The sequence below is a fragment of the Gopherus evgoodei genome, chromosome 20 (assembly GCF_007399415.2).
Source record: "Gopherus evgoodei ecotype Sinaloan lineage chromosome 20, rGopEvg1_v1.p, whole genome shotgun sequence".
Classification (NCBI taxonomy): Eukaryota; Metazoa; Chordata; order Testudines; family Testudinidae; genus Gopherus; species Gopherus evgoodei.
In genome coordinates, this window is record NC_044341.1 from 15,205,742 (window position 1) to 15,313,087 (window position 107,346).

General features: G+C 48.5%; 3 protein-coding genes across 5 annotated transcripts; 1 reads left to right on the plus strand and 2 right to left on the minus strand.

Moving 5' to 3' along the window:
* Positions 1-16,783: 16,783 nt before the first annotated feature.
* SNRNP40 (small nuclear ribonucleoprotein U5 subunit 40) lies at positions 16,784-34,024 on the minus strand. Of its 2 annotated transcripts, XM_030538671.1 has the most exons (10): positions 33,793-34,018; positions 32,920-33,049; positions 30,587-30,680; positions 29,522-29,687; positions 28,207-28,329; positions 26,923-27,043; positions 25,092-25,174; positions 24,593-24,654; positions 20,527-20,630; positions 16,784-17,378 (listed from the first exon to the last, which is right to left on the minus strand). In XM_030538671.1, exons 1-10 carry the CDS (start codon positions 33,928-33,930, stop codon positions 17,329-17,331), a joined length of 1,071 nt encoding a protein of 356 aa, XP_030394531.1. In that variant the 5' UTR covers positions 33,931-34,018; the 3' UTR covers positions 16,784-17,328. The 2 variants fall into 2 exon arrangements, with proteins under 2 accessions (XP_030394531.1, XP_030394533.1); XM_030538673.1 differs by lacking the exons at positions 16,784-17,378; positions 20,527-20,630 and adding an exon at positions 24,023-24,334 and having other exon boundaries at positions 33,793-34,024.
* A 167-nt stretch (positions 34,025-34,191) lies between these two features.
* ZCCHC17 (zinc finger CCHC-type containing 17) lies at positions 34,192-57,586 on the plus strand. 2 transcript variants are annotated; one of them, XM_030538674.1, is made up of 8 exons: positions 34,192-34,284; positions 35,602-35,776; positions 37,700-37,757; positions 40,542-40,642; positions 44,014-44,105; positions 44,920-45,020; positions 49,044-49,180; positions 56,181-57,586. In XM_030538674.1, exons 2-8 carry the CDS (start codon positions 35,711-35,713, stop codon positions 56,361-56,363), a joined length of 738 nt encoding a protein of 245 aa, XP_030394534.1. In that variant the 5' UTR covers positions 34,192-34,284; positions 35,602-35,710; the 3' UTR covers positions 56,364-57,586. The 2 variants fall into 2 exon arrangements, with proteins under 2 accessions (XP_030394534.1, XP_030394535.1); XM_030538675.1 differs by lacking the exon at positions 34,192-34,284 and adding an exon at positions 34,530-34,792.
* A 2,036-nt stretch (positions 57,587-59,622) lies between these two features.
* On the minus strand, positions 59,623-87,809 carry FABP3 (fatty acid binding protein 3). Its single transcript, XM_030538676.1, has 4 exons — positions 87,542-87,809; positions 80,844-81,016; positions 60,485-60,586; positions 59,623-59,893 (listed from the first exon to the last, which is right to left on the minus strand). Exons 1-4 carry the CDS (start codon positions 87,612-87,614, stop codon positions 59,840-59,842), a joined length of 402 nt encoding a protein of 133 aa, XP_030394536.1. The 5' UTR covers positions 87,615-87,809; the 3' UTR covers positions 59,623-59,839.
* Positions 87,810-107,346: the final 19,537 nt, after the last annotated feature.

Below are 107,346 nucleotides of genomic sequence, written 5' to 3' on the forward strand. Positions count from 1 at the left end.
GAGAGAGCAAACCGGGCTTGATTACCAGAGGCTTCCTCCTTCCACGGAGGTCAAGAAAAGCGCTGGTAAGTGTCTACATTGGATTACCAGCGCTGGTGATCCAGCGCTGGATCCTCTACACCCGAGACAAAACGGGAGTACGGCCAGCGCTGCAAACAGGGAGTTGCAGCGCTGGTGGTGCCCTGCAGATGTGTACACCTTCAAAGTTGCAGCGCTGTAACTCCCTCACCAGCGCTGCAACTTTCTGATGTAGACAAGCCCTTAGGCTTTTGACACAGTCCTGCAGGACATCCTCACAAGCGAACGAGGGAAATGCGGTCTAGAGGCAATCAGTGTAATGTGGGTGCAGAGCTGGTTGAAAGCCCAGACTCCAAGAGCCCTTCTCCGTGTTTGGCTGTCCAGCGGAGAGGGTGTATCTAGTTGGTCCGGCAGGGATCAGTCCGAGGTCCGGTACTATTCAATATTTTCATTAATGATTTGGAAAATGGAGTGGAGAGCATGCTTCTAAAATTTGCAAATGACACCAAGCACTTTGGAGCACAGGATTGGAATTCAAGACGCTCTTAGCAAATTGGAGAATTGTTCTTCTTGAGCCAAACTCCATGGCTGGGCCCCTCTCTATAGACTGGGCTGAAGTGAAACCCCAGAGCCAAACACTCCTCCTGGGCAGTGCACTCCAACCTTGAATGCTCAGATGCTGCTTAGCACTGTCAGAGCAGCTCTTGCTGGGAGATTCTCCCAGCACTTTCCAATAGCGGGAAAGTATTAAATCCCTATTTGACTGCTGGGGACAGAGCCCGAGAGGCGGGAGCAACTTGCCCAAAGTCCCCAGGAAAAGGAAAACAACCAGCAGTGGAACCAATAGGAAACCCAGCAATGGAACTCGGGAGTCCTGACTCCCAATCCCCTGGTCCGGTCACTCCAGCAGAGCACACTCCCTCTCAAAGGCAGGGGGAGCGGCCATGAGGGCCTGCTTGTAACTGCCAGCTGTGGGAGGGAGTGTGCAGCAGTGGTTAGCGAAGGGGCCTGGAAAGAAGGACTGCTGGGTCCCATCCATACTTCTGACCTTCCTGACCTGCTGCTCACAAACAGGGAAGAATTAGAAGGGGAAGCAAAAGTGGATGGGAACCTGGGAGGCGGTGACCATGAGCTGGTCGAGTTCAAGATCCTGACACAAGGAAGAAAGGAGAGCAGCAGAATACGGACCCTGGACTTCAGAAAAGCAGACACTGACTCCCTCAGGGAACTGATGGGCAGGATCCCCTGGGAGAATAACATGAGGGGGAAAGGAGTTCAGGAGAGCTGGCTGTATTTTAAAGAATCCTTAGTGAGGTTGCAGGAACAAACCATCCCAATGTGTAGAAAGAATAGTAAATATGGCAGGCGACCAGCTTGGATTAACAGTGAAATCCTTGCTGATTTTAAACACAAAAAAAGAAGCTTAAAAGAAGTGGAAACTTGGACAAATGACCAGGGAGGAATATAAAAATATTGCTCAGACATGCAGGAGTGAAATCAGGAAGGCCAAATCACACTTGGAGTTGCAGCTAGCAAGAGATGTTAAGAGTAACAAGAAGGGTTTCTACAGGTATGTTAGCAACAAGAAGAATGTCAAAGAAAGTGTGGGCCCCTTACTGAATGGGAGAGGCAACCTAGTGACAGAGGATGTGGAGAAAGCTAATGTACTCAATGCTTTTTTTGCCTCTGTCTTCACGAACAAGGTCAGCTCCCAGACTGCTGTACTGGGCAGCACAGTATGGGGCGGAGGTGACCAGCCATCTGTGGAGAAAGAAGTGGTTCAGGACTATTTAGAAAAACTAGACGAGCACAAGTCCATGGAGCCGGATGCCCTGCATCCGAGGGTGCTAACGGAGTTGGCGGATGTGATTGCAGAGCTACTGGCCATTATCTTTGAAAACTCATGGCGATCGGGGGAGGTCCTGGATGACTGGAAAAAGGCTAATGTAGTGCCCATCTTTAAAAAAGGGAAGGAGGAGGATCTGGGGAACTACAGGCCAGTCAGCCTCACCTCAGTCCCTGGAAAAATCATGGAGCAGGTCCTCAAGCAATCAATTCTGAAGCACTTAGAGGAGAGGAAAGTGATCAGGAACAGTCAGCATGGATTCACCAAGGGCAAGTCATGCCTGACTAACCTAATTGCCTTTTATGAGGAGATAACTGGCTCTGTGGATGAGGGGAAAGCTGTGGATGTGTTATTCCTTGACTTTAGCACAGCTTTTGATGCGGTATCCCACAGTACTGTTGCCCGCAAGTTAAAGAGGCATGGCTGGATGAATGGACTATAAGGTGGATAGAAAGCTGGCTAGATCGTTGGGCTCAACGGGTGGTGATCAATGGCTCCATGTCTAGTTGGCAGCCAGTATCAAGTGGAGTGCCCCAAGGGTCAGTCCTGGAGCCGGTTGTGTTCAATATCTTCATTAATGATCTGGAGGATGGCGTGGACTGCACTCTCAGCAAGTTTGCAGATGACACTAACCTGGGAGGAGTGGTAGATACGCTGGAGGGTAGGGATAGGATACAGAGAGACCTAGACAAATTAGAGGATTGGGCCAAAAGAAACCTGATGAGGTTCAACAAGGACAAGTGCAGACTCCTGCACTTAGGAGAGAAGAATTCCATTCACTGTTACAGACTAGGGACCGAATGGCTAGGCAGCAGTTCTGCAGAAAAGGACCTCGAGGTTACAGTGGACGAGAAGCTGGATATGAGTCAAGAGTGTGCCCTTGTTGCCAAGAAGACTAACGGCATTTTGGGCTGTATGAGTAGGAGCATTGCCAGCAGATCGAGGGATATGATCATTCCCCTCTATTCGACATTGGTGAGGCCTCATCTGGAGTACTGTGTCCAATTTTAGCCCCACACTACAAGAAGGATGTGGAAAAATTGGAAAGAGTCCAGCGGAGGGCAACAAAAATGGTTAGGGAGCTGGAGCACATGACTTATGAGGAGAAACTGAGGGAACTGGGACTGTTTAGTCTGCAGAAGAGAAGAATGAGGTGGGATTTGATAGCTGCTTTCAACTACCTGAAAGGGGGTTCCAAAGAGGATGGATCTAGACTGTTCTCAGTGGTAGCAGATGACAGAACAAGGAGCAATGGTCTCAAGTTGCAGTGGGGGAGGTTTAGGTTGGATATTAGGAAACACTATTTCACTGGGAGGGTGGTGAAGCCAGGTGTAGTGAATAGGGGAAGCGATCACAAAAAAAGGCGCCAACCACTGTGGCACTTTTACTAACGGGGCGGCGCTCCGGGTCTTCGGCAGCATTTCAGCGGCAGCTCCTATGGTGCTGCCAAACACACCCAGAGCCAGTGAAGGACCTGCCGCCAAAGACCTGGAGCGCCGCCCCATCAGTAAAAGCACCGCCGGATGAGTAAAAATTAAAAAGGCACCAAGAAATTGAAAAGGCGCCGCTTGTGCTTGGCAAGAGAGTGGCCACTGCCCCGTTCCCACCCTAGCTACATTACTGTGGACTAGGTGACCTCCTGAGGTCCCTTCCAACCCTGAGATTCTATGATTGGCTGCTGTTCCTGGCCAATGGGAGCTGTGGAGCTGGCGCTTGGGGTGGAGCACCACATGGGAGCCCCTGGTCGTGCCTCCGCCTAGGAGGGAGGGGCATGTCTCTGTTTCCAGGAGCTGCGCAGAGTCCGGGCAGGCACAGAGCCTGCCTTATTCCCACCACGCCGTCAGCTGGAATTTTAACGGCCTAGTCAGTGGTGCTGACTGTACCCACTAGGGTCCCTTTTCTACCGGGTGTTCCCTAGCCCGTCACCCTAGCAGGAATCCCTGTGGCTCTGGTGTGAGGCACATTGGCAGGGCAGGGGGAGCCCGCATGGACACAGCGTGTGCTGTACCTGCTTCGTGCGCCCTCAGGGCCGTCGATCTGGCACCTTTCGCCAGCACTGAATTCACTCAAATGAAAAACCAGCCCAGAGGTGCAGCCCCCAGGTCCCCAGAAAAGCAGCTTGGCCCAGGACAAGGTCTCACACACCAGGAGCTCCGGTGTCCACGGAGCTGTGTCTGCTCCACTGGGAGCCCCTCTGGCTCATGACTTGTTGCGAATGCTGCTTTCAGCTGGGCAACGTCGGGCTGGCCCTGCCTCTGCGAGCTCCGTTCCAGCGCTCCTCTGCCCGCCAGCCTTTCAGAGACGAGCACAGGGCTCCTGCAGCTGAGCCACCGCTGCCACTGGGCAGCGCATGACGCTGCAGTCCCCGGCTGTGTGATTTCACGAGGAAGAGGCGCATTGTTCATGTTTACTGGGGAGCTGCTGTGGGTTTACAGTGGTAATTATTGCAGTGGTGGCTGGCTCGCCAGGGCACCCAGGCAAATGAAGGGTTCAGCCTCAAGGGCTTCTCCTTGTTCCCAGGCTAATAAAACTCCATGGTGCTGCAACCTGCCCTTAGATTTCACCAGGATTAAATTCCCATCCAGGAGTGTGTAAAGGGGGGGCGCAGCATGATCATTCCTAAGGATCCATTTGCTCTAGAAAATGGCCTTTCTCCCTCCCCCCTCCCACCCCAATGATCACAGAGCAACTCTAGAAACAAACCCTGCCCTGAGAGCAGCATAGGGCTGAGCCTGGGCTAGCGCGGGGGTGGGGAGCGCCCTGAGAGCAGCATAGGGCTGAGCCTGGGCTAGCGTGGGGGTGGGGAGCACCTGTGCAGTCCCTCTGTGTACCAGCCGCCCTATGGCGATAATACAGCTGCCTTTGGCTGGCTTGGCCGGCCAGACTTTAAACTCTTGGGGGCAGGGACTGTCTCAGTGTCTGTACAGCACCTAGCACAGTGCTCCCGTAATGACCAACACATCGGTCATTAGCACAGGGGCCTGTCTCCTCCCCCACAGGTTACTTGTGCCCTGCAAGGCACAGAATAAGGAGGCTTGAGATGGATGGTAGCTACAACTTGTGTCCATCATTCACAAGTGGGGGCTTGGCTCTATCCACTCATGAATGATTCACTGGTGCAGGAAACCACTGCTAGCCTGTGGATGGTGGGGAGCTGACTGTGCACTCACAGTTTGGAGGCAGGCACCTGACTGCTTGGGGCTGGCATGAGACTCGCCACCTCTGCCAGTGACAGACCAGGACAGGGTTTGAACCTGGATCCTTGAGGTGGAAGCCCCCGTTTGCCCTGTTGCAGTTCTCAAGGGGGCAAGGGCAGTGAGAACAGCACAGCAACTCGTGCAGCTGGGTGCCCCTGTCACCCCAATTCCCTCCCCGTGGCACCGCTTGCTCCCCCAGCAGAGATGCAGCATTTGAACACATCTAGCAGGGGCCGTCGCTTCTGCTAAACTTCTCCCTGCATTCCTCTCTCGCAGCAGGGCTCGCGGTTCCCTCTGACACCCAGCTGGGGTGCGGCAGATGTCTGCAGCTTAGGTACTGCTCCCATCAACCAGGACAGATCCACCCTAGACATGGCCAGTGAATCCCTCCCACCCCCGCCCTCCCTCCGCGTGCAATACTTTCCCTAGTTTTAAAAGCCCAGAATTGAGGGAAGGACCAGAGGCTATAGAATTATTACAAATACACAGTCCTACCCAACAAGGAGCTCTTAGCATATAGCAAACATCCATGAAATTGCTCAAGGAAAGATTATTAGTTTCCCCACCTTACAAAAGGAGAAACTGAGGCAAGGAGACTTTAATTCCCCTGGCAGAGCGGGGAACAAGAGACGAGTGTGCCAGCTCCTACCCCTAGACACCACTACCTATGCAGACAGATGTGATAGCAGCAAACCCATATTCAATCCGAGGCGGGCGCACGCTGACGGGGAATTCATTGCCAGGATAATAGAATGCGACTGCAGTGGAGGGGCTCTGCAACTGCAAGGGAGGCACATGTCTCCCCTCGCCTCTGGCTCCCGGTGGCCCAGCCTCCTCTATGGGGTTTATTCTGCACTCATACATCCTGCTGAAGCATCCACGGTGGGTGGAGAAGAATAACTGCCCCTGAGCACGCCTGCTCTCTGCTCCCCCAGCACCTGCCCTCCGATCTGCAGCCTGGTTCACTGCAGCTACAGGCTCTATCTTCTGCTCCTTAGCCCCAGCCCTTGCTTGGGAGCAGAGCCCCTGCGAGCTGACAGTCACCTCTCCCAGAGCCGCAGACATGGGGAGCGGCAGGATTGCAGGGCGGGCTGAGCTCCAAGCTGGACCAGCAATGCACAGGGGAGCGAGAAGATGAATTCAAACTGGAACAGGTACAAAGAAGGGCTAGTAGGATGAGCCAAGGAATGGAAAACCTGTCTTATGAAAGAAGACTCAAAGAGCTTGGCTTGTTTAGCCTAACCAAAAGAAGGCTGAGGGGAGATATGCTTGCTCTTTATAAATATATCAGAGGTATTAATATTAGGGAGGGAGAGGAATTATTTAAGCTTAGTACCAATGTAGACACAAGAACAAATGGGTATAAACTGGACACTAGGAAGTTTAGACTTGAAATTAGACAAAGGTTTCTAACCATTAGAGGAGTGAAGTTCTGGAACAGCCTTCCAAGGGGAGTAGTGGGGACAAAAGACATATCTGGCTTTAAGACTAAGCTTGATAAGTTTATGGAAGGGATGGTATGATGGGATAGCTTAATTTTGGCAACTGATCTTTGATTATCAGCAGGTAAGTATGCCCAGTGGTCTGTGATGGGATGTTAGATGGGGTGGGATCTGAGTTACTACAGAGAATTCTTTCCTGGGTGCTGGCTGGTGAGTCTTGCCCACATGCTCAGGGTTTAGCTGATCACCATATTTGGGGTCGGGAAGGAATTTTCCTCCGGGGCAGATTGGCAGAGGCCCTGGAGGTTTTTCGCCTTCCTCTGCAGCGTGGGGCATGGGTCACTTGCTGGTGGATTCTCTGCAGCTTGAGGTCTTCAAACCACAATTTGAAGACTTCAATAACTTGGACATAGGTTAGGGGTTTGTTATAGAAGTGGATGGGCAGGGTTCTGTGGCCTGCTTTGGGCAGGAGGTCAGACTAGATGATCATATTGGTCCCTTCTGACCCTAAAGTCTATGAGACTCCTGTTTTGGAGACAGGCCTGATCATGAGGAACCTGGGGGCCTCAGTCCCTGCAGGGACTGTAATAGGCTCTGCCGCAGTCAGATTAGGCAGAGGTGGACTCTGTTCTAGGCAAGGAGCTTTTGCATAGAGCCTCAGAGGTAGTTAGGTGCCTAAGTCCCATTTAAACCAATAGGAGTTAGGTGCCTAAATACCTTGGAGGATGGGGCCTACGTGCCCTGCAGAGGAGAGCAGAGGCAGAGGTGGCAGGGGCCTGGTTTAATGGAAGGGGGCTGCTCTCAGCAGTGGCTCCTTGCCTCTGGAAGTTCCTGGACCTGGCTCCCAGGCTCCATGGGTTTGTTGCCCTTGTGACCTATAGATTCTCACAGCCCTGTGGGGTGCCCAAGGAACCCAGCACACAAGGCAAGGGCCAGATCCCGGAGCCTCCCTCCAAGGGGACCGGACCCCAGCAGAGCTGCCCAGGCGCAGGACTTGGGGAGCAGTTGCTGGCCCACACTCCTGAGACTGCCAGGAGACATCCTAGCTGCTGGCCCAATGTGGGGTGTGCATCAGGTGCCCCCACAAGCCCTCCACTTCACTCTGCTTGTGTAAGCGAGGGGATGGTCCCACTATTGTGGGGAACTTTCCTGGCTTCTGCATGACCCCAGTGAAGTGGGCTAGCGAAAGGATCTGAGTCCTTGCTCCCACTTCCTTTATCCAGAGGCCTCCCTGCTCTTGAGGACTCCCCTTCCACTCTCCTGTCCGGCAGAGTACTCATAACCCTGACAAGGCTGGGCCCAGGATTCCTGGGGGGCTCGACCCCAACCCTGCTGTGGTCACTCAGGACAAGGTCTATGATATAATTTAAAGCAAATACAAGTTGTTTAATTTACAATTAATTTAAAAAAAAAGAATAAGGAAAGATGGGAAAGGTTAAAGAAAAACACATCACCCTGCTCTGGGGGCAGGGAACATCACAAACAGTGTCTCTGGACATCAGGGCACTTCACAGTCTGTTTCTTGTAGGTCCCAGGCCCCTGCTCAGGCCCTGGCTGTGCTGCAGGGATGCTGGGGTTGGACACTTTCTCTGGCGGTTCCCACACACTTTCGGGTTCTGGGTGGCAGGACCCTTATTCCCAGCGTCACCCCCACCCCGTCGGGGTTACAATCCCCCCCAAGTCTGGCCTGCAGAACCTCTTGGCTGAGACATCTCCCTGCACTGGGCCCCCTGCCCAGGGTCCCCCTTGTCGCTCTCCCCAGCTGCTTACCACACCCAGCTCCGAACAGCTCCAGCTCCACACTGCCTCAGCACCGCTGCTGCTGCTGCTCTGCCTTTAGCTCCCTGGGCTACTTCTCCAGCCCCTCTGGCTCTGGTTGCTACCGCTCTGCTCCCAGGGCAGGGCTGCTCTCCCAGGGCAGGTCTGCTCTCCCTGGGCTGTGCTCTGGCTTTTTGGGCTGCAGCTCTGCTCCCAGCAGCTCAGCTCAGGCCCCTGCTCTCTCCCTGATTAGCCTGCCCGCCCTGTCAATCAGGCTGACCTGGAGCATTGCCCGCTCCCCCCATTGTTCCTGGGGACTGTCAGTCTCAGGCTCCTGATTTCCCATCGACCCCTCCCCTTTTAGTGCTGGGAGCTAGCAACCAAAACACCCCCACTGAATGTTAGTAAAGGGGCAACAGTCCCCTTGCACTTGGGGAAGATGGGACTGTGAGCAGAGCCGGCTTTAGGTTTTTGCCACCCCAAGCAAAAAATTTGTGGCTGCCCCCTACCCCAGCCCTGGGCTCCTGCTGCCCCGCACTCCCCTGCTGCCCCAGCGCTGGGCTCCCCCCACACCCACATCCCTGCCACCCCAGCGCTGATCTGCCTCCTTTCCCCCCAACTAGTGCCCTCCCCACTCCTGCACTCCCTTGCCGCCCCAGATCTGGGCTCTCCCCCGCAACTTGAACCCTTCTGCTGTCCCAGCGCTGGGTCACTGGTAATTCGCTCCCAGGGTGGGTCATTCAGCAGGAATTTTGGATGTGCACAGAACACAGACAGGATTGGTTCCCATATGGCTACAGAGCTGCAGTAAAGTGGAACAATTTTCAGCTTGTGTGATTGGAGGATATCTGGATGCATATTATAAGACTGTCCTCCATAAATGAGGAAAAGTTGAGGAGCCTTTATTATTCTTTTGTTCCACTCTTTCTTTCTATGGGGAATTTGACAATGCAATATCACTGTCTTCCTCTTAAATAATTTTTTTTTAAAAGGGGGCAATAGCTGTTGAAAATAGCAATTCCAGTCCTAAAAACCGCTGGGAAGCATTTCTTGCTTCTTCATTTCTTATCCTACTCTTTCTACAGCAAGTTACAGAAGATCAGTATATTTGACTTGGGAGAAATGAAGTACCAGCTGCCCAAACTGAGCTTGAGCACTCTTGAATTTTGAGGTGTTCAAATCTGGAAGGCAGGTGCTAGATTCCCTTTCTGAATATTAGCTACATCTGGAAAGGAAAAGTCAATTTCTGCTTCCATGTCTCAGAAGTGGAAATCTTCCTACATGCCTGGTACTGTATCTAAAGTTGCCAAAGTCCCCTAACAGAGCCTCCCCCCCTTACTTTTCATTTTAAATTCTAGTGGGATCCACGTACCTCCCTTGCTAGGCTTCAGATAGAGAGGGGCACTGTCCCCCCAATTCCTTCTTTGGGGGCAGCAAGGTGAGGTCACATCAGTATCCCTAATGCAGTCTGAGGATGTCTTCTGAAGGGGATATCTGGGGCAAAGCCTCCTACTCCTTGGGCACACTTGTTCCCCATTAACAGTGCCACCCCTTTCGACTCACAGCATAGCTCAGCTACCTTACTCCCCACTCCTTCCTTTCCTGTTGATAGCTGCCAAGGGATTGCTGGGAAATGTAGTTCTTTCCCTGCTCCAGGGCTGGCTCTATAGGCAGGGAGCTAGGGAAGGAACTACAGCTCCCAGGATCCCTTGGGATCTCAGCTTCCATGCTGGATCCCCAACTGCTCCATGGCTCCGCTTCTGCAGGGTTGTGATCGGGGAGGAAGTGAGTTACCAAAAAAAAAAAAAAAAAAAGGATGGCCAAAATGCTGCCCCCTGGAAATGTGCTGCCCCAAGCACCTGCTTGTTTTGCTGGTGCCTAGAGCCAGCCCTGGTAGTGGGACACAGTGGGGATGGGCATGTAGTGGAGACTGAGTTATTTGAGCTGTATACTGCAATTGGGCTTTTAAATAACATCCTGCCACCAAGGGCTTCAGCCAGGGAGCATTGGTCCATTTCAATAGGATAGCAGCTCTCCTAGCTTCTACCACCTATCCCTGGGAGCCCGCCTGCCAAACAGCACCCCCATTTCCCATCAGGATTCCTAGCCACTGGGGGTTCTCGCATTGGATCCCCTGAGCATCTTCCCATTCCAGTGAAGCAACTGGTAAGACCCAAGATGCCACCCACCAGCTTCACTAACTTGCAGTTTTATCCCAAGTCTCACAATAGTGTGTGTTGTTCTTAAAGCCTGAGCTTCTGGAGTCAGGGGATTATCAGAACTGTTCAGCTTCCATTATCCATGTGAGGGGAAGTTTCTAGCCCAACTAACTGGGGAGAAAAGCTAGGCTCCAAACCCAGAAGGCTAATAAAAAGAACCCCAACCTTTGGCTTACAAATAATGGGATCTTTAAAAACATCAATCTCATATTTTGGGGGCTTAGGCTCTCACACTTGACGTTAGCAATTCTGCAAATGGCAGAAGCTCATAAAGACCTCTCCATCCGCAAGGAGATGTTCCCGGACAAGATGTCTCAGAAAATTGAAGGGTTAACACTGCTAAGCAGAGATAGCACCATACACTGAAGGTGGAGTTTACAGCCAGTGGGACCAGTTTACACAGGGTGCGGGGATGCATGCACAGTTACCAGACCAGAGGCTGCTACAGGGAAGGCCGAATCCGGCAGCTCAGTGGACCTGATCCTTTCACAATGGTGTAACTCAGGAGAAAATCCAGTGCAGTTAATGCAGTTAATGGAGTGCCACCATAGCAGAACTGGCAGGGGCAACAGGCAGATCAAGCCCAGTGGATTTGAACTAAGGGGAAATGTTTTCAGACAGGGAAGCCAGGAGCGTGGAGCAGAGCAACCGGCAAAGCAGGGCCCAGCTTCCTCCAGCCTCAGCCACTTGCCCAAGATCATGCAGGAAAGGCCCTGACAGACCCAGGAATCCTGACTCCCCGTTTGGTGTTGATGTGCACAGATGGAGTAGGTGAAGAGAGAGGGGACACCCTACTCAGTATCAGATCACAACCTAACCCAGGATAAAATCTCATGCTTGCTGTGATGGAAAGGCTACTGGGCCAGCTTTTTCTGACCCAAGAGAGAGGTATTTTGCTTCTCCTTAATGGCTCCACTGGGAAAAAATCTAGCTCAACAACAAAATTTCTCCAAGCCAGAGCAGCAGGGAGAGAACCCTCTGTCTCCCAGCTTACCAGCTCAACTCCTGTTTGTTCAGCTCCATGCTGCAGGCTCTGCAGCTGCCTGCACTGGCGTTCTTGAAAAAGCTTTTTTTAAACAAAGATAATTCAGAAACCCGCAGGATCATCATATCATCGCTACTAAATAAGCCTGAGAAAGCAGCAGCTCTCAACTGAGATTCCCTCTTCCCTCTGACACTTGGGTGTATATATATATATATATAAACAATAATCCCAGGAATTTTATAATAGGGTTATTAAAAGCTAAAAAGATCAGGTGATCGCATCCTTCTTCTTGTTCAGCAATGATACTAACAAGGAAGAGACGCCAGCAATGTGCATCGCCGAAGGAATAGAATCATAGAATCATGGAGTATCAGGGTTGGAAGGGACCTCAGAAGGTCATCTAGTCCAACCCCCTGCTCAGAGCAGGACCAACTCCAACTAAATCTTCCCAGCCAGGGCTTTGTCATGCCGGGCCTTAAAAACCTCTAAGGATGGAGATTCCAACACCTCCCTAGGGAATCCATTCCAGTGCTTCACCGCCCTTCTAGTGAAATAGTGTTTCCCAATATCCAACCTAAACCTCCCCCACTGCAACTTGAGACCATTACTCCTTGTTCTGTCATCTGCCACCACTGAGAACAGCCGAGCTCCATCCTCTTTGAAACCCCCCTTCAGGTAGTTGAACGCTGCTATCAAATCCTCACTCTTCTCTTCTGCAGACTAAATAACCCCAGTTCCCTCAGCCCCTCCTCATAAGTCATGTGCTCCAGCCTCCCTAATCATTTTTGTTGCCCTCTGCTAGACTCTCTCCAATTTGTCCACATCCTTTCTGTAGTGGGAGGCCCAAAACTGGACTCAATACTCCAGATATGGCCTCACCAGTGCTGAATAGAGGGGAATAATCACTTCCCTCGATCTGTTGTCAATGTTCCTGCTAATGCAGCCCAAAATGCCATTAGCCTTCTTGGCAACAAGGGCACACTGCTGATTCATATCCAGCTTCTCGTTCACTGTAATCCCCAGGTCCTTTTCTGCAGAACTGCTGCTTAGCCCACTGGTCTCCAGCCTGTAGCAGTGCATAGGATTCTTCATTCCTAAGTGCAGGACTCTGCACTTGTCCTTGTTGAACCTCATTAGATTTCTTTTGTCTCAGCCTGCCAATTTGTCTAGGTCACTCTGGACCCTATCCCTACTCTCCAGCATGTCTACTTCTCCCCCCAGCTTAGTGTCATCCGTGAACTTGCGGAGGGTGCAATCCATCCCATCATCCAGATCATTAATGAAGATATTGAACAAAGCCAGCCCCAGGACCGACCCCTGGGGCAGTTCGCTTGATACCAGCTACTAACTAGACACTGAGCTGTTGATCACTATCCATTGAGCCCGACGATCTAGCCAGCTTTCTATCCACCTTATAGTCCATTCATCCAATCCATACTTTTTTAACTTGCTAGCAAGTACACTGTATCAAAAGCTTTGCTAAAGTCAAGATATATCACACCCACCGCTTCCCCTGTATCCACAGAGCCAGTTATCTCATTATAGAAGGCAAGCAGGTTGGTCAGGCATGACTTGCCCTTGGGGAATCCATGTTAACTGTTCCTGATCAGTGGTTACAGAGCAGCGAAAAAAATGAGGAGTACTTGTGGGCACCTTAGAGACTAACAAATAAATCCTGAGTGGGGTTCCAGCTCCACACTGCACCCATGATGGCTGGATTCATAACCCTAATTTACGTATATTTCAGGCCATGCTATTTAATACGACGCAGAGTTCAAAATAAATCTCTCCCGTCTACCCTCTCCCTTCCTGCTTCTGTGTCTGACTGGTCAGTAGTTTACATTTCGGTAGAGCCTTTCATCCCAAGAGATCCAGGAGTTGGGTTCTCCTCTCACTCACCCCACGGGTAACTCCACTGATTTAAGCCCAAAGTACAATGGGGTGAGAGAGCAGAGCTGGGGCCCAGGGACATACAACAGCACTGGAGTGCAGCCACCGCTGAGCTGGGGGACAGCAGCCAGGTTCCCAGCATGGTGCGCAGTAGGAAAGTTTTGATCTCACGCCACGGCAAATACCTGTTGTTAGGGAACGTGCTCTCGGATCTCTACTTTCCACCCAGGGCAGACAGGACTTAGTTTTTTAAGATCTTGTCTAAGAGAGCCCAGCTGCACTCTCACTTCCTCTAACACTCCTCTGAGCAGCACTTCCTCCTGCTCCCCCAGTCAACGGATTTACACCAGTCTGAAGTTAGTGTGAGATCAGAAGCCAACCTAATTCCTTACCCCAGCATGATAACTGGCAAAACTGAGCCTCCTGGGCTTGGAACCTGGGGTTCTAGAGAATCTAGTTCTTTCAAAGCTGATGCTTAACATGTTAAGCCATCCCCTCCAGCTGTCTACACTAAAGTGTTCAATGGAAGATGCACGTACAGGCTGACAACTTTCACAGTGTTGTTAAGCACACACAATCCATTCTGTGCTGATTTCCCCACAACTTGATGTGAATGTAATAACCACGGATTATCAAACCAGACCCTCGGCTTCTAATTCCACTGGCTTCAGGAGAATTAACCCAGGGATCAATTGGACCGATTGAATTTTTCAAGAGATTCAGGGCGGATTTCTGACACTGTTTCATTAAAATCTGGGACCACATCTAAGAACACGGGGCTGTAACGCAAGCTGTTTCTGTGAACTGGGGTAAGCAGACTGGAAGTAGGGGTAAGGGATAGGATGCTGCAGATCCTCCAAACCTGTGCAATGGGGAAGTTGGTCAGAGGTGCTTGATAAGCCTGGAAAACAGGTCACCTTTCTGGTGAGGAACAAGCCTCATTCTTGGCAACTTGATCCCTGCAATTTCCCCCTCACGGTTAATGTTTATGGCCGTTTTATTGTGCATAATGCAGCACTCACTTTAAGGCAGTTTGCTCTCACATTACTCCACCAGGTACCAATTGCTCACTATCCAACAGTGCCTCCTCCTGGTGGCTCTGGGGATTAGCTCTGCCAGGCCAAGGCCCTTTCCTGTAGCTGCACTCTGCCACTCTTCACACTCAGCTCTCTGGCCAGGTCGCTCAGCAGTTTCCCCTGCCGGGGTGGCCAGTCAGTTTCTCTCCACAAGCAGCATCACTCCCAGTGACTCTGGCAGGCTTTGTATTCACTGCCCTTAGTAACACCACTCTGCAGAGGTTGGCGGGGAACCCAGGCCCACCCTCTACTCTGGGGGCCAGTCCAGGGCCCTGCATTGAACAGTTAAGATTTGCATCTACCCCAACCTTACTGCTCTTACCCTGGACTCCTCCCTACCATGCTGCTTCGCCCCTACCTCAGGCAGAGGGACTGCAGGCTTCCTCCCCGCTGAGCCCCACACTGTTGCCAGCCTCCTGGCTTTATAGAAGCCACTCTGGTCCCCTCACAGGTGAGCTTCCTTCTAGTTTGCTCCCTCCACACAGCCTAAAGTTCCCTCTGTGGCAGCTCACTTGGCTGATTGGACCCACTTGGCCTGATTCAGCGCTTGCAGAGCTGGTGTGGGGAGTACACCCCATCACAGGGCCCCACACGCTCAGCAAAAGCAGACGCTGCAGTACGCAGCACTCGAGGGGGGGGGGGTTGGCTTTTCCTCCCTTTGCTTCCCAAAGCACAAGCTGCACTAACAACGGCATCCCATGGCTGAGGATGTGGTGGATTCTCCATCATGATCAGCCACCTCTCTCTCAAAGAGTCACTGTAGCTCAACCAGAGATTCGGGGCTGGATGCAGTAGTCACTGGGTGTATTCTCTAGCCTGGTTATGCAGGTCAGACTAGATCATTCTCTTGGTCCCTGCCGACCTTAAAGTCTAGGAGTACATGGTGAAAGAGAACAGCAAATTGCTGGGGCGTCGACTACCAGGATGCAGTGCAGAAGAGTGAGCTACCCAGGGCCACGCACGCTCTCAGAGCTCACTTCCATTCAGTTGTGCTGTCTAGACCCCTTCTAACCTTTACAGCCCCAAGCTGGCCCACTTTCCAGCAGCTTCTTTACGCAGTAATGGCAGAGGCTCCCCTCCATAAAACCCACCCACACCAGCAGAGGATGAGTAAGCATACACTCCAGCTCTGGCTGCTTCTGAAACAGCAACACAGGGCAGGCTGCAGGCCCTCTGTCAGTACAGCTTCAGGGGAGGGGTGTGCTATAGAAGGGCACCCAAAGGTCCTTGTGTGTGGGGACCCTGCCTGGAAGAGACTAGGGATCACTGCACGAGATCATGTGGGGGGCACAGATCTGTACGTGTTGGGTCCTGTAAGCTTTGGCAGCATGCATATCCAGCTGGGGGCATTATGAACACAACTGTAGGTCGGATGTTTGGCCCTGCTCAGAACAGAGCACAGAGACCACACAGTGAATTTACTCTGTGCAGTCAGGGAACTTTTGATTTACGGACTTGAAAAACTTGCCACAAGGATAAAACCAATCCTGCACCTACTTGTCCGACCCCCAGCAGGCAGCCCCGGAGCGTGGGCAGGTAGAATGAGCACAGCTGAGTAAGCCAGCAGCTTGGTGAAAAGCTGATGAAGGCACTTTTGGAAAGGATGAGTTTAGATCAAAGGCTGTTGGCCAAAACCAGTATCTCTGAGCAGCCTGAGCCACTCGGGTCACAGGTGCTCAGTAAAGACACTTCCATTCACTTGAGAGAGGAACCTGTGGTAAGAGGGAACCACGCTCATCTGAACACCCATGTTTGGGCATCGGATCCCACTGCACCCTTGTTGAGAGGCAACTCCACCGCCATGCTAGGGGACTTCCATGGGTTCATGTATGCTGTCCCACCCCATTTACTCTAATTAGGGGACTGATATTTGACAACTACTTTAAACCATAAAGGAGGGTTATGGACAAAGCCTGAACTCTCCATCCAGAATGATCTCTGGGCAAAGCAATTCTATTTCTGCCCTTTGGCAGTGGACTGGCCTAGATGCAGACTCCCCAGGGAGGGGATGTAGTCAGTTGGGAAGGATTTCTGAATTTCTGGAATATCAAGGCCAGGCTGAGAGAGACTAGCTAACCTGCCAGAAACCCTGCTACTAGCCCCTTGCATTCTGCTCCAGAGCCCCAAGAATGCTCCCTGCAGAAACTGTGGCTATGGGGAATGGGGAGAGTGACCGGACTGGTTCCTTTGGCCGCTGAGTACTAAATACTCTGACTTTGTCCCTTTAAAATGTACTTCCAGCATTTGGCTGGTTTTTACTCAAAACAAGAAAATAGGATTCAGTGGCCGCCAGATAATTATTTCCAGCGTGGTCATTTTTATTGCTCTGAATAAAAAATAACGCAGCTCCTCTGAAGATTAAGTGGATTCTTTCCCTGGATTCCATTAAAGAGAAATTCCCCATTTAATATTGCACAATAGAAGAATAAAACAGAGCAATAAATTCCAATCACAATTCCTATAAAAACTTGTCTATTTAGTTTTTCTGTATAAAAACAACCAAGAGAAACTGGACAGGAAATATACAAATCACTTCCTGCCTTTTAACACATTTGACAATACATTGTAAGTTATTCTGGTATTTGCCAATAACCTTTTCAGCAGCTGGAAGTGGGAACACATGAAGCATCTTAAAAATTACAACTATTTTAGACTCTAATGCATTTCCTACCAAACATTCCCCCCTTCTTCTCTTCGTGGGAGGAGCATTCAGACAAAGCTTCTCTGAAGCCTTGTTGGTTAAGACATAAATATTGCTCTGCAAATGAAGCTCACATGACATTTTCCATTTCCATTACCACATGTGTCTGAAGGGGCTGGCATTGGTTAGAAGCAATTCAATTCTTCTTCTGTAAACCAAAGGTGTAAAAGTCAAATATTAAGCAGTCTTCTCATCTTCACTGGATCTCTCCCATATACAGTCTCTTGTCACTAGATGCAGAGAGTACTGTCAGGAGAGAAGGGGAGAGACCAAATCAAAACGTTAAGAGCCATTGGAGAGTTTAGCTACAGACGAGTTAACACCCAGTTGGATTTAAGTACCCATTTCACTTGCTCTCAATCTTGTGCCTATAAAGTAACTTTTGAACTAAAATGGTTTTCTCCCCAACCTGCTTTTCAGAATTATTAGTTTACTGATAGCTAATCAAATTTTGCATGTTCCTGACACCGACTGACATTTGTCTATCCCAAGTTACAATTGCAGGTATACCTCATATTAAGTTAGACACGATGTTTACACTGTTATTATTGTTCTCCTTAAAAAAAGATACCAATCAAATGTCAAAGATGTTATTTTCTTTGCAAAAAAATGTTCAGATCTCAGAAATTTAAGTACTCTAGTTCTGGTCGCTAGCCACTAGAGGGAGTAATCTCTTTATCAAAAGTCTCTGTGGGCCATTATTCTTGTTTACCACAATAGTTATGAAACAAAAGATTCAGCTGTCATCCCAACATAATAAAGCACTGAATCATCTTTAATTCAGACATAGTTGTTCAGTGGCTTCACGACAGATCTCAAATGCAGTGACAGTCTCTCTAGACCTGCTGTACCCAGAGCAGGCTCCCATGCAAGACAATTGGAGATTTTCTTGTCTAAGGATCACTGGTTCAGGCCCATAATCTCAGCACTCTTAGGAAGTCTGTGTGCCTCTGCATACAGATGTGGGGGGGTCTTGAAGGGAATGGTTTACAAGATTAACTTTCTTTGATATTAACAGAAGTCACTCTCATAAACCCTTGGCCACGGAGGGGACAGATCACTTGTTTATTTTTCCAGCTGAACGATTGATTCACAAAGCAGTACTTAGCTGTATGCAATTGCAAACAACAAACCACCTTTGTGGAGAGAAAGATTGCTCTGCGCTTTCAGCACCTTCTCTGACCTGGGGAAGGAACAATGAATAACCAAGCAACAAACCCATAATTCATGACACTGAATTCCCACACCCAACCTTCCATGGAGATTTTCATTCCCGGGAAAAATACATTTACAGGGGTGACAAGTGTTGATTTCCTGGGCAACGCAATGGGCGACCCAGCCCACGATAACTATGAATCTTTGTTTCCATGGAAACAGTGTAACCCTGAGGACCTGTCTGTACTACAAAGATGACTGTACTAAGAAACAGGTGTTAAGAATGGTGACGTTGCAGTCTATATGATTTTATAAAAATTTTATAATGAGTGAATACAATGTAAGTGGAATATGCTTCATGCAAAAGGTCTCTTGTAAGGTATCGTTACAAAGCTTATAATCTACTGAGTGTGGTCATCCTATTTGTATAAATGTACCACTCTTGTATCCGAAACTAGAAATATGAAATATAACTCTGAGGGCCTATTGTAATTGTGCAAAGTGTGGGCCATTAATGATGGTTTGGAATCTTGATGACTCCCATTAACCAGAACAACTGTCTGCAGATGGGTGTTTTACTTGAGTCTTCCTGTATAGGTGTGTGCTGGCAAGTAGGCAATGAAGTCTTGCAGTGACATGTGATCATGTCACCTGAACTAGAATCCATCTTTCACCTGGTGTCTTTCCATTGAGAAGGAGAGGGTGGGAACCCAGAGAGGGACACAGCATTCCCGCCTTATGCGAAACATAGATAAAGGGGTGGAACAGAACAAAGGGATGGTAGAAGCCATCATGAAGAATCCCCTAGCTACCACCTGAGCTGGAACAAGATCTGTCCCAGGGGAAAGAATTGTGCCAGGCCTGGAAGGTGTCCAGTCTGAGGAAAAGACTTACTGAAGCATCTCTAAGGGTGAGAATATCTGTATTCAATTTGATTAGACATAGATTTGTGCATTTTATTTTAGTTTGCTTGGTGACTTACTTTGTTTTGTGTTACTACTTGGAACCTCTTAAATCCTATTTTCTGTGTTTAATAAAATCACTTTTTACTTAACTCAGAGTATGTATTAATACCTAGGGGAGCAAACAGCTGTGCATCTCTATCAGTGTTATAGAGGGCAAACAATTTGAGTTTACCCTGCATAAGCTTTATATAGGGTAAAACGGATTTATTTGGGTTTAGATCCCATTGGGAATTGGGCATCTGAGGCTAGGTCTACACTGGAGGGGAGTCGACCTAAGATACGCAACTTCAGCCATGCGAATAGCGTAGCTGAAGTCGGCGTATCTTAGGTCAATTTACCTGGCCATGAGAATGGCGGTGAGTCACGTCTACACTAGACACGATAAATTGATCCCCAATGGATCGATCACTACCCACCAATCCAGCAGGTAATGTAGACATACCCTGAGTGTTAAAGACAGGAACACTTCTGTGAGCTGCTTTCAGGTAAACCTGCAGCTTTGGGGCAAGTAATTCAGACCCTGGGTCTGTGTTGGAGCAGACAGGAGTGTCTGGCTCAGCAAGACAGGGTGCTGGACTCCTGAGCCAGCAGGGAAAACAGGAGCAGAGGCAGTCTTGGCACATCCTCTGGCAGCTCCCAGGAGGGTTTCTGTGATCCAACCCGTCACAGTGGCAATGGTTTCAGCTAATGCAGTGCTGGCACGAGCACAGAGAGGGCGTAGTGTGATTATGACGGTTTTCAAAACCATCTAGCAGATTGAGTTTAGATTCACAGATTATTATTAGGGTTGGAAGGGACCTCAGGAGATCATCTAGTCCAACCTCCTGCTCAAAGCAGGACCAGTCCCTAAATGGCCCCCTCAAGGATTGAACTCACAACCCTGGGTTTAGCAGGCCAATGCTCAAACCACTGAGCTAGCCCTCCACCCCACTGAATCTGGGTGCCAGGGAGTCTGTCAGTACTTCCTGGAACAGGTAAAGGTCACCTCACATGCACTTGAATTTGCATGTGTGTTAATTTCCAGAGTTTCCCCTTTATGTCTGAGAATGCTGTGAGGGGAGCTCAGCTCAGGTGAGATGAAGAAACGTACAGGTGGTTTTATTATGCTGTTTGCTGGTGACAGCACTGCTGCTTGCAGAAACCCTATAGCAGTGCCCCTCTCTCGGGCTCTGAGGGAGTCCTACACTGAGCATAAAGGCTTAGAAATACTTCAGCAGCACTCGGTCTCATTGCCCCAGAAGACCAGAGCTTCGTGACAAGTCAACAAGACTTACTAATTGGTTCCTCTGGATGGAAAGCCACCTCGTTTACTGAGCCGGCATGGCCTGGCAGCTTGTAGAGAATTCTCCTGGAGGTTGTATCCCACACATAAACAAACCTGCAAGACACAGTCGTTATGAGGGCGAAAGCATCCTTATGACCGGATTTCAAAAAGGAAAGAAACTTCCAGCCCCCAATTTGTCTAGGTTTCCCGGTAACTTACATTTCCCCAGCTACACTTTAATAGTTACAATTGTCTTCCAACTTTAACATGTCAAGAGACTACTTCAGAGATGAAAATCTGTCATTACCAGGCACAGACAAAAGAAAGGGTTAGACAGCGAGCGGCAGCCTATACAGCCAGCAAGTGTCTCGGCCTATACCTGCAAAGGGATGAGAGCCCTACTAGGGTGTTTCAGACAGGAGGCAGATGGCTGGACTTACATGCCACAGAGCCCCTCTGAACCCATCCATAATAATGTCGGATGAAGTGGCATATGGGATGGGAGGGGCGTCAGTGCGGATTTTAGCTGAGTGCCAATGCCCCAGCATGCTAGTACAGGGCACCGACAGCCTGACATGCAGGCTCTGGATGAGACCAGGTTGGCGGTTACGTAACTCTTTGGAAGAGCAGAAATGCTCACCCCCGTGTCCTGGGGAAGTCCCTGGTTACCATTCCGCCTGCCTACAAATTCATCCTGAAATTTCAGCTGGATCTCAGCATTCTCTGCTGTTTGGGACAAAGTATTGTGTAGCACAGCTGTTTGCTGCTAGACAGCGCCCGGACCAGCAGTTGCTCTCAGCAAGCAGGTCAGTGCACTTTGAGATGAGTGCTGCTATAGAAAGGCAGGTTGTTCCACCAAGAAATGGCTCATTATTTCCTATTAAACCAACTCTTGATACAGTTTAATTCCTCACAGCTAATAACGTTTAGAGACAGATTTTCATCGCCTAACCAGTTACAAAGTCAGGATTCACTTCCCAGTGACAGTTTACGAGGGGGCTGATCAGATTTTGTAAGGCCCTTTTGTTAATCTCTTCCTAGTCTCCATCCCCTAGCCCTGTTTGCACCATTTCTGGGTCCTGTCCAGTTGTGCCACCTTTGCTGAAGGATACTGTGAAGGAGACACTAGAACAGGGGTCAGCAACCTTTCAGCAGTGCGGTGCTGAGTCTTCATTTATTCACTCTAATTTAAGGTTTCACGTGCCAGTAATACATTTGAACGTTTTTAGAAGGTCTCTTTCTAAAAGTCTATAATATATAACTAAACTATTGTTGTATGTAAAGTAAATAAGGTTTTTAAAATGTTTAAGAAGCTTCATTTAAAATTAAATTAAAATGCAGAGCCCCCCAGACCAGTGGCCAAGCCCCGGCAGTGTGAGTGCCACTGAAAATCTGCTTGCGTGCCGCCTTCGGCACGCGTGCCATAAGTTGCCTACTCCTGCACTAGAATATTTCCATGTGATGGGTCAGAAATTAACTGCTGGCAGTATGAGTAGTTCAGCAGATTATGTTTACAAAGAGAATTTCTTTTGAGGAAAAAAAGCCCACTGCAAATCATGCTACAGCCAAGAACGCAAACTGACCAATGTCTGAAATGTATTATTGTAAATATGGTTATTTATGTGTCATTTGCTGCTAGTCTGGCTAAGGGAGTAGCTGTTCAGCTAATGCCCAAGTTTCTCTGGAAGACTTGACTCTAGCTAGAGTAAGATTTTTAGGGGTTATTGTCAATCAGAATGAGAGAGAGCTCTAAGCAAAGTATCATAAACCAGGCAAAACCCCAATGTGTCCCACCTGAGTAACTTCCTTTCAAAGACACCAGAACTGCTTTATCATCATGTGAACCCTGTAATGAGTGGCCTTTCACATCTTAGAGAATTCACTGAAATGGGCTCAGGAAAGCTGCCAGTTATGGACTAAATTTAGACTGCTCTCTCTCCTGCTTTGGCACGGAAATGCTAACAGAGAGACGAGCTCTTCGTGGACATCACCAGCCTCTCAAACTAATTCTGCCAGCTGGGGGAAAAGTTGTGATGCTGCAGTAATTGGCCAGGCTGAATGAGAAGGCTGGCTCAACTGCTTTGCATCAGTACACCCATCAAAAGGAACATTGCAAAAATTGAGGGCACAAAGGACAACCAGCCAAGAAAACCTGCATAAAGGCAACCTATAAAGTTGTACTACTCAGAAATAGATCTCTGCAAAAGGCCCCAGGGACCCCATGTTTCTCTCTCTCCAAATCAGATGTGCTCTGTTTAAAAGTCTCTTCTGCCAGCCCTGCAAACTCAGCCTGAGATTGGAGTGCCAAGCCTCCACCAACCCACCGTTTCTGGCTTGTGTATTACCAGTAATCGAGATTCAACAAATAATTAGTTACAGCTGTTTGATCTTACTGCCTTCTGTATGGTTTCACAGAAGTGACAGGGGGCAGAACTGAGCCTTGTAATTAGAAATTTAAACAACTCTTGGCTGACACAGAATCCAGCTCCCAGATGTGGGTTGCTCCACAGGGTTAACTTATTTTTGGTCAATTAAGTAGGTAGGTCCTACTCTGGATATGCACATAGAGCAGATCCGCTGAGCAAGCCATAGTCACTTTCCAGACTGGAACCACACTTTACCTGCTTCATCAAAGCTCTTTAAAGAGAAAAATATGCTCTCCGCAAGCATGGGTAAGTTCTGAACCCTTATTAATGCAGCATCCATTTAAACTAGAGTATCGCTATTTCAACTGAGTAGGTGAGAGCTGTGACAAATCTTTGCTCCAATATTCTCCCTGTTACCTATTTTCATTAATGCTGTGGAAGAGGCAAGGCACTTTTTAATTGCTTCTTTTAGCCACAACAAACTCTTGAAGGCTCAGCAAATCATCATTTCACATGCATAAGGATCTCCAGCTAAATTTAGTCATCTTGAGGGTCCATGTAATGTAGCAGGAAGCCTCATTACTTGGCAGCCTACTATTACACCTCAAAGAGGCAAAATCACTTCCTTTTCTTTTTCTTTCTTTTTTTTTTTAATAAATAAAGTCCTGGTAGGAAACCAAACATTTTACAGATGTGCAGACAAGTATTAGTGGAACAGTATTCTGGACAGGTCCAGAATACAGTATCCATCTTGTGGCAGGACAGAGAGGACCACATGCACTTGATTATGCATTACACACAAAGTTAATTTCAGGTTGTGGGACTTCACCCAGCACCCTTGGAACTAATCTAATAGCCTGTAGTTTTAACCTTGGCCTGGTCTACACTTGGGGGGGGGAGAGGGGGGAAATCAAGCTAAGATACGAAACTTCAGCTATGAGAATAGCATAGCTGAAGTCGACGTATCTTAGATCGACTTAGAATCACTTACTTCACGTCCTTGCAGCGTGGGATCGACGGCCACCGCTCCCCCATCAACTTTGCTTCCGCCTCTCACCAAGCTGGAGTTCAGCAGTCAATGGGAGAGTGATCTGGGATCAATCTATTGCGTCTACACTACATGCAATAAATTGATCCCTGATCGATCCATCGCTACCTGCTGATCCAGCAGGTAGTGTAGACACACCCCGAGTCACCAGGCTGCGCTGTCCAATCAAGGACCACTGTAGCTCTAGTTGTTAATAAATAGCAGCTGTTTTATTGTCTAAGCAATAACAGCATTAGCATTTCATGTAGCAGCACTCAGAGGAAGCATCACACAAAGGTTACTCACTCTGTGGTTACAGCTGTTCTGTAATTTGTTCAAGAAAGGACCATGTTTGTCTGGCATTGTAAGTTCTTTGCAAACCCCATTCTGTTAGTGCTGAAGGTTCTGTTATCCTCAACGTATAACTGCATGTTATGAAACAAATACATCATGGATGCTGTTTTAACAACTACATTCACGTTGTTACATTACAGTGCAGTATATTGTGCTAGGACTGCAGCTTCATTCTCAGCTCTGCCCTTGGGCTCATCTCTTATATGTGCCATCTGGAAAATGAGTCTGACCGAATTTAACTTGCAGGGTTCTGAGGAGGCCCAGCTAGTGACTGTAAAGTGCTTTGGGATGGAAGGTGCCAGAGAGAAGCACAATGATTTAAGTTTTACCTGTCTGCTGATCCGCCTGCTATTTTACTCCCATCTGGTGACCATGAGCATCTCAGAAGATTCTGCGAAACAAACAGAAATGGAACCATGCACATTTATATGAGAAGGTTTATGGTTCCCCTTTTTGCTTGAAATAAAGTCACCATGAGATTTTCAATATCACAAAGAACACTTTAATGATCTCCTTTTGGAAGAGAAGCCTGGAGTTAAGAGATTGTATTTTATGGCTGGCAACATCCAGAGCCTTGTTATTTTACACAAAGTAGATACTAAATGTAGAAACTATTTAATTTACAGCTAATTATAGCTGAATTGAGCAAAGAAAGCCAGTTACTGCAGCTTTAATTGGAATCCCCCTTTACACATTAATCTTGCCCCTAGTCCTCATTAAATCCTTTCTAATTTATATTTTTGAGTTTATTAATTTGTCTGTAAATTGTTTTTTAGACAGCCACACAGTTTCATTAACTAGCACTGTTTCGGTTAGGAGCACACTCACCTTCTCAAAATTATGCACATTCCCCTGGAATATCTTCACACATCTCTCTTTAGGGGCAAACGGTCGCACATCCCAGATTCGAACTGTAACGGAGCACATAAGAACATAAGAATGGCAAGACTGGCTCAGACCAAAGGTCCATATAGATTAGTATCCTGTCTTCCGGATGCTTCAGAGGGAACAAACAGAACAGGCAATAATCAAGTGATCCATCCCGTCGCTCATTCCCAGCTTCTAGCACCAGAGGCTAGGGACACTTCAGAGCATGGTTTTGAATCCCTGCCCATCACGGATGGGCCTATCCTCCATCAATTTATCTAGTTTTTCTTTTTGAACCCTATTATAGTCTTGGACTTCACAATATCCTCTGGTAAAGAGTTCCACAGGTTGACTATGTTGTGTGGAAAAAATACTTCGTTTTGCTGGTTTTAAACCTGCTGCCTATTTTTATTTGCTGGCCCCTAGTTCTTGTGTTATGAGAAGGAGTAAATACTTCCTTATTCATTTTCTCCACATCAGTCATGATTTTCTAGATCTCTATCATGTCACCCCTAAGTCATCCCTTTTACAAGCTAAATTGTCTTAGTCTTTTTAATTTCTCCTCAGATGGAAGCTGTTCCATATTCCTCAATTTTTGTTTCCTTTTTCTGTACCTTTTCCAATTTCAATATATTTTTCTTGAGATGGGATGACCAACTCCACAAGCAATATTCAAGATGTGGGTGTACCACAGATTTATATAGAGGCAATCTGATATTTACTATTTTATTATCTATCCCTTTCCTAGTGATTTCCAACATTCTGTTAGTTTTTTTGACCGCTGCTGCACACTGAGTGGATGTTTTCAGAGACATGATGACTCCAAGATCTCCTTCTAGAGTGGTAACAGCTAATTTAGACCTCATCATTTTGTGTGTATAGTTGGGGGTACGTTTTCAAATGTACATTACTTTGCATTTATCAACATTGAATGTCATTTGCCATTTTGCTGACCAACCACCCAATTTTGTGAGATCTCTTTGTAACTCTTCGCAGTCTGCTCTGGACGTCTGTTAGCAACTAGCTAAAGATCACTAGTTATTGTACCATACAAAGTGACTAAATGAGCTGTCATCTCCACAAATGAGGGTTACTTTTAATCATTTTTTGTTTTAAATATACTACCAGAAATAAAAGTTATTTAAGCTATTACAAGTATGTTCAAACCATCTTAGCTCCTAGGCTAAACCCACAAGAAACAGGAAATTCAGAATAAAGGGCTGAAATTCCACCCTTCCTTCGGTGCATTGTGCCAAGACATTACCAGGTTCTCTAAACTGGAGGCTATTTTAGATCAGTAAACCCTGAAACACTCATTCCAATTCATTGTGCTTGGGGTGTCAGCTGAACTATCTGGCTCTTGCAATGCTGAATATTCTGGAATCAGAGATAGCAGGATAGATTTGGGTCACCTAATTTAGGTCCTGACAAGGTGGGGTTGTTCCTCCCTGAATGACCACAGTGCTTTCCACTCCTAAGTAATTTGTGTTGGGGTTTCCTTCGCTTCACTTTGAAAAGATGACGAGCCCTCCCCCATGCAGTCACCCTTTTCATGAAAAAGCATCATTGCAAGCAGAGTGACTATAACTGGAATTACCCCTTACATACACACTATCTATCCGACAAGTTCAGCCGAGATCTTCTTTTAAACCTTTGGCACCCAATTACATTGAGTTATTCCTCTCACCGTGCTATGCAATCCCACTCCTTAACCAGTTGTAGCTCTCAGTGGTTTGGAAGCTACCCACATGGCTGCACTCAGATTCCTACAATGGCAAGCTGTGGCAATTACCTGTGTTGTCCATTGCGTTGGAAAGCAAGTAAGAACCTTCTGAACTCAAACTGAGGCCGGTCACTGAGTCGGCATGCCCTCTCATTGTGTACGTTAGTTTGTTCTGGCGAAGGTCCCATACCTTTAAGAAAAGCGCATTGTATTGTTGTTTGGTTCTCCATGGAAGGAAGCGGCAATGCAATTGGTAAGAGTGGAAGAAGCTGGCCTGACTGCTCTGGAGGCTGAACTCACAGAACTGGGACATCACAGGCAGCAGCAGCGCAAAGTTCTGCTCACCATTTGTCTCAAGCCTGACCTAGAGACAGCCGCAAAGGCCCCCTTGTTGATACTCTCATCAGAGTCTAATTAGTGCAAATTGTGATGCACACGCCTACCCCAAGAGAACTGACTGGGACCTCAGTCCTCAAATCTTTTCACACAGGCCACTGAAAAGAGTCATGAGCTGAGAACAACTCCCACTCACTGCTGGGCTGGATTGGAACTGGTGAATTAGAAGAATTAAGCCTGCACATCTGTCCCAGGCACGGGATGTATGGTTTCATATACTTCCCACCCAAGGTACCCCTGCCTTATGCAGCACGGAGTTAGATGCTGGCAGCAAAGTGACCGAGGCAATCACCACATGGTCAGCGATGACCCTACCAGCACTTTGGAGCTACAAACTGTCTGAGAGAGAGGGCATGGCGGCCAGGACCCCGGGCTGTGCTCTGTTCTCCTTGAAAAAGAGATTGTGGAAGCCTTAAGCTTCGAATGGCCAGCCAGAAATGACACTGCTCTAATGCTTCATCTCTGTGACAGCCCCTTCACCAGTTCAGCACTCCCCATGCCTAGCACTGACGTGCCAAGGCCCTGGATAAGATGGAGGCTGGAGGAGACACCACTGCCAACTGTGCGATACAGTCATAGAAGAACTGTTCTGCAGAACACGTAACTCAAAAGTAGCTGATCACTGTTTCATTTAAATTAAATGTGATCTCAGCAAACATCTTATTACCAGCCTATCCCTATCTTCCCTAACAGAATCACATCCTGGTAGGAAACTGGAGCCAGGTTTGCAGAGACTAAGTTTATCACAGAAGCAGCTCAACACCACCAAATCAGTCTGGCTCTTTAGGAAAAATATGGAAGTCTGACGCATGATACAAAGTTAATATAACCATCAAGACTAACCCACTACCATATCAAGCCCATTACTCACGACATCATCTGGGATAACGTAAAAGGTTTGGGGAGTCTGTTTGGGATAGTTACAATAGGAAAGTGCAATAAAAAAAGTCAGCATACCTTGATATCATTGTCTATGCCTCCGGATATAATCTGATCGCTGGTGTCATTGAAGGTCACTGCTAATACCTGGTAAGTGTTCTGAAATGTCTGGACAGCAGCTTTTTTACGAATATCCCACAGCTGAAAGGACACGGGAAGCAAAAGTTTTTAAAGTTATACGCACACCACACATTTCACAGTACAACTAAGGTACCCCCCATATTGTCAAAGGGCTTAAGAGCTGAATTTGGGGGAAGAACACGTGGAGGCTCTACAGGACCGATGAAACCTGTTGTCCTGACACACATATGTATGTTTTCAAGTGGCAGGGAGAGAGAGTGAAAATCAGACTGCATTTTTTCCAAACTTAAAACTAAGCTTGCTACAAAGCACCATATACATGAAAGCTGAGGGGGAACACGACTATAGCCTTCAAATATGTAAAAGGTTGTCATAAAGAGGAAGGTGATCAGTTGCTCTCCATGTCTACTAAAAGCAGGACAAGAAGCAATCAGTTCAGTTTGCAGCAAGGGAGATTTAGTTTAGTTATTAGGAAAAATGAACACCTTACCTAGGGAGGTTCTGGAATCCCCATCACTGGAGGTTTTTAAGAACAGTTGAGACAAATACCTGTCAGGGATGGTCCATTTAACTCTGCCTCTGTGGGGGTGGAGGGATGGACTAGATGATCTATTGATGGCCCGTCCAGCCCTATATTTTATGATGCTGTATGCATATAACTTCATTCCCCAAAGAGGATCTAATAATGTAGGTTAGACTGCTCCAATATGGACACTTCTGTGGTGCCTTGGTAATGCCTGCTCAAACTGTGGTGATGGGGCTCGGGGCAGGGGGAAGAAGAACAGTATTTATCTTTTAAATGTTAAGTTGTTAGCTGGTGAACTTACAGGAGCATAATTAAGGACAGAACTGGACACACTCAGCAGCTCTGATCCAGGAAAAATCTCATTTAAAAATCCGTCTTGATTCATAAAAGGCACCAGCCATTTTCCAGATTTAGTTTCATGTTCTTTTCTAGGATTTTGCTTTTAATTTTAACAATCTGGTCTTGTTTATCCAAAACATTTGAAGGGCAGCACATATGAGGATAACTGAAGAAGTTAAAGGGTAAGTGACTCATCCGGGGATTTGGTTCAGAGGCAATTCTGGATGAAGCAGTCACAGATGAACAAAGTTTTACTCAACTGGTTTATTCAATTAGTTATTTTTGCAAAAGGTCACCAAAGCCGAATGTCCTTTATGCAAATGGGTAATCTAAAGCATTCACAGATTCTCCATCACTGCAAAAGTCAGCCCATATAGAAGTACTGACCTTTACTGTTCCATCATCGCTGCCTGTACAGACGAGCTGGGGTCCCCGCCTCGCTGGATAACAGGAGTTAACAAACGATGTGTGCCCCTTCAGCCTCTTCACTCTTTCTCCAGTCTCACTATCCCACACAGCTACCGTTTTATCTGTGGATGCTGAGAAGAGCATGCTAATGGGGGGAAAAAGACAACATAGTTATGGAATCCTGAAAGGTGATAAGATATCTGCCCCCAACCCCTTCTGTTACTCTACAAACACAGCCAAAACTAGGGGTTAGAAAATTAAGCAGACACTAGCTAGAAGACTAAGCCCAATACTCAGAGGCTGATATCAAAAGATGGCTCGAGGTTTTGTGGCAGGACCAAGAAGTAGCATTATAGTTAAAAGCCCATTTTCAATGTACCCCTCAATCCAATTACTGGAGCGGTGTCTGTTGGCTTCCTGCCAGATTTCATCTCTTTGACATTCCTTGGGAAGATGGTGAAGGGGGAGAGATATCTTTTGTAAAAACCTCAGATAGTGTTGGATAATTTGGGAAGCTGTCCCCACCAGTCAACTTCTCCTTCCCCACCTTTTCTTACCCCAAATCTCTCCTCCATTCTCTCTTTCACACTGAAAGTCCCCCATCCACTTTCTCACAGATTTGCTTGCTAGGGATGGGACAGAATGCCTGGGCTTTAGATCTTCTGCTCCCCACCCATGGGCCTTGGAACTTGTCATGTTGACTTTACTCTTTGCTCCTGCTCTCTAGAACCGATGTAATATGTTGAGATATTTCTGGGAGGTGCAACCATTCAAGTAACACCATTGCTTCCCCTCTTGGCTGGTGGCTCTGAAGAGGAGTTGGAGAGCAGCTTACATTCACCAGCAGCAAATATCCCCCTTGCCAGCTACAAGTATCTTTTACCCAAGATCTTTTACTATCTCTACCCAAGACCTAAGCAACATGACCTTCATTTAGCAGCTTCTTTCATGCAAACGATCTCACAAAACATTTTGCAAAGTTCACTCAGAAACAGCAGCAAGGCAGGCTAATGATAGGTCAAGTCAATTTCATCTGATATTTACCTGCCATCAGTGTTATAGTGCAACTCCATAACTGCTCCAATGTGTCCCTTCAGGGTGGCAAAATTATCACAATCCCCATACACATGCCACAGCACTGTAAAAAATAAACCAAATAAACCCAAAACTATGTTTTAATACCAATTTGTCCAAGTAACTATAGTGACACTTCCTGAGCTCACTAAAATAAAGCACCTACAGGATTCAGCACAATCGCCAAACCCAAGTATTTACTATGTGGAATAGTATCAGAGGGTAGCCGTGTTAGTCTGGATCTGTAAAAGCAGCAAAGAATCCTGTGGCACCTTATAGACTAACAGACGTTTTGGAGCATGAGCTTTCGTGGGTGAATACCCACTTCCTCAGATGCATGTCATGTCTATAAGGTGACATGCATCTGAGGAAGTGGGTATTCACCCACGAAAGCTCATGCTCCAAAACGTCTGTTAGTCTATAAGGTGCCACAGGATTCTTTGTTGCTTATGTGGAATAGGAAGCCTTTAAATGGTCAATGCAAGCCCCATGTGAGAGAGAGGGCTGAAATTTGAAATACACCTTAACTATTGGTTTGTGTGTTCTTAAACTAAGCTGGATAAGGGAAGCACATTTTTGTAAATACCTCCATAGCCTTGCCAAGCCTTAACATTTTTCTATTTTGGACATTCATAAACACACACCATTTGATTAGCTGTATGGTAAATTTGCTTTTTTGGCCACCTGTAAGTGGCAGCTAGGAACATGGAAATTGTGATCATGACCTAGGATAGTATCAGATTCTTCAGAGGAAGGTGGAAGAAACTCTGTAGTGGACAATTAAGGAACAGTCCGCCCATAGTGGATTAGAGAAAATTTTCCCCATTAATGAGTGGCTGCCCCATGCCCAGAAGCAGGAAGGTTTATTTCCCTTATAAATAAGTATTCTATCTAATGTAAAGGTGGATGACTTCCATATAAATATAAAATCTTTTTTAGAATCTGACTAGGCTCAATGGCATGTTGTTGCAGTGAGTTCCATAGGTTAATTATCCATTGTGTAAAAAAGTATTTCCTTTCATCACTTCTGAGTGTCATGTTGGCTCCCGTATTATAAATGTAAATAAAAGCCTCTGTTTCAACTTTCCTATACCCTTCATTCTGTATACTTCTTAATTTAGAGAAGTGACAAATATGACGTGTTGTGAAAGGAGCCCCAGATCAATCTTTCCTTATGTAGAAGGATTTCCCATCACTTTATATTTATGTTTGTATGAATATGGATTTAACTGCATGTTAAAAACAACAGTAAAAAAACAAAACAAAACACAACACACCATCATAACAGTACTATGCTGCTACTCACAAGAGTTAGCGTAAGGCATAATCCTATAACAGGGATCAGCAACCTTTGACATGCGGCCCATGAGGGTAAGCCCCTGCCAGGCCAGTTTGTTTACCTGCCATGTCCGCAGGTTTATCCGATCGCGGCTCCCACTGGCCAGGGTTCGCCATCCCAGGCCAATAGGGGCTGCGGGAAGTGGCGGGTCAAGTTCTGAATCAAATAAATGTGCCAACCCTCCTGACTAAAAGATGCTCAGTGTGGGCTCTGGGAGACTGCCAAAGAGACTGAGTTCAATAATAATTCTGTTGCTAATGTTGCCAAGTTCCACTTCAGAAAATGAGAGCAAGAACAATCCCTCCAATACTAACTGATGTGGTGCGGGGGGTACAAGATAAGAGACAGGCTTCCTCATGAGTGGGTCTGTCACGGAGTGTGGGGAGTCCGGCCCTGCACCCCTCTTCCTGGGACCCACAGTGACTCTTAGCCAGCCAGTAAAACAGAAGGTTTATTGGACAACAGGAACACCGGTCACAGCAGAGCTTGCAGGCACAGTCAGGACCCCTCCACCGAGTCCCTCTGGGCTTTCAGGGTGCTTGGATCCTAGCTAGGATACCCTGAATTCCGCCCACACAGGCCCAAGCCCAAACTCAAACTGCTTCCCTCCTGCCACTCCCTTCCTTTGTTCCCCTTCCCGGGCAAAGGTGTTGACCTTTCCCCTCCCTTACCTAGCTCAGGTTACAGGCCCTGGCATGGTCCATCCCCTAAAGTCCTCCCCTGCTCTCCCACTCCCCACACAGACAGTCCCTACTGCATCACAGGGTCCCAGAAGATTTTAGGTCACCAACACTTTGAAATACTCTTAGAAGTACATAAAAGGTCAATGCCAAGCTATCAGCATTCTGTGCTCACAACAGCTCACTCCATAGCCATTTGAATACACAGAAAGCAGTTAACAGCAGCACTGCATTTTGTCAGAAAATTAGCTCATATCACAAACTACCAATCATTACAAACTCACAGATGAGTCTGTCAAATCCAGCAGAGGCTAAAGTGGCTCCATTAGGATGAAACTTGCAACAGTAAACTTCTCCTTCGTGCCCTGAGAGCAGCATTATGGGTGCCTGGAGGGAGGAACATCGTGGAGGGCCCTAAAACACAAAGGAGATGTAGAGAGAGGTAATGAAACACATGAACCAGAATGTTTGTGATGTGGGGAAGTAGGACAGAAAAAAAATCATTACTCCCTTACTGGAGTTACTAAGCTAACATTTCCACTTCTCTGTCCCCATTTAGCAAAGAATCTCAAAGCACATAGCAAACATCACAACTCCGCTATGGGGAGGTAAGTACTGTTCCCATTTTACAGATGTGGAAACTGAGGCACAGGGAGATGAAATCATTTGTCTAAAGTCACATCGCAAGTTGGTGTCGGTATAGATAGCACAACCGTGGGAACTACACAAAGAATCTAAACCATATTACAACAGGAGTCCAGTGAATGGTGCTGGGCAACCACTCCCCTGCCCCAAGGGCTCTCTTGTGAGGGGTTCAAGTCTGCCTCCCCTCTTGCTCAGGGTGCATGGGAAGGCACAGAGGGAGGCAGGGAAGTTACTGGGGCCGCCGTGCCATCAGCAAGCGGCAGCTGGAAGCCCTTGTGCCAGTGTATCCGGTGGCTGGCTCGTCCCCTGAGCAGCCGCAGCTCAGCCCGGGGGACGCTGCGAGGCACGGAGCGGCCCCTCCCGCCACTGGGGACGCCGGGGCCAGGCTTGGCACTGAACGCCCGCCCCGGGGGGAGACACGTGCTGCTGGCCGGGTTACACGGGGAGAGCCCGTGAGCCGGAGAGGAAGCGGGGGCGGCGGGGGGAGCAGGGTCCCTGGGGCCGGGACTCACCGCCTGCAGCAGGGCCCCCGGAGGCGGCGGCCCCCCGCCCGGGCCGAGCCCCAGCAGCAGCTCCTGCCGGGGCCGCTTGGCCGCCGCCACTAGCGCCAGCTCCGGGCCCGGCCCCTTGCGCTTCTGCTGCTCGATCATCGCCGCTCCCTGCCGCAGTTACTCGGCCCCGGGGCTCTGACCCGAGCTAGGCCTCAGGTGTTTTACACCGCAGCAGCCAAGCTCCGCCCCCGTCCTCCACCCATTGGACAGAACTGCCCAGTTCCCCGCTCTGATTGGTGGCGAGCACCGACCGTGCCACCATCTTCTTTTCAATGCGCTGATTGGGTAGAGGTGGCCACGCTTGTAAACGGATTAGCTGAGGGATTTCTAGCATCGAGCTCGCCCATTAGCTGCGTGAGTGACACTCAGGAGCAAGCTGCGTGCTGATTGGCGGGTGTGAGGTTCCTCAGGCTAGGTGGCAGCAGGGCGCGGGCGGGCTAGCGGCGACAGAGGGTGAGTGAGGTGGGGAGCTGAGCTCTCAGCCCTTTCCTCGACGGGGAGCTCGTCACCCCTATCCCCAGGCTGCGGCCCGGGGCGCTGGGCCTCCCCACCCCACATGCTGCCCGCTCGGGCCGCGGTAGCCCCTGCCGTGCCCGGTTACGGCCCGTGTGCTCGGCGCTGTACAGACCCAGCTGGCCCCGCCCCGGGGGCTCGCTGTGGGCGCTGGGCGGTATCGAAGAGGGGTTGGTGCGGCCACCTCTCACCATGTTGGTGTCAGTGTGTTTAGTGTTTCCCGCTTAGCCCAGCTCGTGGGGCCGAGGAGGGCAGCCTGGAAACCTGGCCCGAGGGCAAGCGAAGGGGGGAGAACCGGCGCGCAAATGAAAAGACTCCTGAACGCGGTGTGCCCTTCTCAAAGAGCGTAGCGCTCCTCCAGCCATTCTCATGCTCCTGGGCAGCCGGACGCAGGTTTTAGCTGTTGGGGTTGGCAGTCCTGGAGATGCTGCAGTGTCTCCTTGTCTGGGTGAGAGCCGCCCCCCGTGGCGCGGCGCGGCGCAGCGGCTCAGCCAAGCATTCAGAAGGCTCTGAGCGGGCCCTCGCCTTTTAAAGGGCGATGGCTTGGACGAGGAATTGCGGGGTCTTTTTGTTTACGTTCTGGTTTTTAGGCGTGTGTCGTAGGTAGTAGCGAAGGGAACAGATTATAATCACCCCAACTACAGTCGCTGAAATAAAATAGGAACTACATATGTATGAGGGTGCTGAATTCTGAAAACGGGGCAAAATTGGCAATTTACAGGCGTGCGTACATATTTTGATGTATCTGCTTAGGTACTATAATACTTAGTATTTATTTAGTGCTCTTCATACATACATCTCAGAGAGCTTTCCAAGGAAGGGTATCGTGTCACAGTTTTATAGAGGGAGGAAACTGGTGCGAACTTAAGTGACTTTCTTACGATTACATAGCATGCTATTGGCAGCTGTATCATAGAAGAAACTGGGTCTTCTGGTTCTTGGGCTTGTCTACCCACTGGATTGTACTGCCATAATATATAGCATGAGCACCAGACACTATAGTAATGGAGTCAAGTATCAGAGGGGTAGCCGTGTTAGTCTGGATCTGTAAAAGCAGCAAAGAATCCTGTGGCACCTTATAGACTAACAGACGTATTGGAGCATAGTAATGGATATTCAGAAATGACTGTGACTAGTAGTATGAGTGAAAGTGGGGCAGGTAAAAAACCTCCCTGAAAGGCTTCCTCAAGAGCTTTTCTTTATTTTATTACCAATGAAGCTATTCCTTTCAACAACTGGTGTCTGTCTTCATTTCAGTTATGCATAGGGTTGCTCCACAGAGGGATAACATCTCATAAATGGATTCAAAGTAAGCTGCAAGGTTAGGAAAGAATTGTGGAGTGCATGCTCTTAGAAAACTTCCCAAATGAAATCTATGAGACCTGAGACAATGGAGACGTTGCCTGAACTCTATGACGTCTTCCAAGGAGAGGTATGTATTGTCGTTGCTTAGGGTCATAAAAAAGTATGGAAGACATGAATAATGCAGGACACAGAGAAAGGATTAGAGCCTTTCATTTTTAAACCACCAGTTCAGAACCAGCCCTAATTACTGGTAACAAAGCTAAATGACTTATGTGAAATGAGCTGCTATTGTGTACTGTGGTTCATAGAGAACAAGTGTCTATATAACAAAAAGCCACCACCACCGCAGCTGCCTCTGAGTGACCCTTGCTGGCATTCCCAGTATAGAGACTGAGTACATAGGCTATATAAAGAGAATTCCCTTCTCCTCCTTTAGGTTACAGTTTATGCACATTGATAGGGATGAGAAGAGGACTTCAGCCTCTTGAGCCACTGCCTTTTACCAGCATTCTCAGATTAAAGAAAAATATTTAACACACTTTTTTTTGTAAATATTTTAACTAGTGTTTTGAGAACAGGTTGAGACTCTTATTGCAGGTGTTATTTCATTAGATGTCTTCAAAATAAAACTGATGGATGAGCCACATTGCTAATGCAAACACCTCCATTCTGAAGATGAATAACTACTAATTTAAGAGGATTAGCTAAGAATGTGTATTCATAAACATGCTAGTCTTCTTGTAGGATGTGAAAAGCTGTCTTCAGAGAATTCATTCTGATTTTCTCTCAGCCAAGTCTGATTTTTCAACTCAAGTGTGAGGGATCTGAAAATCTTATTGCTTTAATTTTGGTGTCATATGGAGCTTGGGGATAAAGCTTTTCATCCTGCCTCATTCTGTGAAATACAAGAGACTTTAGCTTTTAAAAGTTGGAAACTGTCTTGAGTTTAATAGCTGCTATCAAGAATATTTGTTGTGCAGTCTGGCACAGCTTGAAGTCCTGAATTGCAGTACCTGAGGCTCACACCACCTATTGGTGCCTGAACTAAAATCTGTACTGCCCTTAGTTTCCCATTCTTCTAGTTAAAAAGGAAAGTGGGATCCTGTCTGCCTTGTCATAATCAAAAGAGCCCTGGGTACTATTTTTCCCCTTTAAGAATAGTAAGAAGACAACAAAGGCTAGAATTACAGGTGTCAGGGGACTGAGAATGAGTTAAAGAGCCTCTCAAGTCTAGATTGGTTCAACTCCAACATCAGGCCCTGATTCCGTAATAAAGCTCTGCATGGGTAGATCCATGCAGTGACTAATTAACTTCAGTGAAGTTCAGTGCAGGCTCAGGTGTCTATTTGCACAGAGTTTATTGAATAATTGGGGCCATAGCCAGCAGTGTGCGAAAGTCATTACCATCGGATGCTAGTTTGTAATAACTATGTGAAATTAGTTGGTGGGTCTCAGTGCAGGTACTAGTGGACAAGTATCCATTTCAAAACCACCACTGCCACTATTGGCACTGACTGGCCTTTTGGACAGTCTCATTTGAGAGGCCTAGGATAGAATAGAGTATGAAAGGAAGGGTTAATTCCTCCGTAATGCTAGGGTGAGTCCCTTCAGGGGCATGCTAGTTTGAAGAGTCAGGGAAGTTTTTGTTGCCTTTCCATTGTCTGTTCCATAGATAAGCATAAGACTGTTTCCAAGGTTGTCAATTTGGTCTCTCAGCACTAAATTTACTCAAATAATAAAATAGCAGAAAACAGAAGTTAAAAATATTGGCTCCTGCCGCTAAATATAGCAAATGTAATTTGTCAAGATTTGTCTGTTGTCTTGCAGGGCAGAAAATAATCATCCTATGCTTTTGTGTGTGTCTGATGCAACACTATTTGTTGTTATGTAGCTCCCCAGTTCAAAAGCAGATAACCTGAAGCAGGCTCATAGAAGGCAAATTAGAAACAGCTGAAACCAATTGAGTGCATGCAGAGAGAGTGGGTTGAAGGGAAGGAAAAAATGTACACGATTCTCTTTCAGTCAATGGATATATTGATTTTCTTCACAGGTTGCTGCTGTAACAGAATATGGGGCCTTTATAAAAATTCCAGGCTGCAGGAAACAAGGTTTGTTTCTCAGACTAGATTTCAGACTTAGTTTTATGCTAGTTTGCTTAAATCATACAATTCTCCCCTTGCAGAAGGACTTGGCGCCTTAGAAAATGCTGCAAACTGTGTCTGTTGCTCACCTCTCCCGAGTTGATTAAATCCCCCCAGTGTGGGGTTTGGTTTCTTACTGAGGTCTTGAATGTCCCCATTTATGCTATATAAGGGCTCCAGATGTAGTGATGGGGCTATATAAATGCTTGCAGTAGTACTGAATATATTCATTTAATATTTTTTTCTGTAAATGAGAATAAGTGCATTTCCAGGTGATTATACGCTATATTGGAGTGGCATTATAAGGCACTAGACTGGAGTGCAGTAATTCCCTACAGATTCAGGGCCTGGAATGCTTAATTTCTCCAATGAAATAGAATTCATAGATGGAAGGAAAATCATAATGGTAAATCATTGACTGCCACACAGTCCAGGCCAGTGGTCCCTAACTATTTCGGCGGCAACGCTTCTCAATGACGTCGCTTGTCGGTGGCAAGTGGCGTCATCCAGAGGCACCGCTGCCGAATTTCGGCGGCATTTCGGCTGATGCTCGACTGCCAGCCAGGACGCAGGCACATTTAGATGCACTGCTTTGGGGACCCCGGTCCAGGCTTTCTTGGTTATTTTTCATGTTTTTCCTATCAGTTGTTTGAAAGACTTGCACCAACAGGTGAATCTGAGTATACAAGGGAAATAGTTAAACTGTACAGGAAATGATGTCAAATGCACAAGGGAAACAAACTGAAAAAGTATTAAGTATCTTTTTCTCTGGTCTCTGCATTGCAATGGTACTAGCAGGGTTACTTGTGGCAAAAATAAATGGAAAGCTTTCTGAGTCAACTGTGACACTAAAAAAACAAACAAACAAACAAGAAAAAAAGACTGGGCTTTCCCTTGAGATGTGGTTATACTCTGAAAAATGGCACTATGGGTTCAATAGTTAATCTTGCTAGGACAGTCCCACAACAGATGTTTAGTTTGTGCAAGTTAAAAGGATGATTTTTCTACCTGCTAGTTCTGCAATGCTAAGCCAGAGTCGTCAAGTTATGTTTTCTGCCTCTGGTGTTGTCAGCTAAAAAATGTGCTGCTAACACCCGAAACATAATAACATCTTGTTTGTTCTCCTCCAGCTCTGTTAGGTCCACAGTACTGACAGAAATTAAAAGTTATTTGTACCTCTTAAATTAGCATCCTATCAGACAGCGAAGGTGCTCTTTCTTTGAGTTGTTTTTCTTACCTTTCTTACCAACTGCACTCTCAGATCTAAAATATGCAGCCTCCCATCTTCCCCTTCCCATGAGAGTGATTTGTAGTGAGAAGTAATTAGCATTGGGTTTAATACAGTAGGGACTGCACTCTCACCAAGTTTGCAGATGACACTGAACTGGGAGGAGTGGTAGATAACGCTGGAGGGTAGGGATAGGATACAGAGGGACCTGAACAAATTAGAGGATGGGACAAAAGAAACCTGATGAGGTTCAACAAGGACAAGTGCAGACTCCTGCACTTAGGATGGAAGAATCTCATTCACTGTTACAGACTAGGGACCAAATAGCTAGGAAGCAGTTCTGCAGAAAAGGACCTAGGGGTTACAGTGGACGAGAAGCTGGATATGAGTCAACAGTGTGCCCTTGTTGCCAAGAAGGCTAACAGCATTTTGGGCTGTATAAGTAGGGGTATTGCCAGCAGATCGAGGGACGTGATCATTCCCCTCTGTTCGGCTTTAGTGAGGCCCCATCTGGAGTACTGTGTCCAGTTTTAGCCCCACGCTACAAGAAGAATGTGGAAAAATTAGAAAGAGTCTAGCGGAGGGCAACAAAAATGATTAGGGGGCTGGAGCACGTGACTTATGAGGAGAGGCTGAGGGAACTGGGCTTGTTTAGTCTGCAGAAGAGAAGAATGAGTGGGGATTTAATAGCTGCTTTCAACTACCTGAAGGGGGTTCCAAAGAGGATGGATCTAGACTGTTCTCAGTGGTGACAGATGACAAAACAAGGAATAATGGTCTCAAGTTGCAGTGGGGGAGGTTTAGGTTGGATATTAGGAAAAGCTTTTTCGCTAGGAGGGTGGTGAAGCACTGGAATGGGTTACCTAGGGAGGTGGTGGAATCTCCTTCCTTAGAGGTTTTTAAGGCCCGGTTTGACAAAGCCCTGGCTGGGATGGTTTAGTTGGGAATTGGCCTTGCTTTGAGCAGTGGTTTGGACTAGATGACCTCCTGAGATCCCTTCCAACCCTGATATTCTATGATTCTATGAATCCCGCAGCCTTTACGGATGTCTAGATTCCATTGAAGTCATGGATACTTTTGGCCCAATCTTGCAATAAGTACCACCTGGCTGCAAGATTCCCTTCTGCACAGAGCTTGTTGCTGCACCAGAACCTTAAATTTGCATGCACCTTGCTATGCACAAAGATTCGCAAGATCAAACTCTTTGGGGGAAATTACACCAGTTCTGTAAGATTGGAATGATATAAGCATTTTTTAGCTGTCAGGTTCTCATTTTGCAAGAGCTGCCCCATTGTGAGTTTGGAGCAGATTTTGGTGGGTTTAGCTGGCTGCATTTGGTTTATAAATGGTTTTGAAAAACCAATAAACCTCATAAATCTTTATTGTGCATGAAGTGGTGATTGAGTAACCCAGATATTTCATTTCACCTAAGGATACTCCAGCACTTGATGTTCTCATTTTCTAGAGGATATGTTCAACCAACAACAATGTATTTTATTGTTTTCCCCAAAAACTACCTCTAGGCCTTGTCCATAGAACCCACATGTCAGCCTGTCGGGTGGACAAACCCTCGGAGATGGTAGATGTTGGAGACAAAGTATGGGTGAAGCTTATTGGAAGAGAGGTAAAATTGCTTATGGTGTCTTAAGCACTGTGTAAACTAAGAAAAAAATTGCAACTACAGCAGGCTAATGGTTTTCATGTTAACAGAAGCTTAGTGTTCCAATCACTTTTTTTTAGTGCATGATGCTGTTTGTTGTGAACACAAACTAATCATGTTCCTCCTCGCATGAGCATTTAAGAACCAACTCTTTGTTTGGTTTGCATGGGCTTCAAAGATCACATGGCATTCTTCATAAAAGTAGGAGTTCATCCTTGATCAAAGGTCATCTTGCCTCCCCCTTGTACCATTGTTCCGACTACTGTTTGTTGGTTGATATATTACCCTGTAGGTAGCTACATGATGACCCCTATGGTGTTTGTATATCGTGAAATACTCCAGGATTTATTGGGAAGCAAGATGCTACATAAATGTAAACTATGCACTATTGGAAAGGTTTCTAAACCCATTCTTAGCAGAAGCTGAGAATTCTCTTAATTCTATTCGAAGGAATGATCTTTCTTTGAAAGGACACTGCTAAAGTTTGTTCTTTTTTTAAAGATGACTTGCAAAATTAACAATAAGAGTTTGTACCCTCTTTTGCTTCTTTGTGGTGTCTAAAGAAGGTCTGATAGAATGTGTGTGCAGGGGGATACATTTTATTAAAAAAGAACAACACTTTTTATTTAAATCTATTCAAAATTAAATTTGAAAATGGCAACCTACATGAACACCTGAATTTATAATCTATTAAAGTCACTTAAATATATATATATATAAAAAATATTAAACAGCACATGTTTGCTGCTGAGTTTTAAAGAAAGTCAGACCAGTTGATAGAAGTCACCGACTAGGCACCTGAAACCAGATTAAGTACTAAACCAGCTTTTGAAAGCAGTAGCCTTTTCTTCAAGTGCAGAGAGAATTTTTTTCATTTCGGCTAGTTCAGTCCAATGACTAGTTCAGGGGTTCTCAAACTTGATTGCTCCCCGACCACTTTCTGCCAGCAAAAATTGCTACATGACCTCAGGAAAGGGAACCAAAGCCTGAGCCCACCTGAGCTCTGCTGCTCTGGGTGGGAGGGCTAATGCTAAAGCCTGAGCCCCACTGCCCCACGTGAGGGGGGCCAAAGCCGAAGCCCAAGGGCTTCAGCCCCAGGTAGGGTGCCTGTAACTTGAGCCCCAGATGGTGGGGCTTGGGCTCGGGCTTCAGCCCCTGGCCCCAGCAAGTGTAAGTTAGCCCTGGTGATCCCATTAAAATGGGGTCTCAACCCACAGTTTGCGAACCGCTGGACTAGTTCATTCAAAGTTAAGAAACCAGCTGAGACTTGCAAAAGCAGTGAACTTGTTTTCCTCTTCCAATTGATGAATTAAAAACTAGTGTGAAAGGATGAGATTTACTAGTTCTAAAATCTTGACGTGAGCAGAAACAATGAGTTAAATTCACCAGCTACGGAAAATGTTTACATTGTTTAATCGTTAGTTTTAAGTGTAAAACATGGTTTGATCATCTTTTTTGGTTTCTGGCACATTTAAGATAGCTTTATTAAAAAAAAAATTCCATTCAAATAGAGCTTGAGACAAATCACAAGAAAAAACTAATCAGAATACTAATTTTAGTACCTGCTGTTTGACATTCTCCTTAGAGACTAGCAGAATGTAAAGATGATAATATGATGAGATTACGTCATCTGTTTTCCCCAAACACAGAACAGAAACATTTATTGAACACTTCTACCTTTTCTGCATTATTTTTAATAATTCTACCATTTCTATCTAGTAATGAACCAGTACCATTGTTAATTCTAGTGGTGACTGTCTCAGTTTTGGGGTTAGCTGTGCCTTTAACCTCCCCGACCTTGCTTGGCCTTCTTGGAGTGCACCCATGTAAGATTTCAGGTTCACAGCCATCATTTATCTTGGGTGGAAGTGTCTCCCTCCAGTCCAGAGTTTAGACTTGCCTTAATCACCCCCCAATGTTCTGTTTCCTGGAGGAGCTGTGATAACCCTCCCTCATATAGTAGAACACAATCATGTATAAACCATTCATAAATTTAATCCAGTGGTCCACAAAGATACTGCATTCTGTGCAATCTCTGTTACAACAACATCACAAGAACTGAGAGTGAAAGCTGACCAAGCCAGTGGGGAACGGATATTTAGTTGGACTGCTAAAAACGCCTTTAAAAAACAAACACATCTTTAATTTAAATGGCTCACATTTTGGAGAAAGCATGTCTTTATTAAAGATTTAGCAATCCTGTCTGTTGGAGAGATGTGTGCTAACAATGTGCCATCTTAAATCCGCTACCTGTCTTTCAGAAATCAGGGAAAACCAGAGATGACATAGAGAATAACTGCCCCCCCCCTTTTTTTTGAGGGTTAGGTAATGGGTGCAGAGACCCATTATAAAGAAGCACAAAAAAAATAAAAAAAGCAGAGTCTTTAAAAATCCTTTGCAGGTCATATTTCCAGTTTTTTTTTTAATGTCACTATTATAATGACCCCTCTACAGAGTTGTAACCTTTGTCCTTACCAACTCTTTTTACTCTGTGGAAAACATGCAAGGTAAATGGTTATTGGGTCCCTGGTCTTTGTTTTTAAGGTGAAGGGGAGAGGGACGGTACCAAAGCATTATCTGTTAAAGCACCTAAAAAGAATACATGGACTTCACAAGTAAATGAATGAAAATTAACTCCCAAGTTTTGGTCTGACTGCAAATTGCATCAGAGCAGAGCTTCACTGTAACCTGCCCATTTCACTCACGTTGTTAGCAAGAATGTTTAAAAGGCTGTGTACTCTAGGGAGATGTCAAGCAATGCACAGCCTATGAAACTCTCCAAGATAATAGGGAGAGGAAGAGCTTATTAGGATTCAGAAAAGATCCTTTTATATGGATAATTAGAACATTCCTATTTACATAAAAGGACAAAAAATTGTAAATTAATATAAAGCCTCATGTTCCAAGACATAAACCAACCACTAACCTGCCTAGGATCAGGAAGAAATGTCTCTTGTGGTCAGGTTATTCCACAATTGTCCATTTTGGAGTTTCTTGTACACACCCTCCCTCCCCCAAAGTATTTGGTACTGGCAACTATTAAATACCAGATAATGGCTAGATGGGTCTATGATCTGATCCATTGTGGTGATTTTTATGATCATATTTCTGAGACAGTTATTTTTAAGTTATGTACTCTGGTCCATTAACTGGAACATTGAAGTGTAAATAAAAATAAAATATACTTGTCAAAATTAAAACATTTTGTGATGTATCCTTGACTTCAGAGCATTCACTTCTTTACTTATTGGCAGTTTCATTCATTCTTTGTAGGTTTCCCTGTAACCAGGTTCTGCTATGACTTGTTTTTTTCCCTCCATGTCTGTCTCTTTCAGATGAAAGATGACAAGTTGAAGCTGTCTCTTTCCATGAAAGTTGTCAACCAAGGAACAGGAAAGGACCTTGATCCAAACAATGTTGCCCTTGAGTAGGTAAATCTGCTCTGTTTGGGTATAACGAATCAGCCTGGCAACCATTGCTTCCTTTTGTTCCCTGCCCTCCCATTACAGTGACTGTCCCAGTCCTCCTGCCAGGAAGGAGGCGACAGCTCCCTCCTGAGCCCATCAGTGCCGCTCTGAAGCGAATGGAGGAGTCACTAAAGAATAATCTAAGATGTTCCCTCTGCAGCACTGTCAGCAAAGGACTGCATTCGAATACCAAATTTCAGCATGCTAACACAACGTGCTGTTCATAATGACCTCTCCATGGCAATCTTTCTTCCTATACTGAGATGTATTTATTTCCTGTGAGTTTACAGCCCTGCAAAATTGTCCAAACTCTTACCATCCCAGGCATAAAATCTCCTCGCCCGCCCTTTATTGTGATGGCATTTTACTACCCCGTCAAAAATAATTATTTTATCCCAGGCATATGTTTGGGCACATTTTGTGTATGTCTATATTAGCGTAACTAGGGCAGCTGTGAGTTAGCTTTGAATGTGATGACCTTATACTTTGGCTATGTGTGTTTGCCTGTATTCTGTGAATCTGACCCTGAAATGAGTCCTCTTATACCAAGAAACAAATCGGGAGCAAGTGTAATGTGCTGTCTATGGCTTCCTCCACCAAGCTGTCAACTGCAGTCTGCAGAATAGTGGCTTTTATTTAGATGCCTAGCTAAGGATTTAAAAGCTTAACTTCAGGCAGCCATGTTTGAAAACTTTGGTCTGAGCTTTCAAGTAAATGCATGGGGTTAGAGGTGATGCAGATTGGAAAAGAAAAATTGTTCTTTTCTTTCCACAGTCAGGATGAGCGGAAGAAACGTTCATTCAGAGACTACACTAATCAGAAGATTACCCTGGAAGCTGTCTTGAACACTGTCTGCAAAAAATGTGGTTGCAAAGGTACATTTGTGCTGTTTCCATTCTTGTTCTATTGTTCTAGTTTTTTATCTTGACCTTCATTATGGAGATATCAGTAGTGACTCTGCAGTTATGGCTGTGTTGATATATTCAGTTAAAGCATGCTATTCTTTTTTTTTTTTCCTCGCTGTAAAGATTGAATTTAGGTCTCCAAACTTAACTCTTCAGAGGACAACTGAAATTTGTCATTTCCAACTATTGCAGGGGAAATATTTAGAAATGCTCATTCTTAAAGATTTGATTCTCACAGCCATGCTGTCTTGAACTTCATCTAGCTAAAGAACCCATTGCTACAGATTCCAAACTTTTCTCCCTCACACACATTGCATTTCACAGCAAGGATACTGTTCTAATTTTACACTTGAACAGAAAAACTATTATTTCCTTAATCCATCCTAACTGCTTGCTATTTCAAGAAAAGCCAATGGAACAACTTAGTTCCATCAGCTACTAGGAACTGAATGCATGCTTGTGAGCAGTGCTATGTTACAATCTCTACCCAGGCACTCAGTTTTAATGTGTGTGAGATAAGTGAGTTTGGAAGAATTAGATTTTTTTATTGGTAAACGTTGATTTCACTAAAAACACAGAGACCAGCACACAAGATTTCCATATATGTTAATGAAACTTATAGATGGGCAAAGAAATTAAGATGCTGCATGAAAATGAGTTTAAGCTTTCCAAGGGAAAGTGGGGGCAAAAAACCTAACTGGCTTCAAGCCTGAGTTTGATAAGTTTATGGAGAGAATAGTAGGATGGGACCACCTACGATGGTGCATGGCCTATTGGCAACTGCCAGTAACAAAAATCCCCTAGAGCTGAAGATGACACACTAGGTGGGGAGGCTCTTGAGTTAGTACAGAGAATTCTTTCCAAGTGTCTGCTTGGTGCGTCTTGCCCACATGCTCAGGGTTTAACTGATCAACGTATTTGGGCTCGGGAAGGAATTTTCCTTCCGGTCAGATTGGCAGGGACCCTGTAGGTTTTCCACCTTCCTCTGCAGTATGGGATAAGGGTCACTTGCCGGTTTTAACTAGTGTAAATTGTGGATTCTCTGTAACTTGAAGTCTTTAAACCATGATTTGAGGATTTCAGTAACTCAACCAGAGGTTAAGGGTTTATTACAGGAGTGGGTGGGTAAGGGTCTGTGGCCTGCAATGTGCAGGAGGTCAGACTAGATGATTATGCTGGTTCTTTCTGTCCTTAGTCTATGAGTCTGAGATACTTTGCATATTTTGATGTGAAGTTCACAATTGTGTTCAACAGTTAATAAAGCTTTGCCTTTTTGAATCTCAGCATCTACTATTAAATAATTCTGCAAAATTGTGGGGTTTCAGAACTGTGAAAATTGAAATTGATAAAAATAGGAAAATGCATAAAAATAGATCTGTCAAAATCATAAAAAAATTAATATTGAATTCTGCGAAGCCTAGGTACGAGAGTTGTATGGAAGTGAATCTTGGCTTAACTGGGGGTTTCTTTAACATATAGTGATTTTGTTGATGGATCATATACGTGAGCAACCTTAGTCCTAATTAAGTATTTTGCATGTGGAATTTGTGCCATGCCCTATTTGTTCTCATATATTACATGGTCTATGGCTAATAGTTATGCTGAACTTTTAAACTGTGCTAAGAAAGCTTAATAAGTACACATTTAAAAACAGTTTCTGCTGATGCTGAATATAGATACCCATCCAGTATGGACTGCACACAACCATCTTGAAAATGCTGCTAAAAACCATTTTCTAAACTAGATTCCTAGCTCTGGTAATGATTTTAAAGCATTATTTTAAAAATGGCTTTTTCTGGTCCAAATTGGCTAGGCAAGATATGTTGGCAGGAACTATTTTTAGAGTTCAGCCATTGGTGTGTGCAGGGTAGATCCAAAATGAGGCTAATTTCCAAACCTAAGCAGTTGTTTCTGTGTGGCTTGCCAGAATTTGATTTTTTGTTTTTAATTTGACTGATAATATTTATTTGTGTTTTCAGTATTTTTATTTTTGTCCATTTAAATTTTCAGTTGTCAGAAATTGTGGGGGCATCAGACAACTATTTAATGGCAGTAGACTTTGAGATTCAAAAAGGGAAAGCTTTATTAGCCTTTGAATACAAATTGTCAACATCTCCTGTCAAAATATACAGAATATCCTTCAATCAAACGGAGTTCTCATGCAGCATTTTTCTTACTTTGCTTATCTTTGTTTCGTTATCATCAATGGAAATATTTTTTTCATTGGTTTGCGTGTGTACAGTAAAATTGACACTGATTAAATGTCTACTTAAGATGCTTGGCTGGAAAGACATTCCCATTGTCGCGAAGAGCTTCCCTGACATGAGCTGATTCCCTCTGCCATATGCGCCTTCTGCTGTTGAAGCCCCTGCGCAGATAAGTCTCTCCCATAGTTCTTTGTTCAGACACCAGGACACTGGGTTTGTCTGATTAATCCCTCTTAAGTGACCTGTGTTCTGTTCAGTACCCTGGCTTGGTTAATCAGTGCAGATTAAACCAGTCGAACATTAAAGGAAACAAGCATTGTAACAGGAGATTGTCACTGCTGCATCTAAGAAAAAACAGTGAAACCGCCATCTTTAGTCTTACAAGCAAATCAGGACTGACCTCTGGTCCCAATTTCCAAGTATTTTAAAGTACTGAATTTTATATATCTGTAAAATATATAAACACAAAATTGGCTACAATTAATTGTAAATTAACCAAAGCATATTTTAAAAATAATTTTCAAACATATTTAATATTTCTCTCTTTTGGCCCAGTTATCTCAGTGCTCCCCCATCTCAGTGAAGCACTGTTATCCCCATTTTACAAATGAGGAAACAGACGGAGAGGTGAAATGACTTTTTCCCAAGGTCATATAGCAAACCAGTGGCAGAGCCAGGAACCGAATGCAGGACTTAAGTCCTATTCTAATGTCCTATCCACTGAGTCATCTGCCTGAAACTCTGCTTTTTCACGGGGTCTAAATGTTCTCATTCCTGCCTCCTGCTGGGATGTTTAGAGCTATACAATAAAGTGGCAACCTCAAATGAGAGGCAACAAGCACTGAATGGAGTTTGAAGTAGTGATGAATTTTTAATAACATAATGACAGCATCTTCCATCTGTCCCTTTGTAGAGAATGCAGCCTGGACATACTAACATAAGTTCAAATTGATGAGCAAAAAAAACCAAATGTGTGTTGTGGTCACTTTCATTACCTTTAGTGTTGGTCGGTTTCAAAGGGCTCCAACTGTGAAGAGCAAGTTCATTTATTATTATTAGGGCTCTGTCTCTGTCATGGAGCTTGTGGAAGTCACGGATTCCGGGACTTCTGCAGGGGCCAGTGTGGTTGACCTCAGGGCCACCCAAACAGCTGGCTTCAGGGTCAGCCACTCTGGCAGCCACCAGAACAGCTGGAACAGCCCCGTGTACAGCCAAACCAGTCGGAGCAGCTGTGGCCCGGCAGGCTGGCCAGAGCAGCAGCAGGCCCTTCCTGCCTTGGCAGCACCTCTCCCCCCACAAGATTTAATCACAGGTATTTTTAATATAAGTCATGGGCAGGTCACGGGCCATGAATTTTTGTTTATTGGCCATGGCCCGTCCATGACTTTTACTAAATATGCCCATGATTAAATCGTAGCCTTAATTATTCTTTGTATTCTAATGGTACCTAGAGATCAACTGAGATCAGCACCCCATTGTAGTAGAGCTAGGAACTGTCCCTGCCCTGGAGAGCTTTGCCTAAACAAAGGCTGGGAGGAGGAACAAAAGCACAGTGGAGGGGAGTGTTTTACCTTAGCGCTCACAGCAGATAGAGAGGAGCAGCCCAATGCTCAGTGTTTAGAAGGCATTCTATCACTTCTAAGGATATTTTATTTTAAGATCAACAGACTGAAGTAATCACTATGGAAATGGGCTCCAAGTAGAACCTTCATTGTGCTCCTCAAAAGAAATAGCCCACAAAGGGGGATTCATTTTGCTCTCTTCCATTTCAAATGTCGTTTTGCAGGTCATTTTGCCAAAGAATGTTTTGTGCAGCCTGGGGGAACCAAGTATAGTCTGATACCGGAGGAGGACGAGACAGCAGGATATGAAGGTGATAAAAAGTCCAGCCATGCTGAGAATTCTTCAAAGAAAAAAAAAAAGGTACAGGTTGTATCCTTGTTGATGATAGACCACAGAAAAATGGGCCAGGTTACAAGTGAGGCCCTAGGGAGGTGGTTAACCTACATTGCAAAGTGATAACAAGCAAGCAGCTCATTGGTTTGGGAAAGGGATAGATTTTGGTTTTGCACCATTTCTGTGGTGAAATGGACAATTTATGCAAGTTTTTTCTAGCTGACTTGTTCATTTTTAATAAATTTAGCTTGGATATTTGAGGTGCTTGTTACCATAGTATACCATACTCTTACAGTCTCATTGGTTTCCAAGTAGTCCACTTGTCCATTCTTTCATTCTTTTCTCCAGAAAAACACGATAGAACTGAGCTACCATCTAGTGAAGTAACTCTAACTCGGTCCTGATATTTTCCCCTTAATGTCTGGTCATCCTAACCCTTCCCCTCACTCTGCCTCATTCTCCTCTCTACTTTTTCTTTTGTCTCTGTGCTGCTACTTTCAGTTTTTGTTACATATGAACTGATATGCAATTAGCATCTTATCAGCCTGCCTTCCTGCTGAGAGAGACACTCCTCCTGCTTTGTCTAAATAACGACACACCTTTTGTCCTAACTGCAACTTTTCAGTGTCGTTATGTTTGCAAATATGGAGTGAGCTCTTTTCGCATGGGCTTTGCCCAATCTAGTCCCTTTAAACTGGTTGGTTTTTATCTTTTGAAGGGGAACAAATCTAAGGAAGCACTGCCATTCCTGTGCTGCAATAATATAGGTGATTAAACTGAGGTGCAGAGCGGTGAAATGACTTGCTCAAGATCACAGACCATGTTTGGTGTGAGAGCCAGGACTGTAAGTCTGAAGTTCTTGCATACGAGCCTCCTGCTGTCATCACTAGACATGCTGTGTTAGGTTCTTAGTTAGTTACATTGGACACAGAGCAGATCCATAAAAGGGTAGAGTTTTATTCTAGATTTTCACAGGTTTCACTCATATCGGAACCTGGGCTACCACCTTGTTGTTTTCCTAGTTATGTACTTCATTTCCTTATGCTGAGTCAGGTTTTTTAACTTTGTCCTCTAAGTAAGCTGCAGAGATGTTCCCCCTCATTGGCTGCTGGCTTGGAAGGAATCATTCTCTTTGTAGTGTCATGAATTATGTAACTATACCAGCTGGCTTGACTGTTCATTTGTTTCCTCACCAAGTGACTACACAGCACTAACAGCTGTGACGGGCGGGAGTGATTTACAGCAAGGCTGTTCCAGCAGAACTCTCCATGAGCCCCGGGTTGGGCTCGAGGTTACTGGAGAACATCTTCCCTAAGATAATAAGCAGCGCTGTCAGCTTCGGTGACACTTGGCTTCTCCGTTACATTCCTCCCTAGAAGGGAGTGTAAATCATTCTTTATATGACAGAAACAATGAAAAGGTTATGGTTAGGGCTCCCATTACTTTGCTGCTTCATTTCCCTCTGTCCTTCCGCTCTCTGAAGCATGTTCACAGCTAGACCTTGAGCATTGTTAACAGTCTTTCAACCAGTTGAACTAAAAAAGTAAAATAAAATGAGTCTCTTTGTCAGATGTACTGAGATCCCTTACTGAGAACCTCGTTATCTCTAGACTGATTCTTGCCTGCATAGTTATACCTGCCTCAGGAAATTTCCACCACATGCGTCTCACAGAGTGGGTATTCACCCACGAAAGCTCATGCTCCCATACTTCCGCTAGTCTATAAGGTGCCACAGGACTCTGTCGCTTTTTGAGATCCCTTGTTCATCTCTTCTCGGGACAAGCAGCCACAAATAGCCCAGGATGTCTCTAGCCAGCAGGCCTGTGCCCAGGTGATTCTGCTTTGCAGTGATCTTTCCTTCACCTGGAGGAGGGAAGTGGACTCTGCCTTCCCCTCCCCCTGCACTGCTTTGTGACTATTTTCATGAGCAACAAGGGCTAGCTTCATCCCCACAACACCCTATATTTCCTTTCATGCCAGCCCTGTCATGCTTAATGTCTGTTAATAGAGCATTACAGTGGCTGGATGACTTCAGTCTAAATGAGATACGCATAGCAAGGGGTGACGACGAACAAAGGGGAGAAGGGAGTTGGGGCAGAGACAAGTTACAGTTGGGGAAAATCCTGATACAGTTCGCTCATTGTTAGCAAATATCTTGCTAGTGCCCGGGGGAGGGGAGGTCAGAAGACCTGCCCAGAAGCAGGCACAGTGAAGAGTGAGCTCATGCTTACCAGTGCAACAGTCCCACAGCAAATAAATGACACTCAAAAATATCTGTAGGAGATGAGTATGGTCAGTGTAAACCTTATACTGGCTGCATTTCCTGTGATCTGGGAGTAATGGAGTTTGTGTAGCTGATCTTTGAAGTTGTGCTTAACCCTTTTCAATTGGCACAAATATTTTTTCCAGGCAGTGGTTTAATTTCACCAGCCTGGGTGTGCATGTTTGGCACCCCTCCTACCCAGGAAACCTCCATTCCTCTCCCCCCCATTTTCAGCCTTGAACTCTATGAAAAGTGCAAAACAGCCTCTAGTGCATGATGATCCATTCCTGAGAGTTTTGTGGATAAAAGCACTGAACTCTGACTCAGGAGACTTGGGTTCTATTCCCAGCCCTGCAGCTGGCATGCTGGGTGACCTATGGCAAGTCACTTCCTCTCTGCCTCAGTTTTCCCATCTGTAAACAATGGGAATAAAATGACGCTAACCTCGTTTTGTAAAGTGCATTGAGATCTGCTGATGGAAAACCATGTAGAAGAGCTAGGCCAGCATCATCTATACTGAGCAGAAAGCTGGGAGCCAAACTGACAGAGCCCTATGCAGATACAAATTTACATCCGTGATGCAAATCTGTATCTGCGGAACAACAGGGCTCTCCCAGGAACCACAGTGGTGAAAGAAGCAGAACATGGGGCCACCTCTCCCAGGAGCCAGTGCCCTGTGCCGGCAGCTCCTCCAGCATAGCTGTACCTCCCCCTGCCCTGGTCCCTTTCATGCAATTGTCTGTGTCTACTGTGTGGGGGCGTGTGCGCTGCTAGAACATAAAAGCGCGACCAGGGACAGCTGCCAGTGAACCTGGTGCCCACCCCAGTCGGCGGGACTGGGGTCAGTACAGACACGTCTGAGGACCTGCCGGCGTGGGGCACTGGCTCCTGAGCAGTGGCTGCACAATCTGCCTTTCACCACTGCAGTTCCTGGGAGAGTCCTGCAGTGCCGCGGATACCAATTTATATCCACAGATATCTGCATCTGTGGGTATAAATTTGTATCTGCCCAGAGTTCTACAAATTGATGTTTGTTTGTAAAGCACATCAGGATTGCCAAGTATTGTTAAAGCCAGTTCGTGGTGCTGGTTGGCCTAGAATGTGGGATGTGCTCCCACATTGTGCTGTATCCTCACAGGAGCACATGGACTGGACAGGCAGCATCACATTCTTAAGGAAAAACTGGTCATCTTGGTGTTTCACTAACTACCTCCTAGAATATGCGGGTGCAATGTCACACTCATTTGGAAATTTTGTTTAGAAATGCTCTAATTCTGTAGAAGTGTTGGGTATGCAAAAGCAGGCAGATTGAACTGGGGAAAGCTCAACACACCAAGACATCTGGGAATTTGCTCATGCTGCCCCAAAAGAGACAAGACAGATGGCCCCTTCTGAATTTTACCATTTCCCTGTTTAATCTCACCCGTCAGTAGCAACACCTGTCAGTGCTATTGTCAGAGAGACCGAGTATAAAGCAAACCTTTGTTAAGCAGCTGCTTAACTCGTTACCCCACCACATTTCTTAGAGTTCTTTTAATTTCAGTTGCTTAACTGAACAAAAATGATTTGAAAGTAGATTTATAGAGTTTATTAAATATCCCCTTAACACTAGCAACTAATAGTGTAGGATAGAAGGCAAAAATGGTATTGGACTATGATTTGGTTACATAAATTAGAACATTTGTTGATACAATTATTTAGGTTTTCAGAATCCAATTATACACCCATAATAGAGAATAATTCTTATACTCAGTTACTGTCTTGGAAAGGTGACTGTGTTAGATTTTTGACTCAGTCCCTCATCCTCACTCACCAATTAGTTATAAACTTTGGTGTTGCTAACACAACAGAGAAAAAACAAACCAAGGCTAGATCACAAGACAATTTGGTCAATTATTTACATTCCAGTTCACCAAGATCTCCCTCCTGATAGATCTGGACTAGTCAGCCCTTGTTGCCCACTTCCCAGTGAATGATAATCTCAGGGTCAGGTACACACTCCTAACTACCTAAAATAAACTTCTACAGTATGATAGACTGAGAGCAGTGCAAGAAATTTGAATACTTGGTCTCATTTTATATCTACATACACACAGAACTTGAAAAGCATTATGAAACCATTAACTAGGGTAAACACCTGTACAGTTCCACAGTCGGTAGTTAACAGTACATGTAGGTAACAGTAACTTCTTCAGTTTTAAAGCTACTTTACCACAAACTTAATTGGAACCTGTTCCAAAACAAAGACACACAGTCTGTAGAGCACACACACAAGTATGTATGCCTCCTCACTCATTAGGCACTTTGTTTCAAGAGGTGGTCATTGAGTGATTTGGGTAGTCACCCAAGAGAAAGTTTGTATTATTTCTCACCAGATCTTTACTCAGCCACCAGCCTCCAACCCAGTTATTATTCACAGCTGGAGTTAATGCTGCAAACATAGGTGGGACAAAGGACAGACAGGATTTTATAGTCTCTTTCCGATGAACTAGCAGGCAACCTGAATTGCTGGAAAATAGGAGACAGTTAAAGGTGTCTGTCCAAGATAGGTACTTGGAGTCACCAGGAGGACCCAGGTGGCTGGCCGAGGACCTCCGTCTTTTCCTTTCTAGGCATCTATGGCTTTTGGGGAGCAATGTGCTGAAGAAAACAGGCTGTTTTATCCTATCCCATGTAGTCCAACGTGGCTCCTCTTCTTGGAGGTGCTGGTATGGACCATTCCGATGGTGTCTCCTATTTGATGCTTTTTAAACTTGTTCTAACAGTCCGTTCATTATACAATACCAACAACACTTCAAGAACTGTTGTTCTCCAGCAGGATGGAACAGCTGTATAAACCTTCCATTTTTGTTCTCCTTGTTTTAACAATAGTAGGACCTTAGTATGTATGGCTGAGCTGAGTCTGTGTTGTTAAACAAAGATACATTTCTGATTCTTCCCTTCTGTGATCAAGTGTCCATATAGACACACTATTTGGCTTCAGTTGCTTTTATTTACTGCCTATTTCAGCAGAGGTGTATTTTGCTAGTGTTATGGGATAGGCATGCTTGCTTCTAAACATTAGCCTTACTTCTTCACTTTATTACTAAATTAAATCAACATGAACGTAATCTCTTGCCCTCCCTAACAGGATTCCCATCACATAAACCTGTCATTAAAGTTTCTTCATCCAATTAAACATAAGAATTGCCTTACAGGATCATACCAGCTGTCTGTTCAGTTCAGTATCTTCTGTCTGACTGCTTCAAGGGAAGAAATTCTGCTCTGCCAGTTATGGGGTAACCTGGGCCTAGTAGTCAGAGGTTGCTTCAGGACTCAAAACATGAGAGTTCAGATCCTTTTCCTAGCTCTCTCTAAAAATATTAATTATAGCAGCATTGGCTATTCTTGTTCCCCATGTCAATGTCCAGTCCTTTTTTTGAATCCTGTAAAATTCTTGGCCTCAGAGGTCTGGCTGTAGAAATGGGAGGGTAGGTTATCCTAAGTTGCTTCATGCCTAATAAAGTGTGTGTTGGACAGGTCCACTGAAACAAGGTTTTGCTTTGAGTAGCCATGAGTGAGAGCTGGGATTGCGCCTTTGGTGAGGTGGTGTGTTTGTCCCCACCATTCATAGGAAGATTAATTGGCAAGAATTGAAAAGAGCATCAACATTGATTAAGGAGCTGGAGGCAAGTGAATCAGGAGGAAATATTAAGAGCTAGACAGCACAGCAGTAAATCACATTCAAGAGATTATCATCACAGCCATAAAGGCAAGAGGCTATTTCTTTTCAATTGACGCTTCCATTCCCCACACTAATGGGGCACCCAGTCTATATCAGCTCCATTGATGCTTACTCCTAATTGTTCCCTTTTGTAACACCTTCAACTATTCTGATCGATGCCTCTCTTTCATTTTTTTGGACCCTTTGTATCCGTCTAGCCTCCATGTACCCTCACTCACCTGTGCTCTAACCCAGGATTTCTCAGTCCTTTTCTTTCAGACCCTCTCCCCCCACATTCACACAAATGCTTGTAAAATCTCCATAGCTCACCTCTGCCACAGCAACTGTTTTTCTGCTTATAAAAGCCAGAGCCAGTGTTAGGAGGTAGCAAGCAGGGCAGTTGCCTGTGGCCCCACACCACAGGGCGCCCTGCAAAGCTTAGTTGCTCAGGTGCTGGGGCTCCAGCGAGTCTAATGCTGGCCCTGCTTGGCAGACCTCCTGAAACCTGTTCACACACCCCTGGGGGCCACAGAACCCTGGTTGAGAACTGCTGCTGTAGGGAACAGGCCCCAAGGGTTCCCTGACAGGCTTAAGTGTTCAGTTACTTTCACATTTTTGAGGGGGGGGGGGGCAGGGAGAGATACAGAGAACGGTTTTAGACCAGCTAGTTTAGAAACCCACTTTATGAATGAACTAAGGCCTGATCTTGCCAACTACCAGCCAAGTGAGTCATCTGTATTTGAATAGTCTCTGACTTCAGTGGGACTAGGCATGTGAGTAGGGATTACTTGCCCAAGTAACAGTTTGAAGGACTGAGGTTTGTGCTTTATCAACAGCCCCCACTATGGTAACTGTCTCACCCCAGTTTGCTGATACGGTTTGACATGTCAGAACTGTTTAACTGCTGAGTAGCTGGACCAGCATCCCATCCTGTTCTTCCTGGATAGCAACAGGCTGTGTGTTAAGAAATGACCTGACGTTCTCCTTCTGAAAAGCAGCTCACTGCCTTAACCAGTGAGCACTTTGCAACGGGTGTGGCTTTGTCTCCTTCTTGCCAACAGGAAAAGAAGAAGAAAAAGAAACACAAGAGCAAGAAGTCATCAGAGTCCAACAATTCAGACAGCTCCGACTCAGACAGTGATGGGGCTCAGCCAGCCAGCAAGACGGCCAAGCGTTCGGAGAAAGCCAGTAAGCCTCAGAAGAAGAAGAAGAAAAAGAAGCACAAGAAAAAGCACAAGGAATGAGGAAGAGAGAAGCTAAAAAAGGGGCACTGGTGTTGTCAACTCCCTGCCTGCCTGCTCGCTCTAGCCTTCTAGAGTAAACTACCTGGAGAGAGTAGAGTTAAATCACTACACACTTGTTTCAGGGATGAAGAACGTCCTTCTAAAAGCAGCATTCAGCCATTGATGTTAAAGATGTTGACTTTGAAATTAGTTATCCACTATAAAGTTACACAGGCTTCCATTCTCCTGCTGAGAGCCCAGTGGTTGTACCTGCCAAAATAGATTCATTACGCCTATTCATCAGTGACTCTCCCATCCTGTAAAAGCTTCAGGTTCCTCTGAGTGAGCTGCCAGGGCTGCAGTGAGTTCCTTTGAAACAGCAAGGAGTGTGCAGGACAGCAGCAGCGTATCCAGTGCCTGTCAAAGGGTGACAGCTGTGCCGCTTTTGGTCCCTGCCAACCAGTCCCTGCAAAACATTAGAGGGAGCCACTCCCACACCCTGTCAGTCGACTGTCTAGTCATGGGCAATGCCTCCCTGCTGACTGTTACAGTTATCGCCCCTCTGCATCTCAGTCCTGCCCTATGGACTGTTTTTGTATCAGTGTAACTCTGTGGCTAGGGGTGAGATTTTTGTTACCAATAGAGTTATACTGGTACAACTCCTAGTATGAGCTCAGTTATGCTGGTATAAATGTCCTTATCATAGGCACCGACTGCATATGTGCTCTGGGGCTGGAGCACCCATGGAAAAAAAAAATAGTGGGTGCTCAACCCCCACCAGCAGTCCCACAGATCAGCGCCTCCCAGCGCCCTGATCAGCTGTTCAGTGGTATGCAGGAGGTGCTAGGGGAGAGAGGGTGGGAAGAGGCAGGGTGGAGTAGGGGCAGGGCCTGGGGCAGAGCAGGGGTCCAGCACTTCCAGGGAATCACAAAGTTGGCGCCTCTGATGCATCTTATTCCCCTGCCGTATGGGAATGGCTGTACCAGTATAAGTCGTCATTATACGAACGTACATCCACTGTAGGGGGATTGTATTGCTTTAACCACACTGGGATAATAAAAGCAGAACCATTTTTGTGTGTAGACAACCCCTCAATCTTTCCATTCTGCCTGTTAGCAGTGGCAGAGGGTTGGTAACAACTCAGCTAAATTATGTTATGGAGACACTCAAGGTAAACATTAGCTTTGTCAATATTGCTAACTGTGTAAATTCTGAAAAATAAACCTCTGAAATGCTAAATTACATTCTTCTGATGCTGTTCTGATTGATATTTTGGGTTGTGTCTACACTGCAGACTCTGCTGGCACACCTATGTCAGTTGGGGGTGATTTTTAACTGACAGAGCTGTGTCACAGTTATACCAGCCAAACCTTGCTTTTACCACTATAGCTTGTGTCCCTGGAGGGCGGGGCTTGCCATACCAGCAAAAGCTCAGCTTCACCAGTATAGCTATGTCCACACTGGAGCTCTTTGCTGATTGAGTGTAGCACTGTTCCTGTTTCAGTAAAGTGCTCCTAGTGTAGCCATAGTCTTTTGTCCGGGGCAGCAAAACAAAGGCCTTGTCTAAACATACAAGTTGCACTGGTTTATGGGTGGCTTATTTCAGAGTAGCTGAAACCTGCTTCAAATCCGTGTAAGACAAACTGAACTAAGGGTTGTCCCCACAGGGGGTTTGCATCAGTTTCAGATACCACCTTAATGAAAATGCTGCAGCTTGCTCATATAAACCTGCCCCAGACTGGTCAACTTCAAGATGACCTGACAAGGGAAAACATGGCTTTGTACTGCCTTGCTCATCCAATGTACAGAGAGAGAGTGAGTCTGAAAGGCTCTTGACAACTGAAGAACTAGAAAGATTCAAGTCAGAAAACATTATGATCATCTAGTCTAACCTCCTGCATGACATGGGCCAGAGAATGACATCACTGACAAGAAGGGTGGTTCCTAATTGAGAAGATAAGTGATTCTTACTCTCATTTAAAACTCTTACACCTATTAAACTCACTAGGGGGAAAATCTCTCTGGGGAAGCCCTGGGTGCATTGAGGAAGTTCACTGCAGTGTAGAAGCATATGCCAGCTCGAATGTGACTGAACTGAGCTGATGCACAGCAGAGCTTCCAGCAGTACAGCTAAACCAATACCGTTCTGAAGTAAGCTGTGTGAGTGGAAACCCTGCAACGCCTTTTGTTTGTACAGTGCAGAGAACAATGGGGACCCTGATCCCTGACCAGGCCCCTGGCCACTACTACAAGAGAGAGACGTTTGAAGACTGTGTGACTGTGGGGTCTTCATACTAAACTTGGGGCCAGGCTGGAATTGCAATTTCAGCTTGCTTTTCTGTGTGGTAATGGTGGTGGAACACTGTCTTTAAACCACAGTGGCACCCTTGTAGCTGCCTGGTTACAAAGCAAACGGGAACAGTGCCTAGTATGTCTGCACTGTGGATCCAGCTTTCCCAGAGTAGTAGAAATGTGTGTTGTCTGAACAGGCTGCTTAAAGGTAAGTCAGCCATGGGAAAATGTTTTTCTTCTTCCTTAGCTGCAATTCTACCTGGGGCCAAGGCCACTAGAGGGCGTGTAATGCAAAATTTGAGCAAAGATGACTCAGAGCTAGAATGGGGAGGGAGTTGGAGAGACTTGTGGAGCTGTAGCAACCCAAGTAGCAGCATCCCTCTGGTTTTGCAGACCCTTGAACATAGCAGCCAGCATGTGATCCTAAGAGACCCAACTGCTGCTCAGCTAATTGGCAAACTGGAGGGGGTTTGAAAGAAGATGATAGAGGGACTGATCCAAGATTAAACAGTGTTTGGTCGATCAGTGGCTACGGCGTTGTGGAGTAGGTGTATTCTCTGGCCACACTTTGAGTGTCCTGTTGTTTTTCCACTGGTGGGAGCACTAGTAGAGAGGCCAGCAGGGACTACTGACATTTTAACCGCCAGGCTGCTTTGACCTGCTCTGAGCAGGGCTACAACTGGAGCTGGCTAGAAAACAGCCTTTCCCTCCCAGGAAAAATCTAGAATTTTTTTAAAAAACATTTGTTCCGCTCTGGCTGCCTAGCGAGCCTGGAAGCAAAGCCTGTATTCAGCTGCTCCGACTTCCTTGATAGGGTTTGTTTGTCTCTGCAAGTCCAAAGCCTGCAGTATTACCTAAGCAGAACCCACCCTATGCCCACCCACCCAGCTGGCCGAGAGCAGAGTGAGGCCTAGAGCCAGAGCTGCTGAAAATTAGTCCTGCTGTGGAGACAGCTTGTGAGCCTTCCCCGGAGCAAGCCAGACACCAATCTGTAACAACTTTGGTTTATTATTTTCCACATGATGCCTTACAAGATTAAAAAAACCAAAAACCACAGTACCACAGAAAGCAGACTCATGGGCAGAAGGGGAGGGCTCGCCTGCACTGGCTCCATGCTCACATATTAAATTGAATACAAAATGTTTGGGGGGAGAAATAGACAATTCAGTGAGTTCAGCACCGGGTGATCATCAGAGAGCTGGTGTCTATGTTGCCTTTTCATACGTTCGAGTACAGATAACAGTGCCCATGGTGAGAGTCTGGAATCAGAAACAAAACAAGGGAGGTTAGAGGAGGATTTGGGGTCAGTCCCTCGCCAGGAGCTTCACAGCTGACTTTACCCCCAGCAGGTTCTGTCAGGCATTCACCACAGGGCAGGGCAGGGCAGGGCAGGATTTGACTGGAGTTCAGGGAATTACCAGTTCTTGAGATCTGCCCCCTAGCTTCTCTCTCAGCTTTTAAGCTATCCCTGTAGGACAGATATTCAGCCAGTTGTTCTGGTTCTTCTAACCCGTCCAAGGCCTGGCCTGCACTTGTTGGACTGGTTTAACTGTGGGTTCAGAATATATTTATACCGATACCACCCTTGGTATAAGCTGGTATAAATGTACCTTATTACCAGTATAGCTATTTCTCTTTCCTGTACGGGAATATGCACCTTTATACTGATGTATCGTCTTCCACACAAGGGACTTTGTAGTGCTTTAACAGGGCTAGTTACAGCAGTTACAACTTAACCGCTGTAGACAACCCCTACGTTTATCTGATGCCACCTACTGACTGGCAATACCTTGAGTGAATGGAAAGGCAGGTGCCGTTAACAGATCCTAGGAATATTTTTGTCCTCTTACCAGAATTAACTTCCCATCCTCCAGTTCTCGGACTAACGTTGTCTCCTTTCCATCCCATTTCTGCACATGGATGAGTTTTCCTCCATCCAGCGTCACGAGAGACTGCAGGGGGAGAGAGAGATCAAAGCGCATCGCATAGGAGCAGCACTAGTGGTTTAAAATGGGGTAATAAGATAGATCCTTCGTGGGCTTAAGGTTCGGCACACGCAGTGTCTCTGCTCGCACATTCCCAAGGATTTGAGGTCAGCAGGATCTTTCATGTCTATCAAAAGAGTGAATGCCTGGGAACTGTGAAAGCAAGGAAGCGGTGCAGGCAGAGTGGCATCACTGCAGAAAGAGCTATCAGAATTAGCTCAGGGCTGGAAGTGGAGATTTTTAGATCTCACTGATGCTTGGCTGTTCGTTGCTGCAACTAGAGCAGGGCAGGGCATTCGCCTGGCCATCCCAGCAGCTGTATTTCGGTGGCTTGTACAAAAGAAGTTTTTGGTGGCTGCAGAGAGAATGGACCCTGCCCTCCTAGCTGCTAGAATTAGTTTACAGGGACGGTCATGGTGGCAAAGAAAAAGATTTTAATCAGGCCTGGCGCTACTAGGGAGCAAAGGGGACATCCCACCCCGCACCGCAATCATCAAAGAGTCCTAAATTGCAAGAGAGGCTAAAATATGAACCAAGTTGTTCAGTGTAAAGCAGTGAACAGTGGCAGATGGGAGCGACTTCATCCTGTATATAAATTCTAAATCACAGCAAAATATTGACACTGGAGCTAAATTTTATTTGTAAACTCTTAAAATCCAAGATTTTCCAGGAGTTTCCCCAGCCCCTGGACTTCTGGAAGGTGGGTTGTTTTTTAAATAGTGACATCTAGGGACCTCAAAATACCACCCCACAACCCCAATCATGGGACCCTAGAACTGACTCTGAGTTTAATGGTGCATCTTGACATGAATTTCCGTGGTGAGTAAATGCCAAAAAAGGGAGGAGGAGGGAGTCTTTCCTACCCTTTGGTCCCACCTGAGGGTTCTCTCGCCTCAACCGTAATTGAAGGGGCTGATTAATGTCCAGGGGGAATAAACACTCAGGAGATCCACAGGGAAGGAGAGGGGTGCTGCTGTTGTTATGTGAGAGTTTGGGGGTGGCCACACTGGTTTGGCTAAGGAAGGAGGAGTCCAAACTGCTGGAGATCAGAGTAGAAGTTGGGTCGGGTTTGGAAGACAGGTGTGTCTGTTCACCGTGGCTGATGGGAACAGGTGCAGTTCTAGTGCTGCTCCCACAGTGAGCAGGGGATTGTTTAAACCTGCCCTCCCCTGGTGTGGCCTTTACTCTAACCTGACAACGCCCCATGGCAAGACTTCAATTACAAATGCAAACCCTGTCCTGAAACACCTAATCCCAGGGCTTTTCAGCCTCGGTTCCCAGCCCACTCTCAGGGAGCCAGTCTGTCTCTTATAATAGAGTTGGCGCTTGAGTGACCCCTCCCTGCTCTGACTCCCAGGATGAGTCAGACAGACAGCTCTTCACCAACCTGGTGTGTGTGGGAGGGAGTGGGTGCAGGCGGATGACTCAGAGGTCCACTGAAGCCAATGAGCAAAGGTTTCACTATTCTTTACGCTCAGCATCTAGAACAGCATGGTAATAACGCTCACCCTTAGCTCAGGCCCCAAGGACTGATGGTCCTGGTGATAGCTGTGGCATTGGTGTGTGAGTGGCCATGACTTCCTTATCTCTGCTCTCCCCCTGCCGCATGCTTCACCGCCTCTTCAGGGCTGTTTGGGCTGTTCAGAGAGGACCGAATCACGGAGGCCTCTTTATTTAATCCCTGCCGAGCTGGTTGCTGAGATGAGCCAGTTTTGCCTTGGAAACAAGAGCTGCAGAGGCTGAATTTCCTCTCCCGATGAGCTGCTTATTGACAGGCAGGGAACTCAGGTCACAGTGTCACGAATGGGTTTCTGAGCAGTGTAATTAAAGCCTGATTGTTCCCTCCCCCTGCCCCTGCCTTGGCAAGGCTGTGTTTACACAGCATCTTGTGTTGACGCTGACCTAACAGGCAGGCTGGGCCATGGCTAAGGTCAGTGTGACAATTATCTTGTCCAAAAAGCCAGGGAACCCTTGTGCAATCAGGTGGTGTGAGGCCAAGCCAGGTCCATCTCAGGCCAGAGAGCCTCCTGCCCTCTGGAGATGTGCTGCAACCCCCAGCCCCCTCCTGCTGCTGTTCTGGTATCACTCTGCCCCCTTCTGCATGTGTTTGCAAGAAAAACTTTCCTCTTTCATTCCCGCAGGGATGGGCTCGAGCTGCAGGACTCAGCTCCTGCTTTCCAGCACCCAATGCTTGGGGAGTACTCGGCTTGAAGAACCCCATCTCTGTAGATGCAGCTACCCCCTGCCACCCTCCTGGGATGTTCTGGGAGGCGCATTCAGGGCTCTCTAAACTCCTTGCTAAGCCCTCAAGATTGTTCCATGGCTCCCAGCTGCCAATCCTGCTTAAACCAAGCCCCTTCTCTCTGATGATCCTGCCCCACTGCTCCCTTCCCTGGTCTGGGCCACCCACCGGCTGCAGGCATGTTCCCACTAGAGAAGGTGGCCTCCTAGCCTTGTGGCACTCCAGGCCTGGGGGATATAAGACCTGGCATCTCCCAAGGTGGGAGCATGGGGCAGAGGGTAGAAGGCTCTATAAAGGCAAGAGAGAGGAACGGTGCAGCAGCTGGGTGGGACAGGGGGCCTCTGTGTGATGTTTCACAACACTTTTGGGGGAAGCTTTACAGATGCTAGGACCTAGAGATGGCAAAGATTTGGTCAGCCCACTCCTGGTCACAGTGAGAGCAGCAGCAGACCCCTGCCATCCCTCTCAGGGAGGTGGGGACCACAGCAGGGTTTTTCCCTGCTATATATCTGGAAGATCTGTGTAGGGTAGCTTTGAGTGTCCCAAGGAACCCAACATCCCAGGAAATGAGTCCCCAGCCTTGTGGATCTCACCATTAGGGAAATCCTTTCCCCAAATGCCATCCACTGGCAGCCCCTTGGACTGTCCCACCCAATTCCTGTCTCCTGTTGGTGCAAACCCTTCCAGACAGCAACACCTGCCCAGAACTGGGGCTTTCATTAATTGCTCTCCTCAGCCTCTTAAACACTTGTCCCTGATGATAGATTCCATTCCTAGTCAACTCTCCCCTTCCAAGCCCTGAGCTTCTTACCACAGATCAGCACAGATCCTCTGTCATAAGAACATAAGAATGGCCATACTGGGTCAGACCAAAGGTCCATCTAGCCCAGTATCCTATCTTCCGACAGTGGCCAATGCCAGGTGCCCCCGAGGGAATTAACAGAACTGGTAATCAACAAGTGATCCATCCCCTGTCATGCATTTCCAGCTTCTGGCAAACAGAGGCTAAAGACACCATCCCTGTCCATCCTGGCTAATAGCCATTGATGGACCTATCCTCCACAAACTTATCTAGTTCTTTTTTGAACCCGGTTATAGTTTTGGGTTTCACAACATCCTCTGGCAAAGAGTTCCACAGGTTGACTGTGTTGTGTGAAAAAATACTTCCTTTTGTTTGTTTTAAACCTGCTGCCTATTAATTTTATTTGGTGGCCCCTAGTTCTTGTGTTATGAAAAGGAGTAAATAACACTTCCTTTTTCACTTTCTCCACACCAGTCATGATTTTCTAGCCCTCTGTTATTTTATTTATATTAAGCCCCCCTTAGTCATCTCTTTTCCAAGCTGAAAAATTCCAGTCTTATTAATCTCTCTTCATACGGCAGCCATTCCATACCGCTAATAATTTTTGTTGCCCTTTTCTGAACCTTTTCCAAGTCCAATATATCTTTTTCGAGATGGGGTGACCACATCTGCACACAGTATTCAAGGTGAGGGCGTACCATGGATTTATATAGAGGCAATATGATATCTTCAGTCTTATTATCAATCCCTTTCCTAATGATTCCCAACATTCTGTTTGCTTTTTTGACTGCTGCTGCACATTGAGTGGATGTTTACAGAGAACTAGTCACAATGACTCCAAGATCTCTCTCTTGAGTGGTAACAGCTAATTTATACCCCATAATTTTATATGTATAGTTGGGATTATGTTTTGCAATGTACATTATGTTCATTTATCAACATTGAATTTCATCTGCCATTTTGTTGCCCAGTCACCCAGTTTTGAGAGATCCTTTTGTAGCTCTTCACAGTCTGCCTGGGATTTAACTATCTTGAGTAGTTTTGTACCTTCTGCAAATGTTGCCACCTCACTGTTTACCCCTTTTCCCATATCATTTATGAATATGTTGAACAGGACTGGTCTGAGTTCAGACCCCTGGGGGACACCACTATTTACCTCTCTCCATTCTGAAAACTGATAATTTATTCCTACCCTTTGTTTCCTATCTTTTAATGAGTTACCAATCCACGAGAGGACTTCCCTCTTATTCCATGACAGCCTTCAGTGAGGGACCTTGTCAAAGGCTTTCTGAAAATCTAAATACACTATATCCATTGGATCCCCCTTGTCCACATGCTTGTTGACCACCTCAAAGAATTCTAGTGCAGTGGTGAGGGATGATTTCCCTTTACGAAAACCACATTGACTCTTCCTCAACAAATTACGTTCATCTCTTTGTCTGACAATTTTGTTCTTTACTATAGTTTCAACTAGTTTGCCCGGTACGGAAATCGTGCCTACCGGTCTGTAATTGCTGGGGTCTCCTCTGGAGCCCTTTTTAAAAATTGGCTTCTGAGATGCATGGCTAGAAAGGGTTAAGCATCCTGCAAAATAAATAACCCACAGAAGAATGTGGGGAGATAATATTTGTGGTTTTGTGTATTTTTACATATGTATGAGTAGGGTAGACAATGTGACCAACAGTCCCTGTCTATGCTGTATTCTGATAATTCATTTAATTGAATTGTAAACACGGGATATCTCGGTATTCATCTCTCTTTGAAATGGGTAGCAAATCATCTGTGAATAGTGGAGCAACAAGCAAATTGCCTTATGTTAATTCTATAGCTAAGTACCAGTGATGGACTTCCTTTAAAGTCAGCCTAATTACCTTTTGAACTCCCAACTTTGTCAAAAAACATGAAATTGTATAAAAGATCCTTGGGTCCTGATTCTGTCATCTCAGATCCACTTAGGCTTCATCAGAGGAAGTTTGCGTCTCAAGACTGAGGTCCCAGTTATGCCGGCACGCGCTGAATGTGAGATTTGGACATTGGACTCTGACCTATGAACTGAATTCTAAAGGAACTCTTTGCAGCTACGAAGCTCACCATCTCTGCTATGAATCTGCATCTCAATGGACTGAACTCATGTCTGTATGTATATTGATCTTTTAACCATACTGCCTCTCTTTTGTTTTTTAATAAATTTTAGTTCAGTTAATAAGAACTGGCTGTAGTGTGTATTTGGGTAAGATCTGAAACATTCATTAACCTGGGAGGTGATGTATCCAGTCCTCTGGGATTGGTAGAACCTTTTCTTTTATATGATGAAATCAGATTTACAGAAATTTTAATCATATTTGACGTGGGTACGTGGATGGAGGCCTGAGGCTGGATCACTTTAAGGGAACTGTGTTGTTTGGACTTCTGAGTAACCAGTGAGGTAATCAAGAGCTCACTCACGAAAGCTTATGCTCCAAAACGTCTGTTAGTCTATAAGGTGCCACAGGATTATTTGCTGCTTTTACAGAACCAGACTAACACGGCTACCCCTCTGATACAAGAAACTTTATCTCTGCCTCCCATCCTGAGGTGACATGTACCCAGTCAATATGGGGATAGTTGAAATCCCCCCATTATTACTAGGTTTTTTATTCTAATCTCCCTGAGCATTTCACAGTCTCTATCACCGTCCTGGTCAGGTGGTCTGTAATATATCTCTACTGCTATATTTTTATTATTCAAGCACGGAATTACTATCCATAGAGATTCTATGGTACAGTTTGGTTCATTTAAGATTTTTACTTTGTTTGATTCTATACTTTCTTTCACATATAGTGCCATTCCCCCACCAGCATGACCTGTTCTGTCGTTCTGATATATTTTGCACACTGGTATTACTGTGTTCCATTGATTATCCTCATTCCACAAAGTTTCTGTGATGCCTGTTATAACAATATCCTCATGTAATACGAGGCACTCTAGTTCACCCATCTTATTATTTAGACTCCTAGCATTGGTATATAAGCACTTAAAAAACCTGTCACTTTTTAGCTGCCTGCCATTAGGTGATGTAATTGAATGGGACTTTTTTTCATTTGACTGTTTCTCATCAGATCCTACCTGTATTTTATCATCTTCCATCCTCTTCTCCTTATTAGGACATAGGAAATCTTCATTTATAGATCCTCCCCTAAGGGATGTCCAAACCACGTGCTCCTCTGCACCTGTTGGCTTTCCCCCAGCCCTTAATTTAAAAACTGCTCTACAAACTTTTTAATTTTAAGCATCAGTAATCTGGTTCCACCTTGGTTTAGGTGCATTTCAAAAAAGACATGGGCATTTCAAGAAAGATGTGGAGAAATTGGAGAGGGTCCAGAGAAGAACAGCAAGAATGATTAAAGGTCTTGAGAACATGACCTACGAAGGAAGCCTGAAAGAACTGGGTTTGTTTAGTTTGGAAAAGAGAAGACTGAGAGGGGACATGATAGCAGTTTTGAGCTATCTAAAAGGGTGTCATAAGAAGGAGGGAGAAAACTTGTTCACTTTAGCCTCTAATGATAGAACAAGAAGCAATGGGCTTAAACTGCAGCAAGGGAGATTTAGGTTGGACGTTAGGAAAAAGTTCCTAACTGTCAGGGTGGTTAAACACTGGAATAGATTGCCTAGGGAGGTTGTGGAATCTCCATCTCTGGAGCTATTTAAGAGTAGGTTAGATAAACATCTGTCAGGGATGGTCTAGACAGTATTTGGTCCTGCCATGAGGGCAGGGGACTGGACTCTATGACCTCTCGAGGTCCCTTCCAGTCCTAGGGTCTATGAATCTATGAAGCCCGTCCTTCCTGTATAGGCTCCCCCTTTCCCAAAAGTTTCCCCAGTTCCTTATGAATCTTAACCCCTCCTCCCTACACCATCGTCTCATCTACGCATTGAGACCACGCAGTTCTGCCTGTTTAACTGGCCCTGCATGTGGAACTGGAAGCATTTCAGAGAATGCTACCATGGAGGTCCTGGACTTCAATCTCTTACCTCACAGCCTAAATTTGACCTCCAGGACCTCTCTCCTATCCTTCCTTATGTCATTGTTACCTACATGTACCACAACCACCGGCTCCTCCCCAGCACTTGTCATAAACAGATAGCTAAGGGTTAACGTCTCTTTCACCTGGAAAGAAGTATCTGAAGCACCTGACCAGAGGACCAATCAGGAAACAGGATTTTTTCAACTCTGGGTGGAGGGAAGTTTGTGTGTGAGTCCTTTGTTCTTGGTCTTCTGCCTGTATGCTCTCTCAGCTATGAGAAGGATTTTTTCTATTTCCTGCTTTCTAATCTTCTGTTTCCAAGCTGTGAGTACAGAGTTCATAAAAACAATAAGGGTTATTGTTTTTTTCTTTTGTATTTACATGTCTATAGTTGCTGGAGTGCTTTGAATTGTATTCTTTTTGAATAAGGCTGTTTATTCATATTTCTTTTAAGCAAATGACCCTGTATGTGTCACCTTAATACAGAGAGACCGTTTTTATGTATTTTTCTTTATTTTTATATAAAGCTTTTTTTTTAAGACCTGTTGGAGTTTTTCTTTAGTGGGGAATTCCAGGGAAATTGAGTCTGTACTCACCAGGGAATTGGTGGGAGGAAGAAGTCAGGGGGAAATCTGTGTGTGTTAGATTTACTAGCCTGACTTTTCATTCCCTCTGGGTGAAGAGGGAAGTAATTCTGTTTTCCAGGACTGGGAATGGGGAGGGTGGAGTCCCTCTGTTTAGGTTCACGGAGTTTGCTTCTGTGTATCTCTCCAGGAACACCTGGAGGGGGGAAGGGAAAAGGTTTATTTCCCTTTGTTGTGAGACTCAAGGGATTTGGGTCTTGTGGTCCCCAGGGAAGGTTTTTGGGGGGACCAGAGTGCCCCAAAACACTCCAATTTTTTGGGTGGTGGCAGCTTTACCATGTCCAAGCTGGTAACTAAGCTTGGAGGTTTTCATGCTAACCCCCATATTTTGGACGCTAAGGTCCAAATCTGGGATTAGGTTTTGACAGCACTACATAAGCCTATGTAGATGTCTTGAGAGATCTGCAACCTTCGCACCAGGCAGGCAAGTCACCATATGGTTCTCCCAGTCATTGCACATCCAGTGATCAATGTTTCTAATGATCGAATCACTCATTACTAATGCCTGTCTCTTCCTAATAAGTGGAGTTCCCTCCCCTGGAGAGGTATCCTCTGTACGAGAGGTTACCACAACATCATCTGGAAGGAGGGTCTCAACTATGGGATCATTTCCCTCTGCTCCAGCTGGATGTTCTCCTTCCCTTTCATCCTCCTCAACAGCACAGAGGCTGTCAGAGCAGGGGTGGAATAATCAACACCTCCTGCAACACGTAACTTTTTCTGAGAGGTCTCCCACTCCACTACTAAATGTAAACATGCTTAGCTTACAAGATCTGAAAATATCAGGTGGTATGGTTACAAAAGCAAGGCACTTCTGAATTCAGTAGGAATGTTGGTTGTGCATAGAACACAGGACTGGTTCCTGCATGGTTACAGAACTGCAGTAAAGTGGAACAATTTTCAGTTTGTGTGATTGGAGGATATCTGGATCCATATGTAAGACTGTCTCACATAATGAGGAAAAGTTGAGGTGCCTTTGCTGTTGTTGCAATCTTATTTTCTGTGGAGAACTTGTCATCTTCTTTTTATGTTTTTACAGGAAACAAAACTAAAAAAAGGGGAATGGTTGTTGAAAATAGCAATTCTGGTCATAGTTAGCATTGGGAAGATGCCAACATTTGTTGCTCAATTTTATCCTCCTTTTTCTACAGAAATTTACAGTGGTCAGTATTTGACTTGGGAGAAATGAAGTAACAGAAAGTGGCCCAAATTGAACTTGAGTGCTCACTTTGACGGTGTAAATCTGGAAGGCAGGTGCTAGATTCCCTTTCTGAATGTTAGATAAATCTGGAAGGGAAAAGCCAATTTCTGCTTCCTTGGCTCAGAAGTGGAAACTGAGTCGCAACCTCCTGTGTGCCTGGTATCTAAAGCTGCCCAGGTACTCTAATAGAACCTTCCCTTCCTTCCTTATCATTTTAACTTCTCCTGGTGGGGTCCACATAACTCTGACCCTTGCTAGGCTTCAGATAGATTTATCAGTCTCCACCCCAAACCCCGCTTTGCCTCCAGCATTTATAATGGTGTTAAATATATAAACAAGTGTTTTTAATGTATAAGGGGGAGGGCACACTCAGAGGCTTGCTATGTGAAAGGGGTCACCAGTACAAAACTTTGAGAACCACTGAGATAGAGGCACACTGTCCATTCATTCCACTCAATTCCTTCTTTGAGGGCTGTCAGCCATAGCCACTAGCATCCCTAATCCAATCTGGAGAAGTCTTTTACTCTCTGTGCCTACATGTTCCCCATTCACAGCACCACCTTCTTCTAGCAGCCAGCTCCCCATTCACAGCACGCTCCCTGCATCAGGTCTCAACAGCCCTCGACAACTTCCCCTCCTTTTCTGGTTGATAGCAGCCAAGGGAATGCTGGGAGATGTAGTTCCTTTCCAGCTCCAGGGCGAGCTTTCCAGGCAGGGAGCTGGCCAAGGAACTGCAGCTCCTGGGGTGCTTTGGGCTCTTAGCTCCCAGGCTGGACCCCTGCGGGCAGAGGGTGAGGGCTGGTCTGGAATGTTGTTGCCTGTCTCTGGTCGGGCAGGGGAGATACAATGTATCAGGGCCCTGATACAGTGTATCATATCGTGGGGGGTGGGGTGGCGGCTGGCGGTCTGCTCGTCCCAGGGACCGGCCGAGCCTGCAGGGTGGGGGTGGGGGGTAAGGTGTTCTCTGGGGCTGGACTCCCCAGTAGCCAGCGTGCTGCTCCATGCACTGAGAGTGGGGGAAGCGAGCAGTATGGGCCCCTTCTGAGTGTGGGCCTAGGCGCCACGGAGCCACTGGCACCATGGTAAACCGATAATGGGTGGAACCATTCTGCTGTGTCCCGGAAAGTCTCACCTATGTACCTCTCTGTCTCCCTTAGCTCCTCCAGCTCAGCCACTCTGGCCTCCAAAGCCTGTACACCAAGGCTCCTCAAACGTTTGTACTGGTGACCCCTTTCACATAGCAAGCCTCTGAGTGCGACCCCCCCTTATAAATTAAAAACATGTTTTTATATATTTAACACCATTATAAATGCTGGAGGCAAAGCAGGGTTTGGGGTGGAGGCTGACAGCTCGCAACCCCCCATTTAATAACCTTGCGACCCCCCGAGGGGTCCCGACCCACAGTTTGAAATCCCCTGCTGTACACGGTCTCTGAGGACCAAGAGCGCCTTGCACTGAATGCACATATATGGCACCTGCCCTTAGGGCAGGTAATCAGACATGTTGCCTTGGGTGCAATAACCTGGGTAGCCCCCACTCTGTTGCTGGACTTTAGCCTGCAGTCTCTTTTTACTCCTGCAGCTGGTTCCTTTGTTGTTGTTTTGTTTTTAATTGGGATGTTTTGTAGCTTAAGTTTAAAGAAATTTAAGGAATGTTATGTGTATCCCCCAAACTCCTTTGCAAAACTCCCCTGTTATCCACTGCTCTGGTTGCTTAGGAGTGGACTTATTAAAGCCCTGGTTTTCCTGAGTAGCCCCGCCCCTTGGTAAAGGGTTGATGGGTGCTAAAGAAATTAGAAATCAAAGCATCGTTAAGAAGCTCCCAGCCTTGCCTAGCAGGCCACTAGGCTCAGCCCCCACACGGTCAGCACACAATCCCCCAAACAAACAGATTGCATGGTATATTTCAGTCCTGCAGCAAGCACACTACAATGAACACAAACACACACACAACAGACAACAAACTTACCCCAAGGGCAGGGCCGGCCTACAACATTTTGGCACCTGAGGTGGGGAGCTTTGAAGGTCCACAGTCTGGGCCAGCTCAAGCTCTATTGAGATGGTTGCAAGGCCGACCGGCCTCTCCTGTGTCATTGTGGAGCGTAGATGTGTTTTTATTAACTTCAGCTTGGAGAAACTGCGTTCTCCACTGGCAACTGTTACAGGAAGTGTTAGAAGTATGCGCAGAGCAACAAAAGCATTTGGAAAGAGGGTGGTCATCTTATTTGTGCACATATATTCCAGAACAGCCTTTGGAGTTGATCCTGTTGAAATGTATCTTGAAAGGGCTTTCAGTTCATCACCTAAATCACTCGCATCAATAGCGCACGTCATCATGTGTCAACACTGTCTCTAGTGCCCTGCATTGCTGGTGTAGGTCGTCTTCGGGTATAGTGAGGAGTTTTGGAATATTGTACAACATCCCAAATATACTGCTGTGTTCCCTGAGCTGCATGAAATGTTCTTCAACTGACTGTATTGCACAATCTAGCACCTGGTTAAAGAATTCAGCTTTGAATTGTTGTTTGGGGTCTCTTATGGGATTATCCCGTGCCTCATAATCAAAATGTCTTCTTCTTCGGTGACTCTTGTATTCTTGAATGGGTGGGAAAATAACTTCAGTGTGAAGTTCCTCTGCCAACTTCAGTGCACTCTTCAGAACGTTTTGAAATCCCTCATGTGACCGGTTAGACTGTAGGTATGACTTTGCTTTGTCCAGTTGTTCCATTGCTCCAGATATATTATGGTCAACACCTTGGAGTCTCTTACTTACACCATTTATTTCAAACAGTATGTCATGCCACAACACTAAGCCACAGAGAAATTTGAAGCTGGGAGCTGTAGTTCCTTGCCTAGCTCCCTGCCTATAGAGCCAGCCCTGGAGCAGGGAAAGAACTACATTTCCCAGCAATCCCTTGGCAGCTATCAACAGGAAAGGGAGGGTTAGGGAGTAAGGTAGCTGAGCTATGCTGTGAGTTGAAAGGGGTGGCACTGTTAATGGGGAATGAGTGTGCCCAAGTAGTAGGAGGCTTTGCCCCAGATATCCCCTTCAGAAGACATCCCCAGACTGCATTAGGGATACTGGTGTGACCTCACCTTGCAACGCCCAAAGAAGGAATTGGGGGGGACAGTGCCCCTCTCTATCTGAAACCTAGCAAGGCATGTACGTGGATCCCACTAGAATTTAAAATGAAAAGTAAGCGAGGGGAGGCTCTGTTAGGGGACTTCGGCAACTTTAGATACAGTACCAGGCACGTAGGAGGGTTTCCACTTCTGAGCCATGGAAGCAGAAATTGACTTTTCCTTTCCAGATGTAGCTAATATTCAGAAAGGGAATCTAGCACCTGCCTTCCAGATTTGAACAACTCAAAGTTCAGGAGTGTTCAAACTCAGTTTGGGCAGCTGTTACCTCATTTCTCCCAAAACAAATTTACTGATCCACTGTAACTTGCTGTAGAAAAAGTAGGATAAGAAATGAAGAAGCAAGAAATGCTTCCCAGTGGTTTTTAGGACTGGAATTGCTATTTTCAACATCCATTGCCTTTTTTTTTTTTTTTTTAGTTTTATTTGTTTAAAGACAGTGATATTGTATTGGCAATTCCCCATAGAAAGAGTGGAACAAAAGAATAATAAAGGCACCTCAACTTTTCCTCATTTATGGAGGACAGTCTTATAATATGCATCCAGATATTCTCCAATCACACAAGCTGAAAATTGTTCCACTTTAGTTCAGCTCTGTAACCATAGGATAGTTCAGTGGTTTGAGCATTGGCCTGCTAAACCTAGGTTTGTGAGTTCAATCCTTTAGGGTGCCATTTAGGGAACTGGGGTAAAAAACTGTCTGGGGATTGGTCCTGCTTTAAGCAGCAGGTTGGACTATTTGGTCCTGCCATGAGGGCAGGGGACTGGACTCGATGACCTCTCAAGGTCCCTTCCAGTCCTAGAGTCTATGAGTCTATCTCCTGAGGTCCCTTCCAACCTTGATATTCTATGACTCAATCCTGTCTGTGTTCTGTGCACATCCAAAATTCCTGCTGAATGACCTGCCCTGGGAGCGAGTTACCAGTGACCTAGGGCTGGGACAGCAGGAGGGTGCAGGTTCAGGGGAAGAGCCCAGGGATGGGGTGGCAGGGGAGTGTGGGTGGGGGGGAAAGGAGGGAGCCCAGTGCTGGGGCAGCAGGAGTGCAGGGGGGAGCCCTGGGGTGGGGGGCAGCCAAAAATTCTTTTGCTTGGGGTGGCAAAAAAACTAGAGCCACTCCTGATTGCGGGGACATTTTCACTAGGTTCTGTTGTTGTTACAAAACGTACCATTAAAGTCATTTGTTCCGTATGGCTGATGTCAGGTGTGCAGTCCAGAATAACAGAGTAATATCTTGCTGACTTCACATCTGCCACAATCTTCTGACTTTTGTTGCCAGTACTGTCTGATCTCATTTTGAATTGTTTTTCCAAACTAGTGGTGTGTGTACGTTTCTCAGGTGGTGACCCTTCTTAGATGCTCCTGGAGTACAGCATCAAACTCAGCCATCAGCTCCACAATTTTAAGGAAGTGTCCATTGTTTGGCACATACAGCTGATCTGAAGTGCCAGGCAGTGCTAGGTTTTGGGTAGCAAGAATTCTCACAATGGCAACGAACCTTTTCAGAACATTTTGCCAGTAAAGAGACTCTGATGCAATCTGCTCTTGATGCTGATCATCTATGGTGGCCTCATCTAAAGCTCTTTCCATGTATGGAATGCTCTCTAGTGATTTGTTGTTTTCTCATGGCGTGCCAGATTTCTAGCCAGATTTTTCCAGTCCTTTGTTCCTGTAGAACCCAATGTGGCTGAAAAATTAGACTGGAGGAGTTTGCAACAAAAACAGTATGAAGCATTCTGGGGTTTTGAGTACATAGGCCATGGCCTCTCCACTTAGTTACCATTGGGGATTTCACACCAGTAATGTGTTGGATGGAAACTTCTGTTTTCATTGTCTTTGGGGAACATTAAGTTTTTCACTTGCTGTGGCCCATGCAGTACAAGGAAGTCCCTCAGGCTACTGCTCAAGTGGGTCCACAGTCCTGGATCATCTAGACTTAAGGAACTAAACTCAGCAGCAGCTGTTTCTTGTTCCTCCTCCAGACTCTTCTCTGATCTAGACTTTTCTTCAGGAATGTGCATGGTTACATCCATTTGAGATGGAGATATGGATGCTGCAGTAGCTGCCAGGTCACCTGCACTCTGATTAACGGGAAGATCAGGCATCTCCTCACCACTCCCATCCTCACTGGGGCCGGAAGGCTCACCATGAACATTTGTGTCTGTGTATGTCAGGAGAGCTCCTTCCTGCTTAGATAGAAAAGCTTCCTTTGCTTTCTTTCTTTTTCTGAATGCTGGGCCACAGGGGCGTTTTCTTCTTTCACTCATGACTGCTGTCCTGTGCTAGCTAGAGTGGCTCTCAACACTCAGCTGAAGGGGACAAATAAGCAGGCTGGTAGCCGGGCCTGAGTGAGGGAAGATATCAGCATTTTAAGGGCCTAACTGGCTCCTACTACTTCAGCAGACTGCCTGTTCTCCTCAAGTGGGTTCAGGGAAGCACCAGGAAACAGGTTTCCTGAGAAGCTGGTGTTAATCAATCCAGGCTCTTGAGGGTGCTGGAGAGGTAAGTAAGAGGCTCCCCCTCCCTCTCTCCCTGCTTTCTGTTATTCCCTCTCACCTCTTCTCCTACCTGCCTGTTATGTCTCTTGTGCCCTCCTTCCTCCAGCACAGCACTCCACCATCTCTGTGCATCTAGAGCAGAGAGAATACATATACACCACTAACACCAGCAGAAGACACAATTTTCTACCCTCTGGGTCCTAGTGGCGCCCCCACTCCCAGTCTGGCACCTGAGGCCTCAGTTCGCCTCATGGTAAGACCAGCCCTGCCCAAGGGTCACGTAATCACTCCTCCTTCACCTGGAGAACTCCCTTGCAAAACTCCTCTGCTAACCGCTCCTGTTTGCTAGCTCCTCTGGCCACTTAGGAGTGGGCTCTTTAGAGCCCTGGTCTTCCTGAGTAGCCTCGCCCCTTGGTCAAGGGTTGGTGGGTGCTCACCACCAAGCCACACAGCTTTGGGCTGGCTGGGCTCAGCGGGGCGACCTGCGGCTGCATGCGGTGCCCAGATCAGGACAGCTCTGCAGTGGCTGCCTCAAGTGGGAGGTTATTGTGCTGCTGTCCTGCTTTTCCTGCTATTCTTTACCCTCTGGCTGGCTGCCCAGGGCACCTGAAGGGCACGTGCCCAGTCTACAAAGAACAGTCCTGAGCAGTTCACGCCTGCTTGCTCCATATGGGAAGCCAAGGTGAGTTTAGTGTAGATTCCATTAGACCGTGTCACCCTGTTTGTTTTTCTGAAGTTCTCCAGTGCCATTGAGATACCCTGGGAAGCCTGAGCTAAGAGCGAGTTGACCACCCACTCCCACCCCCACACAATAGAATCAGCTGAACATTTTGGCTAGTGAAAATAGGCCCAGGATCTCACAGAGCCCCATAGCAATGTGTTTTCCTGTTGTTTTACTGTAAGTTATAACCTGCTGTAACCAGGAGTCATGCATGGCCGTGCGTGTGTATGGATAGGACCTACATTTATTCTCCACCCTACCACTGACCTTCAACACCTCTTACTGTCACTTCCCTGTTCTGTGCCTCGGTTTCCCCATATGCAAAAAGGAGGTATGTGTGGGGAGGGCAATGATACTTGCCCAGCTTAATGACGTGGTAGAAAATGTCTTATGTAAAGTGCTAAGTATCTTTAGCTATTTACATAGATTTTCCAGTTTGTACCATAGATTATGGGACTCTCTTAAACACTGCCCTTAACATGCGATTCCCTTGAAGGGAGCCATTCCTTATTCCTGTCCGGGGCTCCAGGCTCTGTTCCCTGCCCCGGCTTCTTGTGGGGGTCGTGGGCAAAGCCCGTCACTTCTCTGCAACGTCTTCCCTGGCTGTGAAGTGGGATTAAACGCAGTCCTGGGCCCACATCTAGAAGGAGACATGCTCACTCACCACCAAGCCAGGCTCCTGTGCAGCACTGCAGCTCAGGGAGGGATGTGTTACGGAAGGTGAAATCGGTTCAGCCACTGGAGGTTGGGGAGCAGGAGACACCCCAACAACCCCTCCCCCCTCTAGGCTTTGTATTGGTGGGTGGTGAGACTGCTCCGCTAAGCGCTATCCCTGCAAGGCCGGAGCCTCGGGGTGGGGGGCCCACTGTGAATCAGTGGCATGGTGAGGGCAGGAAAATGGGGTGGCCCCAGGTTTTCAGTGGGCAGGCAATGACGGGATGTGGGAGGGAGGGGGCCAGAAAGGAGGGGGGCCCGCCTCCCCCAGCCCCTCCAACCCGAAGCTGAGGCTGCTCGGGGCACATAGGCTGTGGGGCATTCTCCTGGGGCTCAAGCTTTGCCTACCCCTCCCAACCCCGCCTCGGTGTCTGTCTGCATCCCACTCCTGTCGGCGCCACGCAAGACCCACCCCCCGTCTGGGACGACTCGCCCCCTCCTAGGTGGGGGGGTGCCTTGTGGGGACGGGTCTGGGCATGGCTAGCGCTGGGGCCAGAGACCGGGGCAGCGGCATGCAGTGCTGGCAGGAGAGGGACATGGCCAACGGGACAGACACCGAGCTGGGGTCGGGAGTCCCAGCCTGTGGGTTTGGGTCAAGGGCGGCTCTAGCTTTTTTGACGCCCCAAGCACGGCAGGCAGGCTGCCTTCAGTGGCTTGCCTGCGGGAGGTCCCCGGTCCCGCAGCTTCGGCGTACCCACCGCTGAATTGCCGCCGAATCCGCAGGACCAGCGGACTTCCTGCAGGCATGCCTCCCTCAGAGTGACCAGCAGGCTGCCCCCAGCGGCTTCTTGCCCCAGGCACACGCTTGGAGCGCTGGTGCCTGGAGCCGCCGCTGGTTCAGGTGGCTCCAGCCCCGATTTGGGTGGGCCTGGAGGCTAAGTGGGTGGGCCGCAGCCCACTCAGGCGCACCCGTGGCTACGTCCCTGCTGTGAATATGACAGAGCCACGGCGGGTGTGTGACCGATTGTCACGCTTAGCTTTGCCATTCGGACTCTGGCACGCCAAGGGGCAGGTCTTGGTGTTTAGCTGGGCGGCGGGTGTGAGCAAAAGGGCAGTCCTGGTGTGCTAGTGGCAGAGGCGCTAAGTAGGGACGGGCAGAAAGCACTGGGGGCGCCAGTGGAGACCATTCAAAAATAGCCTATGCTACATCCCTCATTAGGGCTCAGTGTGATTGTCCTGGGCCTGGCCAAGCCTTCTTTGGGGGGCTGGAACAATTTGTATAGTGGGGGGGGGGGCTGAGAGCCATTGAACCAAACTGTAAACCCTGAATAGGATGGAAACCACTTCAAACCGGGGGGCGCTGCAGCACTCCAGCACCTGCGGGGGCTGACCCCATTCCTTTCTGTCTTCTTTCCTTGCCAGCACTACAATGCTGCAGGAAGTGGGTCTCCCCATGTCCCCCGCCCAGCACTCTCACGGGGGGAGCCCCATCTCGCTCTGAGAAATTAAGCAAGGAAGGTTATATGCACAGAGGCTGAAATTGGCCCCTGCGTCAAGGGCCAGCCGGAGGCCTGTACCCCAAGAGAATGACTGCATCGCTCCAGCAGGGGGCAGACTTGGGGTATGGACCCGCCCCCCACGTACGCACACGCACACACCCAGAGCGTGCCCGGATCCTTTTAGAGATAAATCAGTTTAACAACAAACAGCGCATGCGGAAGCCCCAGCGCACTGAGCATCTCAGCCGTTTGATAAGCCCCAAGGCAGGCTGGGGTTTATTTTTGTAACAAACCCCAGCCTGTTTGATGATGTCCTCATCGTGAAATGAAAGGGCACAGACTTGTGAAATGAAAGGGCACAGACTGTCTTGTTTGAGGTCTTTGAAGTGTATTTAATGGAGCCTGGCGGCCTCATGCCTGTGCCAGCTTCCTGTCCGTGCAGCCAGATCTCACTTTGCTCCAGGGAGGGGAGCATTCTTTGCTAACAGTAACCTGAAGAGGTGGAAATCCAGGCCGTGCTCCCTTTTGTGGGGGCCACTGATGAATAGAGAGGCTAGAAAAGGCAGGTTTCGTCCCCTCAAAAAGGATTTTTCCTGCTTGTGGGGTTCCCCCTCCCCCCTTTATGGATATCCCAACTTACCGTCGCTGTTTCTTTGGCGGACTCCTGGAAGAGGAGATCTGGAGTGGGGTCGTTCGGCGTAGGGGGTGGGAGTGTTTGAATTTTTCCCAAAGAGAGGTTCTCACTTCACTGTTTACCAGGCGCTGGATTAAGCAGGGGCTACCCAAACCAGCGTTTTTAAACAGCCCACAAAGCACCAGTCCCTCCCCCTTTGATCAAGCTCCATTCTTCAGACCCCCAGTGGCAGAACCCTACCAGTTCTCCACAGTCACTGGTGGAAAATGGGCTGCAAACCTACATTTCTAATGTTAAAAAATAAAAATAAAAAAAATGCAACAAATGTTTCTGAAAAGCCCCTTCCAGGCATTCCTGGTGCGCCATAAAAAACAAAAAGGGGGATGCAAACCTCCATAATTTTACCCTGGGGAAAATGAGGGCTGGATGTGTCTGGGTGTGTTTATCTTGCACAACTTCCCTTCACATTACAAGCTTTCAGTGCACCTGGCAGCCAGGGGTGGATAACTTCCCCTTGACTTTATCTCACAAAGGATCTGATTTTGCAGCTCTGAGCTCCCAGGGGCAGCTCTTCTGCAGCGTCCCACTGAAGCCAACGAGGAAAGGACTTGAGTGCGGGGCCCCACACCAGGAGGATCTCAGAAGCTCCAGGAAGGGCAGGGCTTTTCAGCAGGGGATGGGAGAGGACAGGACCTAAGCCCAGCAGCCCAGGCTTCAATTAACAAGCTCAGTAGGGGATACAACAGCCCACTGACACCGGGGTGGTGTTCGCAGGAGGTGGGGTGACGACCCTGCAGCAGACCGAGGTTTTCACACAACAAGCTCTTGGGTACTTTGTGGTTGCTCCGCTAAGCAGGGCTGTTCACTCTGTCTTCTCTGATGAGGCAGTGTCCAGGGATGCTAGGGCTCTAGGGCAGGTAGGGAGAACCCCCCGCCCCGCTCAGATTGGGGTGGAGTTTTCCAAAGGGACTCCTGGGAGTAGGGCCCTGGCAGCTGCAGTAAAGGTGCCTATCTGAACGCTCACCTTAATCACTGGACTGGAGGGAATTAATCCAGCCTCGGCTGCTGTCCCTTCTCTGATCCTTGGGGCATGCGGATGTTCCTGGCTCAGCCACCTGTTGCTGTCCAGGTTTGAAACTTCTACTCTGCCCTCCTTCTCTCTGATTCAAAAGCCCTTCTGGTTTGCACTGGCTGTTTATGGCTCTGAGCTGCTGTCTCCACATCCCCTGGAACAAGGGGCCACAGGCACAAAGCTCGAGTACAAATCTCCTGGTTGACAGGACAGTGTGTCACTTTCCCCGGGGCTTTGCACAACATAGATAAGACACGTCCCCTGAGCTGGAGAGGTTTCAGGCTCAGTGAGATAGCACAGGCAAGGCAGAGTGTGTAGGTGAGAAGGAATGGTCCAAAGAGGCAGACTGAAGGGTGTAGGTGCTAAGATACTACATATCTAGATTGCAAAGGGTGCCCATTGGCCAAGGACCCTGGGCCTTGGCCCATGGTAGAGATCAGGCCGACTGCAAAGTTGGATCTAGATCTGTGTTTAGATTCTAAATATACCCGAGAGTGTGGGAATGTTTGGCTCAGGCCTATCTCTAGTAATATCTATTCCCCCTTGGCCATTTGGAAACCCATGTATTTGATTCACAGCCCTGCATTACATCTGCTATGCTGGGGGCAGGACACAGATCTAAATTAGGGCTTGTCTGCATGGGGACATTCAGAAAAGTTAATCTGAATTAGTCTGGTGGTTTAGTTAACTGCATGAACTCTGAATAAGAGGGCTCCCACAGGGGATTAAAGTTACCTTAATTCACTTCCAAAGTGAATGCTGAATAAGAGCATCCACACTGGGATTTAATGTGTTTTCTCTAATCCACTTTAAATTCACACCTTTAATTCAGATTAATTTTCCTGAGTGGCCCAGTCATTCTTCGGCAGCAATTCAGCGGCAGGTCCTTCCCTCTGAGAGGGACTGAGGGACCCACCGTTGAATTGCCGCCGAAGACCTGGACGTGCCACCCCTTTCCATTGGCCGTCCAAGTGCCTGCTTCGTTCGCTGGTGCCCGGAGCTGGCCCTGGGCCCAGTGTAAACTAGCCCTTGGCTGTCTAGCAGCATCCCCATCTGGTGACTAGGATTGCCCTGTGTGTGTCCTGTTTGTCCTCAGTGCCAACTGTTCCTCCTACCTTGACATGTCTGTCATCGGCTGTTGTCTCATCGAACTCCTCCCCCAGTTTGAAGCTGATCTCTGTGCTCTTGAAGGTGCTCAGGGTCTTCACGGTGATCTTGTCGCCCTCCAGCTCGATGACGCAGGTGGGCTTGGTCAGGTTGGCTATCTGCCTCATGGCAAAGCCCACGCCTGTGGGACAAACAAGAAGAGTGGACAGCACTGAATGGGAGCTGCAGGCTACCTGCGGGGACTAGGTGGAACAGATCCTCAGCTGCTGTGAACTGACTCTAAAGGAGGCACATCATTTGACACCAGCCTCGGATTTGGCCCGAGATCTTCCTTGTGCAACTCCAAGCAGGGCCGCTCCCTCCAGCACGTCACTGCCCAGCTCACCTTGCTGCTTCTCCCCACAGCTCCTGACGAGAGATCGTGGACCAATGGGAGCCCACAAGACACATCAGGCCTGATTCTGCCCTCACTCCCACCCATCGATGCCAAGGGGTGACTCCCCATGCACTCCTGGGGAACTATTATCTCCTTTCTATTTCTTGTGAGACACAAAGCCAAAGAGAACAGGTTCACACTAGGCACTTGCACTTGGCCTTCTGCATGGGTCACCCCTTGGCACGGGCAAGTGTGTGATGACACACCTGTGATCATTTCCGACCCCTACAACCAAGAGCTTGGGAGTATGCCCTCCAGCATCTCAGTAGCTGTAACTCCCCTTCCCAAGTCATCTCTCCCCTCAGCTGTACCGATTCACAACTGATAAATAACATCCATTGCTCTCCAGGAAGCACTGGACAATTTCCTGAGCGTTGGTGCCTCTTGTCTTCACTTATCTCAGTTAGGCACTTAGTTCCGTGGTTGCCTCTTCCATCACAGCTCTCGAGGGACATTCCTCCCAACTAACGGAGGGAAACCTTGGCCCACTGACCACAAATCACTGCCAGCGAGCAGCTGAACAAAGCCCGGAGAGAAGCCGTGCTCTGAAATGTATCAGCATTTGTGCTGGGTTCCCGGCATAGCCCGAATCCCAGAGTCAGTATTTTACAACCCTCCAGACGCTGGTAAGAATGGGAGACGCCCTTGGGCTTGGTCTTTGGCAGCTGTTCGGTGGCCCAGCTCCACTTCCTTTCCACCCGCTGAGAGCTGGTCCTCAGCCCTCAGCAGGCTCCCTAGCCCTCATCTGGCCATCTGCAGCAACGGATTTGTGGTTACAGATGTGCCCAGAGGAATGTGAGCAGCTGCCGTGGCCTGGCAGTGGGTAGGGGAGCAGAGAGCAGGGGGGATATAGGGCAGGCACCGAGGAGGGGGCAGTGAGGAAAGAGATAGAGGGTTTCCCACACTAAGCAAACTGTGTCTGTGTGATTCCAAGGTGCACCCATCTCCCCGCACAGCTGCAGCTCGGTGTGTTTGTGGGACCCACGCTGCAGGCCTTTTGTCTGGAGAGTGCCTTTACGGAAGGTCTGTCGTACGCAAAGCTGGGCTCAGCTTCTTTCAGGGACAAAAGCCCCCCCCACCCATGCTCAAGTGCTTTGCTGAATCATGGCTGCTGTGCTGAGCACTAACTCTCTCCCAGCATCCATATGCGCTGCTGCGTTCACACCTGCAAGCTCCCAGCTGCTGTCTCTGTGACACCCCTGCCCGCCCGCTGATTTTCTTGGGACTGCAAAGGCGCAACAGGACAGATTTTGGCCCAATGTCCACTATCTCTGCACTCGTCTACATGGCAGCTGCACTGTTCCCAAGCATGCACCAGACTCATTTCCGGCCTCGACGCCAGGGCAGTTCAGCAGGATCACCTGGCCCCTATGGCTGAGGCACAAGGGCTGATGTTTAGCACAACACCTGGGAGGTGATTAAAGGGTAGCGCGCTTGCTGCTGGGAGCCAGGGTGTCAATGGCAAGCAGCAAGTGATCCCGCGATAGGCCAGCGGTTAGCAAATGTTGGCTAAGCTGGGGGGACCGCCTAAGCAAACGTGCACTTATTAACGCACAACAGGGCTTGGCTTCATGCGGCTTAGTGCCTGGTTTCCTTCTTTCGGGACATGTAGCAGTAACTGCTGCAGGGACAGGAGCAGGTTAGCAACAATTCTGACTGTGAAACCACCACCGGTTAGGGACGGTCTAATCTGCACCCTCTCTGCTCAAGGCTGAGCTGTGTGGGGCAGGGACCATGTCACCAGGGCCAGCTCCAGGCACCAGCTAAAGAAGCAGGTGCTTGGGGTGGCCAATACCAATGGGCGGCACTCCAGCCGCTATTGGGGCGGCACGTCTGGGTCTTCAGTGGCACGTCTGGTTCTTTGGCAGCAATTTGGCAGCAGGTCCCTCAGTCCCTCTCAGAGCAAAGTACCTGCCGCTGAATAGTGGAGCGGCACAATTGCATTGCTGCGGCTTTTTTTTTCTCCTCTGCTTGGGGCGGCAGAAAACCTGGAGCCTGCCCTGCACGTGACAGCTGGGGAATTTGGGAAGCCTGGGCCAAGAATGACTTGTGTCCAACACTGACACTCCTGGGGAGGTGGGCAGCAGCAGGGATCAAACCTGCGAGCCTGGTTCCTAATGCATCAGCCTCTACTGCCTGAGCTACAAGACCCAGCTCTCCTTGGCCGGCGCGGGCTCATCTGTCGATCTGTTTGGCCTTGCCATCGCTGGAGGAGACAGAGCTTCGCAGCAAGTGGACCTGTGTAGTGAGGCAGAGTGGCCTCCCACTGAGATAGAGAGGAAGGAGTCTGTGACGTTCTCTACCTTGTGGGACCACTGTGCACCCCCATGTATGTTCATCCTTATAATATGATGGTGTGGGATCCGATGCAAAGTTTGTCATGTCAGGTGCCTTTGGAAGGCTCATGACACACTGAGTATTGTTGTTACAGTGATGTTACAGGTTGTAATTTCCTGTATGTAGTTATGAGGCTGAGTATGTCTCCTCATGGCTCAAACCAAGCCCAGACAAATACTGTCCAAGAGCACAGGGGCAGTTCACACTTCATCAGGCATATACGGGACAAACCCAGCCCAGCCTCACAGGAACAAAGGACGCTGGCCTAGGCAGCAATAAAGGATTTGTTGGACTCTCGAGTGAGTCACCCCCCTTCCTTTGGTCAGTTTGAGACTGAGATGAGGTAATGCTCACTTGACTCTGAAGGGGGGAAGAGGGAAGCCACAAGGGACGAAAGAACATGAAAAAAGGGAGAGTCATTTTCCATGCTCTTTCCTTCTCTTCCACCTCCATCTACAGACACCCACCACCAAGCCACTGAAGCGCTGATCAAAGGGGAGAGCCTGACTGAAGGGCAACCAGCCAGCTTGTGATGAGAAGCATCTACGTTTGTAAGGGCATGGAAAGTGTTAAGATCAGCTTAGAATGTGTTTAGCTTTTATTTCATTTGACCCCCACTTGTTGTGCTTTGACTTACAATCACTTAAAATCTATCTTTGTAGTTAATAAATTTGTTTGTTTATTCTACCTGAAGCAGTGAGTTTGGTTTGAAGCATGTCAGAAATTCCCCTTGGGATAACAAGCCTGGTACAGATCAATTTCTTTGTTAAATTGACCAGCTCATATAAGCTTGCAGCATCCAGCAGGCATAACTGGACACTACAAGATGGAGGTTCCTAGGGTTGTGTCTGGGACCGGTGATATTGACTAGTGTCATTCGGTTGCACAATCCAAGGAGCAGCTTACATGCCAGAGGCTGTGTGTGAACAGCCCAGGAGTGGGGGTTCTCACAGCAGAGCAGGTTACATGTGGCTCCCAGAGTCAAGGATTGGAGTGACCTAGCAGATCACGGTCCAGATAACACCAGGGGAATGTCTCAGAGTCACTCTGTGATCCCAGTGACTGCAGCCAGGCTGGGCTCACTCCTCCTGCCAGAAGCTAAGGGGCAAGACAGAAAGTATAAAAGGCAATGCCTCTAACTCAGTTGAGTCTGAGCCAGGGAATGGAGCAGATGTCTCCAAGCCACTGCAGATCTCCAGACCTGAACCCACGCTGTGCCATACCCTGTCCTGCTCCTGGAGGAGACCGAACCAGGTGATGAGCTGCCAGGACTGCTGCTCGCCATATACCCCAATGAGATGAGAGATGACCCCAAGCCGCAGGTACGTTATAGTGGGAGAGTAGGAAGTAGCCCAGGGACATCAGACAGTCGTTTGGTTTCTGTTGTTGCCTGAACCCCGGGCAGAGTGTTTTGAGTGGATCCCCGTTGGTCAAATGGCAGAACACTCCACCACTGGGCTGGGATCAGCTGGGGTAGGGTGAGCCTGGGTCCCCCTACCCCCTGCTGCCAACTTCCCCCTGGGGTGGCAGCCTCCTCATCTTAGGACGAGAGGCCTGCATTGTCTGCTGTCTGCCAGAGCTGGGACGCTAGACTGTCTGTATTGCTCTGCCCACCTAAAGGCCTGAGCCTTAAGCCTGCTTGTTTGCTTTGTCCTGCCTAAAGGCTGCGGCTTTAACCCTCGATAGGGAGTGGCACCCCAGAGTCATAGTGAGGTGGAGTGGTTTCCCACTGAGCCAGAGGGCAAGGGACCACCGCCAACCCACGGCAGCATGGTTTTCGCCCGTGATTCGGGGGGCCCATGCTGAGACACCTAAAAGGTTGCTGAGCACCCGTCCTCTGCAAACCCTCTCCTTTAAGGTGTGCCCAGGTGGGCACCCAGAATCACTAGGCTCTTCTGCAAAATCTTCACCCACATTTGTCTGGCTTCCCCCAGTAGCAGCCCAAAGTTGGCTCTGCACTGGGTGCCAGCTGGGCCTCTGCTCCCAGGAAGCCAAAACCCTCCCGCCAAAGTAATCAAAGGCCAGAGTTGGCCCTGAATAATCAGATTGGGGTGTGTACGTGTGTGCGTGTATGTGCATGTATGCATGGGAAGACGTACAAAACGTTTCATTCCTTTATTCCAGGCCATTTTGCACCCCTGATAGTTCAGTGTCACAGTCAGGGGGGACCATGGACCCCACCCAACCCACACGACTGGAAAATGTCCCCACCATGTTTATTCAATGGCAGCAGCTTCTGGGAGCCAAATTCAAGGGAGCAGCCATTTTACACAGCAGACCCCACAATCTGCTAGGGAGAAGGCGGGAGCAGCCACTCGCCATCCTGGACAGATCTCCTCCCTTGGGGGAGCTAAGGCAGGCTGGCCAGGGCAGAGGTCCCCCGAGGAGTCAGGCAGCCCCTCTCGGATGCTTTGCAGATGCTAGAGTCTGCAGTGCTCAGGAGCAGTGTCTGCCCCATGCTCCAGCAGTCCCGCACATGCAAAGCAGCCGCCCCAGCAGAGCACTGCCCAGCCCAGGCGAGTTGGAAGCGGCTGGGGTGTCCAGTGCAACAGTGCAAACCCCTTTCCTCCGATGCCGCAAGGAGGAGACCAGGGGGTCTGATCCTGCCCTCGGTTCCACCCAGGTAGCTTCACTGTGATTCTGCTGGACATGTAGCTAGCGCCCCCCCGTGGCAGCGCAGAGCGCTTGCTGCTGGGCCCAGCTGACTTGCCCGAGCCTTGCAGGTTTCTGGGTGGCCTACGCCCAGTGATGACTCCAGATGCTGCCTGGCACCGAGCAGTCGGCGCACGGCAGAGAGGAGAGGCACTGAGTGAAGCCAAGCTCCCATTGCCAGAGCAATGACGAGGCAAAGGGTAGGACGGATCTTACATCAGACACAAAGGGCCACTAACACCCCCGTCCTGCAGAGGGGATTGCATGGGTGTGGCTGATGCCTGGGAGCTCAGTGATACTGGCGCAGCAAGTCGCTGTGGTTGAGAGCGATGAGCCTGGCCAGCCGCCATGCCTTGCTTGGCCATCTGCAACCTTTTGTGTCTGATTGTAGAAATATCCGCGCCGGGCTTGGCTGGGCTCCGTTACACTGACCTTGCTCGCCAGCTCTTGCACATAGACCTCCCCCAACAGCCATCCAGCTGTCAGCCGTGCAGAACACCCTCCTGCCGGGTCAAGCTGCTCCCAGAGAAATCAGGCAAAAGAGCGATTAACCCTGCCACTTCCGTGCCCCAATCAAGGTTGGAAAGGGGCGTGTGTGTGTGTGTGTGTCTCTCTCTCTGTATATGTGTGTGTGTGTGTGTGTGTGTGTGCGTGTGTGTGTGTGCATTTTAAATACAGCACAGCAGCCTGTTTGCCTTTGATTTTAGGTTTAAAAACTGCTATTTAAAAAAAAAAAAGATAGAAAAACCATTCTGCCCACTAAGTAACACTGCTTGCCAATAACACTTGTCCTATATTTTCCATTTCCAAATAGGGTGACCACATGCTCCATTTTTAAAGGGACAGTCCTATTTTTTGGGGACTTTTTCTTATATAGGCACCTATTACCCCCCACTCCCTGTCCCGTTTTTTCACAGCGGCTATCTGGTCACCCTATTCAAACAGGAACATTTGCCCCAGTCCTACGTATACTGGAAATTCAGTGTAAAATAGACAGAGAAAACAAGACATTATTGTTTAAATGTTACCCCAAATACCCCCTTCTGACTGAGACCACTGCCCAGCGGACACTTGCCTGCATACAATGCACAGAATTTAGCTCAGCAATGGGAATGCAGCTGGGATTTCACTGTCTGTTATTTTCCTTTTTTCCTGGCCAGCCTGCAGCTCTCCTTGTATCTCCAGGGCAAAGAATAACCCCCTAGCCATCATTCTCCCTTTTAAATAAAGACTCGTCCACTGCACTGCCCAGAACCCCCTTTTGTGCTGCCAGTCACTCACCAATCGCTTTCATGTAGTCATCAAAATTATTGCTGTCCACCAGCTTCCAGGTGCCTGCGAAAGCTTCAGCCATGCTGAGCCCTGTGACCGTGCAAGCTGCCGTATGGCACTGCGGAGAGGAGAGGAGAGAAGAGACTGCTCTCTAATCTAGGCACATTCTGCCTCTTTAAATAACTGTTCTAATCACATGATTGGAGAGTGAGCAAGCGGCCACAGAAATATTTCCCCAGCCTACCAGAGAAACCGTCAAACTGGAACAGCTAGCTGGGCTGATAGGGGGCAGAGCTCAGCGAGAGCTCTTCCAGCCTCACTCTGTGTTAGTAACACTCCAGCTTGGCATGGATTGGGCTGTTCTTGCAGAACCATCTGCATCCTGCCCCCATCTCCTGTGTGCGCCGCTCCCTACTGCTCAGATGAGATCCCAGTGAAATCTCTGACATGAACTGACCTCTGCAGAGTGATACCCCAGTGTACAGATGCGAGTCAGGAATCAGAGCCTTTGGCTTTTCTCCTAGTAGCTGGCTGGATCTTCTGGGGTTTTTTTCAGTCTTACGCAGCCCTGGATTAGGCAGCGATGTATGAATGATTATTTTTATTGCAGCTGTGCTCAGATTGTGCCCAGTGGAGATCAGGGTCCCATTGTTGTAGGGCGGGGTGTGAACATGCACGGAGAGCCACCTCCTGCCCCGAGGACCTCACAGTCCAATAGACAAGACATGAAGGAAAAGCCAGTATAATTATGCCCATGTTACAGATGGGAAAGTGAGGCTCAGACGGGGGAGGTGTCTTGCCCTAGGTCACATAACGAGTGGCAGAGCTCAGAGCAGAATTCTGATCCCCTGATTTCCACCTGAGCAGACTCCACTGCCCCTCTGAAGCAAGGCACTTGCCCAGTCCCTAGAGGTATTTGGCAGACAGTCCCCCAGGACCAGTTAGTCAGGGGAGTTCCCACTCTCTCCTGCCAGACCTCAGGGCACATAGTATAAATCCACTTCTTCCCGCTTCTCTTGCTGGGCTAAGCCCTGTCCCCACTCACACCCACCTGTTTAGCTCAGGGGTCTCGCTCTTTAGCTGTAACATGGCATTGCCCATCTCTGGCCCCGTTCACCCAAGGCATCAGTGCCATCGATCAGTGTTCACCAGTGCAGCCGCATGCCCTAGGGGCAAGGCAAGTAGGGGTCACGGTGAGGAGCTGGCTGCCTCTCCGAGTGCAGCCCTCAGGCGTCAGGCCTCAGGCTCTTACCTCCCGGGGGCTGGCATCCTCCAATTGTCCTGCTCTCGGAGCAGGTTCTGGGCTCCAGTCCACTGCGCGTAGGCTGCAGCAGGACGCCTGGTCTGTCAGGGGTTTGTGACCCATGTGGGGACAGTGTCACTGAAAAGCTTCATCTGAACAGGAGCCAAGCAGGAGAGAAGGCGTTTAAACCACCCAACGGCCAGGAGGCCTGTCTGCTCTGCCCAGGGTCTGACATCCCAAAGTGGAGACCTGGACAGGCTCAGCTTCCTGAGGGCACCCCTAAACTCCAGGGATGGGGGTCAGTTTCTCACTCCTTGTGAGAGTGTCTAACCCCCCCCCCCATTGGCTTTTGATCCTCCCACCCCCAGGACTTTGAATCCAGCCCAGCAGGCCCAGCAGGGGCATGTAGCCCAGTGTTCAGAGGGAACTGATCTGCATTGGCTTGTCTGGGGAAAAGGGCAATCAGGATTCGCCTCCCCTGCCTGGGTGCACTTCCTGCTTGTCAATTAACTCAGGCTATAAGTCCATTAAACAGCGCAGCAGCCTGGTCATCAGTTCTCGGCAGTTCCAGACGCAGCACTGTAGCGTTACTCTCACTCTGTAGATAGGTAAAGTGAGTCGCAGAGAATTGTCTCATTTCCCCTCCCACCCCCGAGATGCACAGCCGTGGCAGGAAAAGAATTCAAGTGTCCAGATATCATCTCTGTAAACCTGGGTGTAATGCAGATGCTAATAATCCATAGCATTCACATGGTGGTTTTCTTTCATACACCTCAAAGACATAATTATCATTGCAGCTGGGGAAACTGAGGCACAGAGCAAGGCAGGACTCAATCCTCAAAGACATTTAGGCACCTAAATGCCTTTGAGGATCGGGGCCAAAATGGCTTCCCCAAGGCCATGGAGTGAGTCGGTGGCAGGTCCTGGCCGCAGGCTTCATTTTGCACTATTCTACCTGAAGTCACAGCAGCGTGCCAGCAAGGCTGGACCCTGGGCCCGAGGGGAGCAGGCGTGTACATGTGCAGGAGATGCCTTGAGAGCCAGCATGCCCCCATTGGGGCTCAGGAGACCCCGCCTATGACTGGCAACACTGTGGTCCCGTGTGGAGTTTGAGCCTGACCTGCCCCCTGCTCCCAAGAACAGCAAGCTGAAGCTGGCTGGGACATCTCCAGGATGGTCCTCTGCTGGGACGGTAATTCTGGCCAGGCTTCAGCCCTTGTGTTTCTCGCTAGGGGGTAGGAAGATGAGAGCTTTGTTTTCATTTCCCAACAAACTCCTTCTTCCCACCCTGGAGAGGAGCAGAGCTCTGCAACAGCTTGGCCTGGGATTATGTGAGTGCGGTTCTGTCGCTCGGGGTAAGGAGCTGTGCGTCTCGCTAGCAGGGGAGCTATCAGCCCATGGCTTCATCTCATGGTGACCGAGGCTCTGTGCCGCTTCCCCCCTTCCCCTGGGGGAGTGCACCCTGAAAAGACTAGCAGCCTGGCTGCTGCATGGTATAAAGAGTGTGTGTAGCCTGACGTAGGGCTTGTGGATTTTAGGAGCTCCACCAAGCGCTTGCAGTGGGAAAACGGGGGAGGCACAGTGCCAGCTTTACCCCCACCCTCCTTGCACCCTTCGTGTAAGGTAGCCACGTCTGTGACCAGCAGCAGCCACCTTTCTTCCTGCCCTGAGCCACAGACTCTATGGCCCAGGGCTGAAATCCTGGCCTTCAGTTTCTACAGCACCTAGCACAATGGCATTCTGGTTTCTGACTAGGGCTCCTAGCCTCTGTGGGAATAGAAATAGTAAATGACTATCATACCGACATCCATGGCGAAACTCCCATTGCCGTGACCAGGGCCTGACTTTCGCCCCACAGACTTTGCTCTATGGATCTTGTTCGCCTCTGGACTTTACGAAGAGCATGTGGGTAATTTTTCAAGAACATTTTACAGGCCCTGATGCAAACATTTGCTGGGTTTCTAAGTGCGTCTTTCTTCAAAGCACTTCAACAACCCTTAACATTTTTGTAGCACTTTTCATGTTCAAAGCATCACCCGGATATTAACGAATGAATCCTTGCAACAGCCCGGCCAGGGAGGCTGGTGAGCTGAGCTAGGCAGGTTTACTATGACATTTTTCAGTGAAAAAAATGCAGCAACTGTGACACTGAAGCAGTTCATGACAGTGTGTTGGTTTCACTGGATTGTTTTGGCTGGAGAAACCTTACCAAATCTACTGAAATAAATTGAGGTGTTTCAATTGTTTGGTTCCAAATGACTTTTCGTTTCACAATAGCCTTTCATTTTATTTTTAAAAAATAAATCAAACCATCTGAAAATGGTGAAAAGTGAAATAAAACATTGGTTTTGTCCAAACAAAATACTTAATTCAGAAAAAAAAGTTTATACTTTTAAATTCACCAAAAAAATTGACAATTTTCATTTTGCTTTGATACCAGGTTTTCTGTTTTGTTTCAGATTTGCCTATGAACTAAAAAAATAAAAATCAGTGATTTGTGACACAGAGGCCCATTGGTTCCAACAGGCAAAGAATTCACTGTTCTTTACAAGCAACTCCTGTCTCAGACCTGAGAAACTCACTACTCCTAAGGGCTGACTTACATGGATGAATTCTTGCATTGACCACACTTTCCCTTCACTGAACACATATATCACTTGACAAATGTCACTTGTTTCCTTTTCCAGAGTGTTTGTAGACAGCACATAATTTTTCTGAATTTGTTTCTTACAGGAAGTGATTTGCCAGCTAATCTCAGTAGCTCTCTCTTGTTCTGTATTTCAGGTTCTTCGTATCTGAGAGCTGCAATCAGAACAGCTTTGCTTAGTTTGGATGCAATGCAAAGATCTCCTAGAAGGTCTGTGTTCCTGTTCCCTATGGTCAGTATCAGGTTTCCGGTGCAAACACTCATGTTTACAAGTGGCAAATATTGCTTTCCGTCAATGTGCTCCAAATATTTACTTAGCGTGTGCTGATTCGGTTAATGCTCCTGGCACCAAAAACATCTCTGGTGCATTCCTCCAGAGCGAGCGCAAACGGGGCATGAAAATTGGCCCTGCCAATTTCTTCCACTGTTTGTGGGGGGTTTTCTGTTTTGTTTTGTTTTTATTTATTTATTTATTTTTACAGTTCTGTTTAGACCCTTAGCTTCAGCTCTGCATTCACTCCACTGCCCTGTATTATAGTGATAACCTCCAGTGGATAGGACTTGCTTTGTCACAGATGAGTTACTTGGGCCCAGATCCTCCAAGGTATTTAGGGTTCTAACTTCTGCTGACGTCTGTGGAATTTAGGAACCTAAATACTTGTGAGGGTCTTGGTCTCAGGTTCCTATCTGTGCTAAGAGAATAATAGGACTGCCCTTCTCCCCAGGGTGTGGTGCATCCCATTTCCTAGACAAACACTGTTTTGCCTGCCAGGCCAACACCCTGGGGGTGTTGCAGGGTAGAGCTGCCTTGCAGCTAAAGACTGTGCATTAATTTAATTAGCTGAGATCCAGGGGGAATACCTGTGTCGTGATGCTAGTTTTTGGTCTGGAGAGACCTCTGTTGTTCATATTTAAATTGTCTCTGCCAGAGGCCCTATTTTGGAGCCATGGCTGCTTGCTGATGGTCCCAAGGGATTAATAGAATATCAGGGTTAGAAGGGACTTCAGGAGATCATCTAATCCAACCTCCTGCTCAAAGCAAGACCAATCCCCAGATGGATTTTTGCCCTAATCCCTAAATGGCCCCCTCAAGGATTGAACTCACAACTCTGGGTTTAGTAGGCCAATGCTCAAACCACTGAGCTATCCCTCCCCTCATAATTGGCTTATGCAGGTGCTACAATGGCCTCCTGTTGTGGGTGACTGAGGCCCAGAAGGCAGGCCCTGCTCTCTCTTACGCTGGGAGTAACTACATTGCCAGGAGTGGAGTTATTCTGGGTTTGCACCACCGTGACAGAGATCAGAACCTCACCCAGAGAGACTACCTGGTCTATGGCCACCGAATCCGGGCCATGGAAATAAAGGGGGCTCTAGCTGGTTAGATGCTGAACTGGGTCTCAGGAGAATTGGGTTCAAATCCTGGTTCTGCCACAGACTCCCTGGGTGCCCTTGGCCGAGTCACGTAGTCTATGCTGTGCCTCAGATCCCTGTCTGTGAAACAAGGGTGATACTTCCCACCTCACAGGGGCGCACGGCTAAAATTCCTTGGGGAATGTGAGGTGCCGTGGTCCCCGTATGACAGATAGGACTGAGCAGTCTTGATCGCTAGCAAACGCATGTTCTGCAGCAGTCGCTCTACTGCTAGTCTGTGCCTTGGAAAGTCTAGCTCTGTGAAGAGGGGCCTTCAACCAGAGTCTCTCCCATGTGTGGCCTGATACAGGGCTGCTCGTTAGTGGCCACAGCTGCACTGGGCTGACCTGATTGGCTTAGGTAGCAGCTGTCAAGTGCTTGCTCCTGGCCACTGTGGGATGGAGCTGGTGGTACCTGTAGGAGCCAGGTGATCGCAGGCCAGCCCCTATTGATTCCTGCAGAGCCCATTGTGATCCTAAGAGAACCAGAAGGCAGGGGACTCACTGTATCAGGCAGGGAGTTTCCACTTGCCTGACCTGTTCAGTGCACCCCAATTCACGTGTGTCATGATCTGTGTCGAATGGGTGTCGTGTGACGTATTCCTGGAAAACCAATAACACCCTGATCGTTAATATTCCTGCACGGTGCATGTACGGTAAACACCAAGGACTGAGCAAATGGGAAGGAAATATGGGACCAAGACAGGGCTGGGGAGTGGGGAACCAGGTGTTTCCAGACAAAGGCCAGAGACAATTGGCAATCACAGTCAAGCGGCCAGTCATTGGCCTGTCAGCTGCTGCAGGAACAGAGCAGTTTCCACTGTAGAAAACACCAGCGGGGAAGAAACCTGCATGGAACCTTCTCCATCAGGCTTCCTGGCACCTTTTCTTACAGCAGGGACATTGGCCTTTGAGGAGACATTTCCACGGTCCACTGAACTATACAAGACAGGGGTAAAGAACCCTACGTGATCTCTCACCTAAGATTACAAAGGAACTGAGCAGTTTGGACTCTGTGGGAGATCCTGACCGAGGGCTGATCAGCCATATTGCTGGAGGGACGTGTGGTGAGACTTTTATCTGGAACCAAGTCTGTGGTTTTATTAAGTCTTAGTCACTGGAAAACGTTTTTCACTTTTATTTGTTGGCAACCATTTCTGTCTTTATTCCTGATCCCTGAACGCATGTCAGACCTCTCTCTTTTTGATTAAATACACTAGTTTTACTTCTATTCTAAATCATCCCAGTGTTTGCTATGAAATGTTTATTAGCTCCAGTCAAAGCAACAAGCTGTGTGCTTATGTCTCTTTAAAGGCACAATGGGCCTTTATTACTCCTCTGAATGTTCCAGGACAGGGCTGGACATTTCCAGGCAGACAGTTTGGTTTGTGTTTGGGTCCCCTGGCTGGTGGTAACCGAGACTGGTGAAGACCAGAAGCTGGCTGGGAGGTAACAGCTGTTGAACCAGGACACTCAGGGCATGCTTCTCCACTGCCTGGGAGTGTCCAGACAAGGAGCTCCAGCAGCAGGGCATTTTAAGGCTCTCATGGTTATAGGACAAGCTGTGACACAATCTCTCACTGGCCTGGACTGCACCCCCAAAATGTGAGCACCATGCTCTCCAGTTACCCCAGGACACTGTCTTTCTGTCTGGAACTGGTGGGCCATGGGAATGGGATAAATAGACCTTATTCCCTGCCCTATTTTGTCTGGCTGCTGATTCTGCCCCCCCCCCCACTCCTTGTCAGAGCCCAAGACACCACCTTATCTGCACCAGGCTTTTGGGCGGAGAGATCTGGATAGAACTTCTTTCAGAGATCGTGTCACTGTGGGATCCTCTCCCTTCCTTCAGAGATCAAGTGCTCTGCAGTACTCTCCCCCTCTGGCCAGCCCGGCTCTCCTATCTGGCAAGACACGCCATGGACACTGATAACAATATATCAGCCACGGAATTCAACAATCGCGTCACAGATGGGGAAACTGAAGCACCAAAGCAAAGTGACTTCCTGCAGATCACCCAATAAGCCAGTGGGGAATCTGGAAAGAGCCCAGGAATCCTGACTGCCTGTGCCATGCTCTACCCACCCTTCCACATAGCCTATCATCTGCTGGGTTGGCCCCCAGGCTGTTGTGGTAATGTGATGTGACCTCTAGACAATTGCTCTGTGCACAAAAGCACAACCCAGAGGTTCCCAAAAGTCCGGAAGCCAGGCCTGGGCCGGAGGAGGGGAGGGTTTGCTGCAAGGGACGTGGGAATTCTGAACCAAAAGGGGAGCTGTTGGTGATGGAGGGTGGGCAGAAGGTTGGAGGGGGTGCTGGAGCCTATGGGTCAGGGCTGCCCTGTGCACTCAGCTCCTGGGGGCAGATCCATGTCCCCAGAGGCAGGAAGACTCCATCTGAGGGAGCAACAGGACGGCTCCTTGGCCATCAGCGGGGTGGGGGGGCCCTGAACAGAGGATGCTGGAAGAGCAGAGAGGAGCTGCTGTGTGTGGCCCCTGAAGGTCTCAGCCATGCCCCTCGCAGGTCAGCGAACGAGGCACTGATGGACCGAGGCAAGGAGGGACCTAGGTAGGGTGGCAAGGAGCTCACAGGCCCTGGGGAGGGATGGCTCCCCGCTGGGGAGGTCTCTGCTCACAGGGCACAGGGGGTGAGTGGGAGGGAGGGGTGGCTCCCCCCTGAGGCAGGCTCCGTTCACAGACCTGGGCAGGGAACAGCTCTAGCTGCTCACAGGCCCAGGCGGGGGACAGGACGGTTCCCTGCTGGGGAGGTCTCTGCTCACAGGCCCTGGCGGGGGGCAGGAGGGTTCCCCGCTGGGGAGGTCTCTGCTCACAGGCCCTGGCGGGGGGCAGGACGGTCCCGCTGGGGAGGTCTCTGCTCACAGGCCCTGGCGGGGGGCAGGAGGGTTCCCCGCTGGGGAGGTCTCTGCTCGCAGGCCCTGACGGGAGGCAGGACGGTTCCCCGCTGGGGAGGTCTCTGCTCGCAGGCCCTGACGGGAGGCAGGACGGTTCCCCGCTGAGGCAGTCTCTGCTCACAGGCCCTGGCGGGGGGCAGGACGGTTCCCCGCTGGGGAGGTCTCTGCTCACAGGCCCTGGCGGGGGGCAGGACGGTTCCCCGCTGGGGAGGTCTCTGCTCACAGGCCCTGGCGGGGGGCAGGACGGTTCCGCTGGGGAGGTCTCTGCTCACAGGCCCTGGTGGGGGGCAGGACGGTTCCCCGCTGGGGAGGTCTCTGCTCACAGGCCTTGGCGGGGGGCAGGACGGTTCCCCGCTGGGGAGGTCTCTGCTCACAGGCCCTGGCGGGGGGCAGGACGGTTCCCCGCTGGGGAGGTCTCTGCTCACAGGCCTTGGCGGGGGGCAGGACGGTTCCCCGTTGGGGAGGTCTCTGCTCACAGGCCCTGATGGGAGGCAGGATGGTTCCCCGCTGGGGAGGTCTCTGTTCACAGGCGGGGTGTGTGTGTGGGGGGAAATGGCTCCCCTCTGCTCCCCCAGCAGAGTTACTGTTTAATAGGTGCCTGCGGCTGGAACAAGCTGATTAGGCAGAACAGCAGCTTGAGCAGCAATTAAAGTGCCCTTGTCCCAGCTCAGCCCCTCCGGCAAGGCACAGGCAGCGGCCGACCAGGGAACATCAGGACCCACAGATCACTGGCCTCCTGTGCGCCAATCCTCTCCGCTTACCCCCAGCAGCGCCAGGACGTCCTGCCGCCCGCCCAGCCACAGGCCTGGGGGCCGGAGGAACAGCACAGGACCATGGCAGCCTGCCCTGGGAGCACGGGAGAGGAGGGGTGCTGAGAGCTGGCCTGGAGCCCTCCGCTCTCCCCCGTCTCTCCTGGCCCTGCCCTCTCCGTTCGGTGGGGCTGGGCGCTGCACGTCGATGCTGAGGATCCTGGTGGGCTGCTGATGCTCACTGGGTGTTTCCTGGGGCAGGAGCTGGCTGGTGGCTGTAGCAGGCCCTGTGGGTGCTGCATGTGTATTTGCCCAGGCCCAGAGGGGTCTGGGAGTCTTGGTCCCCAACCTCCGTGCATACAGGACCTAGGGGTGTCCTTCCGAAATGTGCATCTCAGAGCCTATGAGCCAGTGGGAGGTTCCTGATTTCCAAGGGGCTAGCCGCAGGGCCCCATGTTTGGAAGGGTTGGGCTCACTGCCACGGGGTAGCGCCAAGGCAAGCCAGTCAGCGCGCTCCCTCAGCCTTACCCCGGGCACTCTGGGACACGCCCTGCAGCCTTTAACCCCCTGGCTTTGCTAAGGTCACAGAGATGACCCACTGATTAACTGATCGGCCCCCGGGCGTGGCAGAGCTGCTGTTGCGGGTGTTGTTAGGAAACTGCCCCATCCATCCCCCCAGGGGCCAGCCGACTGGCAGGGCCCAGCGCTCGGGAAAGGCAGAGTAGGAGCTGTTTAAAATACCAGCTCACGTGTGTCACCAGCTCACAGGAAAATCCATCCCCAACCTCTCCTCTCCACTGGGCTCTTGTTCCAGTGCGATCAGGTGATAGAGCAGGGCCAGAGGGAGCCTGACCCGCCCTGCACAGATCCGTGGGTGGGAGGGAGCTAGGAGTGGGAGTGGGGCCATGCAGTAGGTCTGCCCTGCAGTCAGGGGTGCGGCTGCAGCACGTCTGGACACACCCGAGCTGGCTTTGGTCTAACTCCAGAACCAGAGAGCAGCACGGACCGTCCACGCCTGCCTGGGACTTGAAGGGCTTGCCCTGCTGCCACGCCTGCACTGCTAGTGCCATGGAGCTAGTGAGAGCAGAGCCAGCTCGGGAATGTCTGGCCAAACCTCTGATTGCAGGGCAGATGCACCTGCTAGTTACAACATTTGCACTAATAGAGGTGGGTGCAATACCTGCACTCACCTGTCCCTCACGTGCTAGAGAAGCTGCCGGCTCGGGCACGGCATTCATGTCTGGGGGTGGGGAGTAGCCTTCGGGGGAAAGCCTTGGCCAGCTGGGTACCGTGGTGGCCAGGGGAGGACGCTGCCCCAAGTCACTCCCATGTGCACTCTAATCCCAGGGCACGCTAACCTGTCACTGTGTTGCAAGCAGCTGGGAGAATTGCTGGTCCCAGCACCCAGTGCCAAGAGATAAGAGCAGGAGGCATACAGCCAGCCCGATCCCGGTGCAGAGCTGGGAGAGAGTCCAGCATGTCTCTTTCATCTGCGCCCAGCCTGCAGGTCTCTGGGGTCCAGGTTGTGCTGTCCAGAGCCAGGCCTGTGAGACTTCAGCTGCAGGTCCCAGTGTCGTCGCCCCCTGGAGCTGCCCTGGTGCCAGTGTGACCCCCTCCCCCCCACCAGGAGCAGAGCTGTGCCCTACTTGTTGTCACCCCATGTTCAGCCGGAAGGTTTGGATAAAAGTGTCAGACACACAGGGCTCAATTCTCCCCTGGGGGACTCCAGAAACTCCTGATTTACTCCACTAGGGGGTGTTGAAAACCGCAGCCAACGTAATTACCACGGGCCCCGTCACTGCCCACAGCCCCATCTAGTGCTCCTTCCTCCCCGACCCTGAGCCCAGCCCAGCTTACGGAGCTGTCAGGCTAGAAGCAGAGTTTGGCATCTAAGAACAGAACAGTGACCCTCCCGCCATCGCCCTTAGTCCCTTCACATGGCTTTGCAGAGGGGCCAGGGTTGCCAAGTGTCCAGTTTTTGACTGGAAGGCCCAGTCGAAAAAGGACGCTGGTGGCTCCAGTCAGCACTGCCGACCAGTCCAGTCGGCGGCACAGTGGGGCTAAGGCAGGCTCCCTACCTGTTGTGTCTCTCCGCGGCTCCCAGAAGCAGTGGCATGTCCTCGTTTCAGCTCCTATGCATAGGGGCAGCCAGGGGGCTCCACGTGCTGCCCCTACCCCAAGCACTGGCTTCACAGCTCCCACTGGCTGTGGTTCCCAGCCAATGGGAGCTGCGGGGACGGTGCCTGCAGACAGAGCAGTGCGGAAAGCCACCTGGCCATGCCTTTGCATAGGAGCCACACTTGGAACGTCTCAGTCCCAGCCTGGAGCACCTTCCTACACCCCAAACCCCTCAGCCCTGGCCCCACACTAGAGCCCGCACCCCCCATCTAGACACCCCACCCTGACCCCAACCCCCTGCCCCAGCCCAGAGCCCCCTCCCGCACTCCAAACCCTTCAGCCCCAGCTCAGAGTCCCCTGTCGCACCCCAAATCCCTCATCCCCAGCCCCACGCCAGAGCTCCGGGGCTGTTCATGACAGCTGTTCAACAGGTCGTTTAAAAAGAAAACCTGCCCAGGAGTTGAAGATGTTCATCGAAGGCAAATGCTGTAACATCTGGAAACACAAGAAAAATTAGGTAACCGATTTGTTCTGTGTTTGTACAGCTCCTAGCACAATGGGGTTCTGGCCCATGGCTGGGGCTTTTAGGGGCTATCACACTACAAATAAATAGTAAGTAATAAGCTATAGAAAACCCTTAGGTAGTGAGATAGGCAGAAGTTAATTCTCCCTCTAGTGGCTAGATCACATACAGAGGTTTGTGGGTCTGCTGCCTGATGTTTTAGTAGAAGCGCGTGCTTGACCCAGAGGCCGCACATTCAGCCCTCCTGGGTGACTCCTCCAGCAGTGGCGTTACACAGATCATTAATTACCATAAATAGCCAGGACAGGGGTTCACCTCCCCTCTGAACCCCCCTGAAATGAGGGGGGACGAAAGACAGCCAGCGTTACAGCACATCTGTTCTGTGCAGCTCTTCCAGTTACGGCCCCAGCCAAACGCTGCTTTGCTTGCAATGACTAATAGGCTCACAGCACAGGGCTGCGTGGCTGCATCTTCACCTGTGGTATGTGAGTGAAGGGCAGGAAACAAAGTCCTCTCATACAACCGGAGCCTGCTGGCCACGGGCATTACAAGCACAGAGCCAAGCTAAGGCCCCGTCCTGCAATCCGATCTGACCTCACCAATGGGGCAACTACAGTGCAGAGCAATTGAGCAGATTTGCACCAGACCCAGCAGTCCTGTCAGATCTGAGCATTAGCCCACATCCAGGAACACCAGGCCCTGAAAAATCCTGGAGCGTGAAATATGGAATTGAACAATAATCATCTGATCAGACTCCTGCACAAGGGGATGTCTTTACAGTTTTAACACTAGTGCACCACCTGTTGGGCAAAAGATATCACTGGAGACGTCCTTAAAAAATTAAAACTCTGGGTCCTTTAAAATCATAATAAATCACCCACATTTAAAAATACATGCGCAATTTGTTCCAAGTTGCAGTTCTGTAGCAAATGTGATGGGCTCTAGCATCCCCAGCTCCCAGCTGGGAACCATGGCCAATGGGAGCTGCTGGGGCAGCGCCTGTGGACAGGGCAGCACGCAGAGCCGTCTGGCTGTGCCTCTGCATAGGAGCCAGAGGGAGGACATGCTGCTGCTTCCAGGAGATGCTTGAGGTAAGTGCTGCTCAGAGCCTGCACCCCTGACCCCCACCCGCATCCCACCCCTCGCCCCAGCCTTCATCCCCCTCCTGCCCTCCGAACCCCTTGATCTCAGCCCAGAGCATCCTTCTGCACCCCAAGCCCCTCATCCTCAGACCCACTCCAGAGCCCACACCCACAGCTGGAGCTCTCACCCCCCTGTGCTCCAGCCCTCAGCCCCGTCCCACCCTCCAAACTCCTCAGTCCCAGCCTGGAGCACCGTCCTACACCCCAAACCCCTCATCCCCAGCCCCAACCCAGCACCTGCGTCCCCAGTCAGAGACCTCACACCCCTCCGCACTGCAACTCCCTGCCCCAACCCAAAGCCCTCTCCTGCACCACAAATCCCTCATCCCTGGCCCCACATCAGAGCATGCACCCCCAGTTGGAGCCTTCAGCCCCCTCCCCGCACCCCAAATTCCTGCCCGAGCCCGGTGAAAATGAGCTAGTAAGTGAGGGTGGGGAACGCAACCGACAGAGGGAGGGGGGGATGGAGTGAGCAGAGGGTGGGGCCTCGGAGAAGGGATGGGGCAGCCGGACCCGGAAGGTGTGCTCAGAGGCCACCACCAGATTGGGTCTGTGATGGGCAGTTCTGGGCCCTACCACAGACCACCCCAGAAAAGGAGCAGTAAAGGTGCCTAGAAAGGCTGCAGGGAAGCAGCCAATCAGAGCCCAGCAGGCTCAGTTAAAAGGAGCTGCAGGGACTGAGCAGGGGACAGAGCACAGGGCCGGTGCTCCTTGCTGGGGTTTAAGGACCAGCCAGAAGAGGGTTTTGGTGACATTGTCATCCCATGAGGAAGGAGAGGAGAACTTCAGCCCTAAAGGAAGGGGGAAGAGGAAGGGGCTATGGGGGAAGCAGACCAGGGTATAGCAGCAGCAACTATTATAGAAAGCAGCACGCGGCTGCGTTTTATAGGATCCCTGTATCAGGGCTGGAGTAGTGGGTGGGCCCAGGTCCCGCCACTGGCAGGGTGGCGTAAGCCCTGAGAAGGAGATAAGGCCTGTTTGAGGCCTGAGTGAAGACACAGACTTATTGACATAAGCAGCGAGTTCTATGGTCCCATACTGCCTGAGCACCAGGAATATTCCTGGCCCAGGGTCTGGCTCCAGCACTGGTTGAGGCTGGTCTCTCCCTCAGCCCTGCGTGTCCCCCAGGTGATTTAAAATGGCTGCGGGCCCACCCCCCCACCATCAACACAGCAGAGCTGAGCGGCTCCTGTCTCCTCATTCCACGTGGCTGCCGGCCCCTCCTTGCAGCCCCTGGGCGGGGTAAGTTGGGTCTGTGTCCTTGAGCGCTGCTCCCTCCCCAAGTGCCCCTGCGGCCAATAAGGGCCACCCCCATACTCCTTCCCAGAGCCTGCACTCCCACCCCTTTTCCACACACCCCCTTCTGCCCCTAACTCCCTCCCAGAGCCTGCACCCCCTCCCTCCACACTGCCTCCCGTCCTCAAATGACCTCCCAGAGCCTGCAGCCCCACCTCAGCCCAGAGCCTGCACCCCTCAACCCCTCCTGCACCCCCTGCCCAAGCCCAGAGCCTGTACCTCCACCTCTTCCTGCACCCCTGCCCCAGCCCGGAGCCTGCACCCGGCATCCAAACTCCATCCCAGAGCCTGAACCTCAATCCCCTGCCCCAGCCCAGGGCCTGCACCCCAGATCTCCACCCACACAAACTCCCTCACAGAGCCTTAGGCAGGTGGGAGTGGAGTTTGGGGGGTGGGCTATGGGCATTCTGGGCACCACCAAAATTTCTACAAACCTGTCGCCCCTGCTTATTGAGTCTCCAAGAAGAAAGCCCTGGGGCCACTGTGCTACACCAGGGCAGACACGGACTTAAAGGTAGCCCAGAAGGGCTGAGGGCTGAGCCCAGAGCCAGAGCTGAAGACATTACTGAGGGCACAGGGACTGACCCACTTGGACTGGAAGTTACTTGATTGCAGGCCCTGGTTCTCATGGGAGACTTTAATCACCCTGATATCTGCTGGGAGAGCAATACAGCGGTGCACAGACAATCCAGGAAGTTTTTGGAAAGTGTAGGGGACAATTTCCTGGTACAAGTGCTGGAGGAATCAGCTAGGGGCAGAGCTCTTCTTGACCCGCTGCTCAGAGAGAAGAATTAGTAGGGGAAGCAAAAGTAGATGGGAACCTGGGAGACAGTGACCATGAGATGGTCGAGTTCAAGATCCTGACACAAGGAAGAAAGGAGAGCAGCAGAATATGGACTCTGGGCTTCAGAAAAGCAGACTTTGACTCCCTCAGGGAATTGACGGGGAGGATCCCCTGGGAGGATAACATCAGGGGGAAAGGAGTCCAGGAGAGATGGCTGTATTTTAAAGAATCCTTAGGGAGGCTGTAGGAACAAACCATCCCGATGTGTAGAAAGAATAGTAAATATGGCAGGCGACCAGCTTGGCTTAACAGAGAAATCCTTGCTGATCTTAAACACAAAAAAGAAGCGTACAAGAAGTGGAAGATTGGACAAATGACCAGGGAGGAGTATAAAAATATTGCTCAGACATGCAGGAGTGAAATCAGGAAGGCCAAATCACACTTGGAGTTGCAGCTAGCAAGAGATGTTAAGAGTAACAAGAAGGGTTTCTTCAGGTATGTTAGCAACAAGAAGGAGGTCAGGGGAAGTGTGGGCCCCTTACTGAATGGGGGAGGCAACCTAGTGACAGAGGATGTGGAAAAAGCTAATGTACTCAATGCTTTTTTTGCCTCTGTCTTCATGGGTCAGCTCCCAGACTGCTGCACTGGGCAGCACAGCATGGGGAGGAGGTGACCAGCCCTCTGTGGAGAAAGAAGTGGTTCGGGACTATTTAGAAAAACTGGACGAGCACAAGTCCATGGGGCCGGATGCGCTGCATCCAAGGGTGCTAAAGGAGTTGGCGGATGTGATTGCAGAGCCATTGGCCATTATCTTTCAAAACTCCTGGATGACTGTAAAAAGGCTAATGCAATGCCCATCTTTAAAAAAGGGAAGAAGGAAGATCTGGGGAACTACAGGCCAGTCAGCCTCACCTCAGTCCCTGGAAAAATCATGGAGCAGGTCCTCAAGGAATCAATTCTGAAGCACTTAGAGGAGAGGAAAGTGATCAGGAACAGTCAGCATGGATTCACCAAGGGCAAGTCATGCCTGACCTACCTAATTGCCTTCTATGAGGAGATAACTGAGTCTGTGGATGAGGGGAAAGCAGTTGATGTGTTATTCCTTGACTTTAGCAAAGCTTTTGATACAATGTCCCACAGTATTCTTGCCAGCAAGTTAAAGTATCGGCTGGATGAATGGACTATAAGGTGGATAGAAAGCTGGCTAGATCGTCGGGCTCGACGGGATCAGTGGCTCCATGTCTAGTTGGCGGTCGGTATCAAGCAGAGTGCCCCAAGGGTCGGTCCTGGGGCTGGTTTTGTTCAATATCTTCATTAATGATCTGGAGGATGGCGTGGACTGCACCCTCGGCAAGTTTGCAGATGACACTAAACTGGGAGGAGTGATAGATACGCTGGAGGGTAGGGATAGGATACAAAGGGACCTAGACAAATTAGAGGATTGGGCCAAAAGAAACCTGATGAGGTTCAACAAGGACAAGTGCAGAGTCCTGCACTTAGGATGGAAGAATCCCATGCACCACTACAGACTAGGGACCAAATGGCTAGGCAACACTGGGGGTTACAGTACATGAGAAGCTGGATGTGAGTGAACAGTGTGCCTTTGTTGCCAAGAAGGCTAACGGCATTTTGGGCTGTATAAGTAGGGGCATTGCCAGCAGATCGAGGGATGTGATCATTCCCCTCTGTTCGACATTGGTGAGGCCTCATCTGGAGTGCTGTGTCCAGTTTTGGGCCCCATACTACAAGAAGGATGTGGAAAAATTGGAAAGAGTTTGGCGGAGGGCAACAAAAATGATTAAGGGGCTGGAGCACATGACTTATGAGGAGAGTCTGAGCAAACTGGGATTGTCTAGTCTGTAAAAGAGAAGAAAGAGTGGGGATTTGATAGCTGCTTTCAACTACCGGAAAGGGGGTTCCAAGGAGGATGGATCTAGACAGTTCTCAGTGGTGGCAGATGACAGAACAAGGAGTAATGGTCTCAAGTTGCAGTGGGGGAGGTTTAGGTTGGATATTAGGAAAAACTTTTTCACTAGGAGGGTGGTGAAGCACTGGAATGGGTTACCTAGGAAGGTGTTGGAATCTCCTTCCTTAGAGGTTTTTAGGGCCTGATTTGACAAAGCCCTGGCTGGGATGATTTAGTTGGAGTTGGTCCTGCTCTGAGCAGGGGGTTGGACTAGATGACCTCCTGAGGTCCCTTCCAACCCTGATATTCTTTGACCTTGGAAGGGGTTCGTTCATGCATTTGACTGTGTGACTTAGCTGGAGGGCTGAGCCACCAAAGACCCACCTGATGCGGTTCACAGTCGACAGGGGGCGCTCACAAGAGGTGTGTCCCCCACCACAGGGTCCCATTCGCAGGTCCAGCTCTGGCTTTTTTGCCGCCCCAAACAAAAAAACACCTGTGGGCCGGCTGGAGCAGCGAAGGGTAGGAACAAACCAACCTGCGGGCCAGCCAGAGCAGTTAAGGGGGGGGACGACAAACAAACCTGTGGGCTGGCCGGAGCAGCGAAGAGGGGTGGAACAAACAAACCTGCGGGCTGGCCGTAGCAATGAAGGGTCGGAAGGTTGGGGGATGAACAATCCATGCTGCCTGCCAGGAGAGCTCTGCGCCGCTCCGGTGGGTGGGCAGGAAAGGATGCCGGCTGCCCTGCCGCGCTTGCTACAGACCTGGCACCGCTCCCAGCAGGGCGCTCCCCTCCTCTGCGTTGCTGTCCCTTACAGGGTGGCTGGAGCAGCGAACCAAAAAGAAAAAAAATCTGCGGGGGCGGCCAAAGCAGCAAATGCTGCCCCTTGGAATCTGCTGCCCCAAGCACGAGCTTGCTCGGCTGGTGCCTGGAGCCGGCCCTGCCCATTCGGAATCTGAGGCCTGAGCCCTCACCCATATGATGGCCAGGCCCCTCGCCCTGTACTCTGGTCAGAACCCCATTGATTCAGGGGAAAACCAGAGAAGGCTGCCCCTCCTCCAACCCTCTGTGACATCACTGTCTCACCCATGTATCTTGACCGAATTGGTACTCGGTGGGCCTGGTTCTAGTGGAAACCAGGCTTTTCAGATTGTCACCAAAATGCAGAGATATGCTGTCGAATTGAGAGTACGTCCTCACCCCACACTCTCCATTACCAATTATGCAAACTCCGGCTATTCTTGATAGCCATATACATGTCCAATCCCTTTTTGAATGGCTCTCCTCTAACGAACTGCCTGCTTCTCTTGCTAATATCACTTCCTTACCCCCACCCCGGATGATCATCTGCTAGCCCTGGAGATCTTCACCCCACAATCCTCCCGGCTTGCAACACCTCCCCCTACACAAACATACACACCCTGCATGAAGTTCAGCTCCCTAGGCCCCTCTCTTTGCAAACCAGAGAGAGAGGGATTTTGTTTGGGAAGCCCTGCTCTCTCCTGGACGGCCCTCCCACCTTGGCTATACTCCCTCTGACCAAAGCAACCACACGCTGCACGGGGATTCACAGGAAAATACTCACAATTTATTACCCACACAAGTCCCCAGGTGGGAGCAGCTCGCGACTCTCCCAGAGACGCACGCTGCTCCCTTAAAAAAAGAACCCCTGTGTTCACTGCAGTCCCGCCCTATCTCAATTCCTGACAGCAACCAAGTCGAAACCAATGAGATCTGACAGTTTGGGCGCTGGGGGCATCTGCCCATCTGAAATTTCCCTTTGGAAATCCCAGTCCTCAGACCTTCCTCCCTGGTCGCAAGTGTCCACCACAAACCAATCTCCACATTCACTCTATTCCCAGCTGTGCTCAGACACTCCAGGAAGCAGCATGCACACACTATACACATCCGACACACACCCACACATACACATTACACAGACATTAAATCCAGGAAACCTCTTGTTTACGTGTTAGGAATGATGCTAAATCCAGTATCCTTTTACAAGCATTATTTAGCCATGGGGAGCCAGAGTCTGGTCTCATTTCCACTGGTGTAAAATTGGAATAACTCCATTCACTGCAATGAATTTACTCCAGATTTATCCTGGTAGTCACTGAGTTCAGAATCTAGGCCTAAACCTTCCAGCAATATCTTAGCAGATGGATATTTTGCAAATTCAGCATAGGATCAGTGCTTAGAAAAATCAGATTGGTCCTGAAACCATTTGTATTGGTCCCATCAACAAAGCATGTTTGTAACGATCATTCCAGTGTGATTTTAGCAGCTGATATTTCAAGTTAGAGGTTGATGCTTTATCCCCTTGGAAATCTGAGATTCCCAAGCTTCCACTCAAGAGGCCAGGCAGCATCAGTTTCTGTCTCATGTAGTTCTTGAGATGGCAGCTACCAAAACACATTGGAATTCAAGTGTGCGGAGATGGGGGTGGGAAGCAAGATGGTAATCGGAGTGATGAGATTTTAAAAGAGCTGATAAAATGGCCTTGGATGATTAGAAATTAGTGCTTTATACCCCTGGAAAGCTGAGAATACCAGCTTTTTTAATGGCAGGAAGTGTCTGTTTGTCCCCAGGTAGTTTGTGAAAAATGACTTTCTTAAGTCTATGTCAAGCCTTTAGGAGTTGTTCTATGTATCAATGGAGCTGTAGTTTTTTGGTTTTGATTTTTAAATGCCCAACACTGGGTGTAGCAAGTATCTTGGACCAGATATATTCATTCCCATCTGTAACCAGGGTCAGGCTGTATTTTTGGGTGCATGTGATCTTTTTGTGTAGGACTTTGAGATCCTCCAATGGAAGGTGCTGGAGAATGGCAAAGGGCCGGGATTACTGTGCAGCACAAAGTCCTTCCAGGTTTATTAGAAGCATCGTGTTCCTCGTGACACTGATGTGTTTCTGCATCCCAGCTGTATTATGATGACCCCAGCCCTGCCTGGGCACTGGGCTCTACCCTGATTCCACAGCTGGGAGACCAGAGCCCCTGCATGACTCAGTCCTCTCCCAGAGGAAACTTCCCAGTGCCAGGGCAGGAAATACCATGCTGGAAACCTGGCCTTAGAAAAAGTGA

What these genes read in the sequence shown, in the direction of transcription:
- ZCCHC17 (XM_030538674.1), top strand. Translation starts at nt 35,711, where the DNA reads ATGAAATCTATGAGACCTGAGACAATGGAGACGTTGCCTGAACTCTAT. An exon ending in TGAAGCTTATTGGAAGAGAG is followed by an intron (nt 40,643 to 44,013) that starts GTAAAATTGCTT and finishes TGTCTCTTTCAG; the next exon opens with ATGAAAGATGACAAGTTGAA. An exon ending in CAAAAAATGTGGTTGCAAAG is followed by an intron (nt 45,021 to 49,043) that starts GTACATTTGTGC and finishes GTCGTTTTGCAG; the next exon opens with GTCATTTTGCCAAAGAATGT.
- FABP3 (XM_030538676.1), bottom strand. Translation starts at nt 87,614, where the DNA reads ATGGCTGAAGCTTTCGCAGGCACCTGGAAGCTGGTGGACAGCAATAAT. An exon ending in CCGATGACAGACATGTCAAG is followed by an intron (nt 60,587 to 80,843) that starts GTAGGAGGAACA and finishes CTCCCCCTGCAG; the next exon opens with TCTCTCGTGACGCTGGATGG. An exon ending in AGGATGGGAAGTTAATTCTG is followed by an intron (nt 59,894 to 60,484) that starts GTAAGAGGACAA and finishes TTCTGATTCCAG; the next exon opens with ACTCTCACCATGGGCACTGT.
- SNRNP40 (XM_030538671.1), bottom strand. Translation starts at nt 33,930, where the DNA reads ATGATCGAGCAGCAGAAGCGCAAGGGGCCGGGCCCGGAGCTGGCGCTA. An exon ending in GCGATGATGGAACAGTAAAG is followed by an intron (nt 28,330 to 29,521) that starts GTCAGTACTTCT and finishes GTGTCCTTTCAG; the next exon opens with CTGTGGGATATTCGTAAAAA. An exon ending in GCAGGCGGATCAGCAGACAG is followed by an intron (nt 20,631 to 24,592) that starts GTAAAACTTAAA and finishes TGTGTCTTGCAG; the next exon opens with GTTTGTTTATGTGTGGGATA.